The 144,179-nt window shown below is 39.1% G+C and overlaps 1 protein-coding gene across 2 annotated transcripts; it reads left to right on the top strand.

Moving 5' to 3' along the window:
• The first annotated feature begins 39,217 nt into the window (after positions 1-39,217).
• On the top strand, positions 39,218-132,215 carry ARMC3 (armadillo repeat containing 3). 2 transcript variants are annotated; one of them, XM_082616815.1, is made up of 18 exons: positions 39,218-39,272; positions 47,507-47,624; positions 54,495-54,620; positions 65,990-66,058; positions 66,304-66,479; positions 68,871-69,065; positions 71,259-71,442; positions 77,541-77,693; positions 77,795-77,900; positions 101,413-101,662; positions 106,035-106,171; positions 106,999-107,167; positions 109,555-109,652; positions 110,352-110,453; positions 110,868-110,963; positions 125,151-125,351; positions 127,178-127,340; positions 131,323-132,215. In XM_082616815.1, the coding sequence occupies exons 1-18, from the start codon at positions 39,225-39,227 to the stop codon at positions 131,530-131,532; spliced, it is 2,601 nt and encodes an 866-aa protein (XP_082472941.1). In that variant the 5' UTR covers positions 39,218-39,224; the 3' UTR covers positions 131,533-132,215. The 2 variants fall into 2 exon arrangements, with proteins under 2 accessions (XP_082472941.1, XP_082472940.1); XM_082616814.1 differs by having other exon boundaries at positions 110,856-110,963.
• The last annotated feature ends 11,964 nt before the right edge of the window (positions 132,216-144,179 follow it).

Genomic DNA, 144,179 nt, shown 5'->3' with positions numbered 1-144,179 from the left:
AGTTTCATAGAGCACAACAATATTATAACAGTTCCCTATTGACAGAAATATGCTATAATCTACTGCTGGGGGTTGTCAATTGACACAGTATGTTTTATAGAATTATATAGGAAAAGAAGTTCAAAAAAAGGGTGGTGGGGAGGTCCCATGATTCATATACTGGAAAAATCTTGAGTTTAAAGTAGATCATCCTCTTGTCTAGGTTGTTGATGTGGCTTGTGAAATGTTTGTGCACTGAGATTTTCCTTCCCCTATCATTGGTCCATCTTCCTCTTTCTCTCAGAATTGAAGTAATTGGATTTGAGGTTCTCCATTGTGAAGTAACTCTGGGCAGGGAAGCTGTGAATGCTCTCTGTGCCTAAAAAGTCAGGGCATTCATTTACAAGAAATAAAGTCAAAAGGATGTTAATGGAAAAATAGAAAAATTTCACAGGTAGGGCAGGTTCAGGAGAAATGGATTCTCTTGAGTGGTGAGAACTGTTTGATTTTAGATATTCTAGGAACCTATGGAGTGAGTGAATGTACCTTCCCAGACACCAGTCCCAGTATATCCCAACTCTATAGTTGTTCAAACCTCTTAGTCAAGAACTGCTTCAACCTGCATGGATTCCTGTATGTATTCACTTCAGAGCAGGTCCAGGGAGGTGAGAGACGGGACAGTAGGTGGAAGCACTTCCCTGTTCACCTCAGTCAATGATGGGCAGAGGCAGCAAACCCCTCATGGTCTGTGGGCAATGAACCACAGGTACCTGAGAGAAATGACACAGCTGGAGAAATAAAAAGGTCTTTTCGGGGTTCCCTGGTGGTGCAGTGGTTGAGAGTCCGCCTGCTGATTCAGGGGACATGGGTTTGTGCCCCAGTCTGGGAAGATCCCACATGCCGCGGAGCGGCTGGGCCCATGAGCCATGGCCGCTGAGCCTGCGCGTCCGGAGCCTGTGCTCCGCAACGGGAGAGACCACAAAAGTTAGAGGCCCGTGTACCTCAAAAAATAATAATAACAATAAAATTAAAAAAAGGTCTTTTCCCCAAATTTCCTCTTCTCAGAGTAGAGCTAGGGCTATGCACCAGGAGACCAAAAGAAGGTGTCCACTGTGAGAGTTACACACATGTAAAAATCTTTTTTTGATAAGAAATAATGGAAAATGAGGCATTGGAGATATTAGTCACACTTGTATGTTGTATTTTCTTGATATATCTTCCTGGAGCATACCAATAAAATAAATGAAAATTCAAAAGAGTGATTACCCCTGGGGAAGGGAATAAAATCTGCAAAGGAGTACAAATAGGTTGTTAAATAATTCTGGTTAAATGTCATGTCTTTAAAAATAATCTGAAGCACGGATGACAAACCTGAACATTCGGTAAGCTGGTTTACTTATGGATTGTTAAATGAATTTCACTGTGTCTTTTTATGATGGTTTTAAATATTTTATGTGGCAAATATGTATTGGTTTGCTCAACATCCACACCAGTCTCCTCCGGGTGTGCCTCCCTGATCTCACAGACTGGAAAGTGAAAAAATAGACCCTCTTCTAGCTATGGTCCCAGGTATGATTTAGGTTCCAACAACACAACTTAATCGGAACTGACATAATTGGGGAGAGAGGCAGGAATGAAGCATCTGTCTGTCAGGATGGCTATAGAGATGGTATAGATTAGAAGCTGGTAGCTGTGGGGCAGGTTCCCCAGCTTAACAGAGATGGCACGTTTGGGAACTACCATCTTCTCACAGACCACGGTGCAGGGAGAGGACCAGCAGGCAGAGTTCCAGAAATGTGTACATCTGCACATTTTGTAAGCTGAGCAATTCGCAGGTATCATGCAGGGCCGGGAGATATTCAGGTTCTGACTTTGCAGAATGCTGAGACCTTGCTGAACACTTGGAGCAGTAGGTAGAGATCCCAGAAGGGTCACATGTTAAGTAGTAGAATTAAATTAGCCCTTGATTAAAGACTACTCTAGACATACCTGAAAAAAGCTTATAAACAAGCCTCAGAGGGTCAAACTGACTTGCAAATAACTGCCTGTCAACAAAACAAAGGAAGAAAAAATTCAGATACTCAACAACATAATACAATATCCAGCACCCAATAAACGAGTCAGTCAATATTGGAAAAAAAATATAAAAAGATCCAGAAATGATAGCAGTGATGAAATCAGCAGAAAAGGGCTTAACACAACTGTTATAAATATGTTCAAGTATCTAAGGGAAAGCAGGAACACAGTGAGGAGAAAAAAGATATTTAAAAAGAACAAAATGGGGGCTTCCCTGGTGGTGCAGTAGTTAAGAATCCACCTGCCAATGTAGGGGACACGGGTTCGAGCCCTGGTCTGGGAAGATCCCACATGCTGTGGAGCAATGAAGCCCGTGCGCCACAACCACTGAGCCTGCGCTCTAGAGCCCGTGAGCCACAACTACTGAGCCCATGTGCCACAACTACTGAGCCTGCAATCTAGAGCCCATGCTCCGCAACAAGAGAAACCTCTGCAGTGAGAAGCCTGCGCACTGCCATGAAGAATAGACCCCACTTTCCGCAACTAGAGAAAGCTCACGCGCAGCAACAAAGACCCAGTGCAGCCAAAAATAAATATACTAAAAAAAAAAAAAGAGGGCCTCCCTGGTGGCGCGGTGGTTGAGAGTCCGCCTGCCGATGCAGGGGATACGGGTTCGTGCCCCGGTCTGGGAGGATCCCATATGCCGCGGAGCGGCTGGGCCCGTGAGCCATGGCTGCTGGGCCTGCGCGTCCGGAGCCTGTGCTCCGCAACGGGAGAGGCCACAGCAGTGAGAGGCCCGCATACCGCAAAAAAAAAAAAAAAAAAAAAAAAAAAAAAAAAAAAAAAGAACAAAATGGAACTTCCCAGAGGTGGAAAATACAATATTTAAAATAAAATTTTAATTGGATAGGATTAGCAGCAGATTAGACACGCAGGGAGAAAAAGATCAGTAAACGCAAAAGCACTGCAAAAGAAACCACCCAAACTGAAGCAAGAAGAGGAGGAAAAAAGGATAAAAAAGATGAACAGAGTAGGGAACTATATTCAATATCTCATCATAAACTATAATGGAAAAGAAAAAATAAAAATGAACAGAGCCTTGGTATCCTGTGGGACAATGAATATCAGGTGGTCCAGATTCCTGTAATTGGAGTGTGGAAGAAAAGGGGAAAGGACAAAACAGAAGTCATGTGAAGATGCCTGAAGAAATAAGGGCCCCCCAATGTTCAAATCAAATAAAAACATTATAATCAACTTGCTGAGAAACAGTGAAAAACACTATTAAAAGCAGAAGAAGGAGAAGGGGAGGGAAGACATTACACACAGGAGGAAAAAAGAATAATCACTGACATAAGAAACAATGCAAGCTGGAAGAGAGAGGAAGAACATTTCTAAAGTGATGAAAGGGGAAAAAAGACCCTTAAGTTTTATATCTAGGAAAAATATCCTTCAAAAAGACAGACAAAAATAATTAAATGTTCAGGCAAACAGAGAAACAGAAAATTAATGGTCAGGAAAGCTGCACAACAAAAAACGTTAAAGAAAGTTCATTCTTCAGGCCATTGAAAGATGATCCCTAATACAGATTCAGATCTACATAAAGGAATGAAGAACACTGGAAAGAGTAAATATATGAGCAAATATTAATGACTTTTTCTCCTTATTTAAAAAATAATTAAATAGACAACTAATGAGAACATACTGTATAGCACAGGGAACTCTACTGTGGTGACCTAAATGGGAAGGAAATCCAAAAAAAGAGGGGATATATATATATATATATATATATATATATATATATATATATGTATATCTGATTCATTTTGCCATACAGTAGAAACTAACACAACATTGTAAAGCAACTATACTCCAATAAAAATTAATTAAAATATAAAAATAAGAAAAAAAAATAATTGGCTATGCAAAACAAAATTAATGCCAATGTATTTGTGGTTTTTACCACGTGGAGAAATAGTATATGATGATAATAGCACAAAGGATAGGAAGGGATTAAGTGAAATCACACTCTATGTAAAGTGTAATATTATTTGAAGGTGGACAGTGGCAAGTTAAAGATGGATATTATAACCCCTTGAGCAGTGATAACATCAGGGGTCTGGGTAGAGGTCTGTGGGAACTCCGAATACTTCTGCAGCTTTTCTGTAAGTCTAAAATTATTTCAAAATAAAAAGTTACAAAGAAACAATATACGTATTGGGTACATTGGATCTTATGTTAATTGTATCTCAAAAACGTTGATTTTAACAAAGATGATCCAGCTATGTCTCCTCTCTGTGTGTCATAGAGTCAACTTCATTTCCAAGGTGGTTCCCATAAAGGTCTCAAGACTTCTGCCAGCTGCAACTGGGACCGCTAGTTTCATCACGTCTATCAGGGGAGAGGGTGAGCACCTTATAGGAAGTTCCCATAATTCTTTCACAGAGAGCCCCTAAACATCTTATATCTCACTGCACTGACTGGGTCACATGCCTACTCCTGAACAGAGCCTTGTGGCCTGGAAAACAGCATATCTTGAATTACAAAAGCCAATCAGGGCTCACCCTGGAGCTGGGGGTGGCATCAGTCACATCTAAACCTCGCTACTGGGAAAGTTAGGGTTTTGTTCGGACAATGATAGAAAGAAATGTATGCTGGGGAGGCAGCCAACAAATGCCTGGAAGAGATGGCTTCTGGGTTGCTATAGGCAAAATACATGTTAAATTCCCAACCTAAGAGGCTCTAAAGACTAATTATCAGCATTACTTAACTACAGCTATTTTATCATTCTACTTGCTTTTTCCAATCAGAGAAATTTCCAAAGAATTGGGATGGGCTTACACTGGGTAATACCATTTAGATAAAATATTAGATAAACTCAACTCAATGATTTTCATGACTTCCAGAAGACACACCATTCCATGCTCTTTCCTCTCTCCTCTACTTGACAGACTCTTTCTTTCTTTTTCCTCCTTCTCTTATTTTCCCCACTCTTTTTGTTCTGAACGCCTTGTTTACAGTAACACAGGTAGAGAAATCCTTGAGTCAAGTGCCATGCCAAATGAAATTAGTTTGATAAGCCCTGCTGCTTTCAAAGAATAAGTTTGTCCTACCAATGCTGTGTCTTTGATTTTTCCAACGGCTATGAAATGTAAAAATGGTTAGTGTTACACATAAAAGGAACAAATGTTCTAACTGTGAACTCTTTCCACTGGGAATAATCCGTTTAAGAGTGAGGATTAGAACCTCTGCAAACAGAAGAATGCATTTACTGACAGTCTTCCCTCACTCTTGCTTACTGTACCCAATTTTCTCAAACCTTCATTGGTAGATGTTTCCCTAGTGACTGCCATGGAAGAAAACTGTCATTTTCCTAAGCCTGCTTAAGTGCTTCTAGGCTTGACTGTTTCTAGCCTTGACTGCATCTAACACTTTTGGGACAAATTTCGATTTTCCTAGGAATAATAATTAACTAGTTTCAGAGTTTGCCAATAACAGGAATACACATCAAATAATATATTGTCTGCAATTATGTTTCAGTTAGCATGCTATTATATAATTAGCAATTTTTAGATTACTATAATAATCAAAAGAGCATATATTTTGATAATGTGATGATTACATGGCCCACAAAATATCTTAACTCTTCAGGAGAGGCTTGTCTCTGAGCATTTTTAAAATTCATACAGTAGAAAGTCAGATCATCTAGCTTCTCAGCTGCAAACCACTTAACAAATCCAGAGTGAATTTAAAAAATGCCAACCCTGCTATCTGAAGAGCCTGCTATTGTGCCAGATTCCGCTGATGGAAGAATGTTTTCACAGCTTGAATATCAATCCTGAAAAAATATCCAAGAGAAAGCAGAAATAGTAGACAAAGGAGAAGACTATAAACCCAAGAAAGGATGTATTATTTCCCTTAGCTATAAGTGGTCTGGACTAATGATTCCCTGAATACTGACTTTGCACATTTGTCCATTTTAGACATGTTACTTTTACTATTTCTAACATTAAAACATTTCACACTATTCACTGTTAATAATTCACAATTTAGTTGAGTGTTAATTTTTTTCAAATGCTAAGTATAATGTGTATATATTTAACCAAGTTTACAAATCAAAGTAAATAATTATTCTTTTTTCCCTAGAACATAAAATATTCTGTGATATTTCAGTGGGAATTGGAAAAACTAAATGTGAGTGGGTGAAGGCAGGATCTACAATAACTGACCTCATACCCAGCCCAGCGGGAGAGTTAAGAGATTCTATAGCCACGTTGTCCAAGAGAATATAGTGAGAGCCACATAGGTAACGTCTAACTTCCTAGTAGCTGTATAACAAGGCAAAAAGAAACAGGTGAGGTTAGTTTTAGTAATATATTCTATTTAGCCTAATATATGTAACATATAATCAATATAAAATTATTGATAATATATTTTGCTTTTCTCATACTATGTCTTTGAAATCCAGTGTGTATTATACTTAACAGCACACCTCAACTTGGACCAGCCACATTTTAAGTGCTCCAGAGCCACATGGGGCTGGTGGATACCATATTAGACAACAGCTCTAGGTAGGTTTGCCAAGGATTGATATCATCTGCTTCTCAGACTTTGGGAAGACAAGTTAGATTGATGAATTTTTTAAATGTAAACTTCTTATTGAAGTAATAAAAAGTACAGAAAAATGCACAAATCCTAAATGCATTTGGATGAGTTTTCATGAAGAACATAGCTGTTTAACTATAATCCAGATCATGAGATGAACATTACGAGAACCACAGAAGGTCCCTCAAAATCCCCTTAGATTTTTAAAAGTTAATTAATTAATTAACTAATTAAATTTTTGGCTGCGTTGGGTCCTTGTTGCTGCCCGCGGGCTTTGTCTGGTTGCGGCGAGCGGAGGCTACTCTTCGTTGCGGGGCACGGGCTTCTCATTGCGGTGGCTTCTCTTGTTGTGGAGCATGGGCTCTAGGCTTGAGGGCTTCAGTAGTTGCAGCATGCAGGCTCAGTAGTTGTGGCACACGGGCTTAGTTGTTCTGAGGCATGTGGGATCTTCCCGGACCAGGGCTCGAACCCGTGTCCCCTGAATTGGCAGGCGGATTCTTAACCACTGCACCACCAGGGAAGTCCAGATTTTCTTTTAATATCACAAATATGAAGACATTGCTTTCCTCGCCCTCCCTTCCTCAAGTGGATCTACTTATACAACCAGGAAGAGGATATTGCTGATGCACTGAAAGCCAATCCTTGGGTGCTCAGGGCCATGAGTTAGTGGCCATGAATCTGGATTATGGGCCCTCACAAATGTGAAGAAATCCTCATGGGATCATGCCAGGAAAGCAGGCTTGGGAAAGCAGGACATCCCTGACTACATTAAAAAAATTGGCTTTATCTGTATTTGTCTAGGCTCTCATTTAGTTTCAAATATAAGGTGATTTAGACTCAAATAGCTTTTTTTTTTTTTTTTTTTTTTGTGTGCAGTACGCGGGCCTCTCACTGTTGTGGCCTCTCCCGCTGCAGAGCACAGGCTCCGGACACGCAGGCTCAGCGGCCATGGCTCACGGGCCCAGCCACTCCGCGGCATGCGGGACCTTCCCGGGCCGGGGCACGAACCCGTGTCCCCTGCATCAGCAGGCAGACTCTCAACCACTGCGCCACCAGGGAAGCCCTCAAATAGCTTTTTAATCTGCTTTCTTGCTTCACATCATCATTACATATGAGAGTAGGGTAATGATGAAAAAATTATTCTCAGTTATACCAACTTGCACAGAATTTTGTGACAACCATAAATGTTTTTGATCAGAGGCAAAATTCTCTCTTCACATAAGAAGAGCTGGGTATACAACATATGCTCTGGAAATACTTGGTGTAACTAGGAGCATGAGAGGCCAGAGCAAGCATCCAAGCATTTTATGTATTCTTCTGAAAAAAGTTTTTTTGGAAGGCTATGTCTGAGATTTATAGATGTAAAATCTTTCTAGAGCCAGGTTGGGGGCTGGGGCACAAAGGGTCAGAGTGAGGATAAGTATGAATGCAGGGAAGCAAACGTAGCCAAGCTAGAGATTAAATCACACATCTCTGCCCTCTCCTTTAGGACCCTCTACCTGGGACAGGAGAGCTGCACGCCTTAAAGGCCCTTCCCAAGCAGCGAGCAATCTCATCAACAGCACAGATCAAAATGGCTCTCCCAGGAAATAGAACACCTTGCTCCCACTGTGAGCGTGATGTCTCTCTCTTCCTTTCTGGCACATCCTTCCCAGTAGGGTGACTTTCTTTGGGGGAAAAAAGTGTCTAGGTTATCTTCAAGCACCTGACAAATGAAGATCATAATGAGAGCCGGTCGACCACAGAGCTATTTAAGCGGTTAAAGATAGAAAATGGTATTGGCGAAAACCCAGTCTTTCCATAGCTTAGTGACTATTTTGTCATAACCTATTCTGGAGAGAGTGAAATCATTTTATAATATTGGTGTCGAGGAAAGGAGGCTGAGGATTCCATGTTATATAATTTGTTCTATCTCATAGAATATGACTTAACCCTTTATGTATCTGGACATGATGGAAATCCATGTCATTATCAGGTCTTGAGGCTTGGCCAGGAAATGGGCTGGCAACACTAGATCTGCCAAGGAATGAAACATGTCTAATTTCCCACAAGACTTTTGGAAAGGTTGTTGTTTGATTGAGTACCTCCGAGAAACTTTTTGCCCAGATGAATAAGGGCATTAGAACATTCAAGAATAAAATAAGTTAGTATAATCTTAATAATTACATGCAAAATAGATCTCATTCCCAGAAAAGAAAACCACAAGACAAAATAACGGGAGTTCTAAATTTACTTTTTAAAAATATTTTCAGCTTTGTTGAGGTTTAACTGACATATAAAATTTTAAGATATTTAAAGTGTCCATTGGGGAGATTTGATAGATGTCTACATTGTGAAAGGATCCCCTCCACCAGTTAATTAACACATCTCTCACCTCACCAAAACAGTCAGTGATAGCTACATAGTTATTACTTGTATTTAGCAAAAAGAGTGGAGATCTAGCTCTGTGAAGGCAGTTTTTAAAGCAGCAAGAGTCTGATCGCCAGATAACCCCGGACAATGCCTAAAACCCACCCATTTCCATTACAACGCAGCTTGAGGAGGAAGGAGAAAAAGAAGAGAAAGACGGCAACCACGTGCAAGAGAAACCATGAAGTTTTAGTTTCTCTGGCTCTTCCACCTACCTCTTGTCCCAACCTACATTTTACTCCCTGATAAAGCTCTAAATGGTTAATCTGAGCAGAGTACATAGCTAAAGCTGTACTAGAACTTTTCTTTGTGCACATTCTTCCCTAGATAAGCTTATCATTCTCCTGAATTTGCATACCTTCTATATATTCATACCAACAACTCCTAGATCTATCAATATATATCCATGGCACAAACCTTTCCTCTGAGCTTCAGGCACATAAATAGAGCTTCATAGTAGACACCTCCAAATACATGGTTTATAGGTATGGCAAATTCAGCAAGTCCAGTTGAGCCTGGGATGTTTCCCTGACAAACCTGTTCTCTTGCAGTGTTCTCTGACTCAGTGAATGGCACTTAGTTGCCCAAGGCTGACACCTGGGAGTCATCCATGACACGTCCCAGGTCAGTCCTCCAACTTCCAGTCAATTACCAAATCCTTTTCATTCTAGCTCCTTCAAATCTTTTTTTTTTAATTTAATTTATTTTTAGCTGCGTTGTGTCTTCATTGCTGCACACGGGCTTTCTCCAGCTGCCACGAGTGGGTGCTACTCTTCGTTGTGGTGCATGGGCTCCTCATTATGGTGGCTTCTCTTGTTGCAGGCTCTAGGCACCCGGGCTTCAGTAGTTGTAGCACGCGGGCTCAGTAGCTGTGGCTCTCGGGCTCTAGAGCACAGGCTCAGTAGTTGTGGTGCACGGGCTTAGTTGCTCCATGGCATGTGGGATCTTTCCGGACCAGGGCTCGAACCCATGTCCCCTGCATTGGCAGGGGAATTCTTAACCACTGCACCACCAGGGAAGCCCTAGCTCCTTCAAATCTTAAGTCCATCCACTTCAGCTCAAGGTGAAGGGCACTGTCCTCCAGACTGCCAACTCTGCCCAAGACTTCTGACACCAACCGGAAGTTTGGGGGCTCCCAGAGCTACCCTCACTTCAGACTAGCTGCCTACAAATACAGGGGTCCCCACACAGACACTCTCAGGCTTCATAATTTGGTAGAATGACTCACAGAACTCAGGAAAGTACTATATGTACAATTATGATTTTATTACAGCAAAGAGTAAAAATCAGAACTAGCCAAAGGAAGAGATGCATGGGTCAGAATTTGGGACTGAGAGGGCTCCAAACTCAAGCTTCCATGTCCACATGTTAGTGTCCAGAGATTTTACAGAGGCATTAAGTAGGCATGTTGACTGAGTCATGGCCTACTCTGTTAAACTCAATCTCCAGCCCTCTCTCCTTCTTGGAGGTCAGACTGACATCACATGGCTCAAAGTCCCAACCCTCTAATCACATGATTGATCTCTCTGGTGTGGCCAGTCCTCACTTTAAGACTTTTGGTGTAGGAAGAACCCGCCAATGAGTCATCTCTTAGCATAACCTATCAGAATGTCCACCATGAGTCATTTACCAGCATAAACTGTTAGGTGTGCTTTGAGGGGTCACCATGAATAACAACACATTCCTATCACTTGGGACATTCCAAGGGTATAAAGTTAACCCCCAGGAGCAGGGACAAGGCCAGCCCTCTCTCTGAGTAAAGTTAATTCATCACTGTCCGCATCTTAGAACTGGCAGGTTGGTGCTCAGGACAGACGGGCTGCATTCTTTTCTTAACTGTATATAAGAGACCAAAGGCCAAGAATAAGCAAATTGGGGCTTAGGGAGATTGTAGTCTACAAATGCCATCAGCACACTTTATTTTGTCTTCAGCTGCTAAAAATTCATGGTATAGACATGGAAGAATTAATATTACCAGATATACCCCCAAACAATGACCGCTATACTAAGGTTTAGTTAAACCAAAGGTTACAATAATCTTGGCTTACCTCTTTCTGGTTATTTATAGTTTACAAAGTGCTTTATATACCTGATCCTTGGATTGTTAGTCATACTGTAAAAAGAATATAAAAATTAATTCAAAACTTGAGTGACAGGACTTCCCTGGTGGCACAGTGGTTAAGAATCTGCCTGCCAATGCAGGGGACACGGGTTCGAGCCCTGGTCCGGAAAGATCCCACATGCCACGGAGCAACTAAGACCATGCACCACAACTACTGAGCCTGTGCTGTAGAGCCCACGAGGCACAACTACTGAGCCCACGTGCCACAACTACTGAAGCCCGGGTGCCTAGAGCCCGTGCTCTGCAACAAGAGAAGCCACTGCAATGAGAAGCCCACGCACTGCAACGAAGAGTAGCCCCAGTTCACCATAGCTCGAGAAAGTCCATGCACAGCAACGAAGACCCAACGCAGCCAAAAATAAATAAATAAATAAATAAATAAATAAAATTTTTAAAAACTGAGTGACAATTAGCAGAGCAAAAAGATTATTCAACTTAATTCATTTAACAATTAAGCTGTGCTAGAATTCATTTTTCTAACTCATTTTTCTAACAGTTGATATGCTAATTTAGATTCCTCTAGGAAGTCTGTTATGTGGCAATCCTTTGTTAATATAGTTCAAGATATTTTGTTAATTTGAAAGTTCAGAATTTCATATGCGATAGTTTTTTGAGTTTTTTTCCCTCTAAAACCAAACTTGTGTTAGTGTGACATGAAAAAATTAAGATAAAGTAGATGATTAGGGGCTTTCCTGGTGGCACAGTAGTGGTTAAGAATCCACCTGCCAAGGCAGGGGACACAGGTTCGATCCCTGGTCCGGGAAGATCCCACATGCCGCGGAGCAACTAAGCCCATGCGCCACAACTACTGAGCCTGCGTGCCACAACTACTGGAGTCCTCGCGCCTAGAGCACACGAGAGAAAGCCCACGCACAGCCATGAGGACCCAACGCAGCCAAAAATAAATAAATAAATAAATTTATTAAAAAAGAAGTAGGTGATGAAATTTTTTTTGGAAGGAAGATGTTTGTCATTTAAGCAGAATATTTTCCCCCTTTCCCCTAAATAGGGTGAAATTCATGTCTCTTTTTGAGAATATGTGAAAGTTCTTTACTTCTGATATAATATCAACCTACCTACCAGTAATTTTCAGATGCAGAAAGTTATGCCCTCACCCTTTTCTTTCAAATTTTCTATATTTAAACTTTTCACAAATTCATACTGACCAAACTAAGGAGGCTTAGCTATAATGATGATTTTTTTCTAAATCTTTTGAAAAGTGGTTCCAGACACTTTATTTAGAAAAAAACAACTAACTAAAGGATCTGGTCATGACAACAGACTGAGCTCACACCAAAGCCTTATTCTATGCCTCCCAAACCCTAGAAATAAGATAAAATAAATATAATAAATTAGTAAATCTGTAACTATTCTAGAAGATAAGAATAGCAGTTGAAGACCAAAAACTATAAGGTTCTTCTAAAGTATGGAAAGCAGATAGGTCCAAAATTTTAAAACCACAGCTGGAAATTCAAGAAGAACTACTATAAAAGACCATTTATGAATCGACAGATGTATTCCAGTGTATCCGTTAGGGAAGGAGAGAAACAGGACCAGTAGTGGAGATATCTACATCCCTATGTACAAAGAGATTTGTTACAGGGTTACCACTTGCTCAACTGTGGGAGCTAGTTAAGTGGTCTCTATGAAGCTATTGTCTCTGCATTTGATGCTGGAGCTTGAAGTCCACAGGGCAGGCAGTCACGTGGAAAGACTGTGAGCAGAAGGGAACCCACAAACGCAAACTGGAACTCCATAAGGACAGACTGAAACCTGTGCTCATTCTTGCTACTCCTGACATTGGCGTCATTGGTGCCATTGTGTCATAGAGCTAAACATGCAAACCTGACTCAGGGGTCAGAGAAGTGGAAGGGTGATCCAGGGGAAGGGAGAACAATTGCAGGCCTAGCTGCAATTGCTTTGTGCCTGTAAGATATATCAGCAGATTGGTAACAACATGTGAGCATCCTAACCAGAAACATACAAGAAAGGGAATTCTAGGAAATGTAGTCCAGCCTACTAGCCAAGGTTAGCACATGACAAAGCTGGAATGCAAGGGAAAAAAAAAGAAAAGAGATCAGTGAAACAACTTATTAAAGCTAAATGTGCTAGAGACAGACAAATACCGTATGATTTCACTTATATGTGGAATCTAAAGACCAAAACAAATGAACAAACATAAAACAGAAACAGAGTTATAGATACAGAGAACAAACAGGTGGTTGCCAGAGAGGAGTCGGTGGGGGGGTGGTGGTGGCAGAATGAGAGAAATAGGTGAGGGAGATTCAGAGATACAAACTTCCAGTTATTGGTATGAAATGTACAGTGTGGGCAATATGGTCAATAATTATGTAATACTTTTGTACAGTGAGGGGTGGTAACTAGACTTATTGTGGTGATCATTTTAAAACATATAGAAATATCCAATCACTGTGTTGTGTAACAGGAACTAACACAGTGTTGTAGGTCAATTACACCTCAAAAACAAACACATAAAGAAGGTCACAGAAAAATAGATCAGATTTGTGGTTACCAGAGGCCAAGAGTGGGGGGGAGAGGAAATTGTATGAAGGTGGTCAAAATGTACAAACTTCCAGTTAAAAGATAAATAAGTACTAGGGTTGTAATGTACAACATGATAAATATAATTAACACTGTTGTATGCTATATATAAAAATTGTTAAGAGAGTAAGTCCTGGGCTTCCCTAGTGGCGCAGTGGTTGAGAGTCCGCCTGCCGATGCAGGGGACGCGGGTTTGTGCCCCTGTCCGGGATGATCCCACATGCCGCGGAGCGGCTGGGCCCGTGAGCCATGGCCGCTGAGCCTGTGCGTCCGGAGGCTTTGCTCTGCAATGGGAGACGCCACAACAATGAGAGGCCCGCGTACCGCAAAAAAAAAAAAAAAAAAAAGAGAGAGTAAGTCCTAAGAATTCTCATCACAAGGAAAATAATTTTTTTCTATTTCTTTAATTTTGTATCTAAATGAGATAAATGCTAAACTTATTATGCTAAACTAAATGCTAAAGTTATTATGGTAATCATTTTGTGATATATGTAAGTCAAATCATTATACCGCACACCTTAAACTTATATAGTGATGTATGTCCATTATATCTCAATAAAACTGGAAGAGAAAACAAACAAACAAAAACTAAAATTCAACACTATTTTAGTTTCCTAAAATGTATTAGGAAAAACTGGGTACTGAAGGGAGATACAGAAAAAAAATACTAGGAAAAAAAAAAGGAGAAAAATACACTTAAATGTGTTGATTGTTTTTTAAAAAAATGTAAAGCAAAATCAATAAAAATTACAAATAATATTTTATTTTATTTTATTTATTTATTTTTTTTGCGGTACACGGGCCTCTCACTGTTGTGGCCTCTCCCGTTGCGGAGCACAGGCTCCGGACGCGCAGGCTCAGTGGCCATGGCTCACGGGCCCAGCCACTCCACGGCATGTCGGATCTTCCCGGACCGGGGCACGAACCCGTGTCCCCTGCATCGGCAGGCGGACTCTCAACCACTGCGCCACCAGGGAAGCCCGCAAATAATATTTTAGAAGAACTCAATATATGAGACAGGAGGAGTGAAGCAGGAAGGAGTAGAGGGAAAGGAAACAACAAAATGTTTCTGAGATTCTGCTGATTAAGCAAAAGATAGAGCTATTGGCTAATTCTAACAACAATAAAAAGGTGACTTTAAGAATGCATTTTAAAATTATGGAAGCAAAGACAAAAAGGTGAAATAAAGACTTTCTCAGACAATCAAAAGCTTAGGAAATTTTTTTGCTTATAGAAACACACTTTAAGAAATGCTAAAAACTGTTTTACTGATGGAAAGTGATACTAGATGGAAACTTAAATCTATGCAACTGAATAAAGAGTGCTGGAAAAGGTAAATATGTGGGTAAATATAAAATACTTATTTCTCATTTTAAAATATCATAAAAAGACAATTGACTGCTTAAGGCAAAATTAATAATACTTTATGGGTTTATAACATATATAGAAGTAAAACGCATGATAATAGCACAAAGTAAGGGAGATGGGGAATTAGTGTATATTGTTGTAAGGTTATTATATTGTGCAGTGATATGATATTATTTGATGGTAGAATGTGATAAGTAAAGATGAATATTGCAAACTCTACAACAACCCCTGGTACCCTCAAAAAACAAACAAATAACAAGCAATTCAAAGAGATATAGCTCTAATGAAAAGCCAGTAGAGAAGATACAGTGGAATACTAAAAAAAAGTCAAAAGAATTAAGAAAAAAAGGGGGGGAAGAAAAGAATATATGGGACAAATAAACAGCAAAGAGCAAGATGGCAGACTTAAATCCAACTATATCAGAAAGTAAATTTAATGTAAGTGGCCTAAATACTCCAATTAAAAGACAAAGCCTTAGTGAAATAAGTCAAACAGAGAAAGGCAAATACTATATGAGATCACTTATATATAGAATCTGAAAAATAATACAAATGAATATATATACAAAACAGAAACAGATTCACAGACATGAAAAACAAACTTGTGGTTACCAAAGGGGAGAGGGAAGGGGGAGGGACAAATTAAGAGCATGGGATTAACAGGTACAAACTACTATACATAAAATAAACAACGAGGATTTACTGTATAGCACAGGGAATTATACCCATTATCTGTAATAACCTATAATGGAATATAACCTGCAAAAATACCGAGTCACTATGCTGTACACCTGAAACTAATACAATATTGTAAATCAACTATACTTCAATTAAAAAAAAAAAAGAAAAAGCCTGCCAGACAGGATAAAATGGCAAAAGCCAACTACATGCATGTTAAAAGGGATGCATATTAAGGCCGCAGCAGTGAGAGGCCTGCGTACAGTAAAAAAAAAAAAAAAAAAAAAGAGATGCATATTAAATAGAAAGACACTGAAATGTTGAATGTTAATGGACAGAAAAAGATAAATATAAACCATAACAAAAGAAAACTGACATGGCTACATTAATACTGTCTTCTGGCTTGCATAATTTCAGACAAAAAGTCTTTCTCTTTTTTATATTTGTTCCTCTGTATATAATGTGCCTTTTTTTTTCCTGTCTGCTTTTAGAATTTGCTCTTAATCATAGGCAATTTAATTATGCTAAGTCTTGAGGCATTTTTCTTTGTTTTTATCTTGATTAGGATGTTAAGATTCTTAGATCTGTGGATTTATACTTGACCTCAAATTCACACAAACGGTTTGCCATTTTTCTGCTTTTCCCGTTCTTCTAGGACTCCAATTACACATATGTAAACGTGTCTCATAGATAATAAAGGATCTTTACTTATTTTTCCAGCTACTTTTCTCTTCATGTTTCATATTAGAGTTTCTATTTGCTATGCCTTCTTCAAGTTCACTGATCTTTTCTTTGGCAGAATCCAATCAGCTGTTAAGTCCACCTGGTAAATTTTTACTTCAGATTTTGTATTTTTCAGCACTAGAAGTTACATTTATATAGTTTCATTTCTCTCATTATGTTTATGTATTCCTTTCATTCCTTGGCATATTTTTAATAGCAATTTTATAGTCCATTTCTACTGACATTATCATCATCATTCTGGTTCTGTTGTTATTAACTAATTTTTTCCTGCTGAATATGTCGCATATTCTGCTTTTTTGCACAGCTGGTACTTTTTTTATTGGATGCTGGATGTTGTGAATATTATGTTGTTGAGTGTCTGAATTTTTAAAAAAATTTTCTTTACAGAGTGTTGAATTTTGCTATGGCTGGTTGGCAAATTATTTGCAGATCAGTTTGATCCTTTTGATGTTTATTTATAAGCTTTGTTAGGGTCGGCAGACAGTGGCCTTTACTCTAGGCTATTTTAGCACTATTACTAAGTTGCAACCTTTCTATGGTCTCTGCTGAATACTCCAGCTTTTCAATATGGTTTCTCCATTGTAACTAATTAGAAAATAAAACATCTCTCAGCCCAATGTGAGCTCTGGGAATTTTCCAGTTTACAGCTCATTTGCAAAGCCTTATGGAGTTCTGCACTATACATGTGCAGCTTAGTATTCAGCCGAAACCTCAACAGACCCTTATGCAGATTTGTACATTTTTGGAGCTCTAACTCTGCACAGTTCCTTCTTCCCCAATATTTTGCCTTGTACATTCCATTCACCTTGGCATTCCCAAACTCCAATCCCTGTCTCTTTAGCTCAGTGAGACCACTGTCATCTGCCTGCTGCCCCCTTACTGTACTACAATATGGAAAGTACCTCTAGGCAGAAACCAATGGTGATCATCAGTTTCACTTTGTTTCATTTTTTCAAGTGTTACAGTCCTGACTGGTTTCCAATTTCTAAACACTGTTGTTTCAGATATTTTGTCCAATTTTCTAGTTGTTTATGGCTAGTTCAGTACCAGGTATTCTGTCATGGCTGAAAGAAGAAAACCTCTACACTTTCTCTTGTTTGTATCATTGAACCAATGAATCACATGAAAAATTACCTACCTCTGTACTTTTTAGATACATGAGCCAATAAATTTCCTTTTTATTTTAAGACAGTATGAGTTGGATTTTTCTGTTGCCTACAACCAAAATTTGTATCCTAAGTGATACACTATATAAAGACTTGGATTCATAGCTAAAAAGTGAAATATTTATTTAGTATTTTATTATTTCTCCTACATTTTTTCCCGGATTGATCTTTAGCAATGCAAGCATTGTTCTAATTCAGTTCAGTTGCCTTCTGTCAACTACAAATTGGCACTTGACATTGGCATTTGCCATCTACCTCTACAAGGATTAAACCATGTCCTGCTGCAGCTGCTGACTTTCAACACCCGCTGAAAGGAGTTCTGTGTGGAGAGCAGAGATGAGGCACTCTGTGCTCTGGGAAAAATGAGCAGAACAGGTCTTCAGATAGTTAGATAGTTTCAGGAGCCGATTTTATGAGCCCAATTCTTGTATCTACTCATACCTAGAAAAGCACTAAAATCCTTCATGGTGACATCTGCACCTCATGACTAACAGTAACCTTCACAAGACTAGCAGAAACCTGCAAAAAATATGTGCTTGATTGCATGTACTCTCCCTTCACCAAATTCACATATATACTGACCTTGCCCCCTACCGCTATGGAGCAGTTTCTCAGAGCTAACTGAAATGCTGTCTCCCGGTCTATAGTCCTCATTTTGCCCCAGATAAAACTTAACTCACAACTCTCATGTTGTGCTTTTTTTTTTTAAGTCCACACTTCTACACACATTTACTGAAATGTGTCTACATACACTGACCTAAATATAATTTGATGATATGCTAGATACCAAGAGTGTAAAGATAAAGTTACTGCTCTCAAGAAGCTGACAGTCTACTAAGGGGAGTTTACATATAAGCAAAGAAGGACAATACAGTTTATTGTGGATTGAATTGTATCCCCTAAAATATGTAGAAGTCCTAACCTCTGATATCTGTGAATGTGAATTTAAGAATTTGGATAAAGGGTCTTTGCAGAGGTAATCAAATTAAGATGAGGTCATACTGAATTAGAGTAAGCCCTAATCCAAAGACTGCTTATCCTTATAAAAAGGAGGACATTTGGACACAGACACAGAGAGGAAAGCACCATGTGAAGACAGAAATGCAGAGACACAAGGGAAGAAGGCCACATGAAGACAGAGGCGCAGACTGGAGTGATTCATCTACAAGCCAAGGAATGCTAAGGATTGCCAGCAACCACCAGAAGCTAGGAAGAGACAAAGAAAGGACTGTCCTACAGAGCATTCAGGAAGAGCACGTCCCTGCCTACATCTTGATTTTGGACTTCTAGCTTCCAGAACCGTGAAAGAATAAATTTGTCTTGTTTTAAGCCACCCGGTTTGTGGTACTTTGTTATGGAAGCTCAAGGAGACTAATACAGTTTTATACACACAATGGTGGAAGCACATGGCAAAAATGTAGCACAGAGGAAGGAATAAAGCTTCTCCAGGACTCATAAGTGCTATGATGCATCTACTAGGTAGTGAGTAGAAGGACCAATTACTAGGCACCAATCCAAGTACTTTGCATCAGTCAGGAGAAGCCAGAGGCAAGGGGAGGCAGAAAAATATTTCAAGAAATAACGGCCAAAATTTTTCCAAAATTGAGGAAAACCTTAAACCCACATATTCAAGATCATCAAATCTCAGGGGATGAAAGCAAAAAGACTTCTCATGCACACAAAACTCACTGTGTTTCTGGGAGACCGTGCCAGGTACCTGTCATAAAGGTGATGGCTCTGCAGGATCTGCCTCAGCTTTCCAGCCAACATCCCACCATCCTCAGGATGGCCCCTAGTTGGTGACAAGCACGGCAATATAGCAAGGGCCTAGTCATTCCCGCACATGCAGAACTCCTCGGAAGGGCAACCTTTGCTCCAGAGTTCTGTCTTTCGGTGGCAGAGACTCTGTCCCGTCTGCCCTGTGGTCTGACAGCTCCCCCGCCCCATCCCGCTCCCTCCCCCTTTCCTTTGTAACTTCTACTTCACAATAAAACATTTACACTTCTGACTTCATGACCACGACTGCTTCCTGGAGAATCCAACCCGTGATCCTCCTCTTAACCCTCCACCCCACTTGATGGCATCAAGGGAGGAATTTGGAAATCAAAGTAAGACAAATCGAGAAATCTGGTTTGACTCACAAAGGGATACTTCCTGCTAAACTGAGAGCACGTTTTAATGAAAACAGACCCAGGTAGAAGGAAAACAATTTTTAGCACAGTAAGAGGTGTTACTGTGTAAGATACATGGCCTCAGTCATAGGAGGAATAGGCTGCCTGTGGTCTCAGAAGAATACTAATTCCTGATAGAGTCAGCAGAAGCCAGCTGCAATCTCACTGGGAAGAGAGGCCAAACTGTTTCTCCCAGCATCCAGGAGCCAGAGCCCCTTTTCCATTCTTTCAGAGCCAGGCCACAGCTGGGCAGAGGAAAACCCATCCACACCCAAGCAAGGCCTAGGTTGGCGGATTTCTGTAAGCCCCCCAAAAGCGGCTGGAGATGACACTCCTTATCTAGCAGGATTACCAACCTTCCCCCCAAACAGGTGATGTAAAGGGATCGTAGGCGGTAAAATCCTGACCAGCAGTGTAGTGCTAAGGTCCCTTCCTATATCCCAGCATCGTCTCCTGTCCCTTCTCATGGGCTGTCAGCTCATGTCATGATAACTTTCTTGCAGTCGGCAAAAGATATTTTGTTCATATTATTTCCTCTCTCTGAAATGATATCCACCCCATTGTCTATCTGGCTAAAATGTAACCAGTTCTAGAAATTCAGCTCCTTGGAGCCTGCCTGCACCTTCTTCCTTCTCTCCTGGACCTGGCGGTGTCCTGTCTTATTGCTTTTCTCTGATCCTTTTTATATCTACTCACTGAGACTGAGAACTATGAATTATTGATGGAGTTTATATAAAAGACTAAGATTTTGTGGCCACTAATCAACTCTTCTTGTAAATACGGTACACCTATTTCTAAACCTGTTCATATCATTCAGGTGAATTGAAGTAGAAAACATCTGTGAAACAACAATAGTTTTAAAATATAATAACTTACTAAAATAAATCACTAGTATAGATATCCCGATTGCTGTATTCTTTAGTACATATTCCTGAAAAAGAGGGCCTTATAGTTAGTTCATGAAATATATGATGGGCCAAAATCTCAACAGAGGAGTGAGGTAGAAATTTAAGTAATCAAATAGTTTTTAAATAGATTCTTCTTAGCAATCTCAAAATTTTGCTTCTGAAACTATTAGTCTAATTAAGAACTAACATTCTAGGGAATTCCCTGGCAGTCCAGTGGTTAGGACTTGGCACTTTCACTGCCATGGCCCAGGTTCAATCCCTGGTCGGGGAACTAAGATCCCACAAGCCTCAAGGTGTGGCCAAAAAACCAAAAAAAAGAACAAAAAAACCTAACATTCTAGTCCTAGTTCCACAGATGGAGTATGGGTAAAACACCAATAAGTTTCCCATCTCCTGAGACACAGCAGGGAAAAACAAGAATGGTCTTTGATAATGTAGGGTGTTCATTCAGCATTAGAGTTTCTTACCATTTCTGATGGTAAGAGGGTAAGTGTCCACTGTCACTTGAGAGGGGGGATAGATTTGTTTCTGAAATGCCTAAGTTTCTAAGCAGCTAGATTCTTCTCCACTGGTTAGAGCAGGAGAACACTGGCATTGGCAGTCTCAACAGTAGTGTAATGGGCTGGCTGTGCATCCTGTCACCTCAGATTGTCCCTATAGGTAGGGACCATGAACTCTGGATACACCCATGGTTCTGTCAAGCCCAACAGGTCATCCTGGATGTGGGCTGCCCAGACACGTTACCTGTTATTCTTTTCTTTCTTTCTTTTTGCTTTAATTTTCCACTTAAAAATTATCATTAAATGGGTAATATAATCACGTTACACAAAAGGTATCAAATGTTATACCATGAAGAATAAGTCTCCTTCCCACCCTTGTTTTCTAGCCAGCCAGTTCTCCCCCCAGATTCGAAAACTGTTATCCCCTGCTTGTGTGTCTTCTAGAGTTTTTTCTCCATAAATGATAGCATAATTTCACACTGGAATGCACCCTGCTTTTTTACTTAATATCTTTTTGAGATTATTTCAAATCAATACATGTATTTCATTCTTTTTTTAACAACTGCATATTATTCCATCAGTAAATGAATTTCATTCCCTAGCAACTGCAAATGCTAGAATGAATATTTTCTCTTTCAGCTTTTATGAGGTATAATTGACAAATAAAATTGTAATATAACATTAAAAGTGTACAATGTGATGATTTAATATATGTATATATTACAAAAGGATTCCCACTGAGTTAACTAACATATCCATCACTTCTCATATTTAACTTTTTTTTTCTTTTGGTGAGAATGCTCAAGTTCTACTCTCTTAGCAGATTTCAATTGTACAATACAGTGTTATCAACTATAGTTGCCATGTTATACATTAGATCCTCAGACTTATTCATCTTATAGCTGAAAGTCTGTACCTTTTTATCAACCTATCCCTATTTCCCCCACCTCCCAGCCCCTGGCAACCACTTTTCTACTGTCTATGAGTTTGACTTTTCAAAAATTATTCCACATATAAGTGACCATACAGTGTTCGTCTTTCTCTGTGTAGCTTATTTCACTTAGCATAGTGCCCTCCAGATTCATTCATGATGTGGCAAATGGAAGGATTTCCTTTTTTTTTTTTTTTTTTTTGGGCCATGCCACAGGGCTTGTGGGAATCTTAGTTCCCCGACCAGGGATTGAACCTGGGTCCCAGCAGTGAAAGTGCTGACTCCTAACCACTGGACCACCAGGGAATTCCCTCCTTCTTTTTTTAAGGTTGAATAATTTTCCATTGTATAGATACCATATCTTCTTTACCCATTTATCCATCGATGGATGCTTAGGTTGTTTCTATATATTGGCTATTGTGAATAATGCTGCAATGAACATGGGAGTGCAGATAGCTCTTTGAGATAATGATTTCATTTCCTTTGCATATATACCCAGGAGTGGTATTGCTAGATTATATGTTAGTTCTATTTTAAATTTCTTGAGGAACCTCCATACTGTTTTCCACAGTAGCTGTACCGGTTTACATTCTCATCAAGTGTCCAAAGGCTCCCATTTCTCCACATCCTCACCGGCATTTGTTAGCTCTTACTTTATTGATAATAGACATCCAAACAGGTGTGAGGTGATATCTCATTGTGGTTTAGATTTGCATTTCTCTGATTTTTAATGATTTTGAGCACCTTTTCATGTACGTACTAACCATTTGTATGTCTTCTTTGGAAAAATGTCTATTCAGGTATTTTGCTCATTTTTAAACTGAGGTTTCTTTTTGCTATTGGGTTGTATGAACTCCTTAAATATTTTGAATATTAACCCCTTAATGGATATGTGGTTTAAAAATATTTTCTCCCATTCCATACGTTGTCTTTTCATTTGTTGATAGTTTCCTTTGTTGTACAGAAGCTTTCTGGTTTGATATAGTCTCACTCGTTTATTTTTGCTTTCGTTGCCTTTGCTTTTGTTGTCAAATCCAAAGAATTATTGCCAAGGCCAACGTCAAGTGGCTAATCACCTAGGTTTTCTTCTGGGAGTTTCAGGTCATACATTCAAGTCTTTAGTCCATTTTGACTCAATTTTTGTGTATGGTGCATGGTATATCCAGTTTTCCTAACACCATTTATTGAAGAGATTATTCTTTCCTCATTGTATATTTTGCCACCTTTGTCAAAATTAATTGACCATATATACATATGTTTATTTTTGGACTCTCCATTCTGTTTCATTGATCTATTTCTCTGTTTTTATGCCAATACCATACTGGTTTGATTACTCTAACTTTGTAATATAGCTTGAAGTCAGGAAATGTGATGCCTTTAGCTTTGTTTTTTTTTCTCAAGGTTGCTTTGGCTATTTGGGGCCTTTTGTGGTTCCATAAGAATTTTAGAATTAGTTTTTTCTATTTATGTAGAAAACACCATTGGAATTTTGATTGGGTTTGCACTGAATCTGTAGATTGCTTTCAGCAGTGTGGACACTTTAACAATACTAATTTTTCCAATTCATGAAATGTCTTTCCATTTACTTGTGTCTTCTTCAATTTCTTTCATTTGTGGTTTATAGTTTTCAGTGTACACAGCTTTCACCTCCTTGGTTAAATTTATTCCTAAGTATTTACTTCTTTTTGATGCTATAGTAAATGGAATTTTTCTTAATTTCTCTTTCTAATTGTTTATTGTCAGTGTATAGAAACACAACTGATTTTTGTATATTGATTTTGTATCCTGCAACTTTACTGAATTTATTTGTTCTAACAGATTTTTTTTTTTTTTTTTGCAGTACGCGGGCCTCTCACTGCTGTGACCTCTCCCGTTGCAGAGCACAGGCTCCGGACGCCCAGGCTCAGTGGCCATGGCTCACGGGCCCAGCCGCTCCGCGGCATGTGGGATCTTCCCTGACCGGGGCATGAACCCGTGTCCCCTACATTGGCAGGAGGACTCTCAACCACTGTGCCACCAGGGAAGCCCTCTAACAGATTTTTAATGGAATCTTTAGAGTTTTCTACATATAATATCACATCATCTGCAAATAGAGACAGTTTTACTTTTTCCTTTCTGATTTGGATACCTTTTATTTCTTTTTTCTTCTTTTTCTTTTCTTTCTTTTTTTAAAAATTCCTAATTGTTCTGTCTACTAATGTACAACAATGCTCTATAAAGTAGCTTTGGCCATCAAATAGTTTTCTCAATAGTCATAATACTAGCAAATCCACATTCATAATTAAATATATACCTAAATATTTGCATCAGTTACATACCTTCCCCAAACACTAGAAGCTTTACTTGAGTCATAGGGCAAGATTGTCATCTAGTGTTTTTAAGGCCGAAGAAATATATGGCAGCTGATTATTTTAGCAGATATGCATCATTTCCTTGACTTTGGCCCTTAATATGAGTTTTATCTTGATTGAAGCCAACTGGAGAACCATCTTAGAACTTTCAAATCATAAACTGCAGTACTCAGAACTAGTGGATAATAGAACTTCCCATCTGAGCTGCTACTGTCCACTCTGGTGAATCAACTGAAAATTTTTTTCTGTAGTTAGACAATAGAAATTGCAAATATTTCTAATCACCAAAACTGTAATATTCTTTTAAAAAATTCCTTTGAATAAATATAGCATACTAACTTTCTATTTGAATTAGTTTTCAGGTGCTGTAATTAGTATTGCCAAGCTTAGAATGATAGTTTTTGACTTGGATTATGTTCATTAAGATGCTCAAAAATGTGATGAACATAATCCAAAACTGCAAGGTTCGTGTGAAATATAATGTGTATGGTGAACATTAATAGGTTCAAAGAAAAAAGTCACTAGTGTTTAATTACTGTTAGAATTTAATGCTAAATAGTAAGACCAGTAGAGTAACATTGGTTTATGCTTACTTTCTCCAATAGTATCCTGTGACTGCAATGAAAACAAACTGCTTAGTAAGTGGAATATACATAGAACTACATTTTCTGCAGAGGTAGGAATGTGTTTATAAGAGATAGAGACTAAATTTGAAGTGAAGAACTCATCTTATTTTGAATAGAGGAAAACAAAATCTCTCTATTTTGGCATTTTCTTTTTGGACTTTATTTGAATATATTAAATCTAATTTAATATGAAAAATTAAATTAGATTAATGTGATAGAGAAAGTTTTTTGTATTTAATTAAGAGTTTGCTTTGTTATTTAGTTTTTGTGTGAACTTGGTCTGTCCTCCATTAAATAAAGATTTCAGAATATTTTATCTCGCTTTAATTTTTTGATTCTTACAAAGGGGTCATATTTAAAATAAGCCCTACAACCTGAAATAACTGTTCAGAGAATTATTATTATTATTATTATTTTTAACATCGTTATTGGAATATAATTGTTTTACAATGCTGTGTTAGTTTCTGCTGTATCACAAAGTGAATCAGCTATATGAATACATATATCCCCATATCCTCTCCCTCTTGCATCTCCCTCCCACCCTCTCTATCCCACCCCTCTAGGTGGTCACAAAGCACCGAGCTGATCTCCCTATGCTATGCGGCTGCTTCCCACTCGCTATCTGTTTTACATTTGGTCATGTAGATATGTCCATGCCAGTATCTCACTCCGTCCCAGCATACCCTTCCCCGTCCCCGTGTCCTCAAGTCCATTCTCTGTCTGCGTCTTTATTCCTGTCCTGCCCCTAGGTTCTCCAGAACCTCTTTTTTTTTTTTTTAGATTCCATATATATGTGTTAGCATACAGTATTTGTTTTTCTCTTTGACTTACTTCACTCTGTATAACTGACTCTAGGTCCATCCACCTAAATACAAATAACTCAATTTCGTTTCTTTTCATGGCTGAGTAATGTTCCATTGTATATATGTGCCACGTCTTCTTTATCCATTCATCTGTCGATGGACACTTAGGTTGTTTCCATGTTCCGGCTATTGTAAATACAGCTGCAATGAACACTGTAGTACATGACTCTTTTTTTTTGTGGTACGCGGGCCTCCCACTGTTGTGGCCTCTCCCGTTGCAGAGCACACGCTCCGGACGCACAGGCTCAGCAGCCGTGGCTCATGGACCCAGCCGCTCCGCGGCATGTGGGATCTTCCCGGACTGGGGCATGAACCTGTGTCCCCAGCATCAGCAGGCGGACTCTCAAGCACTGCGCCACCAGGGAAGCCCCCCATGATTCTTTTTGAATTATGGTTTTCTCAGGGTATATGCCCAGTAGTGGGATTGCTGGGTCGTATGGTAGTTCTATTTTAGTTTTTTAAGGAACCTCCATACTGTTCTCCATAGTGGTGGTATCAATTTACATTCCCACCAACAGTGCAAGAGGATTCCCTTTTCTCCACAACCTCTCCAGCATTTATCGTTTGTAGATTTTTTGCTCTATTTATTTTTTAAACTTGTTTTACTTGGCATTTCTTAAAATAAGTGATGGAAAATATAACAACTTTGAAATGAAAGTCTGATGATTCTGCCCAAAATTAAACACAAAACTCCAACAGTCTGTGGAAGTTAAACTTACTATACCTGAAATGATGCTGCTTTGGAACCAGAGACATGCAGGGTGGCCCACTCCTTCAAATAAGGAGGGCCTTCCAAATTCAGGCTCAAGAACCATCCTTGGGTCAAGGTTATAGTCACCAACTGTCATTGGAAAAGCATGAGCTCAGACCTCCTTTTCTAGCAGTAATCATGTATCAGTCATGATCCAGCTAAAATCTCTGGCCCAATTTGGTTAAGAAAGCCAAGGAGGGATCAGACCCAGCAGCCTGGCCTCAATAGTACCATGTGCTATTGTATTACCTTACATCTCACCATAACAGGCCAAGAAGAGAGCTCAGACAACCCTCTCCTACTAATGCACTTGTTTTCTTGGGAAGTCCCCAAACCACATTATATTCAATATAGTTTATTCTAGTAAGTCTGATCTGGGCTGTATTTTAGATCAACCCACTTATTCTCAGTTCAAGGGATCCTTCCTTAAACAGACACAATTGTTCAACTTCTTTTTAAGAACAAGCTAAACACCAGAAGCCAACTCGGGGAATGTCTTCAAGTGCAAGGGTTACTCTGACAGCAGTTCCTACTGTGTATCCACCAGCATAGGTTACACATCCTGTGTAGAGGGCTGGTCAGTGGTAGGGAAGTCATTCTGGGGCATCCTTCACAAAATGAGATGTTATCTTAAATGGATAAGTTGTCTCAGACTTTCTGTAAGTGGGATGCGTCCTATTTTTTCTCTTAAACCTCTAACCTGTAACAAACAGGAAGATTATCTCCATAGTGCAAATTATAGAAACTTGAGTTCAGAGTCCAAGAATGTAAAACCTAGACTAAGAACTAAATGACTACTACATATGGAACCAGCCCACCAAGTTAAGCTGATTTTAAAGGCCTGGAGTCAAGTACATGATGAGTAATGTTTACTTTGTAATTCTACCTTTCAGGCTTTTCAATGATCTTTTTTATGGTGTGGCTGCCTTTAGTGTGAGGGGATCTTATTTTTAGCAGTGGGAGCTTAGTCGTATTACCCTTTTGAATGGCCAGCAGGGCTCCCCACTGTTTCATGACCATTTGCAGAACAGTGTCAGTCTCTGGGGCCCTTCATTTTTTTCTCCCCTGGTACAACAAGACAAATGCACTGAAATTGTGCCAAGATTTCGCTTCAACCCTAGCATGAGATAAAGAGGATTTACAGGCAAAGAACTCCCTTGAACAGCAGCCAAAAAAGCAGATAACTTTTAAATAACACAATGTGGTGGAAGAAACTGCCTTGTGGCAGTCTATAGTGGAGGAAAATAGCAACTATTTACAGTACATGTTGGCAAACTATCTGTTTAAGCTCTAGAAAAGGTGAAGGGTTACCATACTGTTTATGCGTTTCCTTACACCGCTAACACTGAATTGAATGTTACAAACAGAAGTCTTACATTTTTATTGTTTATCTTTAACCAAGTTCAACTGATTTACAACAATCAACCATCTGACTAAGTCAATTTGAATGGAAATGAATTCAAAGAATACATTAAAAGGAACATATTATGATAAATTACCTAATATTATACAGAGGTACCCCCTTCACTTTAAGCGAATTTAGATTTATAAAGTAGATAAATAATATATAATTGCTTTCTTTTACTGAAGGGCTCTTTTCTTTTTTTACATAAAATGATTCATCCTCAGATTTCTCTAAATAGTGAACTCTCAGTGTTCTTAAAGTATAATTAGATTGCAAAAATTCTTTTCAAAAACATATTTTCTGGAACATATCTCTTGAATCAAATAAAGTTTGTTATGCTAAGACTCTCAAGTCGTTAACATGGGAGAGTTGATGGTGTTGTGAGGTTTAATTAGTTTCCAAAACCACGGTACTTGTGGGTGCAGCATGACAGTGATAATACCTAAAGACACTGATTTTTGTTGTTTTTGTTTTTTTGTTTTGGCCATGCAGCTTAGTTCCCTAACCAGGGATCGAACCTACCCTGGAAGTGAAAGCCCAAGTCCTAATCCTCAAGGCAGTATACATTATTATATTTCCTGTGATCTTTCCAATGTTGGATCATGTTCATTAACACACTCAAAATATTAGTTCATACATTTTTTAAAATTAATTTTTTTTATTTTTGGCTGTGCTGGGTCTTCATTGTTGCACGCGGGCTTTCTCTGGTTGCAGTGAGTGGGGGCTTCTCTTGTTGCAGAGCACAGGCTCTAAGTGCGCGAGCTTCAGTAGTTGTGGCACTTGGGCTCAGTAGTTGTGGCACTCAGGCTCAGTAGTTGTGGCTCGCGGGCTCTAGAGCGCAGCCTCAGTAGTTGTGGCACAAGGGCTTAGTTGCTCCGTGGCACGTGGGATCTTCCCGGACCAGGGCTCGAACCTGTGTTCCCTGCATTGGCAGGCGGATTCTTAACCACTGCGCCCCCAGGGAAGTCCTAGTTCATACATCTTTTAAGCCAACAAACCAACCTTCCAATTTTCAAAGTAAGAATTATCTATACCCACACTTAAAGCCAAAATTTCAATTCTTCTTTTAGATCAGAAACTCTTGAGAAAATTTTTCATTGGTCATCCTCTTTGGTATGAACTGGCAGAGTATTTTTTTAATCTTAATTTTTGCATAAAGCTGTAAACACGTATGACTACAGTGGCTTGGATTCAACATTTTGAGACTATCATTTAATGTAGAATATGGATCCATGGAAAATCTTTACACCAACATTTCTCTGTAATTAAAACATTGAGTTCTTTCACTGATAGGATTTTGGGAACAAACTATAGATGTAAACCCTTTAACCTACAATTAAACCATCAATACATTTAAGCAGTATTCCTAATACATCTTATTTGTTTCAAAATATTCATTAGCACTTTAAATATTTTACCTTAAGGTCTTTGTTTTGATGCCTCTTTGCAGAATAAATAACGTCTTTTTTGAAGCATTACTCTTCAGGTTATGTAACTAGATCTATTAACTCGTCACACTTCATAATGTCTGTGGATCCATCAATCATTTGATTTAATTATCTTCTAGATGAGTGTTATCTTTATGGCACCTCACATGCCATAAATGCATCTACTTATGGTGCTATTCAAAAATGACATCTTTTCCTTGCCTTTGCCTTGCTGGTCCCAAACACAGACAATTTTCACAGAGGCTGTTAAACTGAACGATTCTGCAATTGTGCACGTGTGACTTGGCTTTAGCTATGAAACTGAGCTTAATTTCATAAAGGTATAACTATTTTCATAAAACAATTTCATTTTTTATTTTGAGCTTGCAGACGCTTTAAGAAGTTTAAATCTTTCTCTCTTCAAGGTCTAAGTTGTGTGGAATGGAGCTGGCCTGATTCGTTAGGCACTATTGCTTCACTTGATAACTTTTGCTTGTTGACAGCAACAACCAAAAAACTGGCTGAGAAGGAAAAGAATTAATGAAGAAGGTAAATGCTAATTGGAGAAAATCCTCCTTATTCTGCATGCAAGTGACTTAAACTTCCTGATTCCTTGGCTTTCTTGTTTGGCCACTTCTGCAGTATTTTTCCCAAGCTTTACTGAGATATAATTGACATATGACATTGTATAAGTTTAAAGTGTACACTATGATGATTTGATACATGTAGGTATTATAAAATGATTACCACAATAAGGTTAGTTGATATATCCTTCACCTCATATAGTTAACATTTTGTTGTTGTTGTTATGATGAGACTATTAAAGCTCCATTCTTATAGCATCTTTCAAGTATACAATACAGTATTGTTAACTATAATCACCATGCTATACTTTACATCCCTGGAATTTATTCATCTTATAATTGAAAGCTTATACCTTTTGATCAACATCTTCCCATTTTCCCAGACCCCTCAGCCCCTGGCAACATCATTCTATTCTGTTTCTATGAGTTCGATGCTTTTAGGGTCCACATATAAAGTGAGATTATATTGTATTTGTCTTTCTCTGTCTGACATATTGCACTGAGCATAATGCCCTCAAAGTCCATCCATGTTGGCATAAATGGCAGGAGTCCCTTCTTTTTTATGGCTTAATAATCTTCCATTGTACATAGATACACATTTTCTTTATTCATTCAACTGTCAGTGGACACAAGTTGTTTTCACTTCATAGTTATCGTGAATTATGCTCTGCAGTATTGTTTTGAAAGTCATCTCTGAAATATCAGCCTAGAACCTGCTTCTCCAGCCTTTGCAACAATGCTATAAATCTCTAATTCCCTGCTAACTAGAACAGATTTTGTTGTCTGCAATGGGACTTCAAATGACACAGTAATTGAAACGAGAAGTGATTATTGATCTTAGAAGTTCAAAGATGTAAATCTGGGACTGGCTATTTGACCTGATTGAATTTGAAAACTGAAGATTTGCTTACTTTGAGAGGATGGCTTATTGGGAGTCACTTGTGGTCTCCTAAAAAGAAGTACCTATTGAAGAGTTCTGACAGAATAAGTGACTACTGCCATAGCACAGTGTGGTGGACAGAAGGGTTACAAGGGATGTGGGGAGGGTGAACTACTTCTTATTTAGTAGTTCTGAGACAGAAAATGACAGTTTTAAGATCCCAGTAGAAGCCATGGCTAGAGAACCAGAGAGTGCCGATGACTGCCCCACAATGATATCTTATCTGTTATAACCATAGTCTGGATCTGTAGATATCTGATTTATAATGTGTGCTGAATTCAGAGCTTCACCAGGCTTCTGAGAAGGCCTAGAAGGAATGACCAACCTAGTAGCAATGAGCAACGCGAGTGTTTAGATTATGGTCTCTAAATTTCATTTTCCACTGTAATGAACCAGATCCAAAAATATTTCCAAATTATATATATGATAAATGACCTGTATCCAGAATGTATAGCAAATTCTTACAAGTAATAAGACAAACAGCCCAATTAAATGTAGGAAAAATATTTGAACAGATGCTTCACAAAAGAAGATGCAGAAATGGTTAACAGAGAATCAGCTCATCATGATTAGTCATGAAGGAAATGCAAATTAAAACCAGAAGGAGATAGCACTACATACCCAATAGGAAGACTAAAATTAAAAGGCCTGACAATATCAAGTGTTGTAGGGCATATAAAGCAAATGGATGTCTGACTCATTGCTGATGGGAATGCAAATATAGTATAGTTCCTTTGGAAAACAGTTTGGCAAGTTCTCATAACATCAAACATACACATGGCGTAAGATCCAGAAATTACACTCTTGGGTATTTTCCCAAGGAAGGAGAAACATATGTTCACACAAAAACCTGTGTATAACTGTTTAGAGCAGATTTATTTATAACAGTCCAAAACTGCAAAGAACCCAAATGTCCATCAACCAGCGAATGGATGTTGTACACCCATGGAGTGCAACACTACTCAGCAATAGAAAGAAACAAACTATTGATACATGCAACACCACGGACAAATCTCAAAAGTATTTGCAAAGTTAAAGAAGTTAGACTGAAAAGGTAATGTATTGTGTGGTTCCATATATAAGATGTTCATAAAAATGCAAAATTAAAGGGAGAGAAAACCGATCAGTTGTTCCCACGGAAGTGGGATGGAGAGAGAGATTTGACTTCAAACGGGCATGAAGGAAATTGAGATGATGGAAATGTTCTATATCTTAATTGTGGTAGTGGTCACACAACTGTAAACATTTGCCAAAACTCATCCAACTGTATAAATAGGACCTCAAAAAAATAGACATGTGCAATAAAGATTAAGTCTGTGGGGAAAAACAGAATCAAAACAGCAGTTTTAATTATTTCATGAAAACCCTTTACAAGTTGTTATAACATTGAATTTTCAGGATGGGCTGGTATGACGTGTTGGTTCAGAACATGACTGACGGTCAAGCAGACCTCAGCTCAACTCCTGGCTCTGCCATTTATTGATAGAGTGACCTATGTCAATTACTTCATTTGTACCTTACAGGGTTATGGTGGGGGTTTAATGCTGCATTTTAACCACTTCATAATTGTCTGGCTCATAATAAGTACTCAATAAATGAGTTATTTGAAGAATATTCAGAAATAGCCAAGGTGGGGAGACACACGCATTAACAAACGAATTACAGTATCATGTGAAAATAGCAGAAATAGAGCAGGTGTAAGGTACAAAATGAGAAATGTTTATCATGTTTGGAGAATTAAGACTTTCTGGAGGAAATCATGACTAAAATAAATTTTGAAAGACAGATAGGTTTCAGGTTGATTAGGAGAGTTAAGGGCATAAAATGTCATGGTGTCCTTGAAGAATTATGAGCAGTTTGCTTTTTTTTTTTTTTTTTTTTGGAGTGATTAGAGAAGCTATTGCAGTAGGGAGGAGTCAGCCAGAACAAGGTCTTGAATGCAAATTTAGGAATCTTATTGCATCCCATCATGTATGTGGTGGAGTGACTGGGGACCAGCGAGGAGAGAGACAAATTACAAAGATTACCTGGGTCATCCTGGAGAAGATGGACTGAAGCCAGGAGAAAGTGAGAGGATGGGAGATGTGTCAGCAGGCTTGTTTGATGAAATCAAGCAAAGGATGGTAACACTCTGTACCCAGGCTATGGGAATGGAAAAGTGAGAATAAAGTCAAGAGACTTTTAAGGGAATCCAAATAACTGCATACAAGGGAGAATAAGTCTAGAATGACTGTCAGACTTCATGCTTGGGTATCTAGGTGGGTGGTGGTACCCCTTGATAAATAGAAAAATGTTTATATTGGGAAAATAATGAGTTTAGGTGGTAAACACCTGTGGACATCCAGGTGGAGCTTTCCATAAAAAGAAGGATACATGATATAAAATATAGGTAACCAACAAGGACCTACTGTATAGCACAGGGAATTATACTCAATATTTTGTAATAACCTATAAGGGAAAAGAATCTGAAAAAGAATACATATGTACATATATGTATGTGTGTATATATATATATATATATATATATGGGAATCTCTTTGCTGTACACCTGAAACTAACACAACATTGTAAATCAACTAGACTTCAATTTAAAAAAAAAAGAAGGCTATATGAACCTACAACACAGTACTGGAGTCTGGTGGGGAGCTATATATATATGGCATTTGAAGTCACAAAAATAAGTAAAATCACCCTGAAAAAGCTGTAATACAACAAGAGAACCAGGGACAGATCCTTGGGAAATATCAACATTTAAGACTGTACAGAAAGGACCTTAAATAATACTTATGAAACTAGGAGGATCAAGGAAACCCAGGAAGGTGTTTCAAGTATGAGGTATCATCAAGAGTGCTATTTGCAGCAGCGATGTCAAAAAAGATGAAGTCTAAGTAACAGACAATGGATTTGGGTAGTTTTAGTGGCAGGACCAAACCAGATCACTATGGTTTGAAGAGTGAATGTAGGTTAAAAATGTGGAAGTATCAAATGCAAGCAACTTTGGGGGAAATTCATGGTCAAGAAGAGAAAGAGAAAAACAGAATGATAGCTAGAAGGAGCTACAGGTTCAAAGGAGGCTTTTTGTTTTTTATTTTTTGTATGAGGCAAATGAGAGACTTCACAGTATTCATATACTGAAGGGATGAGAGAGAGAGGCTGAAAATAACAGGAGTGTCTTATTCAAGGTCCAATCAGGAGACGGAAATCACATGTTATTTGACCATACAAAATCTAATATAAAGAACTGTTAAATATGTATAAAGCTGTTTATCAGGTAATTGAAAAGGTAAGAAGGGGACATAAAGGGATAGGAAATAAGCAATTGTAAGAAGCATCTAACACTCTTAGGACTGGGAGGCCAATGGAGACAGGTAGCAGATGGAGTTCAAAAGCCTGAGAGGAATTCAGGAGAGGGAGAGATTTTTTGCTAAGATCAATCAAAGAGTATTTTATGAAGATGGCATTGGAGCTGGGCTTCATTATGCAGAAATGAAAGAATATTCCAGGAGTTGTGCAAGTTGCCCATGACCTGGCAAATGGTAGATGCTTAATAAATATTTGTTGAATAGATGAAATGATGAAGGAACAGAGTGGGCAAAAATCTAAAGGAGAAAAGCATGGAAAAGTTTGGGGGAACAGTAAGTTTGGCTAGGGCTTGTGTTTGGGACAGGGGCGGGCTGCACAGATAGAACGGGGCGGGGGCAGATGGCTTTGAAGAACAGGCTAACGAGCTTAGATTTTATTTTACGAAGCCGCTCAAGTCTGAGTAGGGGAGTGACATGACTAGAGCAATAATTTCCGGAAGGTTGATCTGTGGTACCAAGAAAGCACTGGAAAGAGAAACCGAAACCATCACTTAGAAGGCAAAAAATGATGACCTGGATTGTGGTGACAGTAGAGATTTAAGAGAGGGAATAGACAGGGGACAAAAAGTGGAATCGACAGGGGACAAAAAGTGGAGGGCGGATTGATTTAAGTGCTGATTGGAGTTGGGGGTGGAGGGGGAAGAAGGGAAACTGAAGTTCTAGGCTATTGGGAGAAATGGCAGAAACAGGAAACAGGTGTAAGAGAGGAGGTTCTGAAGGGACGTGATACGTTCTGTGGGGACAAGGTGGACACCCTCGGGCATGGAAAGTTAGCAATGCAGGTCGGCAGCTCGGCGGGGTCCGGGCAGAAAGTGGAGATTTGGAAGTCACCTCACAGAGACTCCGGCCGAGGCCTGTCGCTGGGAGAACGCATCCGCACCTCAGAGTATGTGAATCTTTGGCCAGCTGCTGAGGCGGCCCTGCCCTGCCTTCCGATTTACACTTGTCTCTAGGGCTGGCCCTCAACAACTGGAAGGAGAGGATTCCCGGTGTTTATCCTGCCCCGAAGCCCGGGACTCAGGTACAGAGGGCGCACACGGTTCCTCGGGTACCTACCTCTACTCGCGAAAGGGAAAGGAGTGCCTCGGGAAGCCGAGCGCGCGCTTCCACTGCCGCGGCGCACGCGGGCGCGCACTGCGCAGGCGCGGCCTGCTGTCGCCTAGCAACCAAGCACAACAGTGGACTAGAGAGACGCGAGCTGGCTGCAGCCTTTGCAGTTGGCCAGGTCTGAGAAGCCGCTGCCCGGCGGGATCTCTCTGCAGGTAAAGGCGGGAGGGCGGCTGCACCACTACCCCTGCGGTTTGAAGAGAGGCCCAGGGTAGAGGCCCCAGCAACCGCTGGGGAAGGAGACAGTGCCCCGCGTGTGGGGGGCATCTGGGGCAACTGAGGGAACACCTTGTAAGGACCTCTGGGTCCCTGCCTTACGCCCGCAGTGTTAGACTGTGGTCCCCGAGGATTGTGGATTTCGTAAGCGTGCCGGCCGCCTCCTATTTAACAAAGCGGTGACAAAACTGAGGCCCAGAGTGAGGATCTGAGGGTCTAAGATTCCGTTACTTGACTCTGAGCAACTCAAAAAGTGGGTCCCCAACTGCTCTAGCCCTTCTCCTCAAAATAAATCTCGTTAGAAAATGTTTAAGATCGCATAGGCTGAAAGTTCACAAAGAAGATCAATAAATTCGTGAAAAAATGTGACTTCTTTCCAATAACCAAGAAGATGCATATTCAAAGCAGATTTGTTTTCATGTCCAATGCCGTGAAGTTCATACCTTTTCACCTAGTAGTTATTTTACCACTAGGAATTTCTCCTAAAGAAACAGTTGCAGATGTGGATGAAAATTTTATTGTCTAAGGATGTTCATTTGCAGCCTTGTCCATAATTCCAGAAAACTGGAAACAAATGCTCAACAACAGGGGACTGGCTAGATGGTGGATTTTAAAATATTATTTTAAATGACATGCTGATCCACTAATGATGATTGAAGCAATAAATGGAGAATGAGATTTCATGAACTTGTCCATTAGTTTAAGAATTTAGTAAGAAAAAGGTCCCAGGAAGGGAAGTTGAGAATAGCAGATAGAAATCCAGGTAAGATGGTAAAATCACTATAGAAAATACACAAAAAATGAGCTATATCCAAATAGTGCTGATCTCCCTGAACTTATTTATGAGTGATTTTTTAAAAATTCCATATTCCCTTCCTTGCTTTCCAAATTCTCTGTAATGAAATGTTACACCTTTATAAGTGAACAGTAGACACAGAATTATACACTTAAAAATGGTTAAAATGGTAAATTTTATGTGATGTATATTTCAGCACAATAAAAAAATCAATGGGCAGGTGGTAAAATAGTCAAGGAAAACAGGTTTAGTTTGCTTCAAAAAGTCAAAGAGATTTATTTTCTTAATTTGACGTCTCTGTAGCTTTAAAGGGAAATGAGTCTTTAAAGAATCAAATAAGGTAATTTAGTTGTATCACATTGATTTTAAGTGAAATGTTTAACTTACAAATTAAAAAAAAACCTTAGGGTCACTCTGGGGTTCACTGCCCCTGGACTATGTCAGCTGTGTATTTTCTCCCCTATATCCAATATGGTAATAATAATAATAATAAAAAAAAAACAGGGGCTTCCCTGGTGGCGCAGTGGTTGAGAGTCCATCTGCTGATGCAGGGGACATGGGTTCGTGCCCCTGTCCGGGAGGATCCCACATGCCGCGGAGCGGCTAGGCCCATGGGCCATGGCCGCTGAGCCTGCGTGTCTGGAGCCTGTGCTCCGCAACGGGAGAGGCCACAACAGTGAAAGGCCCGTGTACCCCAAAAAAAACAAAAACAAACAAAAAAAACCCCGAAATGCTTCCTACTTCACCATATTGCTGAGGATCAGTTCTCTGTAATCCTGTATGTTTAGGCTATTCCAGCCTCTGTATTTTTCAGTGTGCAATTACTCAAAACCACTATCCTGAAATGGGAAAAATAAGTTCCTGAGTGAAAATCAGATGACTTCAAGTAACTTTCTATGGGTGTAATTTACTTGTTTCTTGAATGTTATTCATAAAGAATCCTTTTGTAAAGCAAAGGCTGCTATATCTTGGAATTGGTTATAAAGAGCTGTGAAATCTCTTTTTCCTAGAGAAATCATAAGTCAGATTTTCATCTGTCCAGAATAGTCTGTGTGTCTGCCTGAAACATTATAGGCACAAAGTCGGGGATCTGTGTGCTTTTCAAATATCTGTGAAAGAAAGATATTTGGGATCTGAAAAAAAGCATTTGGTCTAAAATATGAAAAGAAAATTCAAAAATTAATATTAAGTGTTTTATTAATATTAAAATTACATTTGAAAACAATTTTCTTATTTTGCAAGAACTTCCAGGTGTACAAACTGATGAGTCATTTCAAATGCAAAATTTCAAACCTTTTTTATGATGAAAATTATATTTAACAGGGGATGTGGGTGTATTTTAATGTTTTAACATATTAGGTATAGCATGAGGTAGTGCACAGCATAAGCTTGCCCAGGCCCTCAAGGATATTGAAATTTATGTGACTTCAAGTTAGGGACCTGGAATAGATGTCTTTCAGAAGTCACTATGAGTTTCTATGAACATGTGGCTTTTTAACTTATGTGATCAATTCTTGGAGTTGCTGTTGTCCCTTGGCAAGCCATCTGAACTAACCCTGACATTGTAGATTCTCTCCAAAGATTTCCTACTTCCCAAAATTTTCTTGAGACTCTCGTAATTTCCTTGAGACCATCTGAGATTGCCCTAATACCAAACATAACCCCACAAACTCTCATTGGAGAAAACATGAAAGATTTCTAGGATTTTTTTTTTTTTTTTTTTTTTGCGGTACGCGGGCCTCTCACTGTTGTGGCGTCTCCCGTTGCGGAGCACAGGCTCCGGACGCGCAGGCTCAGCGGCCATGGCTCACGGGCCCAGCCGCTCCGTAGCATGTGGGATCTTCCCGGACGGGGGCACGAACCTGTGTCCCCTGCATCGGCAGGCAGACTCTCAACCACTGTGCCACCAGGGAAGCCCATCTAGGGTTATTTTAACAGTCACCAGCAACTTGGAAAGTTCTCTGTATCCAGGTGGAGTTAGTAACCCCAATTTCCCTAGAATACATCTTTTGAGATTCTCAATTACTTTTTTATTGAGCTATGGAATACATTAGAGAAAACATTTTTTTATCTGGGAAAATGACACAAATGTTCACTTGGTCTTGGTAGATCTTGGATATCATTCAGAAAATAATTACCCCCAGGAACAACAGAGTTAATGATTTTTATAAATGTCAAATGCCCAGTATGTACCAGACCCTGTTCTAGGTGCTTGGGATAGATCAGTGCAAGAAAGCAGACAAAAATCCCTCCCTTTGTGGCAGAACATTCCTGCAGATCTCAAAAGTAATTTAGATTTAGTCTCCCAAGCCCTACACAAGTGAGCTATCAGCATGGTAAACCATTACCTGTTATGTAAGTAAAATTTATGGCATTAATGTATTCTCCTTCTTTCCAAACTGGAAGCCAGGACAAATGCCCAACAATCTTATCAGTAAGTTCCTTTAAAATTGTGAAGTTTGGGATGCAGGTAACATATTTGTACATGTGCAATAATTGCTACATGTATTGCCTAGTTTCTTTTTAGGTAAAATTTAGAGGACGAAGTACATCTCCTCCTAGGAATGCAGGTAACTGAGAGATTTGTACATATACAATGTACAAATGACATTTTAACCATTTGTGGCATCTTTTTCCAGAATGGATAAAAAGATAAAGAAGGAATCAGAGCCCCCTCCCAAGGATGTGGTAAGTTTCTGATTTGAATACTAGCAGCATGTTAACAACCAGTTTTAAAAATAAACTGTTGAAACAGTTTGGCATGTACCAGTATATACATCAGTGCATGGTGGCAGAAGTCCAAAGTCTGACTAATGATAAGATTAGTCAGAGAAATCTAACATTATGTAAACAAACATTTACAACATTGTCATTACTTGATTAGCACAATTAGAGAGTAATTATTAGCTTTTCCAGTATGTGGATGGCATGTTTATAAGCCTAGTTAATGAACAAATCGTTTTGGTTTGTTCTTTCAAATACTTTAAATTTACATTTGCCAGTCTCTCATTAATGTTAATTATCCAAATGAATTTTAAAAAATGACTGGAAGTTATGCTATAGCTATTAGGTATGTATGTGAGGTTGTCTTAAGATGACTATTTGGACATTAGAAGTCCTGTATTTTCCAATTCTATGAAGAGAAAAATCTGTGTTCATCACCTTTTTCTCTTTCCAGTGCTTGAATAATGCATTCCCCATAACACAAAACCTTGTCTCTCCCTTTTGAAAGCAGGGTTCAACAATGTCCAATAGGTTTGTCATTTGGGACAAGGTGATCTTAGAAGTTGTAAAATAATTTAAAGTGATCATGGTAAATAAGCATGGATCATACAAAAAATTATTTCCATAGCGGTCGTGATTATAGAAGTAACAAAAATGTTTTATAATAAAAACTTAGATAAATTATTCCATTTTGATAAAATGATGTCACTGAATATTTGATAGCATAGGAATATGATCACAATATTTGAATTAAAAAGCTATGATATAAAGAGGAAAGAAAGTGAGTTATTTATAGTGAGGTGGATGGACCTAGAGTCTGTCATACAGAGTGAGGTAAGTCAGAAAGAGAATAACAAATACCGTATGCTAACACAGATATATGGACTCTAAAAAAATAGCACTGATGAACCTGGTGGCAGGGCAGGAATAAAGACGCAGACGTAGAGAATGGACTTGAGGACACGAGGTGGGGGAAGGGGAAGCTGGGACGTAGTGAGAGGGTAGCACTGACATATATATACACTACCAGATGTAAAATAGCTAGCTAGTGGGAAGCTGCTGCATAGCACAGGGAGATCAGCTCAGTGCTTTGTGACCTCCTAGAGGGGTGGGATAGGGAGGGTGGGAGGGAGACTCAAGAGGGAGGAGATATGGGGATATATGTATACATATGCTGATTCACCTTTTTGTACAGCAGAAACTAACACAACATTGTAAAGCAATTATACTCCAATAAAGATGTAAAAAAAAGAAAAAGAACCCATCTGAAAAAAATGGAAACTCACCAATTTTTGGTTTCTGCTATGCTTACTGGGATACTGAGTTAATCAGTTTATAAGAAACTACTATTCTTGAACTGTAGTTGTTCTACAGAAAGTGGAGATACAGAACCTATTCTAATTACAAAAAAAAAGCTATGATAAAAAATTAAAGCAGGGTTTTTTTGTCTCTAAAGTTTACGAACTTCTGATTAGGTTAAAAATAGAAAATGTCCTCAATTTTCAATTTAAAAACTTATTTTGAAACAGACATTTGGTGTGGTTGTCTTCAAATAAAATGTGAATGGGAAAAAATTGTGTATAGTCAAAAGACTCGCAGGATTTTACTATTTGAAAGAATCTGAGGTGAGTGCAGGAACCTTCCTGACAACACTGGAACACTGTGGTTACAAACGTGACCTCTGTCCCGGCTCTGCCTCTCATAAACTGTTATTCTGGTGAAGTTGCCAAATTTGGCCAAGTTATTTCAGCTTTTTTTTTTAACCTCTTAAATGAGAATTGTCATGTCCAAGTCATTTTGGTTGTTCTATCGATTACAATGAGAGTATATGAAGTTCACAGTGCCTGGCACATAGAAAACACTCAGTAAATAAGATGTGTTGCCTTGCGAATTCTTTAGATTCTGCTACACACACACACACACACACACACACCCCTATATAACTTCTGTATGATCCTTCAATGCAGCTGGAAACAGAGGCTACAGAAGACCTGTCTGCCCAGGTCTAGGAAAGCTTTGCAGAGAAGGTCACTGTGGTCTCCTGATATAGTTCATCAGCCTGGCTGCTCTCCTTTGGACATACCCCTAAAATGTTCTAAATTCTCTTAATTTTTCACTGCATCTTATTTGCATTACCCTTCTTTTTGCTGCAAAATAGCATTATTGACATCCTATGACTACCAGAAAGTGGAGTCATGAACACAGTACTTGACGACAAACACTTTCTGATTAAAATCAGAATTAAGGAACTATTAAACAATAGATATATTTGTCTAATACACTCTCCATATTTTTATAATGTCTTGCTGGTGTTGTCCTCTGTACTCCAGTCCTTGAGGAGCACAATCAAGGACTGAGAAACAATTCCGATCCTCAAGTTAACAAAAATCTAGCTTTTGCTTCCTTGGGTCACAGCAGTCTTGAGGGCAGCCAAAGGCAGGTGTAACAGTGACCGTTGCTCTCTGACAATCCCGAGGATCCTTCCATCCTTCCCCTACTCTGATTTTATGTTCATAAAGCTGACAGAGTAGTATTAAAAGTATCTAACTGCTGTTCTGCCTTATAAATTCTAATACTTCAAAACACTATGGCACAGTTTAAACTATCTGAACTTGGAATTTGTTCTGAGGTATACCTCTTCAAAGTCTGTGAAAGGTTTGTTGTACAAATTAGAAATAAAAACCAGATGTAAAAGAGGGATATATAAGTGCTTGAGAAAACAAACTTTTCTGTGTCAAGTCATGGCAATTTGCTTCTTATATATCTCCTAAAACATTGTTTCCAAAGATTTTTATTTTTACTAGTTTTTCATCTACTGGTTAAAATGGGTAACGGGGACAGAAAAAAAGAGTGTTGGTGATAAGGTTAGAACAAAATGCTCCCTTTGCTTGTGTTAGTATTCTCATTGTCAAAGCACATACCGATGTGTGCATTTATGGTTTATTGCTCTCCGTTTCTTCTCATAAAGGAGAACACTAGCTAAGAAGATGCCTAAATGGGGGGAAGATATGGCTTGAATAACCAACACAACTATATTATGCTTTCCCAAATCATTTCCAAGTCTGGCTGAAAGGTTGTTTGTGATGCTTTAACAAAAGGCAGACTTTTTCTGTGGACTGATTGCACGAAAGAATTATTAACAGAAACAGCGTTAGTAGGCAATGTTTGGTACAAGGCGTGATATTCGGTAACTGAGTATGGGCTCCAGGGTTATGCTGTCAGAGTCTGAATCCTCACCTCATCATCCACCATCTGTGATCTGGGGCAAATCTCCTAACCTCGGTATGCCCCAGTGAGGATGTAATCATGTCCCCCGCATACCCACTCACAGCAGTGGGGCAAGGTTAGAGAAGTAAAAGATGCTTAGAACAGTGCCAGGCATTAGATAAGAACTTAGTAAATGTAATTATTAATGATGTAGTTGAGGGTGCTGTCCATCATTGTACAAAACTGTTGAAGTTTGCGTGAACTGTCCAAGAACGCAGGGGTATCAGCTGTGAAAGTCCATCCGGCCACTGAAGTTCCCAGAGGCCTAGAGCACAGCCATCACGATTCACGGTCAGGTCTTCGAGTTTAAGAGCACGGCAATTTTATTCTCTTATGTTTCAGAGGCAGTTGAACTTTAGTGGGTAAATCCACAGTATTTAAACTCACAAGAGACTATGATTTGGCCTTGGAATCTTAGTGGTTAAGTATCAAGTCAACTGAACATTTATGTTAATGGGTCAACGCCTTCCTCTGAGGTGCATACAGGGAACCAGCATGGTGGGTGTTGAATCAGAGGAACAGGCAAGAGTGGAAACTGCTCCCTCACCTGGGCAACCAAACCCAGTTCCCTGAAGAGTGGGATGTCCCCAGGGTCTTGTTTTTCTGGACCCTTTTCATCAGCCTCAGAACTCAACCTTTAACTCTGTCATAGACTGCCAAAACTGCCATAGACTTTTTTTCTAGGAATGAAGCCTCTTAGGGACTTTATTTTCCTATCTTTCTCCCTCATCACAGATGTATGTATAAATAACATACATATACAAAACTGTATGAATAAATATCAGCTTGCTCACCTTGCTCTAAAGATTTGCTATTTTGATTCAGGTTGTAAAGCAAATGAAAGGCCATTTTAGCGGTTTTCATTTTAACCTTTACCCTTTTAAGTGATGTCTAGAGAGTCTGTACTAAAAGTCCATGCTCGAGTGGTGCAGTCTACTTCCTTCTGTTTATCTGTCTCCCTTTTCCTGTGCAATTGGCTTCTCGTGATCGGAGACCACTGACTTGGTAAACACACTCCAACAGAAATCAAAAAAGCCTTTTATTTGCACTTACCGGCAGCATAAAAATCACTCAACTCTCATGATTCATCTTTCACTGAGTTCAGCTTTATAATTGTATGTTCCCTTAGACTTGTGCTAATACAGTAGCCACTGGCCACATGTGGTTATTTACATTTAAAATAACTAAAATTGTATTAATTAAAATCAACAATAAAAAATAAAATGAAAAATTCAGTTCCTCAGTCTCATCAGTTACACTTCAAGTGCTCAGGAGCCACATGGGGCTTGTGCCTGCCACATTGGACAATGCAGGATCAGAACATTTCATCGCTTCAGTTCTGTTGGGCAGCCTTATCCTAAATACTCTTTATTTCCTTAATAGAGGTAGAAAAGCATCTCTACAAGTCTATGGCTTCTCTAATTGACTGGGTTTAAAACTCAAAGCTTAGCCAAAACGCTTCCCCTTTCTTTCATTCTCTTTGTAAATAATTTTAGTTAATCATTTATTCAGTACAGAGCATGAAATTATAATTTCACAACCAGCTTGTTGGTGACTGACTATGAGTTCTTCATGGGAAAGCAGATGGAATCTGTAATTACAGCACAGGATTATATATTTAGTCATGTGGCATTCTGTTATAGCTATCATTTTATTCTTGGCGCCCTTTTTAATAAAAAATTACTATAATGCCGCAGGCTCTGTAGGAGAAACACATGTCATGCCAAGTTTCTCCACTGTCTGCCAAACACTGGTATTTCTCCTCCTTTGACAGCCCTTACAGTGGTAACTCTCACGGTCTCAAACTTCCTCTTAAGCTTCTTGTACCCCCATCACCTTTTTTCTTAAGGATGACCAGAAGATATGGCAAAATACTGAAGCGTTTTCTGAACCACTGAAGGAGCATTAAAAGATATTTAAATGTATTTCCACCTACCCTGCTCCTTTGAGAATTGTAGCCATTCTGTGGAGATCACGACAAATCTATGCTTCAACATAGTTTTTTCATTCACGTGCTAGTAAAATCAGCTTTAAAAATACTGAAATATCAGAAGTCTCTGAAGTGGAAGTTCTAAAATGGAAGGAAAGGTAACCAGCCAGGATGCTAGGGAAACTGACTTAAGTGGAAAAGGTGATCTAAGGCTTTGATTCTCAAGGGTTTGGTGGTGGGTTGGGGGCCTTACAAGGGTAGGATGGTGACTGTGGACTCTCTCCCTGTAGAATGCACACCAAAAGTTCTGCACACAATTTCAGAGAGACAAGCTGTCCCTGGAGCCCACTGATGGCTCCGTGAACCTCAGATTTGGAATCTTCTTTTCTGGCATCAACAGACAGTACAACAGTTAAGGCACTTCAAGGCCACAAGTATAAAAAAAGAAGTTTCCAGAGGCACTTTAATATATTCCTTTATAGACATTTCTTGAGGATTTCCATATATTGGGTATTGTTCTAGGTAGTGGAGATACAGAAATAACATAATCTTTTGTCTGAAGAAAGTCATTCATTTACTGGACAAATATTGAGTACATGCCATATGCAAGTATTCCTTTACATCCTGGGCATACAGATCAGGCCTCAAGGCAACTTACATTCTAGCGGCAGAAACAGTCACTTAACAAATAATGTAATTCAGGTAATGATAAGATCAATGAAATTCTACCTGAGTTTTGTTGAAAAAATCTAGAATTTTAATTCCAAATCATTAACTTTTTTTCCTTATTATGTCGTCATTACTTCAGAAATCCCTTCTTAAGAATTACACTGTGATTCAGACCATCATTATCATCCAGTTTAAATATCATTTTATCAATTTATTGATCCACCACTACTGTGTTTATATTTTGTCCTCCCCAATCTTGCCTTAAGTATTTGCCAAGTAATTTGTTTACGTGTACAGTTGATATACTTGTTGAGTTTGTGAATGCCTGAACATGTCTTTTTCATGTATGAATGATAACTTAGCAAGGTATAAATTTCTAGAGTCACAATCCTTTCCTCTGAACTTTGTTGATTATCCTCAACAGAGGGCTGGTGAAGGGAAGGTCTAGGTCACTTGCTGAGGCCTCATCTTTCCTTATTTTTTGGTAATATTTCTGCTTCCTATTACATATCTTCTATTCAGTCAAACTCCTATTTTATCCACCATAAATGCAGCATTCATTCCCATTTTAAACCTTCCTGGTGTCATTTTCCGCATTTGAATATCCTTCCTCCTTATCTCAGCCTACCCCATTGTATCCATTCTTCAAATCACATCTAAAATTCTACCACCACCGCGGACCTTTCTCCATTTATCCCAGTTCAAATTAATTCCCCCTTCCGCATCACAACATTTATTGTCTCTGCCATATGTTTTTGCACTTCATAGTATCCTAGAATTTTACATCTAGAAGAGATCTGGAGATATAATTCAACTCCCTAATTTTTCAGATTAAAAAAGATGTGGTTAGTGAGCTAGTGATGACTCCAAGTGCTCTGGCATTCTGGGGCTACCCTTTAATGCCTATCTAAGATGTTTCTCAAGCCTCAATCACCGGGTACTTTTAAAAGTTCTTCCTTAAAATTTCTCTGTATTTCCAGGCCCTTATGCTCTCCTGGTCAGCGTTGCAGACAGCATCCTAGCCATTGCTCTAGGCTCTTCTAGAGGCCATTTTTTCTCACTGGTTCATGTCACTGGAACCCATAAGTGACACAAGCCTGGTGCATATGGCAGACTTTTACTGAAGATTTGTCTCCCAAAGAGTCTAAGAGGCTTGAGGCTTTGATAACTCTTTCAGCTTCTAGTACAGCTAGATATGCACAAACAACAGCTTCAATTTGGATGTTAGATAATGCTGTCCTAAAATCCAACAGCCATTTTCCCTCCAAGAGGTATTTTTATCCCAGCCATGTCCTTTCGGGTCATTGCTTTCTGCCATCTTCTCTATCTTCACTCTTTTAACCTCACACAGTTATACCTCCTTATTCAGAATAATCTATCTCTCCATTCTCTACCCAAAACTGAACATCAATTTTTGCTATATCTCAAAACACATTAAGATGTCCATTTAGAAAGGGCCAACACAAAGAACCAGGTAAAGCTTTGAAATTCAATTTTCTTTCCTTTAACATAAGCAGAACCTCCTCCTCCATGGTCTCTGGAAATGGAAGAAAAATAGTGTAATAATTTGTTTTCTCCTTGACCAAACAAAACCCATGGGGGTCATGCATTTGTTATTGTTCATTTCAGCTCCACATGAATTCTAAAGATCTCACAGCAAGATACAGGACTTCTTAGAGTCCTATACTTTTTCTTTATACTATATTACCTTTTCCCCTGTTCCAGATTTTATCCAGTTTTACATTTTGTGATATGCTGTTATCTTTTGCTTTTTAGTTGTTTCACATATGTAATTCCTGCTTTTCAAGAGAGGGTGTAGTGGTTAGAAAGCAAGTACTGATCACTGAGACTGTCAGGGCATCTAATACATACAGGTTCTCAAGGATTCTTGTGTATTGGCTAAGAATTATACTAATATATGTTATTTAATGAGCATCTATTATGTGCCGGACAATGTGCTAAGTGCTTTACATGATCTCTAATCCGCTCCTTAATCCTTTGCAATAGGTATTATTATACCCATTATTCAGAGAAGGAAACTGAAATTCTAACAGCTTAAGTAACTAGTTTGGTTCCCCATGGCTAAAATGAGAGACTACACCTGCTGGATTCCAAAATACTTTGCTCTTCCCTCCATACTCCAGGAATTCCAAAGCCGCCAATGTTGACAACTGTGATGGTTTTTAAATAAAAATTTTACAGTGCACTTTGTGGGCAGTGACCACATCCTTTTTGTAAGATTATGTTCTCTTTAAGTTTCAAGACACCACTCATGTTTTATGTGCTTTTAAAGCTTGTATGTGGCTCTGATATTTTTCTCTTTGAATTTCAGTTTGATCCATTAACAATTGAAAGCAAAAAAGCAGCAACCGTGGTGTTAATGCTTAATTCTCCAGAAGAAGAAATTTTGGCTAAAGCATGTGAAGCCATATATAGATTTGCTTTAAAAGGTTTGGATTTTTTTCAGTTTATCTTTCTATTTCATTAGCTTCTTAAAAATATTTGCTACATAATGGGCACTTTTCTCCCCAGTCTTTAACTTACTTCCTGTCTGATGAATTCTTTCAGACAATCAGAATATCATTTAATGCATCACCTGAAAGTAATATATCTCCCTATGTGCCTAACCCAGTCTTAAGGAGCAATTTAGTCAATGGGTAGAAGAGCCATTTTGAAGGCTTTATTGCAGTTTAAAAAATTGTAAATGTCACAGGAGCTGAAAGAGCTCCTAAGGATCAAAGCTGGAATAATTTGAGCAACAAAATAAACAAAGTATTAGATTTATAGCTCTATAATTTATATTAAGGAAGAAAATAAATATCCATAAGTCTATACAGACAAATAAATGATTGAATAAGTAAATAAATGGGAGAGAAAAGACAAATCTCCAATGCAGAAGTATCCCAATTTATGCAGATACCCTGTCCTTGAGGAGGTGGGATGCAACTTCTATTCTTTAGGGGCTGTGCATAGTGACATCTTTCCAAAGAGTGCAAGATGGACACAGGGGGAAAAGAGTAAGTTTGCAGCAGAGAAACCTGACAAACACTACCTCTGCCAGGTGATCAAAATCAACATCAACAGAGATAAGTCATTTGATAATAAATGTCCTTGACATGACATAATGAAAATGGCACTTCTATGTTATTTTCCCCCAAACCTACAGCCCCAGTCTAAATATGACTTTTTTTAAAAATAAAACAAATTCCAATTCAGGGACATCCTCCAATTACCTAACCAGTACTCTCAAAACTGTCATAGCTATCAAAAACAAGGAAAGTCTGAGAAACTCTCACAGCCAACAGGAGCTAAGGACACACAATGACTAAATGTCATGGGGGATCCTGGATAGGATGCTGGAACAGAAAAAGAAAAACTAACAGTAAGGAAATCTGAATAAACTGTGGAATTTCATTAGTAATAACATATCATTATTGGTTCATTAATTGCATCAAATGTCCCTACTAATGTAAAATGTAAAATAACAGGGGAAACTGGGTGTGGGACACATGGGAAATATCTGTATTATCTTTGAAATTTTTCTGTAAAACTAAAACTGTTGTAAAATATAAAGTTTACTAAAATGTTGTAAGTGTTACAAATTAGATTCTATTGAAAGACTTGTTCATAGAGGATTTACAAACATAAGAGACAGTCACATTTTAGTTCATTCCAAGTGGTGATAAAATCAGACTTTTATTATACTGTGTAACATTGAAATTGGAAATATTTGAAGAGTTTAGTGTAGCTTGGTTTTTTGTTTTTTGGTTTTTTTTGCGGTACGTGGGCCTCTCACTGTTGTGGCCTCTCCCGTTGTGGAGCACAGGCTCCGGACGCGCAGGCTCAGCGGCCATGGCTCACGGGCCCAGCCACTCCGCAGCATGTGGGATCTTCCCAGACCGGGGCACAAACCCGCGTCCCCTGCATCAGCAGGCGGACTCTCAACCACAGTGCCACCAGGGAAGCCCTAGCTTGGTATTTTTAACAAAACCTTTTAAAACTAAAATGGGAGCAATTTGATTTTAAAGAAATGGTACATTAAAACATTGTTTGGGGGACTTATATGAGAGAACAACAAATCATTCAATTAGCAAATGGTAAAATACTCACCTGGCTAGTCATCACCATCACCTCACTCTAGTCATCATTGGGAATTCTGATAAAAACCAGAATGGTTCTGGAAGGTATGGTTCATGAGTAGATTGTGTAGAATACTGGGTCAATTTTCAGGGAGACATTGGATCATGCATCTATAGCACAGCGTCATCGCATGTCATCTCTTTTTATATTGTAAGTCTGATGTTCAGTACTAGCAGTATTTTCTGAAATATTTTCTTAAGTTAAATGATGGGACTTTGCCTTCTTGCCAAGATGAAGTAAGGGGCCAGATTTACCCTCCTTACCAGAACAAGTAAGAAAACAGAAAAATATATGAAATAGGAGTTGGAAACACACTGAATATCAGGCCATGAAGGACAGCGACCATTGAGAAACAGGAAACAAAGGAAATTAGCCCTCTGATTGCCCCAGCCTACTGATTTCAGAGAGTTTCCAGGCCATAGCCCAGGAAGGGGTAACCTGTGCAGAGCCTGGTGGACCCTCTGAGTTGAGACGATAGACCTGAAAATCCAGGAAGATGAAGGCAACAAATTTTCAGGACAGAGTAACAGACAGGAAAGAGTTGCACAGAGAGAGAACTCAGGAGGTCTGTAAAGGGTCCCACTCAAGTGTTCAGCTTGATCCACATGTATATGTGTGGGGACTACTTGAAGTCAGACAAAGCCCCCAACAGGATTAGAGGTAACAGTGCCTAGTGCTCACACAGGGTCAGAAGTAGTGCCTGTTCGCAACAGCCAGACTGCAAAACCTCAAGATTCATGGAGAATTGTGCAAGTACACAGAAGGGTCTTGCCTCAATAGTTAGAAATAATTAGGCCTAGATTGAGCCCTGTTCTAGTACTATCAAATGAATATTTTAAAAGCAAACCTGAAAGGATCAAACTTTCTCCAGATAACTGTGTCCCAGAACAAATTTCAAGGTAACAATAATATCCATTGCCCAACTAGGTAAAATTCACTATGTCTGGCACCCAGTAAAAAATTACCAGGTGTGACAAAAAGCAGGAAAATACAATGCATAATGAGGATATAATTCAATTTGTAAATCAAAACTGACCCAATGTATGTGTAACTTGAGTCTCTGAATAAAGGAGTGAGGAACAGAATAAGTATTTGAAAAAATAATGGTTAAAATTTCCCCCAATTTGATGAAAACTCTAAGCCCCCAGATCCAAGAAGCTTAACGAAACTGAAGCACAATGAATATGAAGAAAACTACACCAAGGCACATTATAATCAAATTTCTTGAAAAGACTGATAAAGAGGAAATCTTAAAAGCATCCAGAGGGAAAAATGTTACACTCAGGGGGACAAAAATAAGGATGACAACAGATTTATTATCACAAATGATGCAAGCAAGAAGTCAGTGGAGCACTATCTTTAAACTGAATCACTTTTCTGTGCACCTGAAACTAACACAACGTTGTAAATCAACTATATTACAGTAAAAGTTAAAAAAAAAAAAAAGTACCGGAAAAAAACCCAAAACTTTCAACCTGGATTTCTACACCCTTCAAAAATATCTTTCGAAAACATAAGTGAAATAAAGTCTTTTTCAAACATTCAAAAACTGAAATAGTTCATTGCAAGCAGACCCACACTACTAATTATATTAAGTAGGTCCTTCAGGCAGAAAGAAAATGGCACCAGATGGAAATATGGATCTACACAAAAGAATAAATATAGAACACTAGAAATGGTAACATATAAGGTTTTTTCTGCTTATTATTTAAATCACTTAAAAAGCAAATGGGTTATTTTAAACAAAACTAATAATCATATATTGTGCAGTCTGAAACATGTAAAAGTAAGATATATGACAACAGAACCAAGGTAGAAAGGTGAAAAATGGAAGTATACTATTGTAAGTGTACTATATGTGAAGTAGTATACTACCACTTGAAAGAAGACTGTGCTAGGACATACACTACAGACCCTAATGCAACCACAAAAACAACAAAGCAATGATATCAAATAAGCCAACAAAGGAACAAAATGGAATCATAAAAAATTCAATTCGTACAAAGAGGGCAGAAATGAAGAAAAAAACAACAATGAAACACATAAGAAATAAGTAACAAGATGGTATATTTAAACCTAACCATATCAATAATCAAATTAAATGTAAATGGTCTGGATTCATCAATTTACAGGGAGAGAGTGTTTTATTAGAAAAAAAGCAAGAACAAACTGCATGATGCCTTCAAGAAATGCACTTAGAATACAATGACACAAATAACTTGAAAGTAAAAGGATGAAAAACGATATCCTATGCTAGCACTAATCAAAAGAAAGCTGAAGTAGCTATATTAATATCACAAAAATAGACCAAAAAAAGAGTGGTACCAGAGGAAAACATGGCCATTTTATAATAATAATAATAATAATAAAGGGGTCAATTAATCAAGATGCTATGAAAAATCCTAAACAATTAATGTACTTAATATCAGACTTTCAGATTACATGAAGCTAGAAATGCAAGGAGAAATAGACATCTACAATTATAGCTGAGGATTTTGATACTCTTCTCTCAATAAATGAAAGAACCAGTAGACAGTAAATCTGTAAGGATACAGAAGATTTGAACAGCAATATAAATTAATTTAACCTGATTTATATTTATAGAACACTCCAAGAACAGCAGAGTATACATTCTTTTCAAGTGCATACAGGACATTTATCAAAATGGATTATATTCTGGGCCATAAAACAAGCCTAATAAATTTAAAATAATTCCAGTCATACAAAATATATGCTATTCTACATTGGAATTAAATTAAAAATCAATAACACAAAGAACTCTGGACAATCACTAAATAGTCGGAAAGCAAATAACACACTTCTAAATAACCTGTGAGTAGGGGCTTCCATGGTGGCGCAGTGGTTGAGAATCCGCCTGCCAATGCAGGGGACACGGGTTCGATCCCTGGTCCGGGAAGACTGTGGAGCAACTAAGCCTGTGTGCCACAACTACTGAGCCTGTGCTCTAGAGCCCGTGAGACACAACTACTGAGCCCACATGCCGCAACTACTGAAGCCTGCATGCCTAGAGCCCGTGCTCCACAACAAGAGAAGCCACGGCAATGAGAAGCCTGCACACTGCAATGAAGAGTAAACCCCGCTCACCACAACTAGAGAAAGCCCGCGTGCAGCAACGAAGACACGACACAGCCAAAAATAAATAAATAAATAAAGTTTAAAAAATAATAATTAATAAATAACCTGTGAGTGAAAGTAGAGATCAAAAGGAAAATCTGAATTAAAAATGAAAACACAACATACAAAAATTTGTAGGATGCTACTAAAAGAGTATTTAGAGAGAAATTTATTGCACCAAGTGTCTGTTAGAAAACAAGAACGTCTCTCAAATCAATGACCTGAGCTTCCACTTTAAGAAAATAGAAAAATAAGAGCTAATTAAACCCAGGCATTAGTAATAAGGATATAATATATACCTGAGCAAAAATCAATGAAACAGAAAACAGAAAAACAGTGGACAAAAGCAGTGAAATGAAAATGTCTAGCCAGATTGATAAATAAAAAGAAGACAAATTATTGATATGAGGAATGAGAGCATCACTATAGCTCCTATAGATATTAAAAGGATAATCTAAATGTTATGAACAATTTAATGCCAATAAATTCTACAACTTAGATGAATTGGGCAAATTCATTTTAAGACACAAACCCTCAAAGCTCATTAAAGAAAAATAGATAGTCTGAATAACCCCTTATCTATTACAGAAATGGAAATTTGTAATTTAAAAATCTCACAAAGAAAACTTTAGGTCCAGATGTTTTCACTGCTGAACTCTGCCATACACTTATGGAAGAAATAACACCAATTATACACAAACTCTTTTAGAAAATTGAAAAAGATGGAATATTTCTCTATTGATTCTATGAAGCCACCATTTATTTAAGTATCCTAAAATTTATCCTTTAAATTAAAATTTATTTGGGACTTCCCTGGCGGTCCAGTGGTTAAGACTCTGTTCTTCCAATGTAGGGGGCGAGGGTTCCATCCCTGATCAGGGAACTAAGATCCCACATGATGCGTGGCACAGCAAAAAAAAAAAAAAAAAAAATTTATTTGACAAAATATTTTCATCTAAGAAATTCACTTTTAGAACCCCAATAAAATACAAACATTATGGAAGGTTTGAGAAGGATGTTTGTAATAGTCAATAATGCATATTTCAGCATATTCTTATCAAGTGACAGATTTAACCATTTAGATACAGGGCAGTTCCACAAGCTATAGGAAGGTACAGTCTGTGTTCAGAGAACTGAGTTATCAGAATGAACCTATAACTTCAAGTATAAAATATTTTAATTTTATATGAAAACTGAGGCAAAAAAGTGTAAAAGACTTTATTTTACTCAATTAATATTGAAAATGAAATATGCATTTTCATAGCTGGTGAAACTGAAAAGCTGAAATTAATCAGGACCTAAATATTATTCCAGACTTTGCAGAATGATATCCCACTTATTGGGGGTAGGGATAAACTGCTTTTACAGTTAGGCCAGATGCTGGCCTTCACTGACCTTCTGGTTCTGGGGCTTCTTGCCACAGCTAAGGAATCCCAGTAACCCCGGTGGCTCCACTTTGTGTGTGTGCCTCCATGCTGGCTGCAGGCAAACCCACTGGGTGAAAAATGAGCACCCTAAACTCCACCACACTTGAATTTGAAGTGGGGACTCTGTGTGTTAATTTTTATAATTAATTATGCAAGTAAGTATTATTGAGTGCCCATTACATGCCTGGCACTGTGTTAGGCATGAGGTTATAAGAGAATAGAACAGAAAGGGTATCTGTCTTCATGGAAAGTTAAGTAACGGGTGTAAGCAAACAATGCACGGAGATCGCTGAGTGGTATGAAGGAAATAAAGCAGGATAAAGAGAGATCAGAAAGACTGGGATGTAGTGATGACGTTAGGTAAGGTGATCAGAAGAGATCCCTCAGGAGGTTCAGTGTGAGCTAAGAACCAAATGAGGAAGCCAGCTTTGTAAACATCCAGGAAAGGGAGAGTAGCAAGTCCAGGATACCTGAGCTCTAAGGTTTATTCTGAGAGAAATACATGTGGAAGCAGAGGAATGTGAAAGGCAAATGGCAAATAAGAAATTGGAATGACACAAAGAAGAACTTTGATGAGATTGCTATCCATGTCTGATTTTATTTTACCTGTGATGTCAGGTGAAGAAAATAAAGCAACCCTCCTTGAACTTGGAGCTGTGGAGCCGTTAACTAAGCTGCTCAACCACAAAGACAAAATTGTGAGAAGAAACGCTACTATGATATTTGGAATTCTGGCTTCTAATAGTAAGTATCCGCTTTTAAAACTAATCAAATAATCTCACATAATGCATTATACTTTTAAATTTAACCTTGAGGGACTCATTTTAATTTTATTTAAGCTGACTTTAATGTTAACAAGAAAGTTAAATAAGTGTAATGTGCAACAAATGTATGATTTCATATTTTAAGTGATATTTTTAAATATAAAAATATGTGCACATATATCCATGGAAAAACTCTCAGAGTTGGTGATGTAGTATGTTCCAGTCTCACAAGTTAGGAGAACAATCATTGTCTCTTAAAATTAAAATAGTTTTTTTCTTGAGTTAGGATAATGTAATTTGAATGTCTGCCTGTGTAAGTTACACTTCATGTGTATTTCATTGTAACTGAAGCCCAGAGTAAAAAGTTTTGATACACTTATTTTTTGGAGCTGCAAGCTATATTTTGCCAAAAGTAAATTTAGGTATGTATTTACTCCTTAAGTCAGACCTATGACTTGTTTTCATATTTTCACGTATTTAATCTGGTGGAGTAACAGTATTACGTAAAATATACTGTCACTTCTATTAGAATATCAGCTTGACTAAAACCGTGCAATACAGGCAGTCCCTGACTAGTGAACAGGACGTGTTTTCCGTTTGTAAGTCATTGTCATGTTATGGTGGTAGATTTTCGAGTTGGACAACAAAAGCCTTGTTCTTTATAATAAAAAATGACTTTCTTGGTGGAGACTGAATTCTGTCATGAAACTCGGGCTCATAGGAATAAACATGTCTCTATCATGGCACGTGGCTAAAATCATCCTACCTTCTCCTTTTTACCATGGTCTCAGCAAGCACACAAGCACAGATTCCTCCTCCAGCTTCCTGCACTGTCCCAGCTCACATACCCTGGACCCTCTGTGATGCAGTGGGGGCCTTCATTCCATGGTGTCCAGCAGGGACTGTGGCCTTGGTGTCTTCAGAGACAGTTATGAGTGGAGGAAGGGGGAAGGGAGGGGAAGGAGAGCCTTCTCTGGCATCTGTGCCATCACAGCCTCAGCTGTGGAGACCACATGAACAGTACCTGCAGTGTCATGGGGTTGGCAGGGGCACTTTGCAGTTAGTGGATGGGTTTCTGGTGGGAACTCCAGGAGCTCCAGTGGTGGCTGTGCTGCAAGGCGGGGGCTCTGTGACTATTTCCGGGAATGACAGCAGGATGAGGACAGTCAGCGGGCAGTGGATATTCCACCAATGTAGATTACAATAACACTAGTCAACACTTACAAAGTACTTACAATGTGCCAGGCACTGTCGTACATAGTATTTATATATTAAGTCGCTTAATGAGGTGGGTGCTATTATTTCCTTTACATATGAGGTGACTGAGGCACAGAGAAGTTAAAATAAAGTAGTAATCATTCGTATTGTGGGGCCTTCATAAATCTGTCTCTGTGGTTGTCTGTAGACTAATTCTGCCATATTGAATGTGCCATATAGAATTATTTATAACCAAAACAGGGAAAATATTTAAATTTTTTCTGTTTTACTCTGCATGCGTACCACGGAGTTTGAAAACCAAAGGTGCTTTGTAACACCCCATGTGCAACTCCTTTTTTTATTTTTATTTATTTATTTATTTATTTATGGCTGTGTTGGGTCTTGGTTGCTGCACGCAGGCTTTCTCTAGTTGTAGCGAGCGGGGGATACTCTTTGTTGTGGTGCACGTGCTTCTCATTGCGGTGGCTTCTCTTGTTGCAGAGCACGGGCTCTAGGCACGCAGGCTTCAGTAGTTGTGGCTTGTAGGCTCTAGAGCACAGGCTCAGTAGTCGTGGTGCACAGACTTGGTTGCTCTGCGGCATGTGGGATCTTCCCAGACCAGGGCTCGAACCCGTGTCCCCAGCATGGGCAGGCGGATTCTTAACCACTTCACCACCAGTGAAGTCCAACTCCTTATTTTAAACATATGAAAGATCCCTCGAAGGATTGGGTTCCTTGCCCAAAGTCATGCAGGTGGCTAGTAGCAGAACTGAGATGAGAGCTAAATTACAACTTTACTCTCTGACTCATAGTTCAGTAGACCTTCTGTTCACTAAATCTTTTACAATCCTTAACATTAGTGTCCATGCTAAGTCAGATTCTCCATCTAAGTGATTTAGAAAGGAGAGTTATAATTTCCTGTTTACATTTATATTTTCAATTTAATATCTAGGTCTCTGTGATTTTTTTCCTTTTTATGTTATTAATTTCTGTTATTCATGTTATTTTGTAGTTTCATCTTCTAATATATACAAGTTTATCATTTGTGAAACCCTACAATTTGTTTGCAAATTTTTCTGAGTAGGTTTTTAAGTTGAATTTCATGAGTTTCTAAAGGAGTCTGTGGCCCCCAAATGTTAACAATACTGTTACATTTGGGTGCTAAATGAGATGGCTCCCTTAGACCTGTCAAACCACAATCTGTAAGCTGGCTGGCTGGGCTGTAACCAGCGCTAGAATCATTGCAGTCTGCAACTGCAAAGCTTAACCATGGAAAGAGCTTTGCTGTCTTCAAGGTCTCCACTGAGTGCCTGGGTCTCAAGTATACTGCATGAACTTATAAGGACCTTCTTTTGATTCTGTGAAGTGGGTGAAAAAAAATCAAACCATTATTGGGATTAACGTACCTGATTTTCTATTTGAACTATCTGATGACATGGATAAAACACATGGCATCCTCAACTGCTTGTGGAGCTCCTTTTTTGGTAAGAGAGCCAATACAGTAGCTAGTGCTTCACTTTTCATACATGTCCAAGGAAACTTGGAATAAAAAATAAGCAACAAGTCATTTGACCTAAATGCAAAGTCATGTTTTCAGACTAATATGTAAATAAATGCACCTCTGAAGCTGCATGGTTAAATCATCATCTTTGGACAGTCTTAAAATAACTGATGCTTTTTCAGAAATTTGTATTTTCATATGGTTTTCCACCACTATGCTCATAGCGGATGAACCAACAGAAAGTTCCAACATTCCAGGTGCAAAAGGATTGCTATGAGAACCATCTTTTCCCTTTTGCAGTTGCAAATAAATTCTTTTTTTTTTTTTTTTTTGCTAGAGTGATTGAGCTATGTGCTTGTGCCATGCCTGGGTCATTCAAGATAGGAATTTAAATTACTTTGTTAAACCTTTTTATCAAACGGGAGCTGCTATCTTCTTTCACCTTCCAGTTTGTATTTAGTTCAATGAGGCCATACAACAGAGACTCATTTAATGAAGAGAGAGAGTTCAGCTAAAGAGAGAGTTCATTAGGATCCTCGTGAGGAGAAGTAGCCTTGGAAGCCCAGGCATTACATTACTTAAGGAAGCGGTCCCCAACCTTTTTGGCACCAGGGACCAGTTTCATGGAAGACAATTCTTCCACAGACCAGGTTGGGGGTGCTGGCGGGGAGGGCAGGGGATGGTTTTGGGATGATTCAAGCGCATTACATTTATTGTGCACTTTATTTCTGTTATTATTACACTGTAATATATAACGAAATAATTATACAGCTCACCATAATGCTGACAGGAGGCAGAGCTCAGGCAGTAATGCGAGTGATGGGGAGCGGCTCTAAATACAGAAGAAGCTGCGCTCACCCCCCACTCACCTCCTGTTGTGCAGCCCGGTTCCTAACAGGCCACAGATTGGTACTGTTCTGTGGCCCGGGGGTTGGAGACGCCTGGCTTAAGGCAATCTGAAGAGCTTGCCATCTTAGGAAAAGGTTGATGTAAAAGAGTATACAAGATCAAGAGTAAATTAGGTGGTCAATATTATGCAACAAAAAAATTGTGAATAAGAATTAATCCAAGAGCATGGGATATCTTTCCATTTCTTTTTTAAAATTTATTTATTTTATTTAATTTATTTTGGGGGGTCATCGCTGCTGCACGCAGGCTTTCTCTCTAGTTGCGGCAAGCAGGGGCTACTCTTCGTTGCGCACAGGCTTTTCTCGTTGCAGTGGCTTCTCTTGTTGTGGAGCATGGGCTCTAGGAGCATGGGCTTCAGTAGTGGTGGCATGCAGGCTCAATAGTTGTGGCACACGGGCTTAGTTGCTCCACGGCATGTGGGATCTTCCCGGAGCAGGGATCGAACCCGTGTCCCCTGCACTGGCAGGAGGATTCTTAACCACTGAGCCACCAGGGAAGTCTCTCCATTTCTTTGAATCATCTTCTGTTTCTTTTATTAATGTTTTATACTTCTCAGCATATAAGTCTTTCAAGTCCTTGGTCAAGTTTATTCCTAAGTACTTTATTTTTTGGATGCGATTTTAAAATGGATTGTTTTTTTTTTTTACATTCCCTTTCTGATATTTCATTGCTCGTGTAAAGAAATGCAACCAATTTCTGTATGTTAATCTTGTATCCTGCTACCTTGCTGAGTTCACTTATCGCTAACTTCTAGTAGTTTTTTGTGTGGAGTCTTAGAGATTATCATACTAAGGGAAGTAATTCAGGAAGAGAAAGACAAATATCACATGACTCCACTTACATGCAGAATCTAAAATGTGACACAAATGAACTTATCTACGAAACAGAAACAGACTCCCAGACATAGAGAACAGTCTTGTGGTTGCCAAGGGGGTAGGGGTGGGAGAGGGATGGATTGAGAGTTTGGGATTAGCAGATGCAGACTATTATGTAAAGAATGGCTAAACAACAAGGTCCTACTGTACAGCACAGGGAAGTGTATTCAATATCTTGTAATAAACCATAATGGAAAAACATACGTATATACTTGTGTAACTGAATCACTTTGCTGTGCAACAGAAACTAACATAACATTGTAAGTCAACTATACTTCAATAAAATTTTTTTAAAAAAGGAATGCAGTTAAAACAGATGGCATGGGAACTACAATCCTGAAGCTGTGGAACAAAAACCACATTCACAGAAAGACAGACAAGATGAAAAGGCAGAGGGCTATGTACCAGATGAAGGAACAAGATAAAACCCCAGAAAAACAATTAAATGAAGTGGAGATAAGCAACCTTCCAGAAAAAGAATTCAGAATAATGATAGTGAAGATGATCCAGGACCTCGGAAAAAGAATGGAGGCAAAGATCTAGAAGATGCAAGAAATGTTTAACAAAGACCTAGAAGAATTAAAGAACAAACAAACAGAGATGAACAATACAATAACTGAAATGAAAACTACACTAGAAGGAATCAATACAAGAATAACTGAGGCAGAAGAACGGATAGGTGACCTGGAAGACAGAATGGTGGAATTCACTGCTGTGGAACAGAATAAAGAAAAAAGAATGAAAAGAAATGAAGACAGCCTAAGACACCTCCGGGACAACATTAAAGGAAACAACATTCACATTATAGGGGTCCCAGAAGGAGAAGAGAGAGAGAAAGGACCAGAGAAAATACTGGAAGAGATTATAGTCGAAAACTTCCCTAACATGGGAAAGGAAAGAGCCACCCAAGTCCAGGAAGCGCAGAGAGTCCCATACAGGATAAACCTAAGGAGAAACGTGCCACGACATGAATCAAATTGGCAAAAATTAAAGACAAGGAAAAATTATTGAAAGTAGCAAGGGAAAAATGACCAATAACATACAAGGGAACTCCCATAAGGTTAACAGCTGATTTCTCAGCAGAAACTCTACAAGCCAGAAGGGAGTGGCATGATATACTTAAAGTGATGAAAGGGAAGAACCTACAACCAAGATTACTCTACCTGGCAAGGATCTCATTCAGATTCGATGGAGAAATCAAAAGCTTTACAGACAAGCAAAAGCTAAGATAATTCAGCACCACCAAACCAGCTCTACAACAAATGCTAAAGGAACTTCTCTAAGTGGGAAACACAAGAGAAGAAGAGGACCTACAAAAACAAACCCAAAACAATTAAGAAAATGGTCATAGGAACATACATATAGATAATTACCTTAAATGTGAATGGATTAAACGCTCCAACCAAAAGACACAGGCTTGTTGAAAGGATACAAAGACAAGTCCCATATATATGCTGTCTACAAGAGACCCACTTCAGACCTAGAGACACATACAGACTGAAAGTGAGGGGATGGAAAAAGATATTCCATGCAAATGGAAATCAAAAGAAAGCTGGAGTAGCAATACTCATATCAGATAAAATAGACTTTAAAATAAAGAATGTTACAAGAGACAAGGAAAGACACTACATAATGATTAAGGGATCAATCCATGAAGAAGATATAACAATTATAAATATATATGCACCCAACACAGGAGCACCTCAATACATAAGGCAACTGCTAACAGCTATAAAAAAGGAAATCAACATAACACAATAACAGTGGGGGACTTTAACACCTCACTTACACCAATGGACAGATCATCCAGACAGAAAATTAATAAGTAAACACAAGCTTTAAATGAAACAATAGACCAGATAGATTTAATTGGTATTTATAGGTCATTCCATCCAAAAACAGCAGATTACACTTTCTTCTCAAGTGCGCATGGAACATTCTCCAGGACAGATCACATCTCGGGTCACATATCAAGCCTCAGTAAATTTAAGAAAATTGAAATCATATCAAGCATCTTTTCTGACCACAACGCTATGAGATTAGAAATGAATTACAGGGAAAAAAACATTAAAAACACAAACACATGGGGGCTAAACAGTACATTACTAAATAACCAAGAGATCACTGAAGAAATCAAAGAGGAAATCAAAAAATACCTAGAGACAAATGACAATGGAAACACGACGATCCAAAACCTATGGGATGCAACAAAATCAGTTCTAAGAGGGAAGTTTATAGCAATAAAAGCCAACCTCAAGAAACAAGAAAAATCTCAAATAAACAATCTAATCTTACACGTAAAGGAACTAGAGAAAGAAGAACAAAGTTAGCAGAAAGAAAGGAATCATAAAGATCAGAGCAGAAATAAATGAAATAGAAACAAAGAAAACAATAACAAAGATCAATAAAAGGAAAAGCTGGTTCTTTGAGAAGATAAATAAAATTGATAAACAATTAGCCAGACTCATCAAGAAAAAGAGGGAGAGGACTCAAGTCAATAAAATTAGAAATGAAAAAGAAGTTACAACAGACACTGCAGAAATACAAAGCATCCTAAGAGACTACTACAAGCAACTCTATGCCAATAAAATGGACAACCTGGAAGAAATGGACAAATTCTTAGAAAGGTATAACCTTCCAAGACTGAACCAGGAAGAAATAGAAAATATGAACAGACCAATCACAAGTAATGAAATTGAAACTGTGATAAAAAATCTTCCTACAAACAAAAGTGCAGGACCAGCTGGCTTCACAGGTGAATTCTATCAAACATTTAGCAAAGAGCTAGCACCCATCCTTCTCAAACTCTTCCAAAAAATTGCAGAGGAAGGAACACTCCCAAACTCATTCTATGAGGCCATCATCACCCTGATACCAAAACCAAAGATACTACAAAAAAAGAAAATTACAGACAAAAAATCTTAAAATTTGTATGGAGACACAAAAGATCCCAAATAGCCAAAGAAGTCTTGAGGGAAAAAAACAGAGCTGGAGGAATCAGACTCCCTAACTTCAGACTATACTACAAAGCTACAGTGATCAAGTCAATATGGTACTGGCAAAATATATATATATGTATATATATCAATGGAACAAGATAGAAAGCCCAGAGATAAACCCACACACCTACGGTCAACTAATCTATGACAAAGGAGGCAAGGATATACAATGGAGAAAAGACAGTCTCTTCCATAAGTGGTGCTGGCAAAACTGGACAGCTACGTGTAAAAGAATGAAATTAGAACATTCCCTAACACCATACACAAAAATAAACTCAAAATGGATTAGAGACCTAAAAGTAAGACTGGACACTATAAAACTCTTAGAGGAAAACATAGGAAGAACACTCTTTGACATAAATCACAGCAAGATCTTTGTTGATCCGTCTCCTACAGTAATGGAAATAAAAACAAAAATAAACAAATGGGACCTAATGAAACTTCAAAGCTTTTGCACAGCAAAGGGAACCATAAACAAGACGAAAAGACAACCCTCAGAATGGGAGAAAATATTTGCAAACAAATCAACAGACAAAGGATTAATCTCCAAAATATATTAACAGCTCATGTAGCTCAATATTAAAAAAAACAAACAACCCAATCCAAAAATGGGCAGAAGACCTAAACAGACATTTCTCCAAAGAAGACATACAGGGCTTCCCTGGTGGCGCAGTGGTTGAGAGTCCGCCTGCCGATGCAGGGGACACGGGTTCGTGCCCCGATCCCGGAAGATCCCACATGCCGCGGAGCGGCTGGGCCCGCGAGCCATGGCCGCGGAGCCTGTGTGTCCGGAGCCTGTGCTCCGCAACGGGAGAGGCCACAGCAGTGAGAGGCCCGCGTACAGCAAAAAAAAAAAAAAAAAAAAAAAAAAAAAAAAGAAGACATACAGATGACCAAGAAGCACATGAAAAGCTGCTCAAAAACACTAATTATTAGAGAAATGCAAATCAAAACTACAATGAGGTATCACCTCACACCAGTTAGAATGGGCATCATCAGAAAATCTACAAACAACAAATGCTGGAGAGGGTGTGGAGAAAAGGGAACCCTCTTGCACTGTTGGCAGGAATGTAAATTGATACAGCCACTACGGAGAACAGTACGGAGGTTCCTTAAAAAGCTAAAAATAGAATTACCATATGACCCAGCAATCCCACTACTGGGCATATACCCAGAGAAAACCATAATCCAAAAAGACACATGCACCCCTATGTTCATTGCAGCACTATTTACAATAGCCAGGTCATGGAAGCAACCTAAATGCCCATTGACAGACGAATGGATAAAGAAGTGGTACATATATACAATGGACTATTACTCAGCCATAAAAAGAAATGAAATTGGGTCATTTGTTGAGACGTGGATGGATCTAGACACTCATACAGATTGAAGTTAAGTCAGAAAGAGAAAAACAAATATCATATATTAATGCATATACGTGGAACTTAGGAAAATGGTACAGATGAACCAGTTTGCAGGGCAGAAGTTGAGACACAGATGTAGAGAACAAACGTATGGTCACCAAGGGGGGAAAGCGGCGGGTCAGTGGGGATGGTGGTGTGATGAATTGGGCGATTTGGATTGGATTGACATGTATACACTGATGTGTATAAAATTAATGACTAAAAAAAACCCCAAAAAACATCAGATGGCGTGAAGATACTCCAGGAAGGAAGGTAATGGTAGTTCTGAAACAAGCTAAAATTGTAGGTGTCCCACTGCTTGCCTAGAACGTGTTCATGTGGCCCAACCACAAGTCCAAGTTGCCATATCTGAGAGTGTTCTCTGCTGAGAAAGAAGGGGACAGAGATCAATATTATATTTAAAGTGACAGAAGTAGCAGCTTATCCATTATTTCTGCTGATTTAACCTCAAGAACAGAAGGACTATTTGAACAATCTGGTATCAGAAAGTTGAATAACAAGTTAATCAGCTATGCCACCAATTTACAAGAGCTGCCATTGAATCTGAATGATCCATTGAACCTTAAGAAAGTGGTGTAGTAGATAAACCTACTATATCTGTTGTTGAACAGACCTGGGCTAAATTCATATGTAGAAAGGAATTTCGTGGCCCAGAGAATCCTCTGATGAAAACTTTTAACTTGTTTAGGCACACCAAGGGGTGGTGGCACATACAGATGCAGCAAGGCGGCCTCTCCCTGTGGGAGCAGATGCTTCCTGCAGGGAAACACAAGGAGCAGAGAGTACACAGGGCCTGAATCTTCCTGACCTCATGGTCAGTGTTGTAGCAGAAACTTTGAAGTAGATGGAAGATTATTTTGTATACTAAGTGGAGAATGTACTTGGAGATCTAAAAGCCCAGAAATGCTTTTCTTCTAGCATGTAAAAATAGGGAACTTTGGGGCTTCCCTGGTGGCGCAGTGGTTGAGAATCTGCCTGCCAATGCAGGGGACACGGGTTCGAGCCCTGGTCTGGGAAGATCCCACATGCCGCGGAGCAACTAGGCCCATGAGCCACAATTACTGAGCCTGCGTGTCTGGAGCCTGAGCTCCGCAACAAGAGAGGCCACGACAGTGAGAGGCCCGCACACCACGATGAGAAGTGGCCCCCGCTTGCCACAACTAGAGAAAGCCCTTGCACAGAAACAAAGACCCAACACAGCCATAAGTAAATAAATAAATAAATAAATAAATTTAAATCATATGGGCTTCTAAGAAGAACTCTGCTTTAAAAAAAAAAAATAGGGAACTTTGGTACAACCTTCCAAAAAATCATTGCAAACAACACAGACTGGACTCATAAGAGTGAGAAGAGAATGACAGCATGCTTTTCCAGAGGGGGCACCTCTGCCTAGTTTACCAGGACACTTGGAAGGATCTGACTATTATGCCATGGCTATTATGTCTTGACCTGTGGAGGTAATGTGTTTTTCAGAGGAGCTTCGACTGTAAAATATGAAGTCCTACACTTCCCCAAAACTCAATTATTCTTTTGTGCTGAAAGCCTATCCATGTGCATATATAGGTAGCTGTAAGTCCGCTAGCCCTCTTTGAGCCATTCTGAACAGAACAGAGAGAAAGAAGTTTTGACAGGTTGAGGAATAGCCACATCCCTATATCCCACAGGAAAAGGTGTCCAAGAAAAGGCAAACGTATCCAGCAGTTAATTCCTGAGACCATCTGCTTCAGCTGCTGCAAAGTGAATTTTTCCAAACTTCTGGTAACACTTATTTTGGCTTACAGAAGAGATAATCGACCAAGAAGAAAAATTGCAAAACTAAAGTAGCAGCTATGCCTTATTTCTCAGAAAAAGGGGGTTAAGGATGGCAAGAAAGAAGTAGGGGCATAATTAATTGTCTAGCTTTAATTAGGCTCCTGTAAATAATACAAAAGTGAACTTTAAAAAATTAATATACTTATCTTTAAGCATTTTTGGCATTTCTGATAAGCAATTGGAACATATACAAGATATATTTATGGGAAAAGGCTGAGGATAATTCTTATTTGCATTTTATACTAGTTTTATTAAAATCTAAATTTAAAAATATCCTCCCAACAAAACAAAACAAAAAGAATTACTGTTATAAGCAAGTGTAGGGCACAGTAACTCAACTTTACTGATGGTGTTCTAGGCACTTTCATACATTTATGGTTATCTTTTCTAGTGTTTTGGAAGGTCGTACAGCTGAGCAATCAAGGAACATGGGCTAGAGTCTGTCTGGGGTCAGACAGACCTGAGTGTGAAACCCGTCCCCACCTCTTACTTGCTGTGTTGATTGTGAACCTCAATTTACTTATCTGTAAAATTAGGTAATAATAGAACCTATCTCATAAGGAACTATTCCTTAGACATTGCCATTATTATTACAATTAATAAACATTAATATTCTGTTTCTTCTTTTGTAGATGATGTCAAAAAATTGTTAAGGGAGTTAGATGTCGTGAATTCTGTGATTGCTCAGCTGGCCGCAGAAGGTAACACTGCATCCTCCATCTATCAATATTTCAAAAATGGGGAATGGTTTATTTTTCGCATCTGATTAAAGTACCGATTGAAAATAGTTTATGAAACACCAATTCTGTGTTGTCATTAAACTCTCTCAAACTAAGATGGGCTCCAACCAAGTTAAGATCTGTGGAGCTTTGGTTTTCACAGCGTGCTTTAACGTAATGGTTGAATAAGCCTTTACATACTTGTTTTATTTGTTTTTGATACACAGAGGAAGTAGTTATCCACGAGTTTGCTAGTCTTTGCCTAGCAAACATGTCTGCAGAGTATACCAGCAAAGTGCAAATATTTGAACAAGGTGGATTAGAGCCTCTCATCAGACTGCTAAGCAGCCCAGACCCGGACGTGAAGAAGAATTCTATCGAGTGCATTTACAACTTGGTCCAGGTGAGATTAATTTCTAACAATGAGTTTTGACAAAAACTGGTTATAGAATTTATTTTCCCATTAAAAATAGGACAAAGCTTTAAAAAAAAGGTCCAGTTTTAATTAAAATCACTCCTTCTCAGTACTATTTAATAGTTATCATTCAGAGGAAAAACAAATGGAAGTTTAGAGTCGATACCTTTCAGTTTTCACATTTTGTACGTAATTGTCCCCCATAAAAGGGCATTTTAAAAGAACAGAATGGCTTGCAAATTAAGGCAGGATTATACTAGGTAAGTACTATTTCTTCCAAAACAGGAAATCTAATATTAGTGTTGAACTAATTTTGACCTAGGCAGTTACCTGTTGATCTAATCTTGGTGATCCAATTGGTTGTATCATCTGCCTTACGCAATGTACCAAGATTTTGGATTCGGCTTATTTGTTGGTGAAAAGTTGAGTTTTGCTGAACAGAACTCATCATTCACAGTTGCAAGATGCTACCTCACTGTGCTGCTTTCCTTCATAATGGAAGAAACACCCTACCCACCCTCCGCCCACAACCTGTCCTGTCCTCTGGCCCCTCCCCTCCAATCCCCAACCCAGCACACACACCCTCACACCCCCAGCAGGTCAGCTTGCTGCCACTTTGGACAGCCTTCTTTGTTTCTTTTCCTGCTCAGGTTCCTGAACAATTCCCACACACGTTTGATAAGCTTTAGAGCAACTGCAAGTACAAGACACCATTTTAAATAGCCGTCAAGAGAATGTGAAAGAAGAGATATGGGAGCAAAGGTGAAGGAGGGTTCACTGATAAGCAAAGTATCTAGACAAAATATATAGAAAAAGAGGACAAAGGCACTCATGCCAAAAGGCACCCAAAGCATGCAACCCTGGCCCTGGCATGTCCTTGCCACGTAGCTGGGCACCCACTGGTGCTACCTTTACTCTTCCTGAAGAGCAGGTGCAGCCATATCCCTTCTCTGGTGACTTGACTTCATCCTATAGGCCTAAATAATCCTGCAAACGTGTTTGTGTGTTTCATGCCAAGACTCCTCATTAAGTCTACTTCTCTATATTTTTTATCAAGTAGAAATGAAAAGACTTACCTCCACTATTCTTCATAACAGAAGGACTAGTTAATAAGAGTGTATTCATTTCCTAAGGCTGCTGTAACAAAGTACCACAAACTGGCTAAAACAACAGGAACCTATTCCCTCACGGTTCTGGAGGCTGGACTTCTGACACCAAGGTGTCATCAGGGCCATGCTCCGTCTGGGACTCTGGGTAGAATCCTCCCTTACCTCTTCCCAGCTTCTGGTGGTGGCTGTGAATCCTTGGCGGTCCTTGGTTTGCAGCCTCATCACTGCAATCTCTCCCTCTGTCGGCTCTCTCGCCGCCTGTTGTAAAGACACCAATCTTATGCAGACACCACTAATTACCCACCCTACTCCCCCATGACCTTAGCTTAACTAATTACATCTGCAATGATCCCATTTCCAAATAAGGTCACATTTTGAGGTACTGAGGACTAGGACTTCAACATATATTTGCGGGGGGTGGGTGGGTGGTGTTACAATTCAACCCATAGCAAGCAGCAACCTACAGTTTTTATGTCTGAAGGAAGCTGACTATGAGAGGCCAGTTGAAGGATAGACAGAGGGAAGATAAGCTGGAAGTGGGGCCTTTTCTGTCTTTAATTCTATTTTAAGTTTACCGTGTTTTGATTTTAAATGTCATGATTTAGTAGTCAGAGTTTGGGGGCTTTTTATGACTTTTTTGCTTTGTTTTCTCTGTCGCTCACCCCAACGACCCTCCCTCCACCACTCACCCAGGATTACAGGCACACCATGCAGAGCGACTTGTCTGGACTCTAATGACCCCTTGATCTTGTAAATGTCTTAAAGTAAGGTCATGTGTCAGAACTAAACCTGATGTACATTTGCGTGCACAGGTCCTGCCAACAGCACTGCATGCAGATTAGCATTTTATAAACCGGCCACTTGAACGACGATAATAAGGAACTGATACCATCATTTCATTTTATCGACTACTATTTGAAAGAGGGTATAGCGTGTGAAAAGAATTTCATTATGCATAGATTTTATTGTGATGCCGTTTGTAGTAAGAGGAATTTGCTGTATAACAAAAAAACAGTAGCTGCTGAGAAGTCATAGATCATGCCTATTTCCTATTATTGACAAGGTCTGTATAGTTAAAAGGAATATTTTGGTGTTGTCAATCCAGGGTTTGCTTGTATTTGTTTGTGAGTTATTTTGGAAGCAAATCCAGAATAAAAGATGGGAACATTATAACTTATAAGGTTCTTTGTTAGAAAATATAATCTCTCCATTCTTGAGACTGTATTTTGCTTTAAAAATCACTTCTTTGAACATTTATATTTCCTGGCAGGATTTTCAGTGCCGAGCAACACTTCAAGAACTAAATGCAATCCCTCCTATATTAGATCTCTTGAAGTCAGAATATCCAATTATTCAGTTGTTGGCTCTCAAAACCTTAGGTGTTATTACAAATGATAAGGAGTGCCGGGCAATGCTAAGAGACAGTCAAGGAGTGGACCACCTTATTAAGATCCTAGAAACTAAGGTACCTGTAACATTCATTCAACTCTCTATGAGAAGATGTATCTCTCCTAAGTGTTGTTATAAAATACAAATTATAGAATATTTTTTAAATGAAATTTTATTATATTTAAGCATGATGCTAAGTAGAATGGAGTAATTTGCTTATTGCTACATAGTTTACCAGCACAATTAAATCAGACTAATGGTAGAGGGCATTCTAAAATAATTTAATTTTTTAAATCTTCTGATTTAGAAGATTTAAGATTTTTAAATTTTTGTTTGTGATCTTATGTTTTCTTGAAACACCTAGAATTAGTCTTTTAACCTTTGTCTGCCTCAGTTTTCTCTAGGGTAAAGCAAGAAGAGTCATTTACCACACATGATGGAGGGTAACCTGCTTTACTCAGTCTACTGATTTAAATATTAATTTCACCTAAAAAATGCCTTCACAGGAACATCTAGAATGATGTTTGACTAAATATCTGGATACTGTGGCCTAGCCAAGTTAAAACATAAATATTAACCATCACAAGTCCATCGCTAGTCAATCTGGCATCCGTACACAGCTCCTAAATCATTAATCTCCAAATAAAGACAAAAACAAGATCATACTTCCACTTAACATGGTCCAGCTGTCCTGTGTACAACCAAAAACACACTGTCCCCTTCCCCATAGGAGGATGCAAAGTCCTTGGATAATGTTTATTCTTCTACTTGACATCCCACAATAAGATGTAAAATTAACCATACTTAAATACCATATTGTAAAGGCGGTACATCTCATGTTGCCTGAGGGGATAAGAGAGAGAAGAAAAGGATATTTCATACACACACACACACACACACACACATTCATAACAAAATAAGGGAGCGATACTCATGACAATTATAGTCCTCTTTTCTGTAACTGATCACATGGTTGTAGTTGGTATTTATAAGTACCTTCTTCCGATACCCATTCCATATTCCCCTTGCCCTCAGCAAGCACCTCAGCTCATCTTGATTCTTTACTTGGTGCGGTGACCCAAACCTTCATTCCTGAAGAGCCTGGACCATTAGTAGTGGTACCCAGATTGGGTCATTATAGTTTTCCATCAACCTTAATCACAGGGTATGGTATTACTAAGAGATGCCATAAGGGACCCCCTGTATTCCAGGCATAGTCTTCCTCACCTCTGTTGTGGAGTAGCAGTCCAATTTCCCTTGCATAGGTGGGCTCAATCACCCCAATCAGCACAGTTAACTCTCTTCTTTGCCTGTTGATTCAGAGCCATGAGGCTCCCAAAGAGGCCAGGTGGCAGTCTTAGCTTTTAGTTCTGTGGATTCATTGTTGTGTCTCCTGGTGGAAGTATCCCTCCCTTTGGATCTAAGATTTCTAGATCAGCAGAGCATAAGGTTACAGGTACAGGAAACAAAACTTTTGCTACTGAATTGCCATGGGTAATAGTGAGTGGTGCCACTCCCATATCCACTCCTTGGTTCCTGGGAGTAATAGCAATGTATATTGGATGCTGTTCCAGAGAATATACAGCCCTGCAAGTTATTGCCACTTAGCTAGCGCTGTCACTGTGTCTTGCATAGGCCATTCTATCAAGCCAGCTGCTTCAGGATGGTAGGGAACATGGGAAGGCCAGTGATTTCTGTGACCATCTGCCCACTGCTGCATTTCTTTTGCTGTGAAGTGAGTTTCTTGATCAGAACCACTGCTGTGTAGAATACCATGGCAGTGGAGCATCCTTACTGTGATTTCTACCTTAAATTTCTAACTGTTCAGAAAAGGCTTCAGTTTTCCACTGCTATGGGGATTCTGCAGATTCCTCAGGCAAGAAAGCCACACACTCACAATACCTACCTCTACCAACTGGAGATTTTAAGGAATATACTTTCCTTCTGTCTGCTTTTTCAAAAAATATATTCTTTAGATTTTAAACTTGTTGTCGGTGGAAGGCTGTTTGAGCAACATCACTTGGATACCATTACTGGAAGTTTCCAGCAACTATTTTTTATCTGTAAAACATTTTGGAATAGGGGAAATGAGAAGAGATGGGACTAATGGTCGGGAGAGATGTCACGTTAATAAACAGAATTGTTTCCTTGGGCCTCTGTCACACAAAATTAATTACATTATGTTCTGACTGATCTGAGTCCCTCTTGTAATAAAATTTGGATTGCTTTTATTACAATTTTCTAAAGTTGTGTTTGCTTTTATTATTAGGAATTGAGTGACCTGCATATAGAAGCACTTTCCGTGTTGGCCAATTGCCTTGAAGATATGGATACCATGGTGATGATTCAGCAGACAGGGGGTCTTAAGAAGCTCCTATCATTTGCAGAAAACTCTACAATTCCTGATATTCAAAAGAATGCAGCAAGAGCAATTACTAAAGCCGCTTATGATCGTATGTCTCATTTTGTATAAACTAAGCATACCTATTTCCTCCTGTAGTCTTGATTTCAATTAGTACTAACTAACGCTACAGCATTTGTCTGCTTTTAGATGGTCATTTGAGGATAGTGCTATACTTACTATTTAAGATCAAAATTCATCTCAATGCTAATAAGTAAAAGTAGAGATTGCTTTGTCAAGGATTTAATAAGCTCAATATGATTTAATTATAACCTTATTTTTAAACAGTTCATTCCTAAATTAAGTTTTAAGCTTTTATTTCTCCTGATTTTGAAATTTTACAGAATGTATGCACTCTCCGTGATCCCAAAAACGTCATTTCAATAAATCCACATTTGGAATGATATCTATACAGTAATTTCGAGTTGCAGCTGGAGTCTAGCTGTTCCATGTTATATAGCTGTGAAAAATAATATGCTCCTACTATACACATTTCATTGGCAAGCTATGTTGACATAAATCTGTAAAATATGAGAGATTAATTACATCATGAGCACTGAAGATAAAATTATAGTTTCAATTTATGTGTATTTGGAGTATTTTATTTAATAAAAGATGTGATTTTATTTTCCCCCTTCCACATCACCCCTCTTATAAATGATGACAGCTTTGACTAGTTTAAGTGATTTATATTCTAAACATATATACTCACATCTGTATATATGTCTATGTGTATATTATGGGAAACATTTCCTTTTCAACCCATACTGGATTTCTTCAAAGTTTTAATGCAGTATGCCAAATTTCACCTCCCAGTACAAAGTCAATAGAGAGGGGCCTCGTGAGTTACATCATACAGGCCAAATCTAAAGACAGCCTGTAAAATTAATTTTGGCAAAACTGCTTAATTCAGAATCCTCCCAAAAGGAACTTAGGCCTTGTCATTACCTGGTCAGTTCTGTTCTCCATCTACCCCAGGCCTTCTTAGTTATTTGAGACCAGATGAGAGGGCAATGGAAAGACATGAGCAATGTCTAACCTAAAATTTTTACGTATCTCAACTTCTCTTTGGGTTTCGGCCCCTCTTGTGATACAAGTTTCGTGAGTTTATCGCCCATCACGCGATACGGTAGTGAAAAGAGCACGGGGTGGAGAGCTCTTGCACTCTGGTTCTACCACTAATTACGCTACTGGCACTGCAGTGACCTAGGGATGTGTCTGTGAGTGAGCTACAGCCTATCTGGATCTGTTTATGAATTCATTTATTAATGTTTATTAAGCCCCCAGTTTGTATCAACAAACCCAGGGCAGGCAAGTAAGCAGGCAGTCGCGATGCCGTGTTAAACGTGCCTGATGATGGGGGAACAGGATCCCCCAGGAGGGTCCACCTAACGCAGACTCAGGTCAGACAAGCCTTCCTGGAACAGGTGATTTACAGGCTCGGACCTAGAGGAGATGAGGGAAACTGGCTGGGCGAAGAAGGTCCTGGTGGGTCGGGGAGACTCGGCAGTGCTCTGAGGAGAAGGGACAGTGTGTAGTGGCCAGAGAGGGACAGAGCGTGGTGAGTTCCAGAGCTGCAAGTTTTCAGAATGGCCAGTGAATAGGGTGCAGCAGAAAACTGAGAGTCCAGGCCGGAGAAGTAATGAGGCGCCACATGCTGACGGGCATCACACGCCAAGTTTAAGGGCTTCGGACTTTAGTTTCATGGCAACAAAGCACCCCTCAAGTGACTTAGAGACGGGAGGGAACCCTACAGATTTTCACTTTTTAGAGAAAGAGCGCTCTTGCTGCAAAGTGGAGAAGAGATTAGACGTGCGCAGGACCAGATGCAGGAAGACCGGGAAGGGGACTGCTGCGGTGACCGAGGTGACAGGAGGAGGGGTCCTGAAACAGAGCTGAGGTGGTCGCAATGGACTCGGAGGCGTCCCAGCAGCACAGTGCTTGAGGGTCCATATGGGTGTGTTGAATGACTCTGTGGGTTGGGGGAAGAAGAAGGTGATGCCACGGACAAGGCCTTCTGGCTTGGACAGCTGGACGTAGAATGGTGCCACTCACAGAAATGGGGAACTCAATTAGAAGAGCAGGTTTTGATTGAAGGAAAGGAGGTGAGTTCTGTTCTTTTTTAAAAAATTGTAAAATACACATAGTAAAATTCACCGACTTCACCATTTCTAAGCGTACAGTTCAGTGGTATTAAATACATTCATCTTGCTGTGCTACCATCACCACCATCCAGCTGCAGGCCTCGTCGTCTCACAAGCCTAACCCTCTGTACCCATGAATAAATAACTCCCCCCTTCTCCCTCCCTGCAGTCCTTGGAAACCACCATTCTTTCTGTCTCTGTGAGTTTGACTACAAGTACTTATATAAGTGGAATCATACAATATTTGTCCTTTGTGATTGGCTTATTTCACTCAGCATAATGTCCTCAAGGTTCATTCATGTTGTAGCATGTGTCAGGATGTCCTTCCTTTTTAACTCTGAAAAATATGCCATTGTATGATTATATCGCATTTGTTGATCCTTTCATCCGCTAATAGACACTTGGATTGCTTCCACCTTTTGGGTACAGTGAATAATGCTGCTATGAACACAGATGTACAAGTATCTCTTTGAGCCCCCGCTTCCAATTCTTTAGGGTATATACCCAGAACTGGAATTGCTGAGTCATACAGTAATTCTACGTTTACTATTTTGAGGAACTGCCATACTGTTTTCCATAGTAGCTACACCATTTTACATTCCCATCAACAGGGCACAAGGGTTCTGATTTCTCCACATTCTTGCCAACACTTGGTATATTCTGTCTTTTTTTCTTTTTTTTAATAGTAGCCATCCTAATGGGTGTGAAGTGGTATCTCTGTGTTTTGATTTGCATTTCCTTCATGGTTAGTGATGTTGAGCATCTTTTTCATGTGCTAAATGGCCATTTAAAAAATCTTCTTTGGAGAAATGCCTATTCAAATCCTTTGCCCATTTTTAAACTGGGTTTAAAATTTTTTTGTTATTGAATTGTAGGAGTTTTTATATTTTCTAGATATGAACTCCTTATCCAATATATGACTTGCAAATATTTTCTCCCATTCTGTGGGTTGCCTTTTAACTCTATTGATTGTGTCTTTTGATGCACAGACATTTTAAACTTTGATGTAGTCCAGTTTATATTTTCTTAACTCCATTCATAAGTAGGTTTTTACAAATGTCACTCCTTATACTGTTCCGTATTCATTTATAACATTCTCTTTTTACTTTCCATCATCATAAAAAAGTTTTTTGTAGGCTAGGGTTAGGGTTAGCATTGTCACTGCATGTCAAAAACACAGTTGAAACAAAACCACATAATATACACTCTTTAAGTTTTGCTTGCTGAGTAAAGTTTTAACATGCACCCCTAAGTTAGTATGCCTTTGACCTGGCACCAGGAGGAGGAAGGTGTTAACTGCCATGTTCCCATGAGGTTTATGAACTGCATCAACATCTCAGCAGGAGCATAGGTGGCCCACTAGCAACTTCTGAGAATGGGTAAAGCAAAGCATCATTACATACAGATTTATTTTCAGATGCAAAACCTCCTGCTTTTAAATTTACTGAACAAATGTTATTTTTAAAGGACATTATTCTATTAGTAGCATAATTACCTTGCCATCTTTATTTTCTATGTAATTAACACGTAAATACTTCTCAGTGTAGCAATTCAATGAAGGTACTTGGTTAATATGTTAATTTATCTTTTAAATCCATTATAGCCACACTGCAGTCAGCACTTTGGAGGTTTGGTGAACACAGCTGGATTTTGAGAACACTCCCAGCAGGGTTGAGAAACTAATTGCCCACAGTATTTAAATTATTTTTTAAAAATTGTTCCAATAATTGTGTATACACTGTTTTTTTATTGTAACCATCACATACTCCAAAGTTATAGTCTTTTCAAATTAATTCTTTTGGTCGATTTTCTTGATGGAATCCACTCAGAGTGTTCTGTTTAGTAAAGTTGATTTAGCATCATCTTGGAAATATTTTTTTTTTTTTTTTTTTTTTTTTTGCAGTACGCGGGCCTCTCACTGTTGTGGCCTCTCCCGTTGCGGAGCACAGGCTCCGGATGCGCAGGCTCAGCGGCCATGGCTCACGGGCCTAGCCACTCTGCGGCATGTGGGATCTTCCCGGACCGGGGCACGAACCCGTGTCCCCTGCACCGGCAGGCGGACTCTCAACCACTGCGCCACCAAGGAAGCCCATCTCGGAAGTCTTAATTATAAATCTGAGCATTTTAAGTCAGAGATTCTGGAAAAGTCTGAGATCTTGTTTATTCACGGAAAACTAATAAGGACTACATATATTTTAAAACACTTTAGGGGCCATATACTTGAGATTTAAGTATTAATCACAGCTTTTTAATGAAACAGTTATGGCCTGACTGAATTCCAGTTTTAAATGAAAGGAGCAGGGATTAAAATGATAGGATTACAGGACATGGTTCATGATTGCTTTAAGACGAATGAACAGAAGTGTTAGTGACTTAGCTTGTGCCAGTGATGGCCAGATTGCTCAGGCATACATCTGTGTATCAGAGGAACAAAGGCCAAAACAGTATATGCAAAGGTGGTGACATCTGACCATGATACCGCTTCTGTGAAAAAGGTAATTTTTAAAAATCATTGTTGAAAGAAGACAAAAATCAATAAAAGTGGAAACCTAGTTGCTATAATTTCTGAAGATATCTCTGGGAAAAAAGTTAATTAAAATATGTACAAGTAGGGCTTCCCTGGTGGCGCAGTGGTTGAGAGTCCGCCTGCCGATGCAGGGAACATGGGTTCGTGCCCCGGTCCGGGAAGATCCCACATGCCGCGGAGCAGCTGGGCCCGTGAGCCATGGCCGCTGGGCCTGCGTGTCTGGAGCCTGCGCTCCGCAACGGGAGAGGCCACAACAGTGAGAAGCCCACGTACCGCAAAAAAAAAAAAAAAAAAAAGTACAAGTAGTGAATTATTTACACATGTTGATGTAATCTAAGGTAGTATCAGCATTTTTTGCAGAGATCTTTATTCTAACAAAATATTCTTCTCTTGTATATCAACATCCTAAGAGCACATATCACACATTCTTCCATTTTAATCATTTACATTGACTTTATAAAGGTTAATTAATGAGAACCAAACCTATGACAAAATTTTCTTAGGAACTGTAAATAAATTAGCAAGGAATTATCTGTAAGCTGTTTCTTTTCCCACTTGTCTCTGGTTCTATTATAGCATTAAAACTGAGTTCGGTTTAATATATATTTTTTCTAGTACATGCTTTTAATAAATAGTAATTTATTTAGAATTAACTGTAGAACACAAAACAAAAATTGTTTAATGTACTAATTTAATTCAATGCAGTATTTGCTTTTGTATAGTGACGAGATCATTATTTATTAAAAAATCAAACTAAATAGAGGGACATCGGGAACAAAAAGAACATTAAAAATACTTTGGTTTTGGTTTTAATTTAGTGTTTTATAGTGGGGTTAATATCATGGTATGTACTTAGAGTCATAACTTTGTTTTCAAATGAAACTGTTTATGTTATTTTATGTTTATGGCAACTTAGCAATTAAGTAATTATTATAATTTTTGCTATGTCAGCATGTATTGTAACAAGATAAAAGATGATCATAAATTCCTTAAGACTTGGGATTGTATCAATACTTTATTCTCATTTTGACTTTCTCCTCCTCTCTGCTCTGCTCTTGAGCATCCAGCTCACAGGTTTGTGCGTCTTAGGCATTCTTCAAATATAGGGCTTTGTATTTAAAATAAACAGGTTTTTGTATTCAGTGAGAAGACAGCGCGTGTGAACACAGCAACATGACAGGCACATGACTGATGTTAAATAAGTTCTTGCTAAGTCTGAAGCTTGCCTCTTTCTTATTATAGAATTTTCTCTGCCATAGTATTGATATCATATGAGGGAATATGAAAAAAATGCAATGCCCATAATTCATTTTGCATAATCACTGTGTTCTAAAGGATAAATAGGTATATATTTTAGACTGTGACTAAAGCTAACAAATAGTTTGAATTCCTATCATATTTTGGATGGGGAAGTCTTTACACTTGCACAGTTTTTGCAGCAAAATTCTGATTTTTTTTCTCCCTTTTGGTTTATGAAAGCTGAAAATAGAAAACTTTTTCACGAACAAGAAGTTGAAAAATGCCTTGTAACCCTTTTGGGTTCTGAAAACGATGGAACTAAAATCGCCGCTTCCCAAGCTATTTCGGCAATGTGTGAGAATTCGGGCAGCAAAGAATTTTTCAATAATCAGGGTAAGCAAACTGGAAAAGGCCACTTTGAACATTTTTAGGTTGCCATATTCTAGTTCACACGGATGTCTGTAAAGTCACATTTTACCTTTCTTTTTCTGTAGGGATCCCACAGTTAATTCAGTTACTAAAAAGTGACAATGAAGAGGTAAGGGAAGCTTCGGCCCTTGCCCTGGCAAATCTGACCACTTGTAATCCCGCTAATGCAAAGTAAGTACAAAAAGACTCATTCAACAGGGACTTGTTTATGGGATATTTAACAGTCCAAGATGTGCTCATCGTAATCTCCTGGCTTTCAAGGCAGTTTACATATTCTTTCAGATGCTTCTATGTTGAGTTATTTATTCCTCAGGAACCCTTATGAAAATAAGAGTCAGCAGATAAGCCTGTTTTCCAAAGACATTACAAAATCTTGACGGTTTCTGGGCTTGCTGGGAAAATGTGCAGGCCATTTGATGCAGGTAACAGGCTAAATCTTGTAGAAGGTTCCAGAACAGAGAAAACTGGCTAATGCTGGAAATATTAAAAGACAGTCTGCAAATATTGGTAAATCAAGAAAAAAATTTTAAAGAACCAATTTTAAAAGGACATAAACATTAGATAAATTGAGAAACATTTAAAAAGTCCATTGAAAACAACATATATGGGTAAATACTTATGGAGAAGGGTTGAAAAGGAATGTCCTCCGTATTCCAAACACTGTGAAATGTGATTTATATTCATTTAAAATTTTAATTGTCTAGATACTCCATCTACTAATGAGGAAACTGAAGCTCTGCAAGTTTCCCTAATTTTCCTGGGTACACATATTCATTCAACTAGATGAGCTGGAAATTAAAGCCAGATCTGTTAGACTCCAAAGCCTTGCTATTTCCTCTACAGAAGATACAGTTGCCTTATAAAACAGTAAGAATTTTTAGAAGGCAACTTTCATAAATAAAATGATTATTGCCATTTGCGATAACATGGATGGGCCCTGAAGATATAATGAGTGAAGTAAGTCAGATGGAGAAAGACAAATATTCTATGATTTCACTCTTATGTGGAATATAAAAAACAAACCAACAAAATAAATGAACAAGCCCAAGCAAACAAAAACAAATGCATAGATACAAAGAACACAGTAGTGATTACCAGAGGGGAAGGGGCGGGGTGGTGGGCGTGGGAGTGGGAAATGGGTAAAGGGGATCAACTGTATGGTAACGGATGGAAACTAAATTTTTGGTGGTGAGCACACCATAGTGTATACAGAAGTAGAAATATAATGTACATATGAACTTACATAATGTTATAGGCCAATGTAACCTCAATAAAAAGTAAATCTAAATAAATAAAGAAGAGTAAAAAAATTTTTATTTACCTTCCCTAAATATGGTATGAGTATTAGTCAGGGTTCTCTAGAGAAACAAAACCAATAGGAGATATATATATGAGATTTATTATAGGGATTGGCTCATGAGCTTATGAAGGCTGAGAAGTCCCATGATCTGCTGTCTGTGACGTGGAGAACGAGGTTGTAAAGGTCAGTCCCACTGTGAGAACCAGGAGCACTGATGTCCAAGGAAAGGAGAAGATGGCTGTCCCGTCTCAAGCAGAGAGCAAATTCACCCTTCCTCCTCTGTTCTGTATAGTTCCTCAATGGATTGGATGATGCCCACCCACGTTGATAAGAGGGATCTTTATTCAGTCTGCGGATTCAAATGCTGACCTCTTCCAGAAACACCCTCACAGACACACTCGGAAATAATGTTTCACCATTATTGACTGGGCATCCCTTAGCCCAGTCAAGGTGACACATAAAATTAACCATCTCAGTACGTTAGTTTTTAACACTCATTTATTACTGTTTTGTGGCATTGTGGCTAAAATTACCCCTTTCTTACTTGAAATAAATCCTCCTCCATCCCCATCATATAGTTCATCTGTCTCTTACCCTTTCTTTCTTTTTCTATATTCCCACACAAATATTTTATAAGACCTTAATGGAATGACTAAAAATCTAACAATGTCCAATAAAAATGTAGCTGAAATGCATAAGCATCAAAACAAAATTATGTTCCTTTAATAGCTACAATCTTTGACATAACAATTTCCTAAATTCAGGGCCATCATCATCTGTGTGAAAGCACACACATTTCTAGAATATTGGGTCATAGTAAGTAGCAATTTGAAAACAACATATGCAGTGATTTTTACAGTGTAGTCATGCCGGTGCAAAAATATTATGACACGGGCTTCCCTGGTGGTGCAGTGGTTGAGAGTCCGCCTGCCGATGCAGGGGACACGGGTTCGTGCCCCAGTCCGGGAAGATCCCACATGCTGCGGAGCGACTGGGCCCGTGAGCCATGGCCGCTGAGCCTGCACGTCCGGAGCCTGTGCTCCGCAATGGGAGAGGCCACAACAGTGAGAGGCCCACATACCGCAAAAAAAAAAAAAAAAAAAAAAAAAAAAAAAAAAATCTTATGACACAAAAACACTTCTATCTCCAGTGCATTTAGATTTATACATTACCTAACATACTCTAAAAGGCCTCCAGTGTATATAGCCCTCTTGATTTGATGTGAGTTTGCCTGGCTTACATCGTTTTATATAAAATCATAGAAAATTAGGATGGTAAGTAGTTCTAAAAGAAGCTGCCTTCAGATCTTCTCTCTCAATTACCTAGTTATGAGATTTTTGTCTTCTGCCAGTATAGTTCCATTTTGTCAACACAGGGAGGCCAATTAGGACTAAATGCTGCCTGACTTTTCCTCTATGACAATCAACCTTGTTTTTGTAATTTTATTTTATTTTTTATAAATTTTAATTGCTGTTATTTCTTTAACCTATTATGTACCGTACATTGTGATTTCTTTTTTCCAACTTATGTTTGGTGAAGGAAATGGGACATGAATGAAAGTGTTTTATGGATTTTTTTTGAGGTCTATATAGCTTTTACTTTGGACTTTTTGAGCTAAAAGATACTGAAAATTAATGGTTTTGAGGAGGAAATAGAGTCAGATTTGACCTATTTGTGCCAAATGCTGAAAACTGGGGTTGAAAAAGATTTTATAGTCAATCAAAAGGAATGAACACAAACAAGCCCCATTGTCGATCCTTCTAGGGTGGTACTTACTGAAGCTAACCACAGCAGAAGGGACAACAAAGATGATTGGTTATCTGTAGTAAAAAAAAAGTTTCTTACTCAAATCATTTTTTAAAAATTATCTTAAACTCGGCATTGGTGAGTGTTTCCAGTATCGATTTTTAGAAGCAGTCCATTTCATCAGCTTTCCTAGCAAAGTGCTAGCTATAGGAGCAAGGCTGAGTCCCTGCCTCTGCTGCTGGGGGGCTGGAGCTCGGGGTTAGAAATAGTTAGAAGTTGCTTTTCCACCACACCTAAGTAGTAAGAGAAGAAGGCAAAAACCCAGAGCTATTGTCTTCCAGGTGCATTTGGTAGCTGTTTGGATACCTGATAATTGCTAGCCTTTTTCTTTTTTTTTTTAAATGCAGTTAAGCCCTGAGAATTCTAATTTTGTTTGTTAAAATGTAACCCCTTCCCCTATACTTCTATCTCAAGTGCCTAAAATGGATTTCTAATTCTTACACTCAGGGTACCTTCTGGAGCTGGAGACTCATTTCATGAACTGAGTAACAACTGGCATGTTATGACAACATATAATGCTGGTATAATTTCCTTTATGTAACTGAGTTTTGCTTGGAAAGTTGTGGGTAAATCAGAATTTTCTGAAGTAAAGAAAATAATCAACCAGAGGAAAGAGGAACATACTTTGCTGTGACTCTCTTTGCAAAACTGGCAAATGCTTTTTTAAGTCAAAGTATTTTTATAATCTAAAAACATAATTTTATAATATACATAATTTATAATCTAAAATACCTGGATTCAGATTTGCGCTCTTGCAAGAGAAAACACACCCAAATGAAATAAAATAGTACAATGATGAGAAATTTGGTAGCAATGATAAATAAATAAATAACCAGGCCATCCATACCCCTTTGTGGAAGATTTTCAACTTGAATTATAAGTACCTCTTTAATAGGTACCAAAAGATCTTGCCTAATTGTTATTTTCTGTGAATGAAGCTTCCTAGATAAAGTCTTCTAGATACTTGAAAATTTACTTCTATAATCAACAAAGCTTTTAAAAATTTGTAATGAGTTTGAATCAAAACTTTGCAGGAGTGGGGTATGCTTATCATTTTGAGTAAGTGGCTATTGTACGCTCCAGGGTGGTGTCGTCAGGGCCCCTTAGGGAAGGTGGGTGCTTGCCTCCTCTCTGAGTACAGCCTCCAGGTGGGGTGCCTTTGGGGTTGGTGCATTTTATTGACTCCTACTTACAGGCTGGCAGTGTTAATATTCACTGCTGTCTGTAGATCTGATTGGCAGGCACAACCCTGCCAAGGTTCTCTTCAGATCCCTTCCCTTCAGTCAGTGAAAAGCTTGGATACCAGGTAACCAAGCTTTATCAAAGTTTACATAAAAGCAGTAAGGGAGGACCTGAGGCCACTGCTCTAAGGGGTGTTTTGGTCTTTACAGGCCATTTCTTTCTACCTTTCTTTTTTTTCTGATAGTTCTCATGTGTCCTCTGGATATGTGAAGTCTCCAGGTATTGAGTTATGGATAAGTGAAACTGTAGTTAAAAAAAATAATTTAACAAACACAAATCCCTTTACTTACAAACAAGCCAATGTCAGAGAGTAAAATGATGCAGCGTAACATAGATAATCAAGTATATTCTGAAAGTACATTCACCTCCCAGAAGTGTTCTGCTTTAGGCCTTTCGAATGACCATCCTCTCTGCGTGGAATGTCCTTCTACTCCAGGATGCCCACCGCGCAGTCCCTCACCCCCTCAGGTCTGCCCCAATGTCCCCTCAAGGAGGCCTATGGTGACCACAGTGGTTACAACTGTACCTCCCACACACATGCTCCATCCTCCTTTCCTACTGCCCTTTGCTCATAACCCTTATCATTTTCTTACATACCATACAGCTCACTCATTGTGTCCTCTGACCAGCACCCAACACCTTTGTCTGTTTAATTCATGGACACACACCAAGCATCTAGAATAGTGCCCATCCCATAGCAGGCTTTCGGGGGGAAATACAACCAAAAGGAAAAGGACAGTGAAAAACAGAAGGTCTATCTGACAATGCCCATAACTTGAAACAGAAAGTGATCATCTGTATTGTGTTGTTTGTTTGTTTTCACATAATTTGGATCACAAAGTGGAGAGCAACTTAGCTCTAAGAGTCTTCTAGCCATACTTTTCGTTCTTTATTATCTGCAGAAAAAGGTCACTCAAAGTAGACAAAAGGCAAAGAATAAGAATAAAAGTAACTATTTGAGGGTACAGGAAAAGAAGACAAGAATAGCCAGATTCACTTATTTAAAGTGACAGGGGAAAAACAAGTAATATCATTTTTAAGTGAATAAGTAAAAAGTGAGGTTAAAACAACCCCCATAGAAAGAAATAGATAAAAAAGGAAACCAAGAAGCAATAATGAATTTTAAATAAAAATGTAATCCAATTAGTTAATTTGGACACCATTATCTTTTTCGGTTCACTGTTAATCTTTCTGACAATACTCAATTTATAATACTTTTTGGAAAGGAGAAAGTTGTTCGCTTTTGAAAGAAGTACTATTTCAGCTAAATTTCATGTTATATTTACCTTGTACTCTTTTATCCAAGTAGTCATATCAAAGTTTTATATTATTTATGCAAGTACTGAGAGAATTTATTCTTGGTTCACATTTTCTGAGGGGCAGAGTCTAAATATTATAAGAATATTTTAAACTATTAATTTATAACATCACTGCCATCTGTTGGATCTGATAAGAATTAGAGTTTTTAAGTTATTCCAAGGATGAAAAGAATTCAATGCTTTTCATTTCCCAATGCCAACACTAACTAAATTTTGGCTATTGGTAAACAATGAAAAGATTAGAAAATAATATGACTGTTGATTGGTATTTTTCAAAACATACAATTATTTTAAGAAATAAAGCACAGTGAATAAAATTAAATTATATAAAGTAATAACTACAATTGACATGTATATACACTACAAAAATAAAATAGATAACTAATGAGAACCTACTGTATAGCACAGGGAACTCTACTCAATGCTTTGTGGTGACCTAAATGGGAGGGAAATCCAAAAAGGAGTGGATATATGTATACGTATAACTGATTCACTTTGCTGAACAGCAGAAACTAACACAACATTGTAAAGCAACTATATGCCCATAAAAATTAATAAAGAAAAAAAAGAAGTGGTGTGTGTATATATATATATATATATATATATATATAATGGAATACTACTCAGCCATAAAAAAGAATGAAATTTTGCCGTTTGCAGCAACATGGATGGACATGGAGGGCATTATGCTAAGTGAAATAAGTCAGACAGAGAAAGACAAATACTGTATGATATCACTCCTATGTGGAATCTAAAAAATACAACAGGCTAGTGAATAAAACAAAAAAGAAGCAGAGTTAAGCAGATTGACGGAGGAACCAAGATGGTGGAGTAGAAGGATGTGCTCTCACTCCCTCTTGCGAGAACACCAGAATCACAACTAGCTGCCGGACAATCATCGACAGGAAGACACTGGAACTCACCACAAAAGATACCCCACAACCAAAGACAAAGGAAAAGCTACAATGAGATGGTAGGAGGGGCGCAATCACAGTAAAATCAACTCCCATAATTGCTTGATGTGTAACTCACAAACTGGAGAACACTTATACCACAAAAGTCCACCCACTGGAGTGAATTGAAGGTTCTGAGCCCCACGTCAGGCTTCCCAACTCCGGCAACGGGAGGAGGAATTCCTAGAGAATCAGACTTTGAAGCCTAGTAGGATTTCACTGCAGGACTTCAACAGGACTTGGGGAAACAGAGACTCCACTCTTGGAGGGCACACACAAAGTAGTGTGTGTATTGGGACCCAAGGGAAGGAGCAGTGACCCCAGGGAAGACTGAACCAGACCTACCTACTAGTGTTGGAGGGTCTCCTGCAGAGGCAGGGGGTGGCTGTGGCTCACTGTGGGGACAAGGACACTGGCAGCAGAAGTTCTGGGAAGCACTCCTTGCCATGAGCCCTCCCAGAGTCTAGTCATTAGCCCCACCAAAGTGCCCAGGTAGGCTCCAGTGTTGGGTTGCCTCAGGCCAAGCAACCAACAGGGAGGGAACCATCAGGAGACAAGCAGATTATAGTTTTACTGAGCTCTTCCCACCAGAGTAACAGTCAGCTCTACCCACCACCAGTCCCTCCCATCAGGAAATTTACACAAGCCTCTTAGGTAGCCTCATTCACCAGAGGGCAGACAGCAGAAGCAAGAAGAACTACAATTCTGCAGCCTGTGGAATGAAAACCACATTCACAGAAAGATAGACAAAATGAAAAGACAGAGGACTATGTACCAGATGAAGGAACAAGATAAAACCCCAGATAAACAACTAAATGAAGTGCACATAGGCAACCTTCCAGAAAAAGAATTCAGAATAATGATAGTGAAGATGATCCAGGACCTCAGAAAAAGAATGGAGGCAAAGATCTAGAAGATGCAAGAAATGTTTAACAAAGACCTAGAAGAATTAAAGAATAAACAAACAGAGATGAACAATACAATAACTGAAATGAAAACTACACTAGAAGGAATCAATACAAGAATAACTGAGGCAGAAGAACGGATAAGTGACCTGGAAGACAGAATGGTGGAATTCACTGCTGTGGAACAGAATAAAGAAAAAAGAATGAAAAGAAATGAAGACAGCCTAAGAGACCTCTGGGACAACATTAAATGCAACAACATTTGCATTGTAGGGGTCCCAGAAGGAGAAGAGAGAGAGAAAGGACCCGAGAAAATATTTGAAGAGATTACAGTCGAAAATTTCTCTAACATGGGAAAGGAAATAGCCACCCAAGTCCAGGAAGCACAGCGAGTCCCATACAGGATAAAACCAAGGAGAAACACACCGAGACACATAGTAAACAAATTGGCAAAAATTAAAGACAAAGAAAAATTATTGAAAGCAGCAAGGGAAAAATGACCAATAACATACAAGGGAACTCCCGTAAGGTTAACAGCTGATTTCTCAGCAGAAACTCTACAAGCCAGAAGGGAGTAGCATGATATACTTAAAGTGATGAAAGGGAAGAACCTACACCAAGATTACTCTACCCAGCAAGGATCTCATTCAGATTCGATGGAGAAATCAAAAGCTTTACAGACAAGCAAAAGCTAAGAGAATTCAGCACCACCAAACCAGCTCTACAACAAATGCTAAAGGAACTTCTCTAAGTGGGAAACACAAGAGAAGAAAAGGACCTACAAAAACAAACCCAAAACGATTAAGAAAATGGTCACAGAAACATACATATCTATAATTACCTTAAACGTGAATGGATTAAATGCTCCAACCAAAAGACACAGGCTTGCTAAATGGATACAAAAACAAGTCCCATATATATGCTGTCTACAAGTGACCCACTTAAGACCTAGAGACACACACAGACTGAAAGTGAGGGCATGGAAAAAGATATTCCATGCAAATGGAAATCAAAAGAAAGCTGGAGTAGCAATACTCATATCAGATAAAATAGACTTTAAACTAAAGAATGTTACAAGAGACAAGGAAGGACACTACATAATGATTAAGGGATCAATCCATGAAGAAGATATAACAATTATAAATATATATGCACCCAACATAGGGGCACCTCAATACATAAGGCAACTGCTAACAGCTATAAAAAAGGAAATCAACAGTAACACTATAACAGTGGGGGACTTCAACACCTCACTTACACCAATGGACAGATCATCCAGACAGAAAATTAATAAGGAAACACAAGCTTTAAACGACACAACAGACCAGATAAATTTAATTGATATTTATAGGACATTCCATCCAAAAACAGCAGATTACACTTTCTTCTCAAGTGTGCACAGAACATTCTCCAGGATAGATCACATCTTTGGTCACATATTAAGCCTCAGTAAATTTAAGAAAATTGAAATCATATCAAGCATCTTTTCTGACCACAATGCTATGAGATTAGAAATGAATTACAAGGAAAAAAACATAAAAAACACAAACACATGGAGGCTAAAGAATACATTACTAAATAACCAAGAGATCACTGAAGAAATCAAAGAGGAAATAAAAAAATACCTAGAGACAAATGACAATGAAAACATGACAATCCAAAACCTATGGGATGCAGCAAAAGCAGTTCTAAGAGGGAAGTTTATAGCTATACAAGCCTACCTCAAGAAACAAGAAAAACCTCAAATAAACAATCTAACCTTACACCTGAAGGAACTAGAGAAAGAAGAACAAACAAAACCCAAAGTTAGCAGAAGGAAAGAAATCATAAAGATCAGAGCAGAAATAAATGAAATAGAAACAAAGAAAACAATAGCAGAGATCAATAAAATGAAAAGCTGGTTCTTTGAGAAGATAAACAAAATTGATAAACCATTAGCCAGACTCATCAAGAAAAAGAGGGAGAGGACTCAAGTCAATAAAATTAGAAATGAAAAAGGAGAAGTTACAACAGACACCACAGATATACAAAGCATCCTAAGAGACTACTACAAGGAACTCTATGCCAATAGAATGGACAACCTGGAAGAAATGGACAAATTCTTAGAAAGGTATAACCTTCCAAGACTGAACCAGGAAGAAATAGAAGATATGAACAGACCAATCACAAGTAATGAAATTGAAACTGTGATTAAATATCTTCCAACAAGGCTTCCCTGGTGGCGCAGTGGTTGAGAGTCCGCCTGCCGATGCAGGAGACACGGGTTCATGCCCCGGTCCGGGAAGATCCCACATGCCGTGGAGTGGCTGGGCCCATGAGCCATGGCCGCTGAGCCTGTGCATCCAGAGCCTGTGCTCCGCAACAGGAGAGGCCACAACAGTGAGAGGTCCGTGTACCGCAAGAAAAAAAAAAATCTTCCAAAAGGGCTTCCCTGGTGGCACAGTGGTTGAGAGTCCGCCTGACGATGCAGGGGACATGGGTTCGGGGCGCGGTCTGGGAAGATCCCACATGCTGCGGAGCAGCTGGGGGCCCGTTAGCCATGGCTGCTGAGCCTGCGCATCCGGAACCTGTGCTCCGCAACGGGAGAGGCCACAACAGTGAGAGGCCCACATACCGGAAAAAAAAAAAAAAAATCTTCCAACAAACAAAAGTCCAGGACCAGATGGCTTCACAGGTGAATTCTGTCAAACTTTCAGAGAAGAACGAACACCCATCCTTCTCAAACTCTTCAAAAAATTCCAGAGGAAGGAACACTCCAAACTCATTCTATGAGGCCACCATCACCCTGATACCAAAACCAGACAAAGATACTACAAAAAAAGAAATTTACAGACCAATATCACTGATGAATATAGATGCAAAAATCCTCAACAAAATACTAGCAAACAGAATTCAACAACACATTCAAAGGATCATACACCATGATCAAGTGGGATTTATCCAAGGGATGCAAGGATTCTTCAATATACGCAAATCAATCAGTGTGATACACCATATTAACAAACTGAAGAATAAAAACCATATGATCATCTCAATAGATGCACAAAAAGCTTTTGACAAAATTCAACACCCATTTATGATAAAAACTCTCAAGAAAGTGGGCATAGGGGGAACCTACCTTAACATAATAAAGGCCATATATGACAAACCCATCGCAAACATCATTCTCAATGGTGAAAAAATGAAAGCATTTCCTCTAAGATCAGGAACAAGACAAGGATGTCCACTCTCACCACTATTATTCAACATAGTTTTGGAAGTCCTAGCCACGGCAATCAGAGAAGAAAAAGAAATAAAAGGAATACAAATTGGAAAAGAAGAAGTAAAACTGTCACTGTTTGCAGGTGACATGATACTATACATAGAGAATTCTAAAGATGCCACCAGAAAACTACTAGAGCTAATCAATGAACTTGGTAAAGTTGCAGGATACGAAATTAATGCACAGAAATCTCTTGCATTCCTATACAGTAATGATGAAAAATCTGAAAGAGAAATTAAGGAAACACTCCCATTTACCATTGCAACAAAAAGAATAAAATACCTAGGAATAAACCTACCTAGGGAGACAAAAGACCTGTATGCAGAAGACGATAAGACACTGATGAAAGAAATTAAAGATGATACCAACAGATGGAGAGATATACCATGTTCTTGGATTGGAGGAATCAATATTGTGAAAATGACTATACTACCCAAAGCAATCTACAGATTCAATGCAATCCCTATCAAATTACTAATGGCATTTTTTAGGGAACTAGAACAAATAATCTTACACAAAAGACCCCGAATAGGAAAAGCGGTCTTGAGGGAAAAAAACGGAGCTGGAGGAATCAGACTCCCTGACTTCAGACTACACTACAGAGCTACAGTGATCAAGACAATATGGTACTGGCATAAAAACAGAAACATAGATCAATGGAATAAGATAGAAAGCCCAGAGATAAACCCACGCACCTATGGTCAACTAATCTATGACAAAGGAGGCGAGGATATACAATGGAGAAAAGACAGTCTCTTCAATAAGTGGTGCTGGCAAAACTGGACAGCTACATGTAAAAGAATGAAATTAGAACATTCCCTAACACCATACACAAAAATAAACTCAAAATGGATTCAAAACCTAAATGTAAGACTGGACACTATAAAACCCTTAGAGGAAAACATAGCAAGAACACCCTGTGACATAAATCACAGCAAGATCTTTTTTGATCCACCTCCTAGAGTAATGGAAATAAAAACAAACAAACAAAAAGGGACCTAATGAAACTTAAAAGCTTTTGCACAGCAAAGGAAACTACAAACAAGACGAAATGGGAGAATATATTTGCAAACGAATCAACGGAGAAAGGATTAATCTCAAAAATATATAAACAGCTCATGCAGCTCAATATTAAAGAAACAAAAAACCCAATCCAAAAATGGGCAGAAGACCTAAATAGACATTTCTCCAAAGAAGACATACAGATGGCCAAGAGGCACATGAAAAGCTGCTCAACATCACTAATTATTAGAGAAACGCAAATCAAAACTACAATGAGGTATCACTTCACACCAGTTAGAATGGGCACCATCAGAAAATCTACAAACAACAAATGCTGGAGAGGGTGTGGAGAAAAGGGAACCCTCCTGCACTGTTGGTGGGAATGTAAATGGATACAGCCACTACGGAGAACAGTACGGAGGTTCCTTAAAAAACTAAAAATAGAATTACCAGATGATCCAGCAATCCCACTACTGCACATATACCCAGAGAAAACCATAATTCAAAACGACACGTGCACCCCTATGTTCATTGCAGCACTATTTACAATAGCCAGGTCATGGAAGCAACCTAAATGCCCATCGACAGGTGAATGGATAAAGAAGATGTGGTACATATATACATACAATGGAATATTACTCAGCCATAAAAAGGAACGAAATTGAGTCATTCATTGAGACGTGGATAGATCTAGAGACTGTCATACAGAGTGAAGTAAATCAGAAAGAGAAAAACAAATATATATTAACGCATGTATGTGGAACCTAGAAAAATGGTACAGATGGGGCTTCCCTGGTGGCGCAGTGGTTGAGAGTCCACCTGCCGATGCAGGGGACGCAGGTTCGTGCCCTGGTCCGGGAGGATCCCATATGCCGCGGAGCAGCTGGGCCCGTGAGCCATGGCCACTGAGCCTGCACGTCCGGAGCCTGTGCTCCACGACGGGAGAGGCCACAACAGTACAGAAAAAGAAAAAAAAAAAAAAAAGGTACAGATGAACCAGTTTGCAGGGCAGAAGTTGAGACACAGATGTAGAGAACAAACGTATGGACACCAAGGGAGGAAAGCCGCAGAGGGGTGGGGATGGTGGTGTGCTGAATTGGGCAACTGGGACTGACATGTATACACTGATGTGTATAAAATTGATGACTAATAAGAACCTGCTGTATAAAAAAATAAATTAAAAAAATTTTAATACAAAAAATATTAAGAAAAAAAGCAGATTCACAGATAAAAAGAACAAACTAGTGGTTACCACCTGTGGGCGTGGGCAATATAGGGGTGGGGAAAAAAGGGTTATCATCGGTTTATATGAAGTCACGTGTGTGAAACTTTTGGAAATTGTAAAGCACTATATAAAAATTTTTTAATTTCATTCAATAAATAATTATTTACAATACAATTATTTTAATACCTATAGAGAAGTAAGTCAAAACTGTGATTTTGATATAGAAAGTAATCAGGTCTCTGCTGTCTACACATAGATCATACTAACTAACTCTCATTCTTCATACTTACTTCATGTTCTCTCCATAAAGAACTGGGCGATTTCCTTAAATCTGAGAGACCTTGTTATCTTCTCTTTCTTATTTTTTTATTTGTTGTTTTTAATACCCCTTCTTGACTTCCCACAACAGCAGTGACTCAAGGAAGTTTTAAATGGCAGCACATATAGTGGTTACTTAAAAAAATTTTTTTTTGATTGATTGCTGGGCCACCGCTTGCTTCCACAATACCAGAGACAAAGAACTCTTCCCTAGGGATCATCCTGCCATCATGTAACCTACAGTCAGGACCACAATAAAGGAAATGAGGGAGATGAGTAAGGATTACGCTCCAAGGGGACTCCAGAAAGAGACAGAATGCCCCCAAATTATATGGATGTGCATTTTGAGTGCTTTGGGAACTTTTCAGCGTCCTCATTCTACATGGATGACGTGTCATTTTGTATTATCAGTATTAATATTTCTCTTCACTAACATAGAAATAAAGCATTGACCGAATAATTTTAATACCTAGTAGAATTATTCATGGGGTACTATGCCTAAGAAAGCCATGTAATGTGTAGAGAAAATTTTTGAAAGATATTCCACATACAGAACTTTAAGAAAAGACAGCACTTCATTTATTCAGTGACCCAACTCCCTATCCATTCAGTGTTGTTAGGGAAGGGCCTGACCTTGAGTGATTTCTTGGAATGTTAAAACTCTCTAGTGCGCATACAAAGCACTTTTCAAAGCTTTTAAAAATTCCCACCCCATTAAACAGAGTTAGTGGAAGTTAGTATACATGTATATTTATTTTTACAAATATTTTAATTTCTTTTATTCTGTAGACTTAAGTATAGACTAGTGCTATTCCTTAAAATTGCCTATATTTTCTTGTGTACTTGAGGCTGTAGTGCAGTGAATGATGATGGTCATTTTGAAGGAGGGAAAAAACCACCTCTCAAAGCTGGCAAAACATCACAAGATTCACTTCCGCATCTCCGTTCCTCTACAGGAAGAGATGGGATACATACCTCCCAGATGGCTACAGATGTGTACCATCACCATTTGAGAATAAATTTTAACATCCGTTCTAGATCATACTTGGCCAATATGCACAGATTCACTTAGAATAAGTGATCTTGTCGCTTACAGTACTTTATTTTTATCAAAGAAACATTGACCATAGAAATAATCCACTGTGATTTACAACATTAAAATGCAGTCTCGGGAAAAATGAAAACTCATGTTACAGACGTGATGTATGGGTTGGACTTGATAACGCTAAAGTTCTGTGGTTATTGTCTTTGTTAGGGTTTTTCACAGGGAAAATGTTTCAGAGTTCCATATTCCTTCTAACGGTGGAGGAACTGTGTCTTCATACTGACCCCTAGTGGCAGTTTAGGAAGAAGTTGGGGGAGGGGCAAAAAAAGGTAATAGAAGGTTTGCTCTGTATTTTAGTGAAAACGCACACTAATTTAATTTGAAATACTCTTCAATGTGTCTAAAATAATATTTTAAAACATTACTGAAAGATTGTGATCTGGAAAGCATTCCATTGTGGTGCTTTTAAAGAGATAGTATTCTACTGCTAACTGTGTGTTAACAGATGCTTGTCTTCGTCTCTTTTTAAGGTGAAGTCATTTCAGAATATTTTGACACATTAATTGTCCTGGTGACTGAATATCGGCTGTGCTATATAGCCATATAGGATAAATATAATACACTTAACCGACATAAATTAATCTTGTTGTTAGGTATTTACTCTAGAGTTGAATTTTTGCTCTTGACTTTACATAATAGAAAAGATTATTTTGTTTTAAAATTCTGACATATCACTTTGTTGTCAGATGCTACCTCCTTTGAATTAGAATGCTCACAATATGAGAATCCTGAAAGAAAACTTGAGTTAGTTTCCTTTTAGAAAGTTCAGTTTTGTAGTAAGGATGTTTCAAACTTTTGTATTCAGGATGATACCTCAAAGAACTTTATTTAAAGTGTTCTTCACTATTTTAAAAGCCTTCTGAGTTAATAGATAAAATAGATGGGAAGCATCTTCGTGGTAAATTTAAGGATTATTCTTGCCTTACTTCCATCCAGGTTTACTGAGTGGATACTTTCCGTTTCTACCCCCCTTACTGCCTAGATTCCTTCTCTGCTGTGTGTTGATAGATGCCTCTGATTTGAAGGAATATATAGAATGAAATGCTGGATTCTGCAATAAAAACAAGTTGACTCCATACCCCCATCTTGTGTCAGCTGATGCCCAGTCGACCTTCACAAACAGTTGGAATTTTGTTGGCTACAAGTTTTGTGAGGCTAGGTGAACCCCATGAAATGTTCATTTAGAAACTTATCTATGCTGCTTTTATTACCTAGACAGCAGAGACTAACATTTGCATAACCTTATTTTAAATTTGCTGCTACATCCTTCAGGTTTAATTTCCACGGTTACTGATTTTAAGAGGAAATTATCAAACAGTTTGGATACCTTTATATTGTGTGATTTTTCTCTTAAAATTTGAAGCAGTGCTTAAAGCCTACATAAATTCCATTTTTACTCGTCTTTGACTTTTCAATATTAATCCTTTTCCTTGGTTTTTCTTCCCTCTGAAAATGGCCTTTATTACTCATTTGTTGCCTAAACAAAGAGACTTGGGTGGGATGCTTGAGGAAACTGCTTCTGCTCTAGCCCTGCAGGGGTTGGAGATTTGACTGACCAGCTGAAAAGTTGTCTGAAAATGAAAATTTCATACACACATGCAAATTTGGATATAGGATCCTATTTTCCCATGATCCAAGAAATGGAGACAGAGTATAGGAAAATCTCTGCCCCTGTGGCTCACTGAGTATGCGTGGATGATGGTGATAATGATGTTGATAGTGATGGTGAAGATGATGATGATGATAGTGATGATGATGATGATGATACCTGGCCTGTGTGGCCAGGCGTTGGGCTGAGTACTCCAAATGGAATGTATCACTAAATCCTTGAAGCAGTCCTGTGAGGTAGGGAATATTATCATCACATCCATTCTGCAGATGAGGAAATATAGGCGCCATCTTTGCTCAAATTCACAGAGGTGGGATGGACACTTCATACCGAGGCAGTCAGCTGTGTACATCCAGAGGGAGCTCGTGACTTTTCTCTCTCTCTGCCTCTTGCTCACTATCTCTGCGACTTCGAACTTCTCCAAATCTTCCAACGAAATGTTTCCCTTTGCCTTCCTGGTCTTTTTGGATTCTTCCAGACTGCAAGCACCTTTGGAGAACTGAATTTCCATCCCCTCCTTTCCTTCCTTCCTCCTTCCTCCTTTCTTCCAGGTTCCTTTCCATGTTTTCCCTTCTCTTCCTCCTCTTCCTTATATTCTCTTTATAAGAGAATGAGAAAGAGGAAAAAATGTATTCAATGGTTAGTAAGAATTTCTCACTATGCTATACATCAAAATGGTCTCCCTTATTTCTCATTCCCTGAGGAATGATGAAGTGAACCAAATAGATTCTGGTTCTTTTTTTTCTAGAAAATACAGTACTTTTTAAAGCTTAAGAGACTGGTAATTGTAAAAAAGGTAGTGAACTAATAGTCAGATCATCATGGTTTTAATTGTGTCTGCTGACTGACTTGCTTCCTGAGCAAGTCTTATTCTCACTAAATATTATCTTTCTTAACTCTAAAAAAAGTGAATCTGGATTACCTATTATATTTTGTGTGTCTAAGCGATTACCCTTGACCCAGGATCACAGGGAGCCTGGAACATACCTTTCACTAGGAACTAGATGGGGTCTCTCTTTACCATTTTTGTCATTTTATCCCAGAGGCTAAGGAAGTTATTATCTGTGAATTTCGGTTTCTTTTGTAACTATTTCACAGTTACTTGGGTGTTCTTTATGTGCCAGGTACTGCTCTAGGCTGTAGGGATCGTGACAATGGTTCCACGAAACTGCTTTCATGAAGTCTACAGTTTGGACAGGGAGACAGACAACACATGAGTAATTTTAAGGTAATTTCAGAAGTGATAACAGTATAGATGAAATAAAACAGCACGAAGTCATAGAGAGGGGCATGCATGACACCAGTGTTGTGAAAGGGGTCACAGGAGTGACACAGCTCATCAATGACCGTCTCTCTGACGCTCTCTCTGACATTAGAGCTGATGAGATGAGCGTAGTCCTGGCAAGGGCCAGGGGGTTTTATGTGCCATCACACGAGAGATTTCAGTGTCCTTATTTTTTTTAGTTAAGAAAATCAACAACGTGGTATCTCTAATTACTTTGGGATTGTGGCCCTTGTCATATCCAGTTATGTAAATAGACGGCTTTCCAGGCTAAACAGAAACATTTGGTAACTGCAGAAGCCATTTATTATGAATGTTCTAACACCTTGACCATTATTCCTATTTTATCAGGAGACAAGTCAGCCATGTAAAATGAAGACAGTTGTTCTTTCCTGATGGCAGCTAGTTAATTATTGGCAGGCATTCCAGCTTTTTGAAACAGAAGGTGGCATGTATGGAAGTGAAGTATCGTGACTGAACAGATAGGTCAGTAAGGATTCCATGTCACTTGTAAGAAAATTACATTTGATTTCCCTGCACCTTGATTGACTGCCTCATAATTGGTAACAAAACCCCGCATGCTCTCTGTGGAGGTGCTGGGTTGGCGTGTGCTCATCTCTTTGCAATTAGCAGTTTTCTCTTGAAAAATCATGATGTCACAGCAACTGTAGCATAAAAGCATGTTCTGGAAGTTCCCAAATCATACCTGCTAGGACACATCGATATGATGGAAACAATTTGGTTTCACATACTTTTAAATTTTTTTTTGCATTTTTTTCTTATTTTGCTATAGGATGCAAAACTTCCCACATCTGTTTCTATGTCTGGGTTTCACTTTAATAATAGTGTTACTTTACACTCTTCATTTTAAGCTTTTTGCCTGCAGCTAATTGTGATTCTCTCCCTTACTATGGATAAGCATCTTTAAATAATACTTTTTTTCAAAGGAGACAATACTCTTGGATACTTTTGTCAATCCTGGGGTTCAGCCAGAGTTGGGGGGCACATATATTAGTCTTCTGCAACTGTGGGGCTGCTGCGGGGTGATGGTTCTTTGGGACTCAGAAACTGATCAATTTAACAAACACCCTCCACTTCTCTTCTCGGGTCATTACCTTTGAAAAACTGGCTGGGAAGAGAGTCAGGAATCCTGTTCACAGCATTCCAGATCTGGCTGTGATAACCAGGAGATCTGCTTATCATAACGGCCAGCACCCCACCCCCCTCGCACCTGTATAGACTCGCTGGGAGCCTGCAATTAAACTCACCAACACTGAGTCACTGCTGCATATGCACCTCTCTTCACCACTTGCAGCGTGTCTGCCACCAATATGTCTTCCTTGGTGTGACAAACCTCACGGAGACATATGAAAAGCCGTGCTGGTGGGAATGGTTGTAATCACTGTTAACAAACAAGGTTCTGATTGCCAATATTACCATCTGTTCAGCGGGTTCCACATATCCCCCTGTATATGGGCTCTGTTAAACAGATTTTCTGTGCGGCCCAAGGTCACCCTTGATTCATGTAACCAGCCTTTGCAGAGGAATTAAATGTGAGTCTCCAAACAGCAGCAAGGATCAAAATCTGAGAGGTACCAAATCGTGTCCTCTGATGACACAACCCAAACAAACTGTGTTTGCAGAGAAAGAATATCCACATCCCTTGACACATGAGAGGGACAGGTCCCAAAGACACTGTCTAAAGTGCAAGATTTCATCTATTAAACTTCATATAAAAATGACTTCATGGGGGGACTTCCTTGGTGGCGCAGTGGTTAAGAATCCGCCTGCCAATGCAGGAGACACGGGTTCCATGGTCCGGGAAGATTCCACATGCCACGGAGCAACTAAGCCCGTGCGCCACAACTACTGAAGCCCGCGCGCCTGGAGTCCGTGCTCCACAACAAGAGAAGCCACCACAATGGGAAGCCCACGCACCGCAATGAAGAGTAACCCGTTTGCTGCAACTAGAGAAAGCCCGCGCGCAGCAACGAAGACCCAACGCAGCCAAATAAATACATAAATAAATAGTTAAAAAGAAAATGACTTCACTATATAATCCAAGAAGCCTAGGCATGAGGAGGAAATAAACTGCTTTTAAGAACACCTATAAGTGATACAAGCGGAGATCCCCATATTGTTGGATCCCACCCCTTCTTGCAAACTTCACACTGAGCTAAGTACTTTTCCCTCTCCGCTTCTGGACGCCAGCAGAGGTTTTCATCACTCCCCCTGAGTTGATTCAAGTCAATTAAAATGTATCGATCTTCTCGGCACTGGGGATATAAAAAGACTCACATGCTGCCTAAGAAGTAGGCACCAGGCGTAGACACGGCAGAAGAGGGGGTGATTAATAACGAGGGGCAGTGATGGACGTGGGTACTCACCCAGGAAGCGGTGAGTGAGCTGGCCTTGCGGGGTCCTCAGGCAGAGGTTCGGGAGGGATGTGGGGGCAAAGGGAGCACGAGTGCAAAGGCACACAGACATGAAATAGCACAGTACTTTCCGGGAAGCATAAATAGACGCTCTTTGTGCAATTGAGTTTTTCCTTAGTGCTCTTAGTGCCCATGCTGCAACTGTGGGGCTTGGGGACTTAATATGAAAAACTATGTGCAGAATTCCTTTCCGTAACAGGTGCCGTAAAATAATATTTCGAGATTGTGACTCTTCTCTGACTGTGAACACTTGTGCCAAAACCTCAGTTTTTAAAACAAAAGGAAATGTATACGTTTAGCAAACGAATGCTCTGAGGACATGTGAAGAAGAGACCTAACCTAGTTTTGGGGGTCAAGAAATGCTTCCTTGAGAAACAGACATTTGTGCCAAACTTGGCAAGATGAATGGGAATTATCCAGGGGAAGGGACGTCCGGGAGTGAGACCAGAGTGTGGGCACACGCCGAGGTGAGACGGAGCCTGGCGTATGGCAGGTTGCCAGAAAGGCCTAGGACACGACAACAGGAAGAGGTGGCGGGGTGCACGGGCTGGTGAGGGAGGTGGGGTCAGCGCATGCTTAGCCTCAGAGGCCACGTGAGAAATTTGGGGCTTTATCCTGAGCAATGGCAAACCGTGGAAGTTTTAAGTAGGGGAGAAATAAGATTATTTTTTAAAAATCACTTAAGCTGTAAGATGGAGAAAGGATTGGAGGGGATGAGGGGAAACCTGTTAGGAGAGTACTTATGTCAATCCACAAGATACAGGATGTTGAATTGGATTCAGTGGGAGAGATGGAGATGGAGAAAAGGAAGCGATCTGAGAAATACGGAGGAGAGAAATAGTCAGGACTTGGTAATAGATTGGATACACATGACATGTCGAACTTCACTTCTATTTACGTATGTCAAATGACATAAACAGATGTTTTTATACATTCCCATATTTGGTTTGTAGTTTGGTTAATTTCTGTTTCAATTTACATTTTAAACTCTTAATTGATTAAACTCCAGCCGGATGGAGACTAATGATAGTAAATATCAGAAAATAGTTTCAGACTGTTGTGATGATATACAGCCCTGTAATACTGGATATTGTAACAAAGCAGTCTGACTTCTGTCCTATTCATTTGGATAATGCTCTACCATCTAGGAGACTAAAATGTGTCTTAAAAATAGGACAGGCTTCAGCTTGTGTATATGTTAGACTCGGGGAAAAATAAGACAGAATGTCTTGGGTTTGAACGCACAAAATTAATGCAATTCTTTTTTTTAAAAAAAGTACAAATTCTGCACTCTATTTCTATGACTGAAATTAGTTTTTCTTTTAAGTAAGACTAATAGCTTGATTTTTCATATCATAAGTTAATCTCAATTATGCTTTTTGCACTTAGAGCTGCACATAGCAAATTATGGGCAGATATGCACATATAATATACGTTGCTCTCCCAGCTGTGCCTGTATGATTTGTCTTTCGGTGCTGGCAGTTATGTTCAATTTAGTAAAAGCTACATTCCACTGTGTACTAGAATTTTTGGTTTTTTTAAACAGCTAGGTTTTTATGTACTTCCCTTTACTGCCTCCATAAAGAGCAAAGAAAAAGCAGAAGGTAGAGTATAAATGAACCAGGGCCAGACATGCCTTCGTACAGGAGAAAGGGAGAAGCAAAATCCAAGCAGAAAGGCTGAGAGCAGAGACACACCTGATGAAAATCCCTGTGTCTCCATGACCCAGGTTTGTTTGTTTTTACATAAACTAGAGAAACTAAAACCATGGAGTATGATCCTACACACTTACTTAAATTTTCCCTAAACTCCCTGATACACACAAAAGATAAAGCCTTTCAGAATTTACTAGTATGCATTTACCTAATGCATTTCTGGCTTCTATCATGGATGCCATTGAAATACCCCCATTGTGTGCTCTTTCTTTACTCTCCAAGATGTGTTAAAAAATGAACATTGTCAAAGATAAAAACCACTAAGTGACAAAGGAATCGTGCATTTTAGCCAAGGTGTGTTTATAATGATTAAAAAAACACAGAGTATTTGGTTTAAGGAACTGATTGCATCAAGCGCATGAAAAATAATTCAAAGGACACAATTTTTTTTGAGAAGGTTTAAGCTTATGTTAATTAATTAGAATATATGCATAATTAAAAATTCTTCCTGGTATTTTTTTAAATTCAGTGTTGAGTATGAGAAGTTCCTGGTGAACTAATATATTAGAGCCTTCAAATTTTCCCTTATTCATAAAATCAAATGACCACCGTGTCAGTTAATAATAGGAGAGAGACGTAAATGTGAGATTATCTTAAGAGTGTTTATTTTATCCTCTAGGAAAGGAAATTAAATGCTGTTCCTCAGGCTGCCATAGTGAGATGCAGGGCTTCCTCTCAATATTTTTCTTGGGCTTCCTCCCAATTTTGGTCACATGTCATCTAACCAAATTTTAGTTTTAAGGGACACCATCCCAGAGAAAGACTAGGAGATGCCACAGAGGGTTAAATAGATGCCAGGAACTGGAGGAGGGGAAACACGGAACTGAGTGCTGACTTTAACTTGGTATCAATCAGTAGGGTGTGTTTTCTGGATGGATTTATATACACCGGGGGTAGGAGGTGCGTTCAAGGTCAACACCAAGAAGCCCTTTGTTCTCCAGAGATGTTGCCTCTAGTCATTCCGTTCCTGCCCAGTGGCTGCTGTTCAGTCTCCTTCAGAGCTGGTTTGTGCCTGATTCACAGCTTCCTTTCACCTAAAGCTAGCAGTCTCCTTATTGAGGTTGTGTTTGTATTCTGCTCTCTGATGAATAATCGTGATACCTTCTGTTCTTGACACCGTCAGTTCTCCTTCACAACCAGCAAATTCAAGTGACAGAACCAAATTGAACTCATCAGAATACAGAGTGATGGGCTAAACTACATAGCCTCACTTCTTTTTTTCAGTGTTGGTTATTACTGTGATCCTAAATTTTTTTCAAGTGGCAAATATAAACTGGAAAAAGATGTTCGTATTATTGAAGTCTCAAGTGTATTTTTATTGTCTTGATTAACTCTCTCTATGATGATTTAGATGGATTTTTAACATAATTTGGGGTTTTCCTTTAAAACCAGGATGCTCTATATATCTTACTGCTTGAAACATCTCTTACTTGAAGCAATTCCAAACATTAAAGAACATAATTAAATCAACTTCCACTCTTTAAAATGATCTTTTTTAAATTTTTACTATTTTATGAGCTTTTTGAGTGATAACAAAGCAAGGACTATAGAAAGTATAGTGTTTTTAAAAGGAGGTTTAGGATTTCTAATTGTGGGAAAACATTTTTATACCAGAAATAGGAAATTTAACAACTGAATATGCCTACGTTACTAAAATTATTCTTGTCAATATCATGACTTTGATCTTGATATTTAATTTGTAAAAGCAACATCCACCCCCAAAATGATTTGCTGCCTTCAAACGTGCTAACATCTGCCTACAGTTAACAGCCTCACTTAAAAAGAGGGAAGATGAGCTGAAGAATTTTAAATTCCCATGTTCACTCATTCCTCCCATTTAAACCTTTGTTTTCTTACTGGTTAGGAATATTTTAATAGACTTTCTTTGAATAGAATTTCCTGGTCTTGTAAGTATCACTGAGTTAAAAAATGAATAGCTGTAGTAGGGTTTCTAAGAAGCAGTCATGCATTTTCCTATAACCCAAAGCTGCAGACGTAGGAAAAGGATTATTTAAATTCATTCATAACCCCCCAGACTCCATTTAAATCCCCAGAGCCTCAATTCCAGGTTCATCACCCAGGTAAATTAATTTCTTTCTGAAATTGTCTTTAGGCACTCGTTTGTTTTATAAGCTTAGTTGTATGCTCCAAAGATCATTTCCTGAACAGGGGTGAACAGCATTCATTTCTCCTTCATTGACCCAGCGCTGCTGCCGAAGGTGATGGTATCGATGCGTTAATCAATGCCCTCTCCAGCAAACGAGATGGAGCCATAGCCAACGCCGCCACGGTGCTGACGAACATGGCCATGCAGGAGCCCCTGCGTGTGAGCATCCAGAGCCACGACGTCATGCACGCCCTGCTCAGCCCGCTGCAGTCTGCCAACACTGTTGTGCAGAGCAAAGCCGCTCTCACCGTTGCTGCAACCGCGTGTGATGTCGAGGCCCGGACAGAGGTGAGCATTTGCATCACTTTCCTTTTCTCTTTCTTCTGGTCCATACCTACTCGTGCATTAATTTGAAATATTTTCAAGTATTTGAACCTACCCATCATTTAAGTCCCTCAGAATTGGTGCAACACGTTGGAAAACAAATTAGCATCACCCAGCAAAGAAGGTGAGTGTACCCTATAATGTGGCAATTCTAGGTATATACCTGGATATATACCTAAGACACTCTCTTGTCTCTGTGCACCAGGAAGCATTGTTTATAACATCTCAACAGCTGGAAACAAACCAACTGTCCAGTTGTTAAGAGAATGGATACATAAATTTGTGGTATATTCATAAAATAGAATCTTGCATCAGTGAAAATGGATGAACTGTAGCTACAGACATCAACAGAGAAGAATCTTAACCAGCATAATGCTGAGCAAAGTCAAGTTCAGAAGAAAACAGATGTGTGAATTCTATTTATATAATGTTCAAAAATATGCAAAGCAAAGCAATATGTTGTTTAAGCACATACATAGAAAACTATAAAGAAAAGTGAGAGAATGATTGACCCCAAATTTAAGAAATTGGTTGCCTCTTGGGGGATCAAGGGGGTGGATGTGTTTGAGGAGGAGCACACGGGGGTTCAAGGTCATTGAAATGCACCATTTCTTAAGCTGAGTGGGGGACACTCAGGTGTGCCTTTTACTATGATGCTTGAAATTATAAATATGGGTTACTCACACACTTCTGTTTCTCTTGTATTTCAAAAATTTAAAACATGGAATTGTATTTTTTACAAGTCCATCATATAAAAGTGTGTTTGGCCCATTTCATAAAGACTTGATATAAACCTACAAACGTACCTTTTTCTCTTGCTTTTTTCCTGTTTGCTTGTCGCGTGGCACTCATTCAAACAGCCTAGGACTCTGTTCCTCTCTCCCCAGTAAAAATAACAATATGGAGCACTTATTATGCACAGCCAGTGTGCTAAGCACTTAACATGCATTTAAGCCTCACTTGAAATAGGTATGTTTGTCACTACTTCGAAAAGATACGTGCACCTCAATGTACACAGCAGCATTAGTCACAGTAGCCAAGATTTGGAAGCAACCTAAATGCCCATTGATGGATGAATGGATAAAGAAGATGTGGTATTTATACACAATGGAATATTACTCAGCCAGAAACAGAATGAAATTCTGCCATCTGCAACAATGTGGTTGAACCTAGAGGTTATTATGCTTAGTGAAATAAGGCAGACACAGAAAGACAAATATGCTGTTATCATTTACATGTGGAATTTTAAAAATAAAACAAACGAATGAATATAGCAAAGCAAACAGACTCAGATATAGAGAACAAACCAGTGGTCACCAGGGAGAGGGAAGAAGGGAGGGGCAAGACAGGGGCAGGGGAGTAAGAGGTACAAACTCCTAGGCATAAAATAAATAAGCAACAAGGACATACTGCACAGCACAGGGAAATACAGCCATTATTTTGTAATAACTTTAAAGGGAGTATAATCTATAAAAATATTGAATCACTATGTTGTACACCTGAAACTAATAAAACAACTATATGTAATCTATGCAGCATGTAAACCAACTACACTTCAATTTTTTAAAAAGAAAAGAAATAGGTACATTTGCAATCCCCATTTTATAGAGGAGGAAAATGAGGCTTAAAGAAATAATGTGCTGAGAGCAGAGTTGATGGGTCGGGAAATCACGGACTGCGAACACATCTTTCTGAGTCCAGAGCCCCTGTCCTCACACTGTGTTGTCTGCTCAGACAACTAACAAATCTCTTCTGTCTCTCAGCTATTTCTTCTACCCCCTTCTTTGTTCCCGTTGACTCAGTTCATTTGTATTCATCCATTAAGGTAGTAAGATAGTCACCAAATATTTTTTTTACCAGCTACCATGTGCCAGGTGCTGCAATAGGCAGTGGCAACACAGTGGTGAACAACACTGTGTTAGCTGGTCATTCCTCCGTGCGGCTCACTGAGCAGTCCATCTGTTTCCTGGAATATTGCAACTGACTCTACGGCCCTCCCTACCCCTGCCACCTCCTATTCCCCAAACTGCCTCCAGACTGATCTGTCAAATTCATGACCCTCATCCCATCATTGCAAGTCCCCAGGGGTGTGCCGTTGCCCCATGGGGACAGCTAAGCTGCTTAGTGTGCTATGCAAGGGCTCGCAATGATCCACGCCTACCTGCCTAAGCCTGAACTCGCTTCCCAGGTGTAACTCTACACCCCAGAAATACCATACGATTTGAATTCTAAAATTCTCTTATTTACACCTCCTTGATTTCTCTGCTTGGAAAGCTAGTCTCACCTTTGTTCACCTGATAAATGCCTGTTTCTCCTTCAACACCCAGCTCAGCCATCCTGTCCTCCATGACGGCTTTCTTTAGTCTTCAAACGTCCTGCTCTGTGCTCACACCACCCCCTATGCATGCTTCCCTTGAACTCTGTTTTGCATTATTATTATTATTTTTTAAACATCCTTGCTTTCTTTTTTAAATTTTATTTATTTATTTATTTATTTGGCTGTGTTGGGTCTTCATTTCTGTGTGTGGGCTTTCTCTAGTTGTGGCGAGCGGGGGCCACTCCTCATCGCGGTGCGCGGGCCTCTCACTGTCGCGGCCTCTCTTGTTGCGGAGCACAAGCTCCAGATGCGCAGGCTCAGTAGTTGTGGCTCACGGGCCTAGTTGCTCCGCAGCATGTGGGATCTTCCCAGACCAGGGCTCGAACCCGTGTCCCCTGCATTGGCAGGCAGATTCTCAACCACTGCGCCACCAGGGATGCCCTTGCATTAGTTTTTGCATGAAAGACCATAAGCTTCCTGAGGCTTTAGAGAAGGGAACTGAGGTTTTCCTTCCCTGCGTCCATGTCATTGATCTATACCTGGCACACAGTATATGCTTAATAAACAGTTGTTGAATGAATGAGTGAATGCATGAATGGAGGAATGAGTGGTGAAATAAATGAATTAGATATTTGCCGAAAGAACACGTGGAGTCAGATTGCTATCTTATACTCAGATATAAAGATGTTCAGGAATTTGGCTTGCTAAGCATCAGATGCTTCAAGTAAACTTTTCAAAGCTTCCCCAGGTTACGTGTGCTAATGTGTAATCCCCGTTAGAGTCCCTGTGTTTGAGAAGAACATGATTGGAAGTGGATCGTATCTCACAAGGGCTCCTGTCTTCAGATACTACACAGAGAGACCTGTAGAATATTCTTTTTTGTCCTCCGGGCTCAGATAATACGGTATTACATTTCAAACAGTGAGACAAGAGCTCTGTCAAATCTTCTTTTTTTTTTTTCCCCTGATTGGAACAATTTTATACATGTGTGATTTCTTTTAATAGTGTAATTAATGTAGTTCTCCCCGATTCTCTTCTTGTTCTTTTTCTTCTCTTTGTCACTCCTTGAAGCAATATGAGTGATAACAAAATGGATCTCCTCTGGTGAACTGCTTCAGCATTGCTTCGTCCACACTGCTGATATCATGGCACTGTCCAGTGACACGGGTGGCACTAGCCTGCATTGTTGGTTACTCCTGCCTAGCTTTGGAGACTGTGTTCGTTTCCTATTGCTGCTGAAACAAATGACCACAACTTAGTGGCTTAAAGCAATACAAATCTATTATCTCACGGTTTGGGAGGTCACAAGTCTGAAAATGGGTCTTACGGGTTAAAGTCAGGATATCAACAGAGCTGTGATCCTTCTGGAGACTTGAGGGAGAAATCTGTTTCCGGGCCCTTTCTAGCTTTCACCATCCACCTGCATTCCTTGGCTGTGCCCCTTCCTCTGTCTTCAAAGCAGATTACTGCAATCTCTGTTTCTACAAGTCTCCTTTCTCTGCTTCTCACACTCTTATCTCCCTCTTGTAAGGACCCTGTAATTAAGGTGGGCCAACCTGATAATCCAGGACCATCTCCCTATCCCCAGATCCTTAACCACATCTACCAAATCCCTCCCAGGGACAAGGGCATCTCTGGGGGTCCGTGATTCTGTCCTCCACAGGCCAGACGGACACGCAGTGGTGAGCAGCAGAGTGAACGACCGTGGGACGTCCCGCTTGTACAGGGGGGAGGACAGGCTCTTTGCCCTGCACCCACCCCGTGTAAACTCACAACGACCTCCCTCAGTTACTTCACTGCGGCCTCTTCTTGACTTTGAACAGAACACGGCGCTCCTGTCTGTAAGGTTTTTGCAATGGATTCTTTCCCCCTGAATTTAATAAACCTAAACATGGACACATCCTAAAATGTTTTTACATAGTCAAAACCCTTTCAACAATCAAAAAATGAGATTTTTTTTAAGCATGAATGTTTATGTTCTGTACTCTTAATGTGTAAAATTTTGGCTTCCATTTCTAGTTGAGAAATTCAGGTGGGCTGGAGCCGCTGGTAGAGCTCCTGCGTTCCAAGAACGACGAGGTCCGACGGCACGCCAGCTGGGCCGTAATGGTCTGTGCCAGTGATGAGCCCACGGCCGCTGAGTTGTGCAGGCTTGGGTGAGTGGAGCGGTCTGGAGGGTCTGGCTCAGATGAAGGACACACAGTCTTCAGGCCCGAGGAAGGTCGAGCAGAGTCTCCACACCCACTCTCAGGCCGCAGGGCGTTCAGAAGCTCTGCGGGTCACAGTCCCTCTGAAGGGACCGCCTGCAGAAGCGGGATCCTCCCCGTTCCTCCCCCGAGAGATCTCCCCCGCCACCTCCACAAAATCATCTTCAATGTTTCCTTTTCTACTTTTTCATCCTGATAAACGCTTCTCTTTCACCTTCCTCTGCTTTGCTAAACACAATCCTATTTGTGGCTCAGCTTTCAAGGCTAAATTAAAACGGGCAAGCCATGAGCGCCACCTCTGTCTTCTCCCCCACAAACTGCTCCACCACAATGACGCCTTTAACCAACCTCACCACGTTGGTTCCCTTACCAACAGCCTGTGAGTCAGTTGCCTTTAGCAACTCAGCCAAGAGGGTTTCAAGGTTCCACAGACAGATTTACCCTGTTTCTACACATTTTTGTTCTTCGTATATGTCACCTGGTTAGCTGAAAAAATTGGAGTCCGATACTAATTTTGCTTTAAATGAAGAACTTTTTCTTCCTAAAGTGTCCTTTTCAACTGTTTGATTATGAGTTTCTACATGGCATGTATGTTCTCAAAAAGGGCTGATTTGTCTTCATAACTCTGTCAGGATTAGTTTACCTAAAAGGGTGGAATGGTTTTAACTTTTCCATCTCAATCCTTCATTCAGGATCTTAGTGAGGTGTATGAATGGGAACTTACTGTTGGATTGCTTATATAAGGCAAATAATGTCTTTTTTGCTTTTATTAACAGGGCTTTAGATATCCTTGAAGAAATTAATCTATCAGTAAGTCGAAAAAATAAATTCAGTGAGGCAGCTCGTAACAAATTGCTCAACCACAACCTGTCTCTGAAATACAGCCAGACTGGCTATTTGTCATCAAGTAACATAATTACTGATGGAGTCTATGATTATGGTCGGGTAAGTGGCAGCACTAATTTGTATTTTAGTATGTGTGATCAGTTCTTCTTGCATCGTGATGCCATTACGTTGCAATTTTATAACCGCCTAACATAATTTATTTTTTATAGGCAGGAACTTGGGAATCAGAACTTCATCCTTAAACTTTGTCTGGCTATAAGATTTTGCATTTGTGTACAGTTTTAACTAGAATCTGATGACCTGAACTTAAATTAGTTTGCTGCTGCTAGTCTCAGGTTTCAGAGAGATATAAAGCAATCGGCTTTTATATTACTTCTAGGGCTCAGTGTTAATGATAATGTCAATAATAGAAGTATAAGTTTTTATTCTATTAATTGTAATCTAATTGAAATTAACCAAATTGTAATACTGAATTTTAAAATGTAATGTAGAAGAATATTATTTTACTTAGCTGCGTTTGTGATTACGATTTTAAAACAACTTACAGTGTAATTCAGTGTTAATGTTAAGAGAAATGGGAAGCTAAACATTAGAGTCTTGAGGGCTTTTTGACATTACTGTCTAAGTCAGCATGTTCTGCTTCTTCTGGAAACCAAAAGCAATAAGGAGAATGGGGAAAATTTTTTTAAAAACCTACAAATCCCAATTTAGGCAGAAGTAGGAAATTGGTATGATCTGCAGACTTCAAAAATATTTAAAAGTCCCTGGGATCAGGCAGAAGTTACACAGGAGGAAGAATGAAAAGGGAAAAAAGGCACAGAGAGGGACAAGAGTGGGAGCAGATCTCAGAAAGCACCATCAGAAATCTATACTTCCCGAGGGGATGGAGAACTCAGACATACAAAAAAGCTATATGCTTGGTTCGCAAGGGGGTGGGTGAGCAGAACCTCAGGAACCGGGGTGAGCAGGGCTGGCAGCAGAAACCCTCTTGGACGAATTTGGTTCAAAGAAGCGGAGGAGACAGGGCCATAAAAGAATCACAGCTAAGCCGTATTTGCAGGAAACACTGTATCGTGGTAACAGAATTAGAGACACGTTGAATAACCAAAACTGTTAGCCTAAAACGTCTTCTCTTCCTTCTGCTTCTGCCAGCCACTGCCACCACCATACCCTCCATAACAGATACACACAAACCACCGAGAAATTACTGCTCTCGTTCAATGATGAGTAATTTTAAAAGAACAGGTGCCACATTATTAGCACAAAGACGCTTTAAGAAAAATGAGGAAAGGAGCAGAAAAAAAACCAAAGAGCACTTACCAGAGCGCTTATCTGTTGCCATGGAACAGATAAAACTGTGACAAAATATACTTGTTCATGAGTTTTTTTTAAAAAAACGTAATGAGACAACGTCCTTATGAAGAACTCTCTGATTCACTCTAAATATTAAGTTTCTAATATTTCAGGCTTTAAATGTGTCAGTGAACAAAAGAGACAAAGATCTCTACTCCCATGATACCAGTGAGAGGAAACAGACAGTAAACAATAAATCTCACCAATACATTCTATCACGTGATAGAAATGATAATCGCTGCAGTGGGTGGGGAGGAGGATAAAGGGGCCGAGGACACTGGAGTGGATGTGGTCAGGTAGCCCCACTGAAAGGGTAATATCTGAGCAAAAAATCTGAAAGAGGTGAAGGACTTCTTAGCCTTGGGGATAGTGGGGAAGGAGCTTTCTAGATGGAGGAAAGAGCTAGTGCAGAAACCGTGAGTAAATGTGGTTGGCAAACTCAAGGAACAGCAAAGTCGGTGTAGCTAGAACTGAGTCAACCAGGGGCGGAATAACAGACCAAATCAGAGCAGGTAAGAGCAAGCAGCTCATGGAAGTCTTGTAGACCACTGGAAGGATTTGGGCCTTTACTCTGAATGAAGTGGGAAAACACATCAGGGTTCTGGGCAGAAGAATGACATGCTCTGTCTTACTTTAAAAGAACCATGAAAAGTATCTTGGATGAGAGAAGGATCTATTACTTGATTGGAAAAAGAGCTCACAGGGTGATCTGGTCTCACCCTCTTCACCAGGCTGATAAAATTGCTAGTATAGGGCTTTGTCTAGCTTGTTGTTAGTTATCCTCACAACATTTTTAGTGATCAGTTTGGTAATTAGTTACTCTTACAGACGATAAGCTCTTCCTTATGTATATGGATAGATTTTCAAACTCAAATACTTCCAGGGCCAAGCTGATAATTATGGTATGAAACAGTTGAGTATCAAGTTACAGAGACTGGGGGAGGCGGGGGAGGGGGAATTGGAGGGTGTATCCTGCCCAAAGGCAAGATATCCACAAGCTTCAGTTTCCTATTTTTAAGTGTGTGTGTGTGAAATTAGATACCTCAAACAGTTAAGAACCTATTCTATCAGTATTCATTAAAAAATATATAATGCATGCAGATATTACTTTTCAATTCTTAAATTATCTACAGATAAATCCTGGCACCAAACTTTTGCCTTTGAAGGATCTCTGCTTACAAGAACCAAGTGACCAACGTGCTATACTCTTAGTTAACAGTAAATCTGATGTGTGAGTCTTTGCGGGGAGGAGGAATGAGGGGAAGCACATAATTTTTTTTGTTTGTCCATCATCACGTGAATACATAAATGTTCCCAGTATGGTGTCTTTTCTTACTTCCTGTATCTAGCACCACCATGAAAGTAAACACTGGTCCATAACCTCATAGCCTGACATAATAAAGAACACAGAATAGTCACCACTGTGGTTTTTCCTTCGACTCCATGTTACCAGTCAATTCCATGGGTATTTCTGCAATCAGGGCTTCTTACCCTTCTGGTAACATGAAGTAACTGAAGAAAGTATAAACAGATAGGAGCAAACCAAGATGAATTATGTTTATAAATCTCCAGAACTAAATCCAGGAATACCACTGCTGCCCAATATTTTTAATAAAATAAGGAGAAAATAGTAGAGCTAAAAATGAAAGCTTCAACAGCCATTAAAATGGTCTTGTATTCCTATATTATCTATATAATACATTTTATGTGACACATTTTATAAAACTATTTCCAGTTCTAGCTCATGAAAAGCTTTATAATATTCATTTTATCTTATTTTAACCTCTCCTTTTTGCTTTTAAAATAATGTGTCACTGTTAAAAGTCAGCTCTAAATATGATTTTTCAGAAAAAAGTCTATTTTGTAGGACAAAGTCAATATTGACAAATTATTTTAATTTGTACATAATTTCAAATATGTAAAATTTTAGTTCTCCAACTCCATCTACAGAAGATAACTCATCAGACGTTGGTTATGGACGAAGTATTTCTTCTTCATCTTCTTTAAGGAGAGCAAGTAAAGAAAAGACCAAGTAAGAAAATGATGTTTTGTCTACACTCAAATAATTCTCTCCCTTAATTTGGGAGTAAAAAAGAAATTCAGATTTTAGGTTTTGGCAACTTAAATTTTATTCTTCTCACAGTCGCACAATTTCAGGATGAAAGCCAGGAAACCTGGTTTGACATTCTGTCTTCTGTGAACCCAGAGTGAGCCCCTGAGCCCCTGACGCAGTGTCCATGACCAGGCTCTGTGTCCGTATCTGTAGACGGAATAATGCCTGGTGCCCTGCTTCTTCTCGGTGACTGGAATCAAAACATACGATGGAAGTGAAAATGCCTTATAAATTATAACATGCCTTGCAAATGTAGTGCATTGTTATTTTCTGTATGATTGAAATCGGTTGTGGTTTTTTTCAAATGACAAGAGAAAACAGTTATCATTTTAGTGCTGGATTTGGATCTCCCACCGAAGAGGAATCAGAACCTACTTCGGGAAGCAATACTGCTCTTAGCAAAAGCGCCACTGAAGAGAAAGGATCCAGGTAGAAACCTCCTTACTGTCTTCTTCTCCTAACTGTAATCCTGTCAAGTTTTAATTACCCACAGAGTTGGTGAAAGGGAGGGGTGGCTTTTAACTAGGAAGCTCTTCTTATGGAATCAGATGTAGGACTAAACAGGACTCATGAAGTATAATTTAAATTACCTTTATTTGTGTCTCTTGTTGTCTCTTTAAAACTCACCCAGAGGGAATTTCTTCTCCTGCCTCTGGGTGAGATGCTCACTGTAAAGTCCTACAGTCACTATAAGTCAGAGACAACAACGGAAACAGCAGTCTCCAGTCAGCCCTTTAAAAGTCAAACCATGTGTAGGAATCAACTTAAACTGAACTTTTCTGCCCTCCCCTGGTGGCTCCTTCGCAGCTGATGAGCAGCGCTGGCTGCAATGTAAGCCTTCCCTCTTCCCTGCCTCTTGCTTCCACGTCCCCTCCCCATCTTGCCCACGGAAACCCCTGACCCTTCAGGAAGCAACGAGAAGAGGAAAGGGAAACAGGACCACATTCTGAATTTGGATGGAACCATTATAATGTGGTTCCACGCTTTTTAGGCCTGGCATATTTTAAAACACTGTCTACATGTTTACATATTTTTAAACATAGTCTTTCTCTTGTCAGCACTTTCCTGGATTCTTCAAAAAACCACTCAGACCTCCTGCCCCGCTCCATGACCCGTCAATTATTGTTGACTTAAGCCCTTGAAAAACACTGGGGTGCTGGAGGCTATTTGGCACACATGTATACAATTGAGCATCTAAACCGAGACTGTCTCCTGAGGTCTCCTAAGGAGTGGTCTGCCCTCCTCCCCAGACCTCAGAGCTGTGTACTTTCGATTTCTGACTTTATTTTCTCCTGTCAGTCTCTGTTGCTCACTGTTCTGATCTCTGCTTCTGATCATCCCTCATCCTTTCTGCCCTCCCGCCCCTCCTCACCGCTTCCCTTCCCTTTCTCTCCTCACTTGGCTTCTCTCGTTTCTCCTCCCCTGGACTGAGAGTGCCCTGAGGACAAGAACATGTTCTGACTCGAATAATTTCTCTTTTCATCCCCAGCATTTAGCACAGTGCTTGGCTGGGATACATAAGGCATTTGTGTTTATTCAAGAGAATAGAAATCTCAACTTTATGCAGAAAAAGGTTATTTTCAACAAGATCCACACTTATAAACTGTGTCTCTTGAGCAAATAGGTTAGCTTCTCTTTGGCTGAGTTCACTTATCAGTAAAATGCAAAACAAAACAAAACAAAACAAAACTGTAGTCTGGGGCTTCCCTGGTGGCGCAGTGGTTGAGAGTCCGCCTGCCGATGCAGGGGACACAGGTTCGTGCCTCAGTCCGGGAGGATCCCACATGCCGCGGAGCGGCTGATCCCGTGAGCCCTGGCCGCTGAGCCTGCGCGACCAGAGCCTGTGCTCCGCAACGGGAGAAGCCACAACAGTGAGAGGCCCGCGTACCACAAAAAAAAACAAACAAAAAACAAACAAAAAAACTGTGGTCTGTTCCTCACAGTGTCTTGAGAAGATTAAATAAGTTAATGAATGAAAAGGGCTTAGAGCAGGGCCTGGCCCAGAGTAAACAACATTCAACAAATGTTAGTACTATTGGATGAAACAGTTGCAGGGAGCCCACACCCACTCCAGCCTTGCAGGGATGCAGAAGAATCCCCAGAATCCAGCGCACGACATGAGCTGGGAGTAAAGTAGATAAACCGTTAGTCTGCTTGTCTCTCTCCCTCTTTTTCTCTCTCCACCTGCACAGTGTCTGTTTACAATTGCTTTGTTACCTTCCTTGACTTTCTTTTGGTTGCCGCTTCACCCATAACTGTAGCTTATATGTGACTTTGACTTGCCATGGGACCAAATCTGGGCCCAATTCCAAGGCAGTCTTTCAGTTCTAAAGCCCAACAATAATCAAGTACAATCTGCGTCTCTTGAGCATATTTGTGGGGGAGACCATCTTATCTTCACATGCTTGACAGGACAAGGCTGGCTCTGAGGCAGGTGTCACCCTGTGGTCTCCTGAACTCCTCAGCTTCCTGGGGAAGAATCCACCTGGCTTATTTAAGTGATCAGTGTGTCCAGGCTCTTTCCCCTTCTTAGCCCTTGGTCCACTGGGGGATAGATTGGTCATAATCTCGTTGTCGTTTATCTTTTGGTCAACCTTTCTTGTCTTGTGACTGTTAAAGACCCCCGGACATAGAGTAAAATATTTTTAACTCTACTCATCTGAAAATGTCATGGAGAATGTTTAATGTTGACAAAAAAGATACTGAGCAATACTGACAAAGAATAATGAGACATCTAGAACCACAAAGTGGCTGAATTTTTGAAAGGGAGAGGAGAGATAGGAGACAAGTCAGTCAACTGTGTGTGAGGTACCAGACAAGGAAAGTGAAAGTGCGGACTTCTGTCTTTTTCCTGATGAATATTATTACCATACACCATGTAAATTAAAATTATTGAGCAAGAGGCTCTCATTAGGTGACGAGCCACCATCTTATTTCTGTTTTTGAAGGTTTTAATTGCACTTTCTTTTATGGCACAGCAGTCAAAGGAGAGGTGATTAATTTATATTTTGTTTATCCAGACACCTTCTTGATACTTCCCTAGGCTTCACAGAAACCAACATGTGTAATGCTCTCTAAAGCTTTTCCTTGTAAAGACCATTCTCCTTACAATAAACATTTACTATACCCATTCGTGAAAGGAATTACAAGTTCTATCTATACCATATTTTTTATTCAGTCTAGTTTTCATAAATATTTAAGTTGATTGCACATGAGTTTATTACACACACTTAGAAGTGTGTTTTTCTGTCCCCAAATAGGAGGATATGAAATACATATCCTTCCAGTCTGTTCATCTTTGGAGACTTTTAGATCTTTACAACATATACTTTAACATTTCTGCTACTTAGGTCATCTTGATCCCATCACAATGACTTCCTAAAACATTTTTGTTTTTAAAATGATTTTCCTCAGAAAACTGGACAGCCACATGCATAAGAATGAAACTAGGCCACTATCTTATACCATAAACAAAAATTAACTCAAAATGTGAGACCTGAAGCCATAAAACTCCTAGAAGAAAACTTAGATGATAAGTTGTTTACTTCAGTCTTGGCAATCAATTTTTGGATCTGACTCCAAAAGCAAAGACAACAAAAGCAAAAAATAAATAACTGGGACTACATCAAACTAAAAAGCTTCTGCACAGCAAAGGAAACCACCAACAAAATGAAAAGACAACCTACTGAATGGGAGAAAGTATTTGCAAATCATATATCCAATAAAAGGTTAATATCCAAAATATAAGAATTCATAAAACTCAGTAGCAAAGCAAAGCAATCTAATTTTTAAAGGGCAGAGGATCTGAATAGACGTTTTTTCAAAAAAAGACATGCAGATGGCTAACAGGCACATAAAAAGATGCTCAACATCACTAATCATCAGGGAAATGTAAATCACTACCACAATGAGATATCACCTCACACCTGGTAGATTGGCTATCAGGAAGACAAGAGATAGCAAGTGTTGGCCAGCATGTGGAGAAAAGAGAACCCTCGTGCACTGTCGATGGGAATGTAAATTGGTGCAGGCTTTATGGAAAACAGTATGGAGGTTCCTCAAAAAATTAAAATGATCCAGCAATTCCCCCTCTGGGTATTTATCTGATGAAAATGAAGGCACTAATTTGAAAATTTTCTACACCCCCACGTTCACTGCAGCATTATTTAACACAGCTAAGATATGGAAACAACCTAAGTGTCCATCAATGGATGACTGGATAAAGAAGAAGTGGTATATGTATACGATAGAATACCACCAGCCATAAAGAAGAATGAAATCTTGCCATCTGAGACAACATGGATGGACCTTGAAGGAATTATGCTAAGCAAAGTATCAGACAGAGAAAGACAAATATTGTACAATTTCACTTATACGTGGAATCTAAAAAACAAAACAAATGAACAAACAAAACAAAAATCATAGATAAAGAGAACAGAATGGTGGTTGCCAGAGGGAAGGGGGGTTGAGTGGGCGAAATGGGTAAAGGGGGTCAAGAGGTCAAACTTCCAGTTATAAAATAAAGTCATGGGAATGTGATGTACAGCATGGTGACTATATAGTCAATAATATAGAGCATATTTAAATGTTGCCAAGAGAGTGAATCCTAAAAGTTCACTTTGTATGGTGATGGATGGTAACTAGACTTACTCTGGTGATCCTTTCACAATGTATAGAAATATCGAATCATTGTGGTGTACACCTGAAACCAATATAATGTTACATATTATACACAATTTAAAAATTTAATTAAAATTTAAAAAATAAAAGAATTTCTCTCAAACCCTCTTTTTACCCATACCTTACCTTTTTTTTTTCCCCTTCCCTTAAAACTTGACTTCAAAAGTCTTCCAAAAACACATATTGTCTCTTGGTAACATTTAAATACCTTCCGACCTTCTTTTCTTGAATTTATTCATTCATTCAACAAATATTTACTGAGCACTTAGATGCCAGGAATTATTCTAGTATTGGAAGTATAGCAGTGAACAAATACCTCTGCCCTAATAGAACTTACATCCTAGTGGAACAAACAAAATAAACTACAGACACACACACACACACACACACACACCACACACACACACACACACACACACACACACACACACGATGTGCCTTCCTAAGACCAGAATAAATCATATCTCCACTTTGTGCAATACTCCCTTCTCATCGTTTTGGAATAGATTGGGTAGAACAGGACACCTAACTGGAATAGATTTTGTTCAGTGTTGAACTGCTTGAGTTTCTAATTTTTATTCCTTGTGGAATTTACTGAATGCTACATGGTATTGTGATTATTTTTCACATACCAAAATCTTCTCACCTAAATTGAAACCACAAGTGGGCTGGATTCATGACTTACATCTCTCCCACCAGCTCTGCTCTATAATTTATATATTCAAATAGTTGGCACTTCCCCGGTGGCGCAGTGGTTAAGAATCTGCCTGCCAATGCAGGGGACGTGGGTTTGAGCCCTGGTCCGGGAAGATCCCACATGCCGTGAAGCAACTAAGCCCGTGTGCCACAACTACTGAGACTGCACTCCAGAGCCTGTGAGCCACAACTACTGAAGCCCACGGGCCTAGAGCCCATGCTCCACAACAAAGAGAAGCCACCGCAATGAGAAGCCCGTGCACCACAACGAAGAGTAGCCCCCGCTCACCATAACTAGAGAAAGCCCATGCACAGGAACAAAGAACCAATGCAGCCATAAATAAATAAATAAATAAATAGATAGATAGATAGATAAATAAATAAATAAATTTATTTTTAAAAATAGTTGATGGGATCAAGAAGGAGCAAGTGATTAAACTTTGATAATGTCAATACACAATTCTGAGCCAATTATCTCTCTACTTGCCTATCTGCCTACTCATCCACCTGTGAACATAGAAAATATCCTTATTGTTTTGGGTTCTCACAGTAAATCTCTGTTCTCTGAGGTAGTTTTGCTAAAGTTTCTGCAAGAAAGCTAGAATTTCTTATATCTTTAATCATAAATTGATGTTCTTTCTGGAGATTAATTTTACAGGAGTTAATTTTGTAATTTCCAAGCTCTTGTTTCCATGTTTATGTAGAAATGAAATTCATTTAAGTACTGAAGCCCTTATTTACACCACTTGGCAGCCTTCATGGGAAAGAAGTCCAAGTGAAATACTTCTATTTATAGCAGCAGGAAATTACAATTCAGGGGTTCCCATAAATTATCTCTTTTTAATCACTCAGTCAGATCTCCCTCTCTGATGCGCTTAGCCCAGGGTACTGGACGTCATCTTCTCACACCAAATGATTCTTCTCACTTCAGGCAGCATGCTCAGGGAGAACTACACCTGCTTTGTTTCATAGGTGGCTCTGAGTAATCACAGGGTCGAGATCTCCAATCTTACAAAGCTACCCTGTAATTTTAGAAAACAGGTAAACCTATTTATGCTTTCTTGCCATTCTAATTGACCTTCCCAGCATTAGTTCCTAATTTACTAACATCTGACTATGCATGTTAAGATGTTCAGTTTATTTATCTTACAAAAAAGGAAAAGGGTTAAGATGATATAGCTGGAAAGTAGTAATTTTTGCTTGGAGATTTTATCACAATATATGGTTAGTGCATTTAATGCATGATTAGATTCTTTCCTTGGCTGTAGTAAATAGAATATTGGATTATAAAATATAAAACTTTTTTTAGTATTTGTTATGATTATAGAGTTTTGTGTAATTCTCCAATAGCAGCTGATTGGATTATTTTTGTATTTTTTTCTTTAAATTAAAGGGAAAACTCAAATGGACTTTAGTTGATCCTCCTCCCACAACATGCTTCAAATAATACTTAAAGATAATTCCCACCCCTAATTTACTGCTAGTGGAACAGAATGCTCCATACTTGTAAATACATAATTTAGGAGATTTACCTGCCTACACTAGCCTAGTCCCATTTTGGGACTTTCAAATATATAGCAAGATTTATTATAGCAAAAGATACAATGCAAGATCAGCAGGCAAAAGATACACATAAGCAAAGGCTGAAAGAAGTCACACACAGACTTCCTAGTCCTCCCTGTCTCTCTGCTAGCACAGCATAGGATGCTTCTCATAAGAGATTGCTCCACCCAAGAAAGCCCACCTGAGTCATGGGATCCAGACTTCATAAAGGTATAAATTCCAATTACCTATAGGGAAACACCAATTTGAATGACAGTAGATTTCTCTCAGACCAGAAGGAAATGGCACACCATTTTTCAACTGCTAAAAGAATCAACCATGTGTTCTCTATCTGATGAATCTATCCTTCAGCAATAAAGAGGGAGAAATAAAGACATTCCCAGATGAGGGAAAACAATTTATTGCTAGCTGGCCTACCCTTACAGATTGGCTAGCTTAAGGAAGTTCTTCCAATGAAAAGAAAATAATGAAAGAATCTGGAAGGATCAGGAAGAAAGAAGGAAGAGCTAAAATATGGGTATATACAATAGACTATTTCCTCATGAGCTTTATACATCATATTTGATGATTGAAACAAAAATTATAAAAACATCTGATACTCAAGACGATGGTATTTAAAAGTGGAGGCAGTAAAGAGACCTCCATGGGTGTGAGGTTTCCATATTTCCCTCAAAGTGGTGAAACGTGGATACCAGCAGACTGTGATAAGCAATATATGTATATTATAATACCTAGAGTAACCACTACAAACTAATACAAAGAGCTACACTCAAAAGCAATGTAAATAAATCCAGATGGATAAATAAAAAATGTTCAAGTAACCCACAGGAAGGCAAGAAAAGAAAAAGGAAAAGAGCCAATCAAAAGGCAGAGATTGGCAGAGTGGATTAAAAAGTTATGATTCAACTACATGCTGTTTAAAGAAACTCAAATGTATCAATATAGGTGGGTTGAAAATGAAAGGATGGAAGAAGATACCATGGAAACATTAATTTTTAAAAAAACAGGAATGGCTTTTTAAATATGTATTAAGGTAGACTTCAGAGCAAAGAAAAATTCTAGAGACAAAGAGGGACATTACATATGATAAAATGAATCTATCTGTGAAGAAGACATAATGATCCAATGTATATGCACCAAACAACAGAGCCTCAAAATACATGAGGCAAAAACTGATAGAGCAGAAAGGAGAAATAGAAAAATCCAAAATTATAGTTGAGGACTTCAACATGCCCCTCTGAGCAACTGATAGAACTACTTGACCTAAAATCAGCAAGGATATAAACGAGTTGAACAACACCAGAAATAAATAGGATTTAATTGACATATTATGGAACATTCCATCACCAGCAACAGAATACACATTTTTTCAGCTGCATTTGGAACATTTACAATACCCTGGGTCATAAAACAAGCTTCAGCAAATTTAAAATAATTGAAATCATACAGATTATGTTCTCTGACCATAATAGAATCAAACTAGAAATTAATGACAGAAAGACAAGAAGAAAATCTTTAAGCAAATGGAAATTGAAAGATATACTTCTAAATAATCTCTGGGACAAAAGGAAGCCTCAAAGGACTTAAAATATACAAAGAACTGAATGAAAATGAAAATACAACTTTCAAAATTTGTGGGATGCAGCCAAAGCAATGCTGAGAGGGAGATTTATTTTACTAAAATGTATTAGATAGAGAGGTCATAAATCAATAATCTAACCTCGGGCCTCCCTGGTGGCGCAGTGGTTGAGAGTCCGCCTGCCGATGCAGGGGATACGGGTTCGTGCCCCGGTCTGGGAGGATCCCATATGCCGCGGAGCGGCTGGGCCCGTGAGCCATGGCCGCTGGGCCTGCGCGTCCGGAGCCTGTGCTCCGCAACGGGGGAGGCCACGGCAGTGAGAGGCCCGCATACCGCAAAAAAAAAAAAAAAAAAAAATCTAACCTCAAGAATCTAGAAAAATAAACCTAATACAATTAAAAGGAAGAAAATAATAAAAACAGAAATCAATGAAATTTAAAACAAAAACAGCAGAGAAAGTCAATGAAATCAAAAGCTGGTTCTTTAAAAATGTCAATAACTATGTCAACAGTACTATGAGAACTTTAATTCAGCACCTTAGATGAAATGGACCAATTCATCAAAAACTTCAAACTATCCAAACTCACCAAAGATGGAACAGATGCCAAAATCATCATTTAACTATTAAAGAAGTTGATTTCATAAAACCCTTCCAAAAGAGAAATCTCCTGACCCAGATGATTTCATTAGTGAGTTCTGCCAAATATTTCAAGAATTAACACCAACTCTAAACAATCTTTTCCAGAAAATAGAAAAGAGAATGTTTCCCAACTCATGTTATGATACCAGTATTATCCTAATGTCAATACCAGACAAGGACATTATAAGAAAAGAAAATTACAGCTCAAAATCCATCATGAACATAGATGAAAATAAAACCTTTCTGAAATATTAGCACATCAAAGCAATATATAAAGAGAATAAATAATTCATCTCAGAGGAGTTTATCCCAGGAATGCAAGGCTGGTTCAATATTTGAAAATAAATCAATGTAATCCATATTAACAGTATAAAGAAGAAAAAGCACATAATCATATTAATTGATGCAGAAAATCAGTTGACAAAATTCAGCATCTATTCATGATAAAAAATAAAATTGTCAGCAAAATAGGAATATAAGGGAACTTCCTCAACCTGATAAAAGTCATCCACAAAAATTACACCATACTTGGGCTTCCCTGGTGGCGCAGTGGTTGAGAGTCCGCCTGCCGGTGCAGGGGACACCCGTTCGTGCCCCGGTCTGGGAAGATCCCACATGCCGTGGAGCGGCTGGGCCCGTGAGCCATGGCCACTGAGCCTGCGCATCCGGAGCCTGTGCTCTGCAATGGGAGAGGCCACAACAGTGAGAGGCCCATGTACCGCAAAAAAAAAAAAAAAAAAAAAAATTACACCATACTTAATGGTGAAAGACTGGTTGCTTTCCTGCAAAGATCATGAACAGGACAAGTGAGGAGAGAAAAACTGTTCCTATTTGCAGACAACATGATTGTCTAAATAGAAAATCCTTAAGGAATCCACTTAAAAACAAAAAAACTCCTAGAACTAATAGGTGAGTTTAGCAACATGTCAGGATATAAGTTCAATACAGAAAAATCAATTATATTTTTATATACCAGCAATGAAAAACTGAAAACCAAAAACTTTTAATACCATTTTAATAGGGCTGAAAAATGAAATATGAAATTAAAGTGAAAGAGAAAATGCAACAAAACATGTGTAGAACTTTTATATTGAGAACTGTAAAACACAAAGGAAATCAAAGAATCACTAAATATGTGAAGAGATATACCGTGTTCATGTGTTGGAAAACTCAACATAGTGAAAATGTCAGTTTTCCCTGAGTTGATCTAGATTTGATACAATTCTATCAAAATTCCAGCAGCATTTTTGGTAGATAGAGATATGCTCATTCTAAAACTTTTATGGAAAGGTAAATAAATTATAATAGTGAAAAATCATTTTGAAAAAGAATAAAATTGAATCATTCTACCTGATTTTATGACTTACTGTAAAGCAACAGTAACCAAAATAGTTTGGTATTGATGAAGGGATAGACCGGGACATGAATGAACAGAATAGAGTCCAATAATAGATGACAGAAGCATGGTCAATGGATTTTTTAATTGAAAAGATTATGATATAATTGTAAATTCACACGCTATTGTAAGAAATAACAGAGTGAGCCCATATACCCCTAACCCAGTTTCCCCCAGTGATAACATTTTCAAAACTATAGTACAATATCACAACCAGGATAATGATGAATACAATCCAATGATTTTATTCAGGTTCCCCCAGTTTTACTCCTACATGTGTGTGTTTTTGTGTGTATTAACTTCTATACAATTTTCTCACATGGGTAGGTTCATGTTAAGATAATCAATAGTTCTATCACCACAAGGATCATTCATGTCTAACTGCTCAGCACCATTTGTTGAAAAGTCTATACTTCTTCCACTGAATTGCTTTTGCACCTTTGTTAAAAATAGTTGAGCATATTTGTGTGGGTCTGGGTCTTCTGTTCTGTTACATTAATCTGTGTGTCTGTCCCTCCACCAGTATCATTCCATCTGGATTACTGTAGCTACACGGTAAGATTTGATATCAAGCAAAGTGATTCTTCCCACTTTATTCTTCTTTGTCAAGTTTGATTTAGCTATTCTAGCACCTGTGCCTTTCCATATAAATCTTAGAATAAGATATTCTATTCTACAAAAAAACTTTGCTTGGATTTTGATAGGAATTACATTAAACCTAGAGATCATTTGGGGAGAATTACATCTTTAATATGTTGCATCTTTAAATCTATGGACACAGGATGTCTCATCATGTATTTAGGCCTTCTTTGATTGCTTTTGACAGCACTTTTTAATATTCAGCACACAAATCCTGCACATGCTTTTTAGAAGTTTATACCTAAGGATTTAATTTTCTTGGCATAATTGTAAGTGCTCCAAATTTTTTTTTTGGTTTTTAACTTTGGTTTCCACCTGTTCATTGTAACTATATAGAAACATAATTGATTTTGTATGTTGTTCTTATATCTTCAGATCTTGATGAACTCAATTCTTAGTTCTGGGAGTTTTTTCAGTAGATTCCTTGGGATTTTCTACATAGGCAATCACGTCATCTGCTTTGTCTTTAGTTTTCAACAGTTTGATTTCAACGTGTCTGGAGTGGATTTCTTTGGGTGTACCTTATTGACATTCACTGAAATTCTTTTTCTTTTTTAAAAATTATTTATTTATTTATTTATTTATTTATTTTTGGCTGTGAGGGGTCTTGGTTACTGCACGTTGGCTTTCTCTAGTTGCAGTGAGCAGGGGCTAGTCTTTGTTGCAGTGCGTGGGCTTCTCCTTGCGGTGGCTTCTGTTGTTGCAGAGCATGGGCTCTAGGCATGCGGGCTTCAGTAGTTGTGGCACACGGGCTCAGTAGTTGTGGCTCAAGGGCCCTAGAGTGCAGGCTCAGTAGTTGTGGTGCACGGGCTTAGTTGCTCCGTGGCATGTGGGATCTTCCCGGACCAGGGCTCGAATCTGTGTCCCCTGCATCAGGCAGATTCTAAACCACTGTGCCACCAGGGAAGTCTGTGAAATTCTAGACTATGTAGATTTATGTCTTTAACCAAATTGAGGAAACCATTTCAGCCCTAATTTATTCAATTTTTTTTTTCTGTGCTTCATTCTTTCTCCTCTTCTTCTGAGTCTATGATGACACCAATATTAGCTCTTTTTTATTGCACCACAAGTCCCTGAGACTCTGCCAGTTGCTTTTTCAATCTTTTGTTGTCCAGATTGGATCATTTTTATTGATTTATCTTCAAGTTCATAGATTGTTTCTTCTGTTATCTCCATTCTGCTATTAAACCTATTCAGGAAATTGTGTTTTTTAAGTTTTGGTTATTGTATTTTTCAGCTGCAAATTCTAGTTTTTTATCTTCTATTTCTTTCTAAGACTTTCTAACTCCCTAGTCATTTCAAGAGTGTTTGACCTACTTGTTTGAACAGTTTACAGCTGAGTCATCTCAGCACTGATATGTTTTGATTGTCTTTTCCCATACGAGGTGAGATTTTTCTGGTTCTTCATATGTTGAGTAATTATATAGATTGTGATATTATGTTATGAGTCCTTCAGTTCTTATTTATGGGTCTTACACTTATTCTAAGAAGAATGTTTCTTTTGTGTGTGTGTTTTAGCAGTCAATTGGCCCAGATGCTTTCAGTCTTCAAATTTCAACCAGTGTTTTGTGGGTTGTTATTCCACCATTAGTCCCATTTTCAAAGGCTTTGCGGTGCTATTTGGATCAGCCCTGCATGTGTGCAAAATAGTGTCCAGTATGGGACTTGGGCGGTAATTTATACCATAGTTCCATCTTCAAAATCTATGTACGTGCCGTTTAGGATCAGAACTATGCACACACAGCTTGGAAGTAAGCCTAGGAATATATAAACCATTTTATAGGGTTGCTTTCCTGAGCTCCTCCCTCTCCATGATCTCCCTTGTCTTTTTTGGTTCCTTGGAGCTTCCCTTTTGGTCCTCAAGCCAAAAAAACCTTTATCTACCCTGTGCTGCTACACTCTTGCCATGACTGCATCCATGTCCACAGCCAAACAGCAGGAGGACTGAGCAAGTATAAGGCAGTTTTAGACTCTTAGGGACCTTAATGTCACCGCTGCCACCACCGTCACAAGCTTCCTTAGAAGATGGGATACAAGATAATGGATAAAAATAAGAAAAAAAAATTTTAAAAAGGGTTTTCCTCCATTGTCTCTCTTTCCTGTTTCTCAATCAGGCTTCTCCTTGGGCTCTCTTTGTGCTGATGCCCACTTCCAGACTTGGGGCTATGTTTAGTTCAGCTTGGAGAATATTGGAGGAAAATTAAAATATAAGCTCACTGTCAGTTCTGAAGTCATTCAAATGTCAGTCTTCTCTGATCTTCCTGTTGTGAATTATTTTTCAGAGTTTTCAAATAGCTATTGCATGCACCCTGTCCAGGTTTTATGACTGTATTCAGTAGGAGACACAGGGTGAAGTGTGCTTACTCCCTGTTACCTGGAATGAGAACCCCTGTCACTGTTTTGTTCCACTCATGAGAGAATTAGTAAGATATTAATACTGGTTCAAAGATCATTTGAGAATATATGCATTTATATCCAATTTAATTAAGGAATGTTAGAAAAAGATTTTAACCTTTGGGAGTATCTTTTCCATGGAACAGAAATAATTTGCACCTCTACTAAACAAAAATCTGTATGTTAAGTAGTAACTTCTCTAAGTCTGGAACTTTTCATTAAGAGTATCTTTTAGGGGCTTCCCTGGTGGCGCAGTGGTTGAGAGTCCGCCTGCCGATGCAGGGGACACGGGTTCGTGCCCCGGTCTGGGAGGATCCCACATGCCGCGGAGCGGCTGGCCCCGTGAGCCATGGCCGTTGAGCCTGCGCGTCCGGAGCCTGTGCTCCGCAATGGGAGAGGCCACAACAGTGAGAGGCCCACATACTGCAAAAAAAAAAAAAAAGAGTATCTTTTAATTAAAGAGTATCTTTACTGTTTACTAAGTACATTCTATTTTCCCTAAGTACAGAACTAAATACGTTTCCCTAGATAAACTTTGCATGAGTCTTTGCCCCTGCATGACATGGAAATTCCATGCCATCCTTATTTTGTTTTTGTCTTTTTCCATGTTTTGGATAATTGTTCTTAAAAGTGGGATCCAAGTTGTTCTTGCAGAAGGTCTCAACTGAAGCACGAGATGATATAATAAGACTGGCCTAGACTCTCTGAGGAGGCAACCTATTTTTTCCCAATTCCATAACTATTTATTACATACCGACAATGTACCAAGTCTCTTGATAAGCAATGGTACAGAAAAGCAATGCTTTTTATAATATGTATCAGTCACGTAGTAATCTCTTGAAAAATAATTTCTGCGGCAAAATCTAGAGACTATAAAGCTCTATGATTGTCATGGAAACTTTGAAAACTCTGTAGGGTATTGTTGTTGAGGTATATATAAACTACTGTATTCCTGCGATGCTCTTCAGACCAACTCAGAGTACAGTCAGTGCTCATTCGCTCTGTGATGTTGAGTGTTTACTCTCTAAGGAAAGGCAGAGGAGGAACAGAAGGGGAAAACGTGGAGGAGGACGAAGAGGTTGCAGTAGCACCGGAACCGACTGGAGAAGGAAGCCCTGAAAAAGAATGGCTCCCTCCCTCCGATCCTGACTTCCGTGTTTATGTGTATGAAGTGACCAGATCCATACTTCCCATCACCAGTATAAAGGAACAGATTGAGGTTCTGGCAAAGTAAGTGTCTATATATACATACACATTTTCAATTTCTGAAAAATGTTTTTGATGTTACTGATTTGCACTTTTTAGCCAATTTTCAAACAACTACACCATAATAAAACCGAACTTGTATAGCACCCTGCCTCTGACTCTGAAGCAGAAACACAATGAATTGGAAATAAATCCTCCATTTCTATTTTAGATCATATGTCTGCCAAGAATCAGAGCTAGGAGCTGGAAATTACTTCAAGAAAAATGCCTAGGTCATATTCTCCAGCTAAACCAGGAAAAGCATCTTTCAGGGTGATCCTAAAGAAGTTATGAATGAAGGAATCCTATTTTGAATTATTTGTAAACTCACAAGTTGTTTTCTAATACAAATAGCCATCCCTTATTTTTATGTTATATGTCTGATATTTTGTGTTTCACGTTGCTCCAAAGTGGGACTGTGGGTATGCTAAGAGATGGTTCGGCATGCTGTATAAGCCAGTGAGGTCGCCTCCTAAATGAGAGCATTTAATCTGATTCCGCTAAAAGAAGGCTGAGAACCTAACTTTATGACTGACAGGAAATCTCTAGAAATGGAGGCTCGCCTTCGTGACTGACACCAGACAGTCGTGAGCTCCTGGCTTGTGCAACAGCTGCAATCTCCGTGGGGGCTTGTACCTTCTCCAAATAGAAGTGAATTGCAGGCACCAAACCTGGATGTGACAACTGCAAGAAACACAGCCGCCAGATCACTGACTTCTTGTCAGGCGACTCTGGAAGGGAGCGTTTTTGGCTACCGAAGTTTTCCTTGGTGTCCTTCAGAAATGATGACTCAAGCAGAACTCTGACTTAGCTCACTTCAACACTTGTCAAATTTCCTCATGCTTTCTTCCTATCAGAAATAGTTTTCATCATTCCCAAATAATTGTTTTTTTAACCTGAACCCACACCAAGAGAGCGATACAGAGATGTGTCCCCATGCCTTTGGCTCCTAGAGGCTGTTACAGGACACCTGGCTGGCACTGAGAGTCAGTTTTCTGCCTAATCCTTTCTCTTGGTTTTCACCATTGTTCTTCTTCACTTGGTTCCATGTACAGCAAGAGGAAATTATTTCTTTACAATGGGCAATCCTGCCTTTACTCCATGATGTAGCAGCCTCAGGTGACAGAGGATTTTTGCAGGTGTGCTTACTGACATCTTCAGTGAGAGCCTAATCTTAGGAGAAACTCACAGGCAAAGTACACCCCCGCACCTCACCTCCTCGCCTAACTGTTAGTAATTTTTCCCTTTTTGCCTCTTCCTCTCTCCTCTAACCTCAGTGTTACATAAATGCCATGTCTTTCTCTAAATTTAAAAAAAAATGATAAAATTTAAAAGAAAAAGATGATAAAACTTGAAAAGATTTGTGAACCTCAGGGTTCACAATGGTCCTGTATGTTTGTCTTTGTCTCTGAGTTTAAATTCCTTAAAAGAAGGACCACATGTCAGGACAATGCCTTGGATTTCAGATTCAAACATTTGAAAATACTTCCCAAGAGTAAGATAACATTTAAAAACTGTGTTGATACAAATGTAGTGTGATATTGATTTGTATCTTGCTATAAATATTGGGGAAATTAGCATTCATTTCTTTCTTCCTGCTGAATGAAATGTTAGAATTTCAGTTTATGTAAGATAGTTTAAATATAGTAAACATAATGTTAACTTATAGTAAATACATTTTTTAAAGTAAAGCAAACAAAAATCAGAGGGAAAGTATCTTTTACAAGTATAATTACAGAGATATTTATACTCAAAGCATCCAAAGTGAGATATTAAACTTGATTGATTCAATCTCACTGTAATTGACACAGGTACGTGGCAGAAAAAATGGGCGGTAAAATTCCAAAAGAAAAACTACATGATTTCAGCTGGGAACTTCATATAAGTGAACTAAAGTTTCAACTTAAATCCAATGTTGTACCAATTGGACTGATCAAAAAAGGAATCTTCTACCATCGAGCTTTGCTTTTCAAGGTATTTAAGATGTTTTGCTCATTTCCCACTAGGTAAAAATGTTTTGTCTTTATCATTGTGGAGTGAGCCAGTTGCTAACAATTAACTGGATGATATTAATCCTGTCATTTAGATGTACTTATATTTGGCATATATATGTATGTGTATATACATACACACACGTATATTCACCAGACTATTGGAAACATATTCATTCAACATTTATCACACACCTACTCTAGGCCAGGGCCTCTTCCAAGGTCTGGGAATATATGGATACTAAAGTGACAGTCTTGGGACTTCCCTGGTGGCGCAGTGGTTAAGAATCTGCCTGCCAATGCAGAGGACACGGGTTCGAGCCCTGGTCCGGGAAGATCCCACATGCCCCAGAGCAACTAAGCCTGTGTGCCACAACTACCGAGCCTGCGCTCTAGAGCCCGCGAGCCACAACTACTGAGCCCAAGTGCCACAACTATTGAAGCCCACGCACCACAACTACTGAAGCCCATGCACCCAGAGCCCGTGCTCTGCAACAAGAGAAGCCACCGCAGTGAGAAGCCCGCGCACCACTATGAAGACCCAACGCAGCCAAAAATAAATAAATTAATTAATTAATATAAAAACATTTTAAAAAAAAAATAAATAAAGTGACAGTCTCTGCATTCAAGGGGGACTTAAGCCAGACTTGCAGGTTCTCAGGTGACGTCAGGGAAAGTTTCAAGGGAGGAAGTGATATGTGGCCTCAGAATTAGAGGCTACATAGGATTTCAGCAGGTAAAGAAGGAAGACAAAGGTGTTCTAAACAATACAAATATTTTATTTAAAATAACAGGTATGAGAGTCAGTGGTCCATTTGAGGGATGTAGGGTAGTTGGTCTGGATCCAGAAAAGTGGGGAGGGGTTGGATAAGGCTAAAGCACCAGACAGTAAAGCACCATGTGAGTTTGTACTTGATCTTAAAATCTGTGAGTAACCACTAAAAGTTAAGGGGAAAGTGATTTTGAAAGACCACTCAGGCAACAGAATGGGGAATGAACTAGAACGGGGGAAAGACTGGAGACGGGAAGACCGACTGGAAGGTCACTGGAGCCCGATACTAAAGCCATGGTGGAGGCTGTGAACGAGAGGTGAGTTTGGCAGGAGATGTAAGAGATAAAACTGAAAGGAGTTGTTGACTGCCTAGCGGTGGTGTGAGAAACGGCATGAGAAGAAGAAAATGATTTCCAGGATTTGGGCAGGGTAACTGGAAATGATGGCATCATTCACAGAGATGTGGACACTGGGGCAGGATCAGGTTTAAGGGAGGGGGTGATCTTTTTTTTTTCCTCCATTGTATCCAGTGTCTGGAGTATAACAGGAGCTGAGGAAATTGTTTCAGAGCCATAGACTTAAATGTATAAACTTCCTAACCTCTCCTGAACACCTATAAACCTCATTGCATCTTACCTCCAGTTCCAAGACAATTCTGTTTATAATCCAAATGCCAGTCTTTCTTAGTTCCTTGGATTTCTTGCTCTATCAATTCTTCTCTCCCATCTTAAATCTCTTTCTCTCTACTAGCTGTTTTACCTTTAAAATCTAAACTTAAGTCCAAAACATTTAAAGAGAAAACGTAAATCTTTTCTCATTATATCTACAACTACTCCTATAAGCGCCTATCACCATGACCACCATCATTTTGAGCTTATGTGCCAGGCACTTAATAAACATAATTGTGAAGAGTCTCAAATATGCCAAATGTTGAAATTACTACCTTTGTTTTAAAGATAAGAAAATTGATACTTAGAGAAGGAATTTACCCAAGGACAACCAGAGATACAGCTGGAATTTGAACCCATGCCTATCTGAGCCAAAACCTACCATACTGCTTCTATCTGAAGATAATTCTCATTCCCGGTCTAAATTCTGAGTCATCTCAACTCCTAGTCACTCCTTGACCTCAGTTTCATCCCCAACTCCCTGCAGTCTGGCCCTTGTTCCCTCCCAAGAAGGATCACAGTGATCTGTTTTCTGTCTTGCTTGATACGTGAAAGAATTTGTCACTGATCCTTCTCTTTCTTTAACACCACTTCCTTTAGTAACTTCTGTCCTCTCTTGCCACTTCATCTCTGTCTCCTTTGGAGACCTCTTTTCCTCCACCCTTGTCTTAAATGTTGGGGTCCTGACCCAGAACTCAAGGTTCTGTCCCAGCTCTTCTCTTTTCTCCCTTTACGTACTTTGTTTGGTGAGGGCATCCTCCTACATCACCTTAAATACGACTTACATGTCTCAGGTTTCTAGATCATTTCCTCTGTCCCACAAGCCGCTCCTGATTCCAGGTCTATCTGTCTGTTTACCCTGTAGCTAGCTGCCCTTGTGTGTCTTGTAGGCACTGCGTTAGTCTTCTCAGGCCACTATAACCAAGTACCACACATGGGGTGGCTTAAACAATAACAGTTATTGCTCACAGTTCTGGAGGCTGAGAAGTCCAAGATCAAGGTGCCAGGAGATTCAGTGTCTGGTGAGGGCCCACTTCTTGGTCGGCAGTTGCCGCTTTCGTACCGTATCCTTGTATTTCAGAGTAGGGGGAGGGCCCTTCCTCCTCTAATAAGGGCACAATTCCCATCATGGGGGCTTCACCCTCATGACTGCCTCTTAAGGGACCCACCTTCAGAAAGAAAACAGGAATCTCAAGGGGAAACATTTCAGTTCATAACGTTACAGCAGACTGAATTCATTACCCTCACACCTCACCTGAGTCATGCAGTTAATCATCCAGGTCTTGCCTACCACTGAATCCTGAACACCAACACTCACCGGTAGAACGTGTTATCCTTCCATTCCTCCCAAAGCGTTCACTGCCCCTACATATACTCTTCATCTTCCCGTTTTCTTCCAGCTCCTTTTCTCCGTGGAAGCCTAGATAAACTGTCCACAGACCATGCAACCTGCTCACTGACTTCCCTCGTCTGCGGGCCCCAGTCCCTCCGCCCCTCCGCCCTGCCTGCCCACACTGGGCCAATCTGACTGCATGCCCGTCCCACAGTGACTCTCGGGCTGCAGAACGCGACGGTGGGACGTGCCACAGCCAATTCAGGGTCCAAGGTGGTGGATGCACGTGCTGCCTGGCCGTCTTTTCCAGCTCTTGGCCACGGGCTTTTCCTGTTTTCCTCAGCAGCTGTGCCCCACATCTGCCTTCTTCCCTAAGCTTTGTTTCCTACTTCACAAAGAAAATAGATACTTCCAGATTCAACTCAGCTGAGGTCAAGAACTCAGACTCTGGGCACTCCCTGGCGGTCCAGTGGCTAGGACTTGGCATGTTCACTGCTGGAGCCCTGGGTTCAATCCCTGGTCTGGGAACTGAGGTCCCACAAGCCAGCTCTCTTATCCACTAATGACGTGGCTAGGAAGTTTCCAGATTATTTAAAAAGTGCCTTTAAAATCAGGACAAATTGAAGAGACAGCTTCCGAGGAACATATGCAACCCCTGAGGACAGGGCATCAGGCGGCCCAAGAAGGCCCAACCGCTCACAGTTCTGCCCCTCCGGCTCCAAAACACCTGTCTACACCACACAGAACCAATGGGCTAGAAACAGGTCCCCGCCACTCCAGTCCTGCCATTCCATCCCACTGCGTATCACACCCAAGGAGCAGCCCAGGAGCGTGGAAAGATTGATAGACGCACTAGAGCTGAAAGCCCGTGGAACAGCTTTTCTCCAATTACGTTATCAATCTTGTGCTGATACGATGCAGCGCAACTGCCTGAAAAATGTCCCTTCCCAGCAGGACCTACACAGAGATTTTGAGTCCACAGAATCTTGAGCAACAGGGGAACTTATCACATTTTACCAACTCCTATCACAACACCCCACCTTTTTTCCAGCCTCCTTTCTAAGCACTTCGTTGTTGTTGTTCTCCAAGAGTGTATATTTCACCTTGGACCAAGGTGGGTCTTTCAACCAAGGCTTTTTCTCCGCCCCTCCCCCTCCTCACTCTTGGTTGATCTCGTGTTTTCTCCCCACAGGCTCTGGCTGACAGAATTGGCATCGGCTGCTCTCTGGTTCGCGGGGAGTATGGCAGAGCCTGGAATGAAGTCAAGCTGATGAATGAATCCCAAAAGGGGGTGACTGGGGCTCTCCCTCCCCTGGAAACTTACATAGTTGACCTCATGTTCCATCCAGGGGCACTGATAAAGTTAAGAAGCCGAGAGGCAGATCTTTACAGATTTCTCTAAACTTCCAAATGAACACAAAAGGTGTTCAAACAAGAAATTCATTATATACGCTTTCTGTGAAGTTCACCGGTAGATTTTATCAATATTTCTTTAAATAAAAATATTAGAAATGCTCTCCCTGTGCAGAAATGAGGTCACTAGGATTGGACTTGGTTGTGCTTCTGAGTTCAGGCTTTTGGCAAGCATTCAGTCTGATGAGATCAGATTACACTTGTGTAAAGCTTATTATTCTCGAAATTAATCCAGCCCGCTGTTTCCTAAGGAGCATCTCTGCCCTTTGGGGATCATGTGTAGAAGCACCCAGCTACTGTTCCCAGGACGGTGCCCTATGACTGTCATTCTTCATGTTCCGGATGCTCCAGGAAGACTTGGTTAAATCAAGTCCATGTTTTTTTGTGCCTTCAGTCGCCTTGTCTCACTCCCATAAAGTAAGATTATTGATATTTTGAATATTTGTAGATCTATTTTAGTATCACAAATTCCTTTCTAAAATTTTTTGTTCATATTTTCCCAAATTTATCATTAAGAACACTGTTTAGTATACTTCACTGGACTAAAAATATTTCTAAAAACTATTTCCATACACTGCACTTGTCTATATTGACTTGGAAACATACCTTCAGTTAAAAACAATTCAGATATGCTTTTTGCACATTTGAATGCTGGGTCACAAAAATATGACTTCAAATTTACATGACTTAAAAGTTCTTTTCTGGAAAATTTTGAAATGTAAGTATAAAGTAAATCTTTGCTGAGGAATTGTGTTTTCAGTATTGAGCACAAAATGGGGAGCAAGCACCCATTTCAAATGGCAAGAGAAAATGAATCTCATGAAGTATACATTTTCTTAGCCAGGGTTTAAGTCTAAAGTTGACCCGTCTAATCATTTTGCTAGAAGGTTTTCAAAAGTGAGTTTGATTTTAGAAATTAAAGTGAAGATTATTCTGTATGAACCAATGTGTAATTTCAAAGAATGTGTAATTCTTTATTTCAAAATAAGGTTCCTTACATCAAATGGTGTGGTAATTATATTTATCACCCAGTTTCATGAAGAGAGCACAGATTATAGGATACATATCTGTCTAAGCATTTCCAAGTCTCTCTTGATCCAGAAAGCATTCAAAGTGGATTAAAAAGATACATAAGATATAACAAGATAAAAATAAATGAAAAACAGGCATAAGTGTAGGGAAGAAAGTTTGACAAGGCCAGGAATAAGCTTAGAATTCAAAACGCAGTCCATGAAAATCCTGCGTATTTGTTAGAGGTAAGTGAAAATTTGACTCAAAACTTTCTAGCAGCCAGTGCAGAGGGGAATGCTATCAGTTACATGATTGGTAATAGGGTCCACTAGATAAAAGCACAAAACAGCTTCCCAAGAGGAACAAAGACCAGGGGAATTCTTCTTTGGGAGCTTCATACAGATGACAAATGCAATATAGAAAATAACATCTTTGAAAAACAACCTCCTGGCAAGTTCTGGAAATAGTTTTCATAGGCCAATGGCCAAAACATCAAAATGGAATGAGGGAAAAGTTCCATGCAGAGCCACTAAGATGTTGTTCAGGTAGACACCACATTTTTCAGTCTGGTGCAGACCAAAGAGACATTTTTTTTTCATCCTAGAGATGATTTTTTGTATAGTGTCTCTCTCGCTTAGGTTCTAGGTAATAATTGCCCTCCACTTTTAGTAAATACACATCAGATTGCACATGTATTATTTCCTTGTCAAAGAAGCAGCATTGTCAGTCATGGAAGATATTTTCTAGAAGCCCAAAATAATATGTCAAATCAAATGGATACTGACTTTTCCTTTTTATTGACATGAAGTTCTTTAAATAGTCACGTTTCTCAGCAAGATTTCTCCATACTATCCCTCTGCCAAAGGCAGTAATCTGGAGATACGAGATAGGGGGTTTCAGGAGACAGTACATTTTCCCTTAGAACCATTCCTAGAAAGGCTATAAACCAATTACTGGTGGTTTTTTTTTTTTTTAGCTCAGTTGAATAATAAGGGTAAGATAAACTGACAATATGAAAACTATATGGAACATATCACCAGTTTGGGTATATTTTTAGAGCAATACAATAGTATCAAATCACTTATCTAGAGTTTAGAATTTAAAAGTACTATTCTTAATTTAAAATTACCTTCTTATTATATAGATCACTAGCAAAACCTTTGCTTAGGCGTACGCTTTTAAAGCCAGAAACATCATTATTTTAATAATAAAAGTAGACTTGACTTTAAAGGACAACTATCGAGTGTTAGGCATGAATATATTAATACAGTGAATTCAAGTAAGACCCTCGTGGAACTCACACAGTGCAAAAGACCTGTAGGATATGCCAATAAGCCACAAATCACAATTTGAAAAATAGAAAGCATTGTTGGAAAAGGTAAAGAAATTTTATTGTGGTGATTTTACTTATAAATTTAATAAGCCTTTATTATTGACAAGCAATAGAATAATAGTGGCAAAAAGCCCAGATTTGTGAGTCAGAGCTGAGATTAAGTTCTGCATCTACCTTTTTCTAGTTATGTGATGTTGAGAAAATTACTCAACCTCTCTGGCCCTCAATTTACTCATGTGGAAAATGGAGATAAATGATAACAAATAGTTACATGTTGTTTACTATGTGTCAGAGGCTATATTCTACACCTTCGTTTAATCCTTCCAGTAACCCTATGATGTATAGGTGATATTACCCATGTTTAGCAAGTGAGGCACAGAGAAGTTAAGTAACTTACCCCTAAGTTACTAAGCTAGTAATTGGCAAATCTTTAAATTTAAACCTAGTTTTTCTGTAGAGGTGATGCTCCTAATCTATATGCCTAATAAAGTTGCTGCAAGGATGAAGTAAGACCATGCATGTAAATGACAGGTGTGGGTGTACATGGAGGGGTGGGGTTGTACATGCCTATATGTGAGTACGTGTGCGCGTTTATAGCTTTCTTTTCTTTTCTCACATAATATTCTGTTCATACCTTGGCCTCTAGCATGTTTTGAGGGAATTCTTTATTCTTCATGTCTCTGTCTCTTCTTTTAGATCAGAGGTTAGCAAATATTTTCCTTAAAGAGTCAGATAGTAGGGACTTCCTTGGTGGTCCAGACTCCACGCTCCTAATGCAGGGGGCCTGGGTTCAATCCCTGGTCAGGGAACTAGATCCTGCATGCCACAACTAAGAGCCCACATGCCACAACTAAGACCTGGCGCAGCCAAATAAATAAATATATTTTTTAAAATATTCTAAAAAAAGAGTCAGATAGTAAATATTTTAGGCTTTGCAAGCCATACAGTCTCTACTGCGACCACTCAACTCTGCTATTGCAGCACAGAAGCAGCAGTAGATGCTTCTAGACAATAAACTTTAATAAAACAGGTGTGGGCCAGATTTGGCTCACGGGCCAGCTTGCCAACCCTTGCTTTAGATGATGAGCACTTTGAGGGTATGGACATGGAGAGGGCTGTACTTAGCCTAGTCCCTGGGCATCTTGACTAAGCGTCGAAGGGAGACTCTCACAAGGGCATTTTGTCTTCCTTGGTTTCTCTGGGTTCTAAGATCGATCTACTTGATATTAATCCGATGGATGCCAAAGCAGATGCATTATTTTTCAGTAAGGATGAGGACAAATTTGACCTCTCTAAAAAAGAAAATTTTCCTATCTTCTGAAGCGTGAAGGGTCTGAGATTTCACCCCAGTCGCAAGCTAACTGCCACTGTTTCATGGTTGCTGGCATAAGACACAAGATACCTGGGTCAGAGACAAAGGACTTTACTCCTCCCTGCACAGCAAGCAGCATGAGACAGCATATTGTGTCAGGTCCCCTTGCTCCCAAGTCTCATGGGGGCCATGTGGACAGACCCAGATGGATGCCTGCAAGCATGGCGGGCTGTGCTCCAGGAGAGGAACACTGAGCTCAGAGAACCTAGCTTTTACAATACGTAGGCAGGAAGCATCTGCCCTTTTCACTATATCTTCCTGGGCTATTCACTAACATTCTTGAAGAGATAGTCTAGAGCAAAGGGCAGTCAGGAAGCCTTTGTTTATAAGACATGCAGAAAAGGAGATCCATGGAGAATTATCTCCCAATAGCTTCATCAATTCTTACAGTATATGAGGCTTCATGGAATTTCTCATCTATAAAATAGAGATGATTGCTATATTTTGATACAAAATTTATAAAATGTTAAAAAAATATATATAATTAATTATAATTATATAAGAAAGGTGACAGAAGATCAACTCAGTGATTCATGAGGCCAATTTTCGTTCGCTGGCAGCACCGAAGGAGCATTAGTGAGGAAAGTATGGTAGTTATCCTCAATATCATCCTACTAATACTTGGTCTACAAGTTCAAATCCAAATTCAGATTAAGCCTCACCTTCTTCCCTGAGCTTCCTCAATATGCTTTTTGCTCTTCTGGTGACCTTCCATGACACTGACGTTGGCACTCATCTCAACATTTTCCCACATGCTTACTGCCTGGCACTGTCCCTTTCCTCATGTAGTAATGCAGACCATGCATGGTCCTTGGGGTCAGAGAGACTTGGGTGTGAGAATCCTGCTTCTGCTATTCTTAATGGTGAGATGTTGAGCAAATAGCTTGGTGTCCTTGTCTCTAAAATGGGCATGTAGCTATAAGTGACCTCATAAAGCTGCTCTGAGGAACAAATAAGATTGTGGTTGTACACGCTCAGTACAGTGCTAAAATAGTAAGCATCTGACAACTTTAGCAATTATGCTTTGATCTCTCCCAGTGAGATGGAAAGCTATTTCAGGTCTGGCATCCACCTTACAGGCAGAGTGACCAGCACAGGGAAAGCCTGAACAATATCTGTTGAGTCTTTGTGCCATAAACGAACTGACCTTAAAGACTACAATGGGATTCTCATTTTCATGTGGATCCTTTTGAAAGTAGTTGTGTGGTAAAGAAAATCATTCCCATCTCTGACTTCCTTTTGCCTTTCAGTGTAGAGGGTACAATGATGGCACAGCTACTTTTGAACTTGCTCTACAGGAAGTGAAAACACAGAAATGCTCAATGTCTTTGAAGCTCATAGTCGAAATCATTCCCCATTTTGCTTCTCTTTTCTTTTGATTCCATAGCCTTTACTTTGAGAAGAACTTTGAAAAACCCAGATGAATCCATTTATATCTGTACTATCAAGTCATTTATCTGCTAAATCATGATCCTGCATACACAATTTTCTAATTGTGAAGTCATGCCCCCATCACCAACACCTTGCCTACGCCCAGGGTGTGACCTGTGTGTGGCCGCTTCATTGGGAAAGGACACAGTATTACTTCCATGGTTTGATGATTTCTTATTGCTGCTTGGTCAAGCTTGTCTGTGATTTTGAAAGACTCATCTTGTATATTTACCTTTGAAGGTACTATCAGTTCGTATGGTTAAGACTACTTAGGTTCTTTTTAACTTGCTAACCACGCATAAGGCTCTCCATTGGCTCAGACCTTTCCACCAAGCAGAACCTGCACGTGGGGCAGGCCCTTGATTTACAAGCCCCCAGTAACAAGCATCTGCTTTAGGAATATATTTCAGTCACAGGAGTCTGGGTCTGATCTCATCAGAATCAGCTAAGAGCCATCCATTCCCTTTTCTAACTCACAGGTATCAGCTCTCAAACCCTCCAGACAGTCCCACTCTGATTATCTTGAGAAAGTCCCAGTTTGTTTTACACAAGAACAGCTGGCACACAAATGGAATCAAGCACTTTAAAGTAGTCATTAATCATACTGATGAGAACAGCTGAAACAAACATTGTTCTCTCAGTACTTACATATCTGACATACAAATCGAGTGATAGCCCAATTAGTTTATTTATAGGTTCCTTTCTTTGAAAAGTCTGAGTTAGTGTCTTTCTTTTCTTGCCATAGTCTTTACTTTTAGAAAAACTTTGAAAACACAGATGAATGTATTTGTATCTCTATTATCAAGTCATGTATCTGCCAAATCATTGATAGTCATTATCCTGCATACAGAATTGTCTAGCTGTGTGATTTCATTTATTTGGCTTTCTAGAAAAAAAATTTTAATATCTTTTTATTAATACAAATCAAAGAGGTACAGAGAGAAAGAAAGATACATATGCTGGTCCCTTAGACTCAGAGAATAGAAAGCTTGGCTTGTATCCTTTGTATGCAATTATTTACTTCTTTGAGAATTAGGATGAAAAGGAAAAAATGAACTGCTTCATGGGATGGGGAGATTTTCCTTGTGCAGTTTTTATTTTCCCTAGCTAATAGGAGAATAAAAAAATAAATAAAAAGGAAGATAAGAATTGCTAGAAATGGACTTTAGTCCCCCACTCAGAAGGAATAATATTATTACTTTAAGGAATGGCACAAAATTTCACAACAGGAAAACCATCTCCAGGCCCAGGATCCATGATTGCTGCATAAACATTATTGGTGAGTTAAAAACATTTACAGGATAACTCAAATGCTCCCTTCTGATGCATGTTCTTTATGAAATGAGTGCCCTGAGACTCAGGATTGCTGAGTCTAACACTGCTACACTGTCACATTCAGAGGATATGTTCCCAAATATGAAATCTCACAGAAAGGAAATGAAGAAATGAGGAAGGTCATGGAAAATCTCTTAATACAGACCATCTGCTTCCTTTTAGGCTTAGTTTCAGGCTCACCATTGAGTTACTGGCACAGTCCCGAAGGCCTGGGCTGGGCAGGGGGATGGCGTCTGTCTGGGAACCTAGTCCAGAGCCTTAATGTAAGTCACTCCAGGAGAGAAGCCAAATCTCGCTTCAGCCTGTCACTGGCTGAACTTCAGAGCCCTTGGAGTCAGAGGTCTTGAAAAGTGGCTCGTCCAAGGACATGTCCTGTTATCATTTTTCATGTACAGTTGGCATCGCTGTCAAAGACACCATGTAGGAAGGATGCAAAAGCACACAGAGTTCAACTATGAACCAGAAACTTCCACAGATAAGGTCATAGTCAATCTTTGGTGAGTACTCCAAAGTGTTCCTTCAGCTCACATTTTCACATTCATGGTTAAGTGTGGTTATTAAGACCTTAATCCAAGCAGAGATTTGCAAATAACTGTTCTTCAAAATTAAAAAAAAAATTGGAACCAAACTCTTGTTTTAATGTGTGTTCATGTCTATAAAAAGCCAGTTAAAAACTACATGAAATAAACTGTCTAGGATTTGAGACCCATGTTGTATTGAACGTCTTGGTTGCGAATGCCTTCAGCTTTAGAAAGTTTTCTTATTTCACCTTCATTGTTTGCTGATGGCAGGGCTGAGAACACACTACTCCAAAATATGGCAACTTGGAAAACTGAATATTTTTTGCTGAAGGAATTTGAGAAATGGCAGGTGCAGGCGGGTCTCCCTGAACTGGGTCGAGAGACCCCCATGTGAGAGGCAACCTCCTTATACCAGGAGGAAAGGAACGTCCTTATCTCCGAAGACCAAGGGGCTCTGAGGGGCATCTGAACAAACAGGCCTTGCTAACTTTTCCTCAATTTACTACAATTAACACATATCCTTTTGCCCCATCACATTTTTTTCCACAACTTTCCACTCTTCATCAAACCTAGTATTAAAACCCTCAGGTTTTACCTGCCTTGGGATATTCATTTCCTTACGAAGGCTCCTGTGTCACGTAAATCTCATTACAATAAATGTGTAGGAAAGATTAAAAACTAACTATGCCACAAGTTCCATACTTTAGGCCAGGGGTTGACAACATTTATCGCAAATTTGAGAAAACAGGTACCCAAATATTAATTGGGGAGCGTCTCTTAGACTTCCCAAGGCATTAAAAGCTGAAAAAAATTCCTTGCAATTTTTCAAATTTGTATTAACTGATCTTTCATGTTGTTAGAAAGGTCTTGTAGACTATGGACGATTGTTTGCTGGCTTAACTGAAAATCTCCCACTTTTTGTAAAATATCACTTACAGTAGTTTCCTCATAAGTTTCTTTAAAACATTCATAAGTAAAATAATAATTCATTTTATTATCTATCAAAAAATGGTTCTGTATATGTGTGTGTAAGAATCTAAGTCATTTCATAGCTGGCCAAAATTACAAGCACAGATTCTGTTAAAAATCTTTAAAATTTTTATTGATCGATGTTTAATTCCGATATCAGGTGACTAATTCAGTCGATAATTTTTTTTGAATTTTTGAATTTTATTTTATTTATATTTTTATACAGCAGGTTCTTATTAGTTACCCATTTTATACATATTAGTGTATACACGTCAATCCCAATCTCCCAATTCATCCTACCGCCACCTCCCCCACCACTTTCCCCCCTTGGTGTCCATACGTTTGTTCTCTGTATCTGTGTCTCTATTTCTGCCCTTTAAACTGGTTCATCTGTACCATTTTTCTAGGTTCCACATACATGCGTTAATATACGATATTTGTTTTTCTCTTTCTGACTTACTTCATTCTGTATGACAGTCTCTAGATCCACCCACGTCTCTACAAATGACCCAGGTTCATTCCTCTTTATGGCTGAGTAATATTCCATTGTATATACGTACCACTTCTTCTTTATCCATTTGTCTGTCGATGGGCATTTAGGTTGCTTCCATGACCTGGCTACGGTAAATAGTGCTGCAATGAACATTGGGGTGCATGTGTCTTCTTGAATTATGGTTTTCTATGGGTATATGCCCAGTAGTGGGATTGCTCGGTCATATGATAATTCTATTTTTAGCTTTTAAAGGAATCTCCATACTGTTCTCCATAGTGGCTGTATCGGTTTACATTCCCACCAACAGTGCAAGAGGGTTCCCTTTTCTCCACACCCTCTCCAGCATTTGTTGTTTGTAGATTTTCTGATGATGCCCATCCTAACTGGTGTGAGGTGATACCTCATTGTAGTTTTGATTTGCATTTCTCTAATAATTAGCGATGTTGAGCAGCTTTTCATGTGCTTCTTGGCCATCTGTATGTCTTCTTTGGAGAAATGTCTATTTAGCTCTTCTGCCCATTTTTGAATTGGGTTGTTTGTTTTTTTAATATTGAGCTGCATGAGCTGTTTATATATTTTGGAGATTAATCCTTTGTCCGTTCATTCAATTGCAAATATTTTCTCCCATTCTGAGGGTTGTCTTTTCGTCTTGTTTGTAGTTTCCTTTGCTGTGCAAAAGATTTTGAGTTTCATTAGGTCCCTTTTTGTTTGTTTGTTTTTATTTCCATTACTCTAGGAGGTGGATCAAAAAAGATCTTGCTCTGATTTATGTCAAAGAGTGTTCTGCCTACGTTTTCCTCTAAGAGTTTTATAATGTCCGGTCTTACATTTAGGTCGCTAATCCTTTTTGAATTTATTTTTGTGTATGGTGTTAGGGAGTGTTCTAATTTCATTCTTTTATATGTAGCTGTCCAGTTTTCCAAGCACCACTTATTGAAGAGACTGTCTTTTCTCCATAGTATATCCTTGCCTCCTTTGTCATAGATTAGGTCAACCACAGGTGCGTGGGTTTACCTCTGGGCTTTCTATCCTGTTCCATTGATCTATATTTCTCTTTTTGTGCCACTACCATATTGTCTTGATTATTGTAGCTTTGTAGTATAGTCTGAAGTCAGGGAGTCTGATTCCTCCAGCTCCGTTTTTTTCCCTCAAGACCGCTTTCACTATTCAGAGTCTTTTGTGTCTCCATACAAATTTTAAGATTATTTGTTCTAGTTCTGTAAAAAATGTCATTGGTAATTTCATAGGGATTGCATTGAATCTGTAGATTGCTTTGGGTAGTATAGTCATTTTCACAATATTGATTCTTCCAATCCAAGAACATGGTATATCTCTCCATCTGTTGGTATCATCTTTAACTTCTTTCATCAGTGTCTTATAGTTTTCTGCATACAGGTCTTTTGTCTCCCTAGGTAGGTTTATTCCTAGGCATTTTATTCTTTTTGTTGCAATGGTAAATGGGAGTGTTTCCTTAATTTCTCTTTCAGATTTTTCATCATTAGTGTATAGGAATGCAAGAGATTTCTGTGCGTTAATTTTGTATCCTGCAACTTTACCAAATTCATTGATTAGCTCTAGTAGTTTTCTGGTGGCATCTTTAGGGTTCTCTATGTATAGTATCATGTCATCTGCAACAGTAACAGTTTTACTTCTTCTTTTCTAATTTGTATTCCTTTTATTTCTTTTTCTTCTTTGATTGCCGTGGCTAGGACTTCCAAAACTATGTTGAATAACAGTGGTGAGAGTTGACATCCATGTCTTGCTCCTGATCTTAGAGGAAATGCTTTCAGTTTCCACCACTGAGAATGATGTTTGCTGTGGGTCTGTCAAATATGGCCTTTATTATGTGGAGGTAGGTTCCCTCTATGCCCACTTTCTTGAGAGTTTTTATCATAAATGGGTGCTGAATTTTGTCAAAAGCTTTTTCTGCATCTATTGAGATGATCATATGGTTTTTATTCTTCAATGTGTTAATATGGTGTATCACATTGATTGATCTGCATATATTGAAGAATCCTTGCATCCCTGGGATAAATCCCACTTGATCATGGTGCACGATGCTTTTAATGTGTTGCTGGATTCTGTTTGCTAGGTTTAGTTGAGAATTTTTGCATCTATGTTCATCAGTGAAAGTGGTCTGTAATTTATTTTTTGTAGTATCTTTGTCTGGTTTTGGTATCAGGGTGATGGTGGCCTCATACAATGAGTTTGCGAGTGTTGCTTCCTCTGCAATTTTTTGGAAGAGTTTGAGGAGGATGGGTGTAGCTCTTCTCTAAATGTTTGATAGAATTCACCTGTGAAGCCAGCTGGTCCTGCACTTTTGTTTGTAGGAAGATTTTTTATCACAGTTTCAATTTCAGTGCTTGTGATTGGTCTGTTCATATTTTCTATTTCTTCCTGGTTCAGTCTGGAAGGTTATACCTTTCTAAGAATTTGTCCATTTCTTCCAGGTTGTCCATTTTATTGGCATAGAGTTCCTTGTAGTAGTCTCTTAGGATGCTTTGTATTTCTGCAGTGTCAGTTGTTACTTCTCCTTTTTCATTTCTAATTTTATTGATTTGAGTCCTCTCCTTCTTTTTCTTGATGAGTCTGGCTAACGGTTTATCAATTTCATTTGTCTTCTCAAAGAACCAGCTGTTTTATTGATCTTTGCTATTGTTTTCTTTGTTTCTATTTTATTTATTTCTGCTCTGATCTTTATGATTTCTTTCCTTCTGCTAACTTTGGGTTTTGTTTGTTCTTCCTTTCAAGTTCCTTTAGGTGTAATGTTAGATTGTTTGAGATTTTTCTGTTTCTTGAGGTAGGCTTGTATAGCTATAAGCTTCCCTCTTAGAACTGCTTTTGCTGCATCCCATAGGTTTTGGATCGTCGTGTTTTCATTGTCATTTATCTCTAGGTATTTTTTGATTTCCTCTTTGATTTCTTCAGTGATCTCTTAGTTATATAGTAACGTATTGTTTAGCCTCCATGTGTTTGTGTTTTTTACGTTATTTTCCCTGTAATTGATTTCTAATCTCATAGCGTTGTGGTCAGAAAAGATGCTTGATGTGATTTCAATTTTCTTAGGTTTACCAAGGCTTGATTTGTGACCCAAGATGTGATCTATCCTGGAGAATGTCCCGTTCGCACTTGAGAAGAAAGTGTAATCTGCTGTTTTTGGATGGAATGTCTTATAAATATCAATTAAATGTATCTGGTCTATTGTGTCATTTAAAGCTTCGGTTTCTGTATTTATTTTCATTTTGGATGATCTGTCCATTGGTGTAAGTGAGGTGTTAAAGTCCCCCACTATTATTGTGTTACTGTTGACTTCCTCTTTTAGAGCTGTTAGCAGTTGCCTTATGTACTGAGGTGCTCCTATGTTGGGTGCATATATATTTATAATTCTTGTATCTTCTTCTTAAATTGATCCCTTGATCATTATGTAGTCCTTCCTTATCTCTTGTAACATTCTTTACTTTAAAGTCTATTTTATCTGATATGAGTATTGCTACTTCAGCTTTCTTTTTTTTTTTTTTTTTTTTTGGTGGTACGTGGGCCTCTCACTGTTGTGGCCTCTCCCGCTGTGGAGCACAGGCTCCGGATGCACAGGCTCCAGCTTTCTTTTGATTTCCATTTGCATGGAATATGTTTTTCCATCCCCTCACTTTCAGTCTGTATGTGTCCCTAGGTCTGAAGTGGGTCTCTTGTAGACAGCATATATATGGGTCTTGTTTGTGTATCCATTCAGCGAGCCTGTGTCTTTTGGTTGGCTCATTTAATCCATTCACGTTTAAGGTAATTATAGATATGTATGTTCCTATGACCATTTTCTTAATTGTTATGGGTTTGCTTTTGTAGGTCCTTTTCTTCTCTTGTGTTTACCACTTTGAGAAGTTCCTTTAGTACTGTTGTAGAGCTGGTTTGGTGGTGCTGAATTCTCTTAGCTTTTGCTTGTCTGTAAAGCTTTTGATTTCTCCGTCGAATCTGAATGCGATCCTTGATGGGTAGAGTAATCTTGGTGTAGGTTCTTCCCTTTCATCACTTTAAATATACCATGCCAACCCCTTCTGGCTTTTAGAGGTTCTGCTGAGAAATCAGCTGTTAACCTTATGAGAGTTCCCTTGTATGTTATTGGTCATTTTTCCCTTGCTGCTTTCAATAATTTTTCTTTGTCTTTAATTTTTGCCAT

The sequence above is a fragment of the Mesoplodon mirus genome, assembly GCF_964341445.2.
Source record: "Mesoplodon mirus genome assembly, chromosome: 4".
NCBI classification, from domain to species: domain Eukaryota; kingdom Metazoa; phylum Chordata; class Mammalia; order Artiodactyla; family Ziphiidae; genus Mesoplodon; species Mesoplodon mirus.
Note: the sequence above shows the minus strand (reverse complement) of the source record. Positions and strands in the feature narration are given on the sequence as shown.

Bases quoted from the DNA above. Each gene is read 5' to 3' on its own strand.
- ARMC3 (XM_082616814.1), top strand. From the start codon at position 39,225: ATGGATAAAAAGATAAAGAAGGAATCAGAGCCCCCTCCCAAGGATGTG. The intron at 69,066-71,258 runs GTACCTGTAACA...TTTTATTATTAG, and splicing joins TTAAGATCCTAGAAACTAAG to GAATTGAGTGACCTGCATAT. The intron at 101,663-106,034 runs GTGAGCATTTGC...TTCCATTTCTAG, and splicing joins ATGTCGAGGCCCGGACAGAG to TTGAGAAATTCAGGTGGGCT.